Source organism: Acipenser ruthenus, chromosome 4 (genome assembly GCF_902713425.1).
Source record: "Acipenser ruthenus chromosome 4, fAciRut3.2 maternal haplotype, whole genome shotgun sequence".
Taxonomy (NCBI): domain Eukaryota; kingdom Metazoa; phylum Chordata; class Actinopteri; order Acipenseriformes; family Acipenseridae; genus Acipenser; species Acipenser ruthenus.
In genome coordinates, this window is record NC_081192.1 from 30,879,896 (window position 1) to 31,024,074 (window position 144,179).

At 38.7% G+C, this 144,179-nt stretch overlaps 2 protein-coding genes and 1 long non-coding RNA gene across 3 annotated transcripts; 1 reads left to right on the top strand and 2 right to left on the bottom strand.

Moving 5' to 3' along the window:
• Positions 1-29,672: 29,672 nt before the first annotated feature.
• LOC117399242 (lysophospholipid acyltransferase 1-like) lies at positions 29,673-64,658 on the bottom strand. The gene is made up of 14 exons (XM_033998308.3): positions 64,565-64,658; positions 64,268-64,405; positions 58,018-58,163; positions 57,143-57,220; positions 55,407-55,502; positions 51,181-51,236; positions 50,281-50,335; positions 49,662-49,845; positions 35,038-35,230; positions 34,666-34,769; positions 34,430-34,494; positions 32,018-32,150; positions 31,251-31,402; positions 29,673-30,381 (listed from the first exon to the last, which is right to left on the bottom strand). The coding sequence occupies exons 2-14, from the start codon at positions 64,358-64,360 to the stop codon at positions 30,255-30,257; spliced, it is 1,482 nt and encodes a 493-aa protein (XP_033854199.3). The 5' UTR covers positions 64,361-64,405; positions 64,565-64,658; the 3' UTR covers positions 29,673-30,254.
• LOC131736850 (uncharacterized) lies at positions 37,289-47,277 on the bottom strand. The gene is made up of 2 exons (XR_009328448.1): positions 41,514-47,277; positions 37,289-39,717 (listed from the first exon to the last, which is right to left on the bottom strand). It is a non-coding gene; the product is annotated as an uncharacterized LOC131736850 (long non-coding RNA).
• Positions 64,659-80,543: 15,885 nt separating the features above from the next.
• Positions 80,544-103,727, top strand: LOC117399900 (transcription factor E2F3-like). Its single transcript, XM_033999335.3, has 7 exons — positions 80,544-81,127; positions 93,608-93,719; positions 95,618-95,834; positions 98,220-98,378; positions 99,284-99,398; positions 101,172-101,313; positions 101,622-103,727. The coding sequence occupies exons 1-7, from the start codon at positions 80,852-80,854 to the stop codon at positions 101,882-101,884; spliced, it is 1,284 nt and encodes a 427-aa protein (XP_033855226.1). The 5' UTR covers positions 80,544-80,851; the 3' UTR covers positions 101,885-103,727.
• The last annotated feature ends 40,452 nt before the right edge of the window (positions 103,728-144,179 follow it).

The following is a 144,179-nucleotide window of genomic DNA, read 5'->3' on the forward strand; positions in this document are numbered from 1 at the left end:
TGCAAGTACCTCAGCCAATGTGAAAGTTCTGTTGTGTTGCCAATCAGTAAATGTATTAGGATGGCTTTTGTCAACAGGAATTATCTGTCCTTTTGAAGTAATTTAAAATTGAACAAAAACATATACATACTATTATTGCTTACAGTATGTGTGGCGGAGTGTCCCGCCCCTTTGTTTATTATTTATTTATATTATGATTTATATGTTTATATGACGGCGAAAGCCAGTATTATTTGCTATTGTTTTGTCTTTTGATTATAAAATCTTGTGAGGATGTGTGACTGATCAGCTACTGATTTATTTAACTAGCTGACAGTCACGCATCCTTACTAAACTTGTGCAGACTATGGCCGAGGGGTAATAAGATAATTAATTAATAGCTAGTTAACCCCTCGGCCAGAATATAAAAGCCTGCAGCTGTCCTTGCTCAGGGAAGAGGGTTCAGAGTTGGAGAACGAGAGCAGAGACGGTAAAGAGAGAACGCTTACTAAGCGTGCTGGTTTAAAACACCAGCACAAGACTTATTTGTTATTTGTTTATTTGTTTGGCCAATGCGCCTTTTGTTTTGTGTCTTTTGTGTTTGTTTAAATCCTTTGTTTGTTTTATTATTTAATAAAATAACTGAACACCGTAGCGTTTCAGTTTGCCCCGCCATTACTTGTTTTGGTTTCTGTTCTGGTCTGACGTCACCACACCTGCGCAAAAAAAAATTAAAAATGAAGGTACTGGAGCTTACAAACAAGGAATGGTGATGCCATTTCTGTTTCTAGACCTAATGTACTGACCTTGATTTACAGTAGCTTCCATATATGCTTCATGTTCTCCTCTGCATGTGGATCGGGGTTTCATGTCTTATTGTTGGTGTTGGTAGCTGCATGCCGACCTTTGCCTAACCTGTTTTAACATAATCTTCAGGTTTGAACAATACAAGTGGCGGGCCAGCTAATCTGAACAGGAGCAATGCTGTTAAGAGTGTTAGTTCTTTTGGTGTTTTGTCATTTGGGGGTGTAAAATAATTTTTGTTTTTGCATCCAAAATATATCATTACAATACAGTTGTTATTTTTATTGTACATGTTATGTATATGGAGTTATTTTTTGCAACAACAAAACAATATATATATATTTTTTTCATATGGTTCATCATTTGAAAACTGTATATATCGCCTGTCAAACAAAAAGGCACCATATGTGGGATCCAGGGCGATCTGGCACAAATTAATCCTCGGATTACAGTGTTCAGCAATGAATAAAGAAATATATAGAGGTGGCTTTCTGTATAAGACTTTCATGTAAGTCCATTACCTGCTCACCACTGCTTCATTTCTTAATAGCATTAAAAATGCAGATTTTCCATCTGGAGAAACAAGGACACTTGCAAACAATACAAGGCAAACTAAGATGCACTTTCCTTTATATCAATTGTGACACTCAAGTGCTTTTTAAAATAGAATGCAATTCATACAACAATAGTCAGGCCACGTTTCAAGGTCAGGACAACTACTAGGATAGCTTAAAGATAGGATTGAGGCAATAGATAGACGTAAAGTGGAGCACTGTTTCAGCTGTCACTGCACTGTTCAGTATGTAGGAGAGACAAGCACACAGTTAAGAGAATAGAATAAGAGTCACAAAAGTAATGCAGCAATAAGATCTGATGGTTGTACTGTAGTATAAATGAATGCAAATCAACCAGCTCCACACTGACTAGCAGTGAGGTATAGATTGATTTGAAAATTGTGCTATTCATTTCCGTAGCTAGCCTCTGGGCTTCTTATCTACAGAAACGACTGCCAGTCTGCACCCCGTGTCACTCCTGCTGAGGCTGGTGGATTACTGTGCCCCTAAAACTGGGACTAGTATTTCTGCATTTCATTTTAACAGGTGATTTTCAGTTAACTGTTTTTAAATACATATCTGCTGTAAAACCTCTTCCTCTGTACATTCATTTTTAAACAGAAGATAAAACTGTGTAGACTTTGCAGAATACCCTTAGAACAAACAGAAAATAATTCCTCACATGCAGTGCATTTAGGGAAGTTCCTTAAAGTTTATTATTATTCCAAAATGCAGATGTAGGCTGCTGGTGGTTTCCAGTCCAAATGTAGTACCGGTAAAAAAATGTCAGTGTGTAAAAAAGTTTCCTTTAACATAAAATCTCACATTATTCATTCAGCCAGGTGGCACTAAATAAAGACAATAATTGTTTTAAAAGGGTATATTTTGTTGCAAAAGCCAACATTTTCATTCCACCTAAACTCGTTTTTAATAACTTTACTTTTCTAAATTACACTGTAACTAAAAATAATTGCAATCATTGACATTTTCACATTGAGTAATTAAGAACATAGAAAGTTTACAAACGAGAGGAGGCCATTCAGCCCATCTTGCTTGTTTGGTTGTTAGTAGCTTATTGATCCCAGAATCTCATCAAGCAGCTTCTTGAAGGATCCCAGGGTGTCAGTTTCAACAGCATTACTTGGGAGTTGGTTCCAGACCCTCACAATTGCATTCTAAATGTAAACTCTGCTTTGAAACAAAATTGGCTTCTGCACCTTGAAAACTGAGTGTACTTGCAATTCCTAGTCTTAAAAGATACATTATATTAGTGCTGTTCCTGAGTGGCCTGGTTCCTTTCAGTGGATCCTGCTGTCCTAGATTCTTAAAGCTATTTACTCAAACAGTACAAAAACAATAATGTCACAAAACCAGAATTAAACAACTCAGGGCTGTATGTATAAAAGCTTTTTGTTAGTAAATATCTCTTTTCGTGGTACTTACACATTTCATTTAAGTTACAGAGATGTATAAATGAGGTTTACAGTTTTGTATTGTCTTTGCCATTGTGTATGCTCACTTAACCAAAATTATACTTGTTCCTGAATACAAAAATGGTCACATGTCGATCAAGTACTTCAATTTGACCTCACATAATGTGTGCTAATAAAGCAAGCTAATGAATAATGAACTTTCATATTGCTGTTTTAGCATTCTTTTGCAACTTCCTATGGCAAACACAAGTAAGTAAAACAATTAAATAACAGCATTACGATTTAATCCCTAAACCCCATGATACAAACAACCTTTATACATACAGCCATCACACTTTAATTTAAGGCATTGTAAGTATTCCGAAGTTGTTTCATAATCGTTTTTAATTTTATTGATGTTCTTTCGCTAATGACGGTTTGGAGTAAATAAATGAATGAATCTAGCTCTGTACATTATTTGGACAGATCCATAACTGTGATTAATTACTTAAATGTGATTTATTCTGATAACTAGACAAAATACTAGGTCTTTTAGACAGTCAATTACTTAGGAATTTTATATTGAATTATATATAAAATAGCAATAAAATGAGGCTAATATATAATACTTCCAAAACGTTCTACAACCGAAAAATGTAAACAGTACCTAATACACTAGACTGCACACCAGTTTGTGCCACATAAATGAAAGGTGATTCTTGCACTTCCATATCCTCTCTACACCTTGTACATTGTATCTGTAATCACATTGGTATTGCCTGGGTGTCTAAAGCAGTTGTTTGTTATTTACCATTAATCCCTGGATAATGAGTTTTTCTACACCTGAATACATCTGACACACTTCTTACAAACACAGAGCAGCTAGAACATCATATGTAATACAACTTACAAGCAGCAGATGCAGAAAAAAAAGTATCAAAAGAAAATTGAAGGATACATTTAATTCTTATTTCATGTACTGTGTGGCTTTCACTTGAGATGGCTAGCCTCTTGCACTGTTTTCCAAATTTCCCCAGACCTTTCAAAGAAGGATATTACAATTATAACGCCATCGAGTCTTTCAGTGGAAAGCTAAAAATAATGTCTTGCAATTGTAGTCCACAACTAATGTAATGTTTGTGTGCCAGTCAAGTGCAGCTCTTGCAACAAAGTACATTAATTAGGACTCCTTAAAATTGTCCTATATAAGATGGTTATATTGAACATTTACCGCAGAAAACAAGGGATACAGTTTGGCATACTATAGTCTTTTAAACATTGAACCCTGTACTTTAACTGATACCATGAAGGACATATTTTAAGCCATTTAAAAAAGGACTTTGTTTTTTCTGTTTTAATGGAGAGTTTGTTCCTTTGATAAAAGAAAGGGACATTTGGAAGACATTTTATTGAGTAGGGAGTTTTTAATAGAAAGACATTTAAATGTGTCTGAGCAGAAATGGGGAAATAATCTGCTATAAGAAATACCGGTGACTAAGTGGTTTAGGTATATTGATGTACAATGGCAGGAACTGGTATTCTATTAAATTTCAAACACAATATGCAATTGGCTCATAACTTTAAGGAGCCTTTTGCCTTTTTGTATTTTTCCACAACAAAATCATGAAAGATGCTGACATTTTCTAGAATGAAGATTTAAGTTTTGTATACATGTCTATTTCGTCACTTTTAACTGTCTGACAGTACCCCAAATCAAAAAGGTTTGATATTAATCTTGTGTCAATAGAAAAAAAAAACTGATTACAATCTATTTCAGCTCAGCCCCAGCAGCAGGTGGAAACAAGGAATACAGTAAGTGAAGCACTGCAATAGACTGTAGGCAGGGGCGCCATTCACCTCCTCGATGTTGTTTAGAACAGTGCCAATAAGCTTTTCTGGTAAATTTCATGGTTTTCTCTTTTTTGTGACAAAAATTATGTATCTAATATTATGCTATGGCTTCATTTTGTAATCTGGTTATTTATTTTATTTCAAGAGATGTTTGGTCGAAATCAAAGTGCATTCTCAAAATATTATTTTAATTTATTCCTGAAAACCGTTGCCCCCGGACCTTGGACCCCCCCCACTTTTAGATAAACTGTGGCATCGTTCGTTGACTAAACCTGTATAACCATGGGTTGGGACATGGGTTGCTTTGACTGTGGCATTGCCTTATTTCTAAAGCTACAATCATGCAGATTGATCATCTTTGGTAATACATTCTAGATTATTGCACCGTTGTATTTAATATCAAGTGCTCACTTTAGAAAGACTGCTGTCTGACAATCTTATGAGACAAGAGATTAACATTTGCCAGCCATGGTGTCACCCTTGTAACACTTTGTTTAAGAGGACATCTGTAGGGACAGTAAGCTTTAGTATTCATATAGAATACTGTACCATTCAAATGACACGTGTATACCGTAAGACTTCAAATAATTGCCGGGTCTCAAATAATCACCTGTCTCCAATATACACGAGGTCTGCTGTAGAATATTGTAAATAAACGTCCGGTCTCTGTCATTGCACTTGAAGCTGAGGAAGATGAGGAGGAGCTTGAGCGTAATGAACTGCTAGTGACATCCGCATCGTAGTGATAGCGATGAAAGTGGCTCTCAGGATTAATAAATAATAATAGAAAACGTAATTTAAGAAAGGCCTACATATAATGCATATTTGTTTAATGCAGTTATTATGTTATTAAAAGTTTTGATCATTTTAAGCGCGCTGAAAGTAGGCCAGATACAAACCTCTTGGTGTATTTTAATGTGTTTTGTTGTATTAACAATGTACAAGTTTGAGATTATTTTTGATAATGATACTTATTGCTTTTATTGTTCATTTTTAAAAAACATTTTAACATTTTAGAAGTTTGTATTATTATTATTATTATTATTATTATTATTATTATTATTATTATTAACAATGGTAGTTTTTAAATACAAATTTGTACTTCTGCTTGTTCATTTACCTACGTGTTGCATATCGTTTCCTTGTTAACCAGTGCATACAAAAAGACCGTAATAATACTTTCACTTTACTTGAGGGTGTACAATACACTGTAATTTTGTTATAAAACAAAACTGTTACTGTTAGTTCCCACCGACAAACAACTTTTTAACAAAGTTGCTGGAATGTTTAAATTGAGTTACGATGTTGCTACAAGGTTGTGTGTTAGTTGTTTCTCAATGACCTCATGAAGCATGTGAAGCGAGTGATCTAATATAAACGCCGGTCTCAAATAATCACTGGTCTAATACGCACCGGGTCTGCTGGCAAATATTGTAAATAAACGCTGGCGGCAGTGGCGGAGGAATAGCCGGTGCAGTCAGTGCAGTTGCACAGGGGCCCACACACTTAGGGGGCTCCAGCAGGCAAATGCAAAAGTTGAAGTCATTATATAATCAATGTATTCATTTTCAGGGCCATCAACCTTTGTGATTATTCATTTAATAATCTGTTTATTTACTCATTCATTCATTGTACGAGGCCCAGTCTGTTCTCCTTTCCGCAGATCCGACAGGGTCTCAGGACTCGATGTGAAATTAAAATACGTTACACAGTTGCAGCACAGTCAACTGTACACCATAGGAGAGAGTGAGTGAAGACAGCTTGAATCCCTTTTGCGATTTTACGCCACATACAATCTGATTTATTTTGTGATTTCCAATAGTGTATTTTAAATTGTAAATATATATATATATATGCCTCCAAAACACAAAAGTGGAGTACAAAAATCTAAATTGAAGGGGGCCCACAAAAAAGCTGCACACCTGGGCCCATCTTTCTCTTCCTCCGCCACTGGCTGGAGGCATTTAATTGAAGTTTTATATATATATATATATATATATATATATATATATATATATATATATATATATATAATTGCCTGTTTTTTACTGTTAGATTTGTGTCTGTAATTTTAACTATAAAGGTTACAGGTACGTCTTGCGGGCTTATTTCAGTGATTGACACTGCTAGTTGAGTTGAGGGTTGTGTGGAATTCATTGGGTTGTGGTTTGCAAGGAGCCTCACAACTGGCCAATCACATTAATAGAAGCAAATGCATATTCATGAGTATAAGTCAGAACACAGCCAAACAGCCTATCAAATCTTGAGCTGCAACCCTCCTTGGTTATGATGTGCTTACAACTCACACAGCTAAAATCTCTCTGTCTTGTCAATCTGCTTAAGCTAATTGTATTGCTGAATGTGATTTTATATTTATTAAGTCAAGAAACTCATGCAAGAGAAAATATTTATTACAGATTAGACACGATAACACTTTTATGCGTAGTATACATACTAGGATAACACATTTAACATACAATACATATTTGGTCAAAGTAAGTAGCATTCATTTTGTTCCTTTGCCGTTTACATGCGACACGTCTCTCTCCAACTCAGACTAACACACTCTGAGAGCAAGACCTTATATAGCAGGTGGTCAGGGCTTTTCACCATCATATAAATAATCATAATAATAATAATACAAATACATATTATGCACAGGGGCGGGGAGTACCCTGTCACAATTATTCATTAGGAATGTTGTTCCATGATCTACACAATGTATGTTTGTCCTGGATCAACATCCTATATTAATCATTTTATACACGAAAGGTACCCCCGGGCCGGTTGCACACCCTGCTGCAGTAGTTTCTCATCGGGGGCCCCATGGAGCACGTAGGGGTTGACATCTTGGGCCCCTTCCCTCGTTCAGCAGGGGGAACCAATTCATCCTGGTTGCCATGGACTATGACCCTTTTATGCAAAATAAAAGAGTTAGTGCTTTGGAAGATACCTGCTTCTTTTTTCTTCACTGAGGTATTACAATACAAAATCACATTATATGTAACACAATTTGAGTTAATGTACAGTAAATTCAGGTTTATTTAGAGAACTAATTTATTTTGTTTTCCTTTCATTTTTTTCTAATTTTTCTTAGTCAGAGTTGCCCACTTTGGTGGACCATTAACCTTGCATATATAGTGTTAGTTTATTTAAATGACAAACTGTAAATGTAAGCACTTTCTTTCATTAAGGCCCTTTTAAAATGTATGTATATATTTAACAATATCCACAGGTTACACAAAGTTGTCGCCAAGTCACATATTAATCAAAAACACAAGGTAACCTTGATGGCCATTATGAAAAAAAGTTGAATAAATAGAAAAAAAAAGCTTTCAATATTTATAAGCACATTAGTGTAGTTTGATTTGAATTCATAAGCACAGCGAATGCCAGCAAGAAAAAAAAAGGCCACCAGATATGTTAATTAGAAACTCTATTAGATAAATGTCTGCCATAAACACAAAGCAGAGTTATAAATATTTCATATTGAAAATAATGGTATTTCATTTTACTTCGAAAGGGCATGTCCACACTAGTGCATATCCTGCATTTTCTGTGTTATTGTTACTACATCTGCTGATTTTTCACACTGACTTGTAGTTGATTTTGTTAGAATGGCAGCTGGTTCTGTCGGGGTAGGAAATTAATGTTAATTAATCAGCTGACAGTTTTCATATAAGGCTGCGTGCAGAACAGTTTATCTCAGGCGTGTACAAATAGATTCATGAACGTAATTGCCATGTTGAATGACCCTCTGTAAATAGGCTTATTAAACCCAGCATCAGTCAGAAAGTTTAATTGAAGCAACATTTTGGCGTGTAATGCAATAATATGAGCAGGGGATCCAACAAGCACACCTGCATTAGAGTTTGTTTAGTTTGTTTTTGGAGCCCATGACTTAGCTGCAGCCACTGTGCTTCTCGCTCAATCTGAACAGATTCAAGTGAATGTGTAACTAAAAAAGAGACTTCAAGATAAACGTTCCATTGAGAAGTGACCTTGTCAATGAAATTAAAAAGTGGGCCAATAAGAGAATATGATCTGGGTCATGAAAACAATGAGGATTTCATGAAATAAGCATTTTGGTGAAAATATTGTTCAATGATAAATTTGAAATAATACAAATTATAAATAAAGTCTAGTGATGTGATAAACTATGTAACTATGGCATTATAAGAAACCTTAATATTAGTAGACATGGCATATAGGTCTTTCAGATGGTCTCCTTTGTAATGGTGAAAATCTTTAATCTCATGTTTATACGGTATGTGTTTTATAAATGGACCCTTACATTAGAGTGACACACATTATTTCACCTGACATGATGAAATCACTGCTGCTGCTTTCAGAAAATAGGACATTTTTGTATGTTACGTCAAATTTCATAAATGTTAAATCTATAAGCAAAACGTTTTTTAAACTCTCATGCAGTACAGCATACCATGGTATTAGTCCTACCACATTAAGCTGGCCTATTCACCAGAATGAGCATTAAACCTACAGGACTCCCCATCCATCTGGATCATCTTACTTCTCTTCTCGCTAATAGTCACAGAATCCGAAATGTACATCAATTCTTCAAGGACAGATTCTCCTAGTCAGTCAGCTTTAATTAAAATTAGGTGCACTGCGACAATGTTGGAAGAATGGAAAGCATTATCAATTACTCTGACAAGAGATAAATAATAGGCTCGCTTGTCTTGTGAGAATACGAGTTGCAGCCTTAAGGGCCTTTTTGTTGTTGTGATATTTTAGAATATTTATATTTTCTTTTTGCACTATTTTTTTCTTTATAACACAACCTACTGATTCACAAGATGAAGGTGGCAAGCTTCTGGGTTTAGACATTTAGTAACTATACAATCAGTCAAGTCATGATCAATAAGTGTCCTACTGAGGAAAGCTGTTTCGTGTTTTTAACCCTTGCAGAATAATAATTGCTCTCTAGGGATGATCTTTCTAAACAGCAGAAAATGAGCCATTTCAGAATATTTTAACAGATTCAAGAGTTGAAATTCCTGATTTGTCATTTTTTCTTATTATTTTTTTTATAATTAGTGTGCCTATTATTTTACCCCCCCCCCCCCCCCCCAAAAAAAAAAAAAACAAAAAAAACATTAATTTGGCCTTCTAATACTGTAAAAAAAAAACTATATATTTTCTAAGCTGGCCTGAAGTTAAATGTCCTTGTTCTTGGTGTCTAATATATACATTCAGTTAGTTCAAATGAAAACATTCTATTGAGAAAAGCAAAGACATTTCAACTTTGAAAGAGAGACAGTAATAAAAAAAACATATCTCTCTACAGTACAGGGTTTCAGCTCTATCCTCACAAAGTCCTTCTAAACACACAGTGTCATATTTGAATACATGCATTGATTTTTATAATTCTAATTCAAAAAGCTAACTGAATTAGGTTAGAAGAGGGTGCTTATACAAGGAGCGCACAATGGGAGGCTGAACGTTAACAAGCAAAGATGTCTCTCTTGTAATGCAAAATGGATAGATAGTTAACTCTAAGGGCTTGGTTTTAATTCCAGTAATGACAGCACATGTACTTCATATCCTGAGGACTTCTTTTCCTAATTTTCTTTCAAGAAAGGAGTATGAACCAGTGTTTTGTCAAGTCCTAATATTACCCATAAAGGTATAATCTCCTGACACTATGTCTTCTTCCCACAACTTAAAGGACTAGCACAGTATTTAAGAACATATGAGTGACAATAAGTGCAATGCAATCTAATGCATTTTACACACAAAATTGTGCGCTTTTTTCGTTTGGAAAATGTGCATATTGAGTCTCAATTCCCCATTTTAACTGCTTTGAATAATATTCTTTAGCTGGTTGTACAGTTAAATATCAAAATTGATAATGTTACTGTTATAGAAAGTATTATTGGTACCGACCAATAATATTTGAAAACAGTACCAGTAACATGTTTTCTACAGTGTTGGATAATGTTTCCTTGCTCTCTCCTTCACCAACTGTCATTTGAATTGTATGCTGGGCTTACACAATCTCCAAGTTTTCTGTCAATTGTTGTATTTTATAAATAAAGGGCGTATCATCCATTATTAATACAATAATACATATTTATATAAAAACTTTCAGATGTGCATGACTAAAGGTATCTTGTATCTTTCCTGAAAGTCCTATTTGTTTATCTATATTATGTGTTTTTAGTAAAGCACTAATAGAAAATTCCTGTTACTCAGGTTTGCTTTTAATATATGTTATGGGAGTGTAAATATACAAGCATTCTGATATAGCATCAAATATACCAGTCAAATGACAACAAAAAAATATATATTTAATTGTCTAAGAAGTGGCAGATCTAAATACAGTCTCTTTTAATACTGTGGTGGTGTTTTTTCCAAGGGCTGATTTATTGATCCACTTAATAACATTACAACATAATAGAAATATAATAGAAAATACAGTACAATAAGGTCTGATAAAAATCAGGTTGATACATTTTAGGGCAGCAGTATTTACAGTATGCCCACCACTATATATATATATATATATATATATATATATATATATATATATATATATAATTAGTCCCCCGTGAAAAACACGATTGCCAGTCTTGGTGCAATTTCACGGAATGCACTCTGGGTTGCAGAATTATTGATTTTCCACGGAAACAAGCCTAACTAGCATTCATAAGAACAATTTCAAGTTTTTTAAACATTCCACAAGGTGGCGCAGTGAGATTTTTGAATACCTCTGCTTTGTTTATCTTGCTCAACCCGCTCTTAGGAAAAGCAAACGCCTCGTTTTAGACACTGACGTGCTGTGGCTATTAATCCTCAGCCAACATGGATACATTTGTTAAGAGCAAACATGTGCCTGGAGGCAAAAGCCACTTAGGAAATAAAACAGCCGCCGATCGTGCTGGGGAATACCCGAGACTCTTGTATGAGGAAGGGGGTTAACTGTTTTGCAGACCGTGCGTGTCGTTTCTGAAGAAACTATAAGAGCCCTGTTTCCTCTACTTCAATGGGAAAGCACAACTTTAAACACCTGACACACAGTCCTAAGAAAATGGAGAACATTTCTTTTGTTTTTTTTATTTATTTTTATTTCAGGTCAATTTTATAGTTTCTAGCTGCAGTTGCTCACTTTCAAAGTATTTTTTTCCTCATAGCAGTAAAGGTTTAAAACTGGAAAATGCCAGTATTTATTTGATAAATTATTTTACTTTTCTACCTGCTGACAGTGGCCTCACAATTTTGTTTTTGGAATTAATGAAAGTTATTAAAGTTTCAAAAAATGTTTTTGTGTATTCATTTGCTATTAATTTTAGCATGTACTGTAATAAACTTTGAAAATAGCCCTATAAAAAAAAGAAATGAATAAAAGAACCGGGTTGGTTTTAACTTTTAAAAGGCTACCGCAGAATTCAAGTATTTCTGTTGCAGAAATCATGGACCCTTGCCACAGAATTTGGAAAAATTTGCCACGCTTTTCATGGGGGACTAATATATATGTATATTGTGACAACTCTGGAAATGTTTGATAAGTTTGTCACTGTCCTCTAGCATAATAAACAGGACAGTGCCTGTGTGCTTATTATTTAGTGTTTTAAGAAAAAGCCTAACTAATTAATGGACTACTGACTATACAGATAAGTGTCCCTAACTAACAGTCCAGGCAGCTAAGCTGCTTACCGGTTCCAAAACACCAGGACTCTTAAGTCCTACCATGTACAAAGACTTTCACTAAGCTCACAGCTCACTCTCCAACTCTCTCTAAACCAACAGGTTGACCCTGCCCTTTTTAAAAGGCTCCCAATTGTTTAATTGAAGGCAGCTGTTGAATCAATTACATACTCAATTTACAATTATGCCATCTAAAATGGCTGCCAATCGGTCCCGTGGCCTCCTGGGAATTGACGACCAACAGGACTACATTTCGCACCTGCCTGCCGAGACAGAGCGGGGGCAAGTTCCACGGAATACACAAAAAGTACAGCCTGACTACGCCACCGAGGAAATTTCACCCTCAGAATTAAAACAAACGGTAGTTTAAAACACATCTCCTAAGTAGGTTATTTTATAGGGCGTGGAACTGGAATAGAAATCAGAAGGAGCACACAAACTACAACGATTAAAAATCATTCCAGGTTTTATTTGGAGAGGACACAGACTCAGAGCATCGATATGCACAATAACAAACAATTACTAACATCAACAGTATATAACTGTGCAGACATGACGGAAGTGTCAGAAAAACACATACAGTGCCTTGCATAAGTATTCACCCCCCTTGGACTTTTCCACATTTTGTAGTGTTACAACCTGGAATTAAAATGGATTTAACTGGGATTTTTACCATTTGATTTACTCAACATACTTAACTTTGAAAGTGCAAAATATTTTTTATTGTGACACAAAAGTTGATTAAACAAAAAAAAAAAGACATTTGTTGGTTGAATAAGTATTCACCCCCCTGAGTCAATACTTGGTAGAAGCACCTTTGGCAGCAATTACAGCTGTGAGTATTTTTGGGTAAGTCTCTACCAGCTTTGCAGATCTGGATCCTGCAATTTTTGCCCATTCTTCTTGGCAAAATTGCTCAAGCTCTGTCAAGTTGGATGGGGACCGTTGGTGAACAGCAATTTTCAAGTCTTGCCACAGATTCTCAATCGGATTGAGGTCTGGGCTTTGACTGGGCCATTCTAAGACATTCAGGTTTTTATTTTTAAACCACTCCAGTGTAGCTTTGGCTGTGTGTTTAGGGTCATTGTCCTGCTGGAAGGTGAACCTCCGCCCCAGTCCCAGGTCTCTTGCAGACTGAAACAGGTTTTCCTCAGAATTTCCCTGTATTTGGCTCCATGCATCTTGCCCTCAATACTGACCAGTTTCCCAGTCCCTGCCAATGAAAAGCATCCCCACTAACGTGATCCTGAGCAAGTCACTTAACCTCCTTGTGCTCCGTCTTTCGGGTGAGACGTAGTTGTATGTGACTCTGCAGCTGATGCATAGTTCACACACCCTAGTCTCTGTAAGTCGCCTTGGATAAAGGCGTCTGCTAAATAAACAAATAATAAATAAATGCTGCCACCACCGTGCTTCACTGTGGGGATGGTGTTCTCAGGGTGATGAGCAGTGTTGGCTTTGCGCCACACATAGTGTTTTGTGCTAATGCCAAAAAGTTCAATTTTGGTCTCATCAGACCAGAGAACCTTTTTCCACATGTTTGCTGTGTCTCCCACATGCCTTTTGGTAAAATCCAAACGGGATTTGATATGGGTTTTTTTCAGCAATGGCTTTCTTCTCGCCACTCTTCCATAAAGCCCAGCTTTGTGGAGCGTCCGGGTTATAGTTGTCCCATGGACGGATTCTCCCATCTCAGCTGTGGATCTCTCCAGCTCCTTCAGTGTTACCATTGGCCTCTTGGTTGCTTCTCTGACTAATGCCCTCCTTACCTGGTCACTGAGTTTTGGTGGACGGCCTTCTCTAGGAAGAGTCGCGGTTGTGCCATATTCTTTCCATTTTTTAATAATGGATTTAACGGTGCTCCAGGGGATGTTCAAAGTTTGGGATATTTTTTTATAACCCAACCCTGATTGGTGCTTCTCCAGAACTTTATCCTGGACTTGTTTTGATAGCTCCTTGGTCTTCATGATGCTGTTTGTTTAGATATGCTCTAACAAACTCTGGGGCCTTCCAGAAACAGGTGTATTTAATCTGAGATCACGTGACACTTTAATTGCACACAGGTGGATGCCATTCAACTAATTATTTGACTTCTGAAGGCAATTTGTTGCACCAGAGCTTATTTAGGGGTGTCACAGCAAAAGGAGTGAATACTTATGCAATCAAGACTTACTAGTTTTTTAAAGACTATTTTGCGTAGATCAGTGACAAAAAATACTAATTAAACCCATTTTAATTCCAGGTTGTAACAATACAAAATGTGGAAAAGTCCAAGGGGGGTGAATACTTATGCAAGGCACAGTTAACAAAATTAACTGTGCAAAAAAAAAAAAACACTAATAAATACTAATCATAACAAATAATCAAATACACCACACATCTTTAAATCACACATATACAAACCAATAAAACAAACGTGCAAAGTGCAACACATTGCTGTTATAATTAATGATTCCATTTGTTTATACACACAAAACAAGTAGGTTATCGTTGACAGTGCAAATCATTCATCAAGTAATGATATGGCGAGCTGGAGTCTAGTCATTACAAGAAATTAACAAAAAGTCAAAAACAATACAGTACATCAAAACAAAAGAAAACAACCAGGGGGATATTTAAAAGCTTAAAACACAAACTAATCGGGGGAACGGCAGGCTGTTAGGGCATTATCAAACGTGTGGTGGTCCAAGAGTAGCCGGCCACGTAATGTAAACAAACTTGCTGCTTTGAAACAATAAGTTCTAAACTAGTCATACCCTTTAAGGATTTCATGACAACCAATGAAGGTTGTAGCTGACTAGAAGATCATAATCAAATTGGCTTACTCACGTCTCATACTTCAATACTACTGCCGCTACTCTCACAACACACACAAAATCCTTTTAAACACACCGCCATTGCACAGACTGTCGACCAGCCATCCCGCCGCCATCATGACAGCCTCCCGTTCCCTTACATTCTGCTTCCTATTCCGGCCTCCCTTGTCTGTGAAACCAGCCTTTTAAATGATCCAGGTAAGGGGAATCATCCTCTGATTGGCGCGGGGAAAGAAACGAAAGATAAGGGGCATTCTAAAAATGAAAGTAGCCCAATTAAAATGATAAAACAAAACACAAAGTAGCGACCTGCTACACTTAAAACAGGTAGTCTGTGCATAATCCGTGGCCCAAAATACCTGCCTTTAACCACATTGCCCCACACTTCATCACACTATATATATATATATATATATATATATATATATATATATATATATATATATATATTACTGCCCCCGTACCTTGACATATTTGTAGTCATTCTGAGTAGTTCTTATTGCAATTACTCAGATGTTGTGTTTTATTCTGACTTTTTAATATGTTAGGTGATTTGACCTGAGGTCATAGCTAATCAGTTCTAGTTGCAAGTCATTGACATATACACAGGCAGGGTCAGCAAATATGTTTGCACAATTGTAAGAGCCAATACCATTTAGTGAACATCTACTACAAAAAGAAACATCAACTGATCAACATTAACTGTTCTTTAGTCATGGTGCTGGCAATTACTGCTATACTTGTTGTCTGTCCTTGCCTGTGTTACATATTTTTGCCAAAAAGATTCACTGCATGTGTAACCCCACTTCCTTCGTACTCTGCGTTGAAACTTTTTTTCCTCTCTTTTCGTGTGCGCTGATTTCCACTCAGTGTAGGTCCACGTAAAGCAGACAGGACGACATTTCATAAATCAACGGCTTTTCTTGCTCTGCACATGCAGCGTCGGATCTGTAAGAAGCAAGCCCGGAGTCTTCAGATAAAATAAGTGTAATACCAAAAAAACAATCACATTTACATTGCTAGTGTACACAATATTAACACGTGCTAACCACGTTTTGCTGCATTCAGCATACAAAAATTATTTTAACATTTTTTCACAACACATAATGCTCTTTATGTGTATCTTATCACAAACATATATATACCTATCAGATAGTTTAACAAAATGATAATATTATAAATCAGAGCACCCTCAAACACGCAGCCTCACCTGTAAGAAGCAAGCCCGGAGTGACTTGCTCCTGCGCAGATGGGCTCTTACCCTTGACCTCCAAACGAGGCACTATTGAACAAGCTATACAAATTTAAAGGAACAGAGCAAATTCAAATTGCACCTGTTACACATGTCAATTGGAAGCAAACTATGTAAATTATTTTATCAAATGAAAGGTGGACCTCAATCAGCAGGTGGGCGGGTCTTAACCAAGTGTCCGTCAGTTTAAAAACATCTGCGACTGCAACGCCATGCCAGAGGGGAGCGGCGTATACTCGGGAGGAGAGGGTCCGCTCTGCAGGAACGACCGCTACACAACCCTGAAACTGCAAGCGGTGCTTGTGAAGGCAATGCCCAGTCAAGGCCGTATGAACCAGCACGAGTCGTTGTATGAATACCGGCTCATCAGTAGGTTAGTTTAGGGGATAGTGATCCCATGTGATGTATAGCGAGGGTTACGTAGTGTAGCCGGTTCCTGGAGTGGGACGCCTCGTTTTGTAAGGCCAGCGCTCGCCCTCTGTGGCACCTTTTATTTGTAGTTTTTGTACTGTATTTTATTTTGTATTTTTGTACAGCTGGCTGTATGTGTCCTCTGTGCGTTACCATCGCTGGTAACGTCACATGACCACTTTTATTTACTTTCTGTTTATTATTAATAAATCCTGCATGCCTGTGCTGGCGTTTCAACTCCACCTCCCATGTCTCTGTGTTGCTTAAGCAGCGGTTACCCACACACGTGACGCGAGCAAGACCCTGTCACACCTACACAATACATTTTTTTAAAAAGTCTTTTCTTTTTTATTCCAAGGATTTTCTCTTCTCATTTTTTTACTTCTTTGTTTCCCTGTGGTTTTATTACTCTGGTTTTCATTTGCACACTTATTATATTACCTTATTAGATTTCTCTGTATAGCAGCCTGTAAATTCACATGTACATTCAACATGGTTATTGTTGGGGGATTTTAAAAAGCCAATTGCACCTTTCAAATAGCATTTAGATTGTGCTAATTGATGAATTAATTATGGAATGTGTTAGCATTGTAAAATATCAAGCTAATAAAAAAAGAAGATGAGTTTGTTCTGTATTTGAGATACAAAAATTAAAACATCTTGTTGTTTTTAATTTAATTAAAATATGTATGAAGCATCATACTTATTAGACAGCCAGTAAGAAAATAAATTGTAGGAAAATTACACCAATTATACATCTTTGTATTTTCTCTATTTATACTAAATTTGTATTTCTTTAATTGTGTAAGATAAAGAACTGTGTTTTAATGTGTTGGTGTGATGAAGTGGAACTCTTGAGAGGCTTCCTTAACAAATTGACTGCAAGGCTCTGTTCATTTTTACCTGTGGACCGTGGAGACTTCTGAAGTATTTCTGCTCGATACTTTTTGAGAGGTTCTGAATGAGACACACATATGAAACATGTGTCAGACACTGGTGTCTGAGCTAGCCTGTGGCAGCTCTGTTCTACGTGTGAGGCTGTCAGAAAAATGGTTTAAAAGAGTTGGAAAAATAACAGATTATTATTATTATTATTATGACATTATCATTATGACATTATCATGGTTTATAAAATATTGTAACAAGTGGTGATTTGATATTCCTTTCTTTCCTTTTCCTCTTTACTCTTCTCTCTCTATCCTGTCACTTCTACCTTTCACGGCAAGAACAGGGGTCAAGGGCAATGGAAACACACATGGAAACTGCCCCATTGTTTACTGGAGCCAAAACAACCCACCCCCCCACAACAGTGCTTTGTAATTGTTTCTACATTACGCCTGCTGACCCCAAGTGCTCCCTCACTATAAGGCTCTCGGTTGTAACGTGGCCTCGGATACTGAAACCGCCCTCCTGTTTGTCACCAACTCACTAAACTCTGCCCGAGCTGCCTCTCTCTCCTCTGTCCTAATTCTCCTTGACCTCTCTGCTGCCTTTGACACTGTCGATCACTCTATTCTACTATCCTCTCTCGCTGACCTGGGAATCTCTGGCACTGCTCTGGCCTGGTTCTCCTCCTACCTCTCCAACTGCACTTACCAGGTAACCAGGATGCCCAGATCTTCCTCTCCTTCCCCACCAACATCCAACATCTCCAACATCCCCTCCCGTATCTCTACCTGTCTGTCTGCTATCTCCTCCTGGATGCACTCGCATCACCTCAAACTCGCCCCGCAGTGGTGGAATGACCTTCCTACAGATGTCAGGACTGCCCAGTCCCTGACCACCTTCCGGCGCCTCCTCAAGACTCACCTCTTCAGACAGCACCTGTAGAACTCCTCTTTTTTTTCCCTCTGGACACTTATCACTCTTCCTTAAATGCGCTTTACTTGCTCTTATCTGCCCCCTATTTTACAGCATTTAATCCTCTACTTTAGAGTACTGTAATCTGTCAAGTGTTATTTTTGTTTATTTAGCAGACGCCTTTATCCAAGGCGACTTACAGAGACTAAGGTGTGTGAAATATGCATCAGCTGCAGAGTCACTTACAATTACGTCTCACCCGAAAGACGGAACACCAGGAGGTTAAGTGACTTGCTCAGGGTCACACAATGAGTCAGTGGCTGAGGTGGGAATTGAACCGGGGACCTCCTGATTACAAGCCCTTTTCTTTAACCACTGGACCACACAGTTATTTAATATGTAATATTTTGTATTTAATTATATCCTGATGTAACTATCACTGACACTGTTATCTGCTCCGTTATTGAATCGTATTTTGTCATACTTGTACTTGCTAGAACCAAAGTCATTGTATTTATCTTGCTCTTAATTGTATTATTACTTGTACAGTTATTTTTTAAATGTATTTTTGTTTACGACTGTAAGTCGCCCTGAATAAGGGTGTCTGCTAAGAAATAAATAATAATAATAATAATAATAATAATAATAATAATAATAATAATAATAATAATATTACGCTCCTACAGCATGTAAATACAGCACTGGTGTTGTTCAAACGTTTGGTTACTTACCGTAACCCTGGTTCCTTGAAGGAGAAGACGACCACCAACCAATACTTTTGGGGTAAGCCTGCCTTAGGTAGGTATTCGCTGAGCATTTTATGTCAGAGCTGCCGATAGGCCTCTCCGTGGAGTCACGTCCTCGGTCCAGCCTGCTGAGGGAATAAGTAGTCGCTCTGCGGCGTTCACTTTCTCTTTTGCATCAAACCCGCGAATGCGAGTGATGCAACCTTGCAAGGTTTGGTGGTCGTCTTCTATTTCAGGGAACCAGGGTTACGGTAAGTAACCTAACAGTCCTTTTCAATTCGAAGACGACCACCAACCAATACTTTTGGGAAAGTATACTGGAGCCGTCACAAGGGAGTGTGAGCGGACAGCATACGAGGGACGCCTCACTACCGCCAACTAGTGTTTGTGGTGAGCGCGTGCAACCTCAAGGACCCTTGTGCCTAATGAAGGCATAGAGGGATCTACCACATTGATTCAGTAGAACCTGGTGAATGTATGCGGAGTAGCCCAGCTAGCCGCAGTACAAATGTTAGTCAATGATGCACCTCGAAAGAGCGCCCGTGACGTGGCCACCCCTCTAGTAGAATGCGCGGCCACCCTCCCCTGTGGGGGTTGGCCAGCCTCATTATAAGCAGTCAATACTATGTCCACAATCTAGTAGGCCAGTCGCTGTTTCGAGGGGGCTTTCCCTTGTGTCCCTTCACCATAGCAAACGAAGAGCTGGTCAGACTGACGCAGTGCTTTCGTCCTATCCATATACTCTCTCAATGCCCTTACCGCAAAGATAATTCAGTTTCTTATCCTCCTCAGAATCAAAGGGAGGAATATGAACAGCCTCTAATTCCACTGACTGGTTCAAGTGGAAACCCGTAATCACCTTGGGTAGGACCACAGGGTTCGTGCGTAACGATAGTCTGTTTCCATTATCGCAGACGTGAATAGTGCACAGACAGAGCCTGCAGCTCACTGACCCACTTAGCAGAGATTATGGCCAATAAAAAGGCTGTCTTCAGAGAGAGATATTTCAGCTCTATAGAATTTATAGGCTCAAACAGGGCCCTAGTGAGAGCCTCCAGTACCACATCTAGACTCCACTCGGGGGAGGGTGTCCCTTCTAGGGAGACGCAGTCGCTTAGCACCCTTTAGAAAGTGGGTCGACAGAATATGGGCTCCCAGGGAAACTGAGTCTGTAGGGACGTGGCATGCAGGTATAGCTGCCAAGTACACTTTCAGCGTAGAGGGGGACCTGCCCACCTCTAGCAGATCTTGCAGAAACTGTAAAATAATCGCTATGGGGCAATAGACAGGGTCATGGACCCTGGCCATGCACCACTTCTGAAAATACCTCAATTTATAAGCATATAATGCTCTTTTGGAGGAAGTCCTAACGTTCTGCAGTGTACCAACTACCACATCTGAGAGCCCTAAGATGGACAGACAGTCTCGTTCAGGGGTCAGACCCACAGCTGGAGTCTGCCCGGTTCTGGGTGCTAGAGGGTGCCTTGCGCCTGACTGACGAGATCCATGTGCCGTGGGATCTCCCAGGGCTGGCCCTGCAGCAGCTGGCAAAGGTTTGAAAACCAGATTCTCCTGGGGCATCTGGAGAGCTGTCGCTTTCTCTCTCTTGACCTTTTCCAGAAAGGCAAGGAGCAGCAGTATCGGCGCTGTGGGCCATTTGTTGGCTAGGGCGTCGACGCCTAGTGGACCTCCGCAACGGTGGAGGGAGAACCACAGGGGGCAATGAGTCGTCTCTGCTGAGGCAAAGAGATCGACCTGGGCTTCCCCGAAGCGATCCCAACTGCACTGCACCACCTGAGGGTGGAGTCGCCATTCTGAAGGGTGAGGTCCGCCGCCCAGTCCACCACTCTGGGAAGGTAAACAGCCCGGAGGGACATTAAATACTTCTGTGCCCAGATCAGCAGCCAACAGGCTATGTGGTGTAACCCTGGGGACCGAAGCCCACCCTGGTGGTTCATGTACACCATTACTGACATGTTGTCGGTGCGTCCGAGGTCATTTCTGTTCTGGAGCACAGGAAGGAAATGCTGGAGCACAAGGTGCACTGCTCGGAGTGTATTTATGTGCAGGGATGTCCAGCGGCCCATCCAGGACCCGCTGACTCCTCTGCCTTCCCAGACCGCACCCCAACTCAGGTTGGATGCGTCTGTTACCACTTGACAGCTGTGTATCACTCTCATCACTACACCTTTGCACAGGTGGGAGGTTTGGCTCCACCAGCATAGGGCTTCCCAACATGAGCGAGACACCGTCAACCGATGGTGTCTGTCTAGCTTGGGGTGTAGGTGAAAGCCATTGAGCCATGCTTGTATGGGGCGCATACGCAGTAACCCCAGTTGGATAGCTGATGAGGCTGCAGCCATCAGACCTAATAGTTTTGGACACAACAGTAGCTGCACTGTGGACCCCGGTTGAAACAGGGCCAGACAGTTTTGAATAGCCTTGTTTGAGAAGTATTTTCCCTACTTCTTGCCTGAGTGCCAAAGCCCGGAGAGGGTCGTTCACTGATGTAACCGTGATCCCTCGAAAGGCAACTTCAGACCATAGATTCACGGTTAACACAAAACCATATTTGTCTATTTTTGTTTATAATGACTTGATTATTGGTATTATTGGTATGGGTAATTATACCGTGAATTTTTTAAGTGTCATGAAACATATTTAACTTTTTTTTTTGTGAAAACTGTCCAGCCATACCTTCTTAGCTTAATGCATTGGAGGAGACCATTGAAACTGTCTGCTGCAAAAAAATTATAGAAGCCAATCAGACCCACTAAGAAGTAGTATCTATATATAAGATAAACACAATCAGTACAGAGTAATGTCGTTTTACAGCATGTCTCTATAGTTTGCATTTTACAGTAAGTCTCTATAGTTTGCATTTTACAGTCCAGTAGTTGCAGAACATTGATACAAGTGGTTTGATAAAAGAAAATTGTCAATTTGGTAGTTATTGTTCATTCTATTTTATATTTTCCACTGTGAGCATTTAGAATGTATTTCCGTTGTATTAAATATTAGATAAGTCACATTTTCTGTTTACAGTAAACCTCTCAGGTGCACACTAATACAATTCATCATTAAGACCACCCCACCCATTAAGACTGCCCTCTTCAAGTACTTCTATTAGGACCAGCACTCTATCAAAACCATGGTATACATTTTTCTTAATTACTGGTACATAGGTTGGCAAAAGATCACCTCATTATAATTCAATTCAAGGTGGATAACACATTACTTATGCAATATTGACACTGTGTATGATAATTAACGGTTAATTGACACTGATAAACATTTTTAAAAAAATTACAAATATCAATTAGTTATTTTTAATTACAGGAATATTAATTCAGCCATCAACATATCAAATATCTATAACTATATAACTATTTCACATGTAGAGTGGCATAAGTTGTATTCGTCACATAAAAAAAAGTTATTTGTTAGTAGTTTTGAAACACATCTGGTTTCACAGACCCTGACTAATGCTAATATTTAGGGTCAGAGAAATAATCCATGCCAGTTTTATTTACTCTCCTAAAAGCAAATAACTGGGTACATTTGACCTTATGGTAAAGGCACATTTTCGGAGAGAAATACAATCATTTTAACAATTTTAAAATAATTCAGAGAAATGGCTTTCTTTGCAGACTCAAAGCTGTATGACTTTAGTGCCATCTACAGGATATGTAATGGTACAACTGCTGCTTTTGAATAGTTTTTCCCTTGCTCTATTTATTTAGAGTGGTTTTAGTGAATAAAACAATTTGAAACAGCTTAGCTGTTGTGCATTTTAATGCACCGTATAGACCTCCGTGTATTGCTGTGAAAGAAACACATTTTATACAAACTTGTACTTTTATTTTTAAATCTTGATTGAAGTTCTCCGCTAGCTTGCCGTACTTTCAGGCAATCTGTTGTTGTTTCACATCTTAGGTCATTTTATTACAGCAGTGTTAAAAGTTGGTTCGGTTGAATAAATAAGGATTGTTGATTGTGCCTACCCCTGCTACGGTATTATATTTAGAGGTTACTTTTAACAGGAGTGATGATCTCAATTTCAACTTTTCAAAAGATCAGTTTACCCTAATCTGATAGTGTCTCCTAATGTAACAATGACCAGAGCACCCAACATGTCGTATATTACTAAAACAAAACAAAAAGGTTTAAAGCAGTGTTTAATCTGGGACATTCCCTTTGTCTGCTGTTACAGTCTGCCTCAAAATGCATTGATGACAATAGGTACTGTGTAGAGTAAATATGGGAGCCCTTTAAAATATATGAAAGGATTTTTAGAAACATTTATTACAAGACAAATACATCTTTTAGAACTTGTTATATACTTATTTGTAAGGGGTCGGGCTCAGTTAAGTTATGAAAACCCCTCCAGAAGCTACTTTTCTTACATGTCACATACATTTTTTATCAATTTTTTGCTTTACAGAGAGTTGTCCTTTGTGGCACCCCAGTGGGCATGTTGTTCATGTACCATGGTAGCAAAAACAAAGTTAAGGCAAAAACATTCTGCTTTAGCAAGCGTACACTTTTGCATTTATATGGACTGCAAACAATAAGGGTCTGAGCATGGGTCCTTGTGAGACCACAGTCCCTCTTTGTCTGAAACTGCTCCTCTGTGAAGCTCTATTCTTTAAAATACCAGATGCTGCATGTTATACTACAAGTGCCCGTCTGTCTATTATTCTAACAGCTTGTTGGCAAAGAGGCTCAGTAGCATCTTCATACTACAATGTTCTATTAGTGCTCTACTAGTCTCTTAGTTGTAGCTTGTTTAGAACTCAGCTGCCATGGTTCAGTATTGGAAACTCCACTCAAAATAGTATCTTGTGAATACCTATAAATATATAGGCCTTTATGTTTCATTTTCGTATAAGATACTGAAACTGTTTAATTGCCGTTCTATTTAGTTACTTCCAGCCCCATTGTCTCAAACACATGCCCAACTAAGTCTAAGCATCTAAGCCCAATTCCTAAGTTATTATTAAATGCAGATTCAGTGTTTAATTTCTGAATTAAAACATATACGTCTTCATTTATTCCCCCCTAACCTTGTATCTATTGCATCTGCTGTTGCTTCAAACATGACTTGATAATGAGTATGGGATTCTGTTTTCCTTGTCCATTCCTATTTAAGGAAGTTTTGCATGCCAATGTTGCAGTGTTTTGAGTCAGAACTATGAATTACAGTACATTGAATACTTGACATATTGTCATGTCAAGTTAAAAAGAAATGCTGACAGACATGAGGACTATAGATTATTTCAATACCAATTCAATACTTTTGAGTTGTTTATAGCTTCACACGTTTCTAATTTACAGGTGAAGTGTCACATATAATTTTTTAAATGTGGGTGTTGCAGAAAGATTTTAAGGGGGGGCCAAAAAACAATTACATGACAAGTAGACCTACTATATACAATAGCTACATTGCAGGATATCCAGCTAAGATATATTTGTATTTTGATTAGGAATACTATAGTATGGTTTTTTTTTTTTTTTTTGCTTTATTATTAATCTCTTTTCTGATTATTCACTAAAGCTCTAGATTTATACAATGTATTTGTAAAAAGATATTTCAATAGTGGGGGTTGCACCAGACGAAGGTCACTTTAAAGCCCAGGAAACGCATTTTTGTGTAAAAATTAGCATGATTGTAAAAAATGGTTAGTTCTTTAACATCTTTTTTTAATGTATAACTGACTTTCTATGACAATTTGTGCAATTAATCAATTATAGGATTAAAAATAACTAAGGTCTAGTTGTGGGGTAGTGGTTAGGGCTCTGGACTCTTGATCGGAGGGTTGTGGGTTCAATCCCAGGTGAGGGACACTGCTGCTGTACCCCTGAGCAAGATTGCTCCAGTAAAATCCCAACTGTATAAATAGGTAATTGTATGTAAAAATAATGTGATATCTTGTAACAATTGTAAGTCACCCTGGATATTAAATTGTATCTGTATATATATATATATATATATATTTTAAATAATGCTTTACTCTAATATGATTTATTTCTTAATTTAAATATTTGATATGTTAAGTAGTGTGCAGTATCTGCTGCCGACAAGTCATTGGCAGTTTGCAGTTTAGTACAAAAAGACTTCTGCAAGCTTCAAGCTCCCTCTCATGGTCACATTGTTTTTAGACTAGATCTTTTGAAGTTGAGAGCAAATAAGCATTGTATAGACAGTGCAATATATACTAATGGGAAATGAAATATATGTAACATATTGACTAGTGTCTCACTGTATCATGACTGTTCTACCAGTAACCTGATTTTCTGGGACAATCTGTGAAGTTCATAATAAATTATATTGTGTATTCTAAATAAAAATAAATAATTTAAAAAATAAATAAGGTTGAACATTTTAATGTTGTAATAAATCCACCCAGTTAATTATTTCCCACCACCTATTTAAAACACTGCATTTTCTCTGCAAACACACTACATTCAAATTTTGAATTTATCATATAGTGCCACAAACTGCATGATTCAAAGATTGTTTGTTGGAAAGAGAGAAAAAAACACAATCAACAATAATTTCAGTATATTACCTCGACACCAATACTTACCAACAGTAAGAAACACTGATATTGTTTCACACAATATACTTTCTATGCCTTAATGCTTTGAACTTTTAAAACTTGTATTGTTGTAATTGCTAAATCCCCGATGCCTTCCTATTTAAACAGCATGCAGCTTCAAATATAAATGTATTTGTCTTACCTCTCTCTCTTGCCTTTTGTTTGAAATTATAATTGTATTCATGTCTTACCTCTTGCCTTTTGTTTGAAATTATAATTGTATTCATGTCTTACCTCTGTTTCTTGCCTTTTGTTTCAAATTACAATTGTATTCATGTCTTACCTCTCTGTCTCTTGCCTTTTGTTTGAAATTATGTATAGCGGTTCTGGGTTCTTTTGATCCAGTATTGAGCTATTATTGTTTTTGCCTATATGTCTTTACCTACCTGTGAGCTTGTCTGCTTAGGACTGAAAAGTCTCTCATTAAATTAAATTCTATTGACAAAATGGCCTTCCAACCTGGCTGGTTCCACCTTCTCTACATACTAAGTGGCCCTTTCGTTATTTGTTTTAGTATAGTGTGATATGCATGTCTGAACACAACAGGATTACAGGAGATAAGGAAGTGCATTTCTGTCTCAGTAAGATGATGATTCTTCAATGTGCCACTTAAATCTGACACATTTTGATCCATTGAACGATGTTAATTGTACCAAACTCACACTGGCCTACCCTATCCAGGAGTTCCACACTTGGAATGTGCATTTCCAAAATCTAAAAAATATAGTACGATGACATCAAAATTCTAGAAAAAGAATGTTCCATTCTGGATACCAGTAGTTGTTGTAAACATAGCCATTGTCACATGCTTTGAATGGGATGTGGAAGTCTGTTTAGCGCTATGCAATAACAATTATACAGACAGAGTGAAAGCTAGTTCAAAAGCCAGGTAAAGATAGATAAAAAGAAAAAAGAAAATCACTCAATACTGGAGCATCAGGAACCACAACCACCCTTAATTATTTCAAAAATCATACAATAACAAGGGAAAGGTGGAATTATAAATAAAATGACATTTGAAGCTACTTGCTCTTTAAGTGTGTTGGCTGGCCTTGAACCAGTTAGTGTCTAGGTGCAAAAATGGTAAAAAGAAATAATGTAAGTGTAGCTGTAGTAAAGCTGTAAAAAGATATTCCAGAGGTTGTTTTTACTGAAGCAAAGACTGGCGTCTTGTCTTGCACCTGTGTTTGGTAACTACCTTGTTGAAATGTGTTGATCTGATCAGGTGGCAGCAATCAGGCCCGTTACACCACTGAAGGGCTTAAGGTAATCGTTTTTTTCTCAATGGATGCCTAATATTTGTTCAGCAGGTAATTAATGAAAGACTGATTGCTGGTACCTGCTTTTTTATTAACACATCTCAGAGTAGGTACAACATCAGCGTAGGACAAGTGTTTCTTTCCTAGTTAAGTCAAATTCAGCATTAAAGCACACCTGTTTACCAAACAAAATTGCAATGCAAGCCAAGGGTACCATTCCAACCACATCTGCCTAAGCAAAGATACATCTGGGTAACACAGTTAGAAGGTGTTGGGATACTAAAAAAGGAAGCCGAGTATAGTCTATACAAACTGAGCTGGATTGCAAACAAATCTGACACACATAGAAAGATTAAATCTTTTATCAGCATTTACAATACAAAGATGGGCACAAAACAACAATAAAGCAGAGAGAAGCTGTCAGTGAAAAGACCTTGACAAATGACTCAACAGTATTTGACATCCTGGCCTAGACTGACAAATGAAGTCCATGAACTAAAACACAGCCTCGACTACATAGACCAGTTAATTGATGGCGGAAAGAAAACATGGAATTAAAAGGCATGTTAAAGAACCTAACTTCTAAGCATGGACGTCATTTAAGTGTGTATGCAGTTCCTCTCTTTTTTTGAAAAACTATAGTGAGTGTTCTGTTCCTGACGTGTTGCGACCTTTACAGTACATAAAGAGGACTAGGGGGCATACAGTATATCTATTGGTTTCATTTCAGATAATCTCATATATTTGTATCAGTAGTTGCTATCAGTGTTTCATAAAGGAGCCTCACTGTTTTTTTGTAAAGTATTCTGTTGTAGAAATATGTAATAGGCATCAATATTACTGATTAACCACTCGATGATGCAGTCATTTTGTACAGTGCTGCTTTTATTTTGGTTAGTTTAGTGTCAATTTAGTTTCTATATGAGGTGTATTTTATTTCTATTTTTTTTCTTCTTAAAACCACATAGCTACATTACCTCCATACATCTGTATTGTATATATGCAACGCTTACTTTTTTTCAGATATCTTAAGAACCGCTCATCTGCTTATTCTATCCAATGGAAATGGATTGGTAGATCTCTGAAAATATGTGTCAGAAGACACGAGTGACTTACAGGCCACTTGACGTCACCAGGGATATGCATTCTAGCAAGGGATAGTACACATCATGCTTGTGATCTTTCTGTAGGTCAGTTTTATCTAGTAAGCCTTTCAACAATGTAAGAATGAAATATTTTGAGCCAATTATTTACTGCAAGTCCTTTATGGCAGGGGTCTCCAATCCTGGTTCTGGAGGGCAGGTGTCCCTCCTGGTTTTTGTTCCAACTGTACCATAAATTACTTAATTGGACCAATTAAGCTTCTAATAAGCACTTAAGCATTAAGTAATTTAGGGTACAGTTGGAACAAAAACCAGGAGGAACATCGGCCCTCCAGGACCAGGACTGGAGACCCCTGCGTCATGGGAATCACTTTACACTTTCTCTGAAATATGATCTGAATTACTGAAGGGGTGCTAAAAAAAAAGCTGAGCTATTCAAGCATAGATGACAACATTCAGCATTACACAGATAATACAATGAGAGGATCTGGATAACGCTTGCACATTTGTATCTGTTTCATTTAAAAAATCAAAGTCAAGGTAATCCTTGAAAATGCTTTTACAGCACCTTATTATCTGGATAGTTGTTACAAATGCGCCTACACGTTTTTTACAATTTCCAACTGAAGTTGAAATAGAAAATGGATACAAATAATAAAGAGCACTTTATGTGCAAATACATAGCGTCCAGGATTATTAAACTTCTGCCAGATAAATTAACCAAAATAAAAAGGATCTAAGAACTTCTTTTAAATATTTCCTCGCTGTAGGCCTAAGCTTATCTATGGGATTTTAAATACTTAAATAGTAGCATTTTATCCTTGCTAAGAAATGTAAAAATTAGACTTAAAAAAGTGTCAGTCGGAATATTAGTGAAACACAGAAAACTACACGTTTGATTCCTTCTGGATGTAAGCGATCTCATTACATTACAATAAAAACCCACAGCAACTAATTTCTGATCTTATCTGTACATTTCAAGGTAGGAATATATCTAGAAGCCATGTCTAGGAAACTGGATTCAATATAATTAAATATAAACACTAACCTTATAAAAGATTACTGAATCAAACTGGAATAGTGTAGTGAAAGTATGGCAAAGCACAGGTAATTTACAAGGGAAGTGGAACTTGTAATAGAAGGAATCTCGACTTTATCCCTGGTTAGGGTTATTTCAAAAGGCCCAAAGCCTCATTTGTTATTGCTGTGTCTACCCATGACATAAATACCGAAAGTCGTGTTTTTTTCATGGCATCCTCTAATTTGACAAACCTTTACATATTAAAATACAACCCAGTTTATTTCTTAAGTATCTGCTTCTTATTGTTACAATGATAGTGCATATTGCTAAAAAACACATTTAAGTTTTATAAACATGCAGAGTATCAGACACATTGGGGGGGGGGGGGGGGGGTTGACAAATCTTGTGACATGCAGCACACACTGTTGTGGAATTTACATGTCCTTTTCATTTTTCAAATGGAAACTCCACCATCGTAATCTTTTAAAGCAGTCACTTACAATTGGAATTTACTTTAATGCCTGAATTTAAGGTCCATCCTTATTCAAGCCTATACAAAATATCCTATTTCTCAAAAGTGGTTTCTCTATGGGCTATTCTTGAGGACAGACTTTGCTGTAGATTTCTACCACCAACTTCCTTGAAGGAATTACAGGCAGTAATTACAGATAGTCACATATACCTCCAGAAGAAACACATGGTGTTTCCATTTTTACAGCAAATTTAGTCTCACTTTTGTATAATCATGTAAAAAAATTGCATATCTCTGGTTTGTTTCAGTGTCTCAAAAGAGAGTTAAAGAATAATCATTAAAAAGCATTTATTGCAATACAATACAAACCTTTTTGTTTTAATCTTTCCAAAGCTTCAATCCCCACCTTAGTTTAGTACCATTTTTCAAATGTTCCTTGTGTTTACCTAAACAAGGTCTTCAGCAACATTCGTTCTACTGTCAGTTTAATGCCCTGATGTGTCAATTTTCCTTGTTGTTGTCGTTGTTGCTGTTGGAGATGTGGACTTGTGATTTAACACTGTTTGGTTTTATCGGTAGAACCAGCAGCACAAGAATGCTAAGAATATGAAAATAAAAGTACATTGACCTGAAAAAAATAAAGACCAAATTAAAACTGACTTTTTTCTAGTTCAAACACCTTGAATGACATGAAGCTAATAAAATCAATCCAATAAGTGTGCCTGGAGTGTATGCATGTTAAATGTCTGATTTAATTCTACAACATAAAACATATTTTACTTATCAAAAGCTTCCTGTTGGCAAACCTTTATATGTTTATTCTCTGAGGTTGCATCATCAGTGACCCGTTCTTCTTGACTATGTAATACTGTTAAAATGGTAGTTGCATACAGTTTGTCTTTTTTGTTATTTCTCAAATCCATTACTCTTAAAACCAGAAAAGTACAATATAAATAATTTGTGTAAAGCGTAGTCTTTATTACAGTACATTTCAGAGTGTCATTGTAATTGTTATTGTATATACCCCTTACTATTGTATTGTGTCTGCAATCATGCCACGTGGTTCTGTTGCTGAATAGTTTGTACAGGTCATGTGTCTGTCAGTGCTGAGACTGACATCCTTCCTAACTCCATTACAATCATATGACAAGGTTACCTTTCCACTCCACCTTCTCGTTGCCTATATATCTAGAGCAGGTGGGCCTAGCAGTCGGGACAAGCTCAAAGGTACTTTTGAATTTTTCAAATTAAATTCAATATAATGGTGGCTGGGTAAAGAACAACACAGCAGGTTACTGCACTCCGGCAGAAAAATGGTAGACCAGATCAGGAATGCTGTGCATTGGTGAGCTTTATGGGGAAGCTCACATACTGTAGCCCCACTCACACCTGCTTTGAATTAGCTAGTTCTATCGTCCCTTACCTTTCACAAAAACATTTTTAGAAATGGTATAAAAAAAAAACGGTGTCTATGGAACAATTAAAATATTAACTTACTTGTAAAACTTAAAAGTTGGCTCCACTGCAAGCAGTAGAAACGGTCCAACAGTGTAGCAGATTGAAAGCTGAGTAACAGCCCATGTGATTATATCATAAATAACCTTCTTTGTCCTTGAGGAAAGAAAGTGATGCCTAAAGTTGTTCCGCATCTGAGAGAACAGAGAGAACAAAATCATTTTACGAAATGCTGTTTTAGAAGATTCCAAGAGAAAATAGCCTAAGTTCCTATTTTGAAGTTTGACAGGCTGTGATTAGTACAGCTATGTGAGTTTATATGCTCTTGATAGAATAATACAACTCAGGACGGATTCAACTTGAAAAAAATCTACACAGTTGTGACATAAGGATTCTCGAGATTCTGTTGTGCTTTAGTTTCCGTCACAATTTAATACTACTTAAAAGTACAGAAACTACTTAAAATACAGAAAGTTCTCTCAATTGAATGTGAGTTTTGGACCGAATATACCAGTACACTGGCCAGAAAATTACCTTGTAATACATGCAATTATATATGGTCACATGATCAATATAAATTGTTGCTGAACAGTTGCACACAACTCTTACACAATCATGGGAGAGATGAAAGATCTCTGTAAATTTACAAGGACAGTAATAGTGTGTCCAGCTTGTCCCTCAACAAAGTGGCTGCATTGACCAAGAAAAACACCAGAAGCTACACACTGTGGACTTCAAAAGAGGGTCACTCCATTTTTGGCCGGTCATTGTATTGTGCCAAGTTGAAGCAAAACATAAGAGGGACTTACTGCTCTTGCTGCAAGGGTAATGGGAACTGCAGTGATGAATGTGAAGTAATATCCAGGGTACACCCCATGCCATACAGCTGAAAGGAAAAAGGTTAAAGCTGTACGGGAATGTGGGGCCCGGTCATAACACACTCTGAAAAGGAAAAGGTCAGAATTAGAAATAGCTTGTCAACGGCCAGTAGGGCTTTTGCTGTTAATTGTATCTCCTGCATATGGATGTAAGTAAAGTGTTTTTATCTTATTTTTTTTATCCTGAACTTTACAAACCATTTACCACCTTGTTATTTGATTTTTTTTTCTAATAAGAAAACTAAATGTTGATATTAAAATATTTAATACGTTTGACATGCACTAAAGTAGTTTTTTGTTTGTTCTGTAACAGTTTGTTTTTTGTTGGGTTAGGGTTTGTTCGTGCGTGGTAAATGCTTTGTGAATATAGCCAACTATGTTACTGTGATACTCAGAACTAAACGGCACACAGGCAACGACACACACATTTCTAAAGTGCCAGAGTGATAATCAACTACGAAACTATACGATGGTGTTGTGTATTTGTTTACCATAATCATTAGGATATGGCCACGCACCAGTGTAAAATGTGTGCTGATGCGTTCCATGCACTTTTGTCATTCCTGTAATGAGTTTGTAATTTGAAATTATTTAACACCTCCCTTACTTTGTCCTCTCTCTCCCTGCATGGCATAAGTACTGGTAACATTAAATGCGACTTCTATTTTAACATATATTTAGTATTTCATGAAAAATAGAAATATGGTTAAACTGAGCTTTTTGTTGTCCAGTTTGTTATTGCATTTGAATCCGAGTAAAATACCATCAATATATTTGGAAAACTTGTATTTTCCTGGAGGAGGCAGTGCTCTTGAAATTAAACAGCACTCTTCAAGGATACCTCTCATAGTTCCTGACACATATTCAGTCCTTGTCTCTCCTACTTGTAGGTACAGTCGCAGACAAAAGTATTGACACCCTACACTTTATATAATTTTTCTGTGATTTTATGCAGCACTCGTTTTTGTTGCTAACGATTGTGACAGGGTACACCCCGCCCCTGTGTTTATTTGTATTTTTCTTATATTATTAGTATTCTTATTGTTATTATTTAAATGCATTGTGTATTATTATTAGGGTAGGTGTTGTGGCATCATGGCAGGGTGAAAGCCCTGCCAGAGCATTGTTGTGTGTGGTGTGGGGAGTCTTGGGTGGCAGGGAGGGAATTAAAATCTTCCCTGCAAACACACCTGGAAATGTGGCTGGAACTGTAAATGTTTACATTATCAATTGTGGGTCCAGCCATGGGGGTATAAAATAGGTGTTCACGGGTGTTAGTGAGAATTAGTGATGGTGAGAATTCATGTTGGTGAAGGTGAGGGTTTTGTGTGCTGTGAGTAAATATATAAATAATGATCGTTGGGGTGTCGGGGTGTTTGTGAAGCCGTGGTGTACTGAAAGCAGCGGCTCGGTCATTAAAATGACATATATTCTTTTTGTTAACCTGTTTGTTTTGGCCACCGCGCTGCTGTTGTTTTGTTCCAGTGTTTTGTTTATTTGTTTATTTGTATAATTAAAAGTACACATTTGCATTTAAACCTGCAGCTTTCTTGTGACATCATCCTGTTCACATGGATACAAATGGTTTCCTCAATATTCCATGAGTAAAGGTCTTTTCACACTGACCGCTGTCAGATACAATAGTTCCCACTGTACAAAACTTCCCTTTTTACATCAGAACTGAACGAAAGCTTTGCTTGCGTATTGAAGTGAAAAAGTAAGACTTCATTAATATAGTGTTATTTTATTTATTTGTTTGAACTATGGCTGTTTAGGTTTTTATTTAAAAGGACAGTGCTCCATCATACACATGAACATCACTGGTTTGCTGTTTTTTGCGTTCTAATTATCTGAATGCCTTTGGTGTGAAAGCAACTTGATGGCGTCAAAATATGCTGGCGCTGGCACTTTGACGCGATGTGCTCAGTGTGAAGACCTTTATGCGGTTTGCTCAGAATTCCATGTGTAGTCTGGTAGCCTCCAGGCTTCAGTATCCCAGCGGTGGACGATGTCACGTTGTGGGTATTTCCAATACTCAAAATAGTAACTCAATACAAAACGAAATCTACCTACTCACATGTAGCTGTTCTTCAGTACAGGTACCTTGTACACAAAAACAAACATGGTTTGTGAACTGTTTGTTTTTATCTACCTCTTAAAAGATGTGAAACATGTTAGGGATTAAAAGTACTGGTAACCTTTTTTTATTTTTTAATTAGGATTTGAGTTTGTGTAAGTTTCAGTATTTAAGTTACGGTTAGGTCCTAAAATGTATACAGAAGAAAGCACCGTGCCTATATTGTTATGATGATATGCTTAAATAAAGGTGTTCTCATTACTTACCGCTTCAACCATGCTGCTGTCTGAATATTCCAATTATCAATATACATTTTAAAACTTGTTGCTGTCTAAGGCAGAAAAATAAAACAAAGTATGGTTAACATGAATAATGTTTTCATGACAAAATACACTTTTTTTTTTATTTGTGCCATTATGGCTTGTCCACCAACATTATTGCTGTATCTGGCATGACTGATGTCCCATTTTATGATTAAGTGGGTGTTTTTTTAGCACCTCACCTCAATATTCCAGATGTTCAGGTTTGAAATGAGGTCCCAATGGAAATGGCCTTTTGCATCAATGCCATTGAATCCATAGCCAGCAGCATTGTTAATAGCATCAGCTGATTAGGGGGGAAGAACAACACAAAAGATCTGAAAATGTATACTTGTTTTATCCCTACAGAAAAGTCTAAACAATACCTTTGGAATCCCATTTTATCAATCTGAAGAACCAGTAGACCATACCATTACCAGCCATGGCAACACAATGGATGTGCCCTGATCGTAGCACACTAGTACTAACAGAGTATAACATATCTGCATTGTGATACCATTGGAGTGAAAAAAAACAAAAACATTAAAAAGCATGAACTAAAATATGGCTCTTACCCAAAGTCCATGCAAAGTAATACTTTGGTCTTGCGGCTTGTATTGCAATGTAGGCATAACTCAGTCTTACTAAAAATGATGCTTCTTTAATAAACTTATCATCAGCAATGTAAATAATAGGGAAAGCTTTGGTAAAACTCAGGAACAAAATTAATGACCCAGTGGTAATAAATAGTTTATAAACGATAGCTCCCTGCAAAAAAACAAACAAAAAAAGGTTATTACACATATAACAGAAACATACAATTCTTCAACTTTTCAACTAGAAGCTTTAGAAACTAGATGTTCAATGATGTCTTAAAGTTTATCTAAACTCTGCTATTTTATTAAATAATAAAAGTTGCATTACAGATAGGCCTATACCTGTATCCAGGGTTAGAAACTAACCTTTTGAAATGTGCTAGTCCTTATGTAAACTTAAGAGTCCTTGTGTGAAGTTCCTGAGTCAGAATCAACAACAGCTGTTGGGGTCCCTAAATTATTAGGCTTACATTTTATTTTCCTAAAAATGAACACTTATAAATTTAGATTTTTTTTTATTGTATTGAAAAAAAACACATACAATAAACATTAATGCTGATTCCCAGATACATTAGGTTTCTGCATCTGCCTTCACCACATTCCGAACACCAATAAAGTCTATGTGGACAACACCATTGACAGCATACTTCACGTAGCATATCACTGCCTCAGTAATGAAACTATCTGTAGAACCGCCCAAGATAACGGACAAATGTTTTGCAGTTGCCATTCTGGTTAACTGGGCAATAGCATGTACAGTACTGTGCAAAAGTTTTAGGCAGGTGTGAAAAAATGCTATAAAGTAAGAATGCTTTCAAAAATAGACATGTTAATAGTTTATATTTATCAATTAACAAAATGCAAAGTGAGTGAACAGAAGAAAAATCTACATCAAATCAATATTTGGTGTGACCACCCTTTGCCTTCAAAACAGCATCAATTCTTCTAGGTACACTTGCACACAGTTTTTGAAGGAACTCGGCAGGTAGGTTGGCCCAAACATCTTGGAGAACTAACCACAGTTCTTCTGTGGATTTAGGCAGCCTCAGTTGCTTCTCTCTCTTCATGTAATCCCAGACAGACTCGATGATGTTGAGATCAGGGCTCTGTGGGGGCCATACCATCACTTCCAGGACTCCTTGTTCTTCTTTACACTGAAGATAGTTCTTAATGACTTTCACTGTATGTTTGGGGTCGTTGTCATGCTGCAGAATAAATTTGGGGCAAATCAGATGCCTCCCTGATGGTACTGCATGATGGATAAGTATCTGCCTGTACTTCTCAGCATTGAGGAGACCATTAATTCTGACCAAATCCCCAACTCCATTTGCAGAAATGCAGCCCCAAACTTGCAAGGAACCTCCACCATGCCTCACTGTTGCCTGCAGACACTCATTTGTGTACTGCTCTCCAGCCCTTCGGCGAACAAACTGCCTTCTGCTACAGCCAAATATTTCAAATTTTGACTCATCAGTCCAGAGCACCTGCTGCCATTTTTCTGCACCCCAGTTCCTGTGTTTTCGTGCATAGTTGAGTTGCTTGGCCTTGTTTCCACGTCGGAGGTATGGCTTTTTGGCCGCAAGTCTTCCATGAAGGCCACTTCTGACCAGACTTCTCCGGACAGTAGATGGGTGTACCAGGGTCCCACTGTTTTCTGCCAATTATGAGCTGATGGCACTGCTGGACATCTTCCGATTGCGAAGGGAAGTAAGCATGATGTGTCTTTCATCTGCTGCAGTAAGTTTCCTTGGCCGACCACTGCGTCTACAGTCCTCAACGTTGCCCGTTTCTTTGTGCTTCTTCAAAAGAGCTTGGACAGCACATCTGGAAACCCCTGTCTGCCTTGAAATTTCTGCCTGGGAGTGACCTTGCTGATGCAGTAGAACTACCTTGTGTCTTGTTGCTGTGCTCAGTCTTGCCATGGTGTATGACTTTTGACAGTAAACTGTCTTCAGCAACCTCACCTTGTTAGCTGAGTTTGGCTGTTCCTCACCCAGTTTTATTCCTCCTACACAGCTGTTTCTGTTTCAGTTAATGATTGTGTTTTGTCACGTTTTCACTTTTCACGTTCTCTTTTATTATATTATTTGCTCTGCACACACTCTTAACTCAGGGGAGACGTTAAGGAGGACAGAGATGTTTAAAACTCCTAGTGGTTTATGTTCGAGCACTGGACGAGCGGTGTGTCCTTAAAACCTTTTTATTTAATCAAGAAAATCACTCAGACTCATTTATTCAAAGTTTCACGAATCAGAGCAACATCAGCGCTCCTTCGTTTTATTAAAATGCCTTTAATATTGGTTTAGTAGTTTGCGCATACTACCAAAACCCGAAAACATGTAACAATAATTAGCAATCCTAAGTTTATTACAAGCTTCAGCATTTAATACTTCAATAACATAATACAATTATATGTATTCAGTGCAGCCCTCAGGCTGGTTAAGCACAAAGCCTACAAGCACCCACTGCTATGTTTTAGCACATTCAATATAACACTCTTAATACCAAAACATAGTTTCAAAACCTCATAGCAATATAACCAATAAATGCGAGATACAATAATACCATTAATATGCTTACCTCCTATTATAAGGAAGAGTAGCGTGAACAAAAGAGAAGGACTGTTCTGTAGAGATCTGCAAAGGATGGACCACACATAGCTCTGCCAAGCTTGATTGTGGTGGTCTCAGTGTGATCGGCCCAGGGTTTTTATACAATTTTCGTCCCATTGAAAGCAATGGGAAACCCCAATTAGATCCAGTCATCAATCTATATTGACAGTCCTTATCTCTTGGCAAACAGTAATCTCTAAAGAATTCAACCAACTCCTCAGACTCAATTAAAGTCATATGCCAACAAATCAACACTAGCCCATGTTCTCATCCACTCATTCTTGGCCCCCCTCCTTCATCTGAAAAGTTAGGTGAAGCAGAGTTCACAAAATCCCTGCAACCTTGATTCACTACTTAATATGGGTGCATTATAAAAAGGAGTGGTGTTTTAAATATATGCAACACCAATATAAGAAAAGTGGTGTTTTTTGAATATATGCAACACCAATAGTTATATCATAATATAGCAGTTATAGTTATAATGATTATAATTGATTACATGAACTTGGCTTTCAAAAATATATTCCCTCATGTCATCTCACTCTCAAATTAATTTCATTCTTTCCTTACAGGTGTGTGTTTAGCAGGTATTATAGGGAACTTCCATCTTATATCTTTTTAATGTAGAGTTTTCTCCTTATGGAAAACCTAACTATTTTACTGAGCTGTAAAGCTGTAATGTTTTTCTCCTATGGGCCCCTGGTAGCTTGAACTTAATTGACATCCAGATGACCCTGTATGTTTCAGCTATATTCATACTGGCTAAAACCAGCTTGCTGGAGACACCTCTTTTCTTGCCAAGTTTAATAGTGATTAATGTTCCCTAGAACTTTCCTTACACCTGTATCTTACATGCTTGTTCCGCCCGGCAACTAACTATCTTAGGTGCTAAGACCATCCGTTCTAACTCCCTATTTTTGCAGTCCGGCCCGATACTATAAGCCTTCTGATAAAAAAATTCCGGCTTCTTCCCACCAAAGAGGCCTTCCAGCAGCTAATATTAATTTCTCCAAGGGCAGGCTGATAGAGAGTTCAGGAAGACAGGTCACATAGAGTTTACTCTCCTAAAACCGATCTCCTGCTTTTATTCTTCATTATTTATTCAATCCTTTTATTTTGTATTTTAAACACAACATCTTTTTATGCTGCGTCTTTTAACTTCAGAGTCAAACTAGTACATTACTTCTTATAGCGTATGGCTGCTAACCTTATTACTTTCTGCTAGCAGCAGTATATCCGCAATATTACAATAGGATTTTATTCAATTTTTCTGCTCTCTAGTTGTGGTGTATCTTCTGACAATGCTTATTTTCTTAAGTTAGAGTCTGCTTTTACTCTAGGTTGTTCTTACTCACCTACTTATTTTAAAACTGAATTACAAGCAGAAACCTACTCAAAGCGAGGTCTTTTAATCCTTTTCTGTTTTTCTCTTTCCCTTAAGAATACTCCTAACTCCTTTTCCCTTTATATTCAGAAGTTATAATTCTTGAATGTAAGCACACAGTAATTCTTTTCATTGAATTAGGACTCCGTTTTTAACTATGCTCATCTTGATAGAAAACAGCTTCAGGTATGCTATCATATTAAGCAAAGTGAATCATATGATCTTATACATAAAAATTGTTCATAGTATTTCATACTAACAATAATTATCACTACCTATGATTATATGTTACCACAGCAATCTATACCATTTAAAACAAGCATATTAACATACATCTATTAGTACAGCATTATTCTGTAGTCAAGCTGAAAAGTCTTAACAGAGATTTCAGCACTAAATTCTGGGAATCGTGCCAATTTTAATAAGAGACTGCTCAAGGCCGGCCAGTGTATCAAGTTGTACCAGATTCTGTTTTTCGGTCTTACAGAGAGAGCACTTTACAGTATTTGTTACAGACTAAAGATTATTCAAACATTACAAATGGTTACAGCACATATCATCTCATTAATACATTTCATTTTTAAATCATCCAGTCCGTGTCCAATGTTTCAGCTCGTTCCCAGCAGGACTCCACTTCTGTCTTGGGTTCAGCTCGGGTCGGCTCTGCAAACACCACAATACCTATTTTGCTCTACATTATTAGTGGGCAGACTTAATACAACTGAATCTGAATCAATCGAGGAGCCGTGAACTCTAGCCACTGAAATTCTCCATGCAAAGGAATCCAATTTCTTACTACACATAATAACTGGTTCGAGGTCACTCGTGACAGATCCCCCTTCAGGTTCCTCGAGAGACTCAGATTCAAACCCCGGCTCCTGCTCCTCATAAAGAACACGAACAGAGGAAAGCCAAGGTGCAGTATAACAACATTGTTCACATGTTTTTTTTTTAAATTCTCATTATTCTTGTTATATTAAATATTTCAAACAGTTTCCAGAATCCCTGCTGCTTTATGAAATGGATGTTTGTCATTCCCTGCTCATAAATATATGTCTGTCTATACAGTAGGGTCTGCTGGAAAAGTATTTAAATATCATCCTATGTAAATGAATCCCTATAAATCACCGGGTCATAAGGAACCTGTTCAGCAATTTCCAATGCTTATGCTATGGGTTCTTGCTTATTTATTTTATTTTATATTATAATTTTTAAATGTATTTTTATTATTATTATTATTCTCTTAGAAATCAGCTCGTAACAGAGAAAAAAGCGCTTGCTTCTCCTTCAATGACCTGTTTCATCGTTAGATTATTTATTCACAAGGTCTCTATTGAAATATGAGTGCAAGGTTTTCTTTGTCTTATTACAAGCAGATATATCTGTTAAAATGAATATATCACCCAGACTTAAAGAATAAACTTCCACATTTCTTGATGTTATTTTATCAACTGATGTTACAAAAACCCATAGTTGTTAATCAATTATATATAATCACTAAAACCAAGACAGGCTAAAAGTTATTTTTTCAAACGTATAACATTTCATTGCTTGCAATAGCATACCTATTAACTTCTTCCACTATACCTGCACCTAAAGAGTTAAAGTGGCTCTCAGCTGACTTGCTTATCAGTGTTGTCATGGTTTCCAAGCAAGGTTCACTCCTTTCAGTTCTGGTTAAAGACTTACAAAAGTTAGTATATATTTAAGACACAAAGACCAAGCTTCTTATCTTTTCCATTTGTCAAAAACACCCAGAGCACATCAAAACTGAATTTAAGAAAGTGTTAAAAGAAAAAAATATTCATTGTACTTTTTTTTTCAATAGTTCTGCAATACAAAAGCTGCCTTCTGTGTTTCAAAAGCAAAGTGTATATTAACACACTTTCTCAATAAACAGTCATAAGCATTTTGTACTTTCCAAACTGCTCTCTTAAATCCCTATCATTCTCATTGCATGGTTTTGCTTTACCTGTCAAGTCAAGACAACAATTCTGTTACATTCCTTTTGCAAAAACAAAACATAAAAGCTTTAGTTTTATTTTAACGATGTAACCAGTAAAATAATCACATTTATAATATAAAAGTTTTTACTTTCATTACTGTTCAAATGTATTATTACTAATTATTTACTTTTAAGTTTTATTCTTATTTTTGTTTTTCCAATTCATGTAATAAAATAAGACGAAACCATGCTAGGCTTTACTTATAACCATTACAGAATTACTAGTAAACTGCAATAACATTTTTCTTTTTAAATTGTTATAAACAGAATTACATTTATTTAATGTATACTCTAGAGTTAAATAGTATACTGTATACTTTCTTTTCCTTAATCATTGTCAAATGAATAAAGTCTTTGATTTTGCATGCAGTCTGTAATTCAAATATGTATTTGTGATTCTTAAAAACTCATTCATGAAAATATTTAATGACATATTTCCAGGTGCAATTCTTACTTTGTTCCTTTTGGTTTCTGAATGTGTTGTAGGCAGGGCAAACATCTTCTGCAGATCTCCACAGTTTCAGCATGCAGTTCAGTCCACCATTAATCTCGCAACTGATGCAAAGTTCCCTTAAGTGCACTATGCAAGGCACCTGCTCCTTGATGAGCTGCCAGTACTATGGCTTGTCGACTTGCTTTAGGGGGTACTATCCTTTTGCTTGTTTTAAACAGTCGGTATAGAATTCCCTTGTTCCAACTGGTATCTGTCCCCGTCCAGGGGGAACTCAGACAACAGCTGGCTATCAGCTAGCAAATTGATCAGTTTTGCTGCTGATGCTGATGACCTTGTACTGCTCCTTGCGCTAATTCATCAGCGCGATTATTTCCCACTATAGTTACTTCTTTCCCCTTCTGGTGACCTGCTGCATGCCGAACACTGATCCTATTGCTCCTCAATGTTTCAATCTCTTTCCATATATTGGCATGCGCTATGGGCTTACCCTTATGGTCAGAGTAACCATTCTCTTTCCATGTTAGAGAGTGAATATTGAATTCTTGGGTGCAGTAACTTGAGTCTGTAATCAATAATATGGTCTCACTGGGCGTCCCCAAACTTTGAGCCATTTGTAATCCCTTCAATAGGGCTTTAGCTTCTGCTACTTGAGCGGATCGACCTGATACCACTTCAGAGTGGTGTTACGTTTCCTCATAAATTCCATTCCGATTTCTTCCGACGGATATCCCTATTCCACAAACTGGAATGGATCCATCTGAGAAGATTAACCAGTCAGGCACAAACGGCTGTCCTGCTGGGGCAGTTCATTCCTCCCATTTTTCAAACGGGGGAAGGTGAAGGAATTTACTTCTGAGGTTAGAGGCTAGCTCGGAGACGGTAGTGAAGATTATTCTAGGGTCTGCTAGCAAAGTGGCCCATCTATCCCACCGTAATTTAAGCGCTTTCGTGTTTATCAGTGATCCCTTTGTTAGGGTAGCTAGTCCTGGGGTATCACTGAAAACTTCAATAAGATCATCCTGAGCTAGGTTGAATAAGGACGGTGCTACTCTAGCAAGAGCGGTTAGCATCCTTTTTTCATAACAAAACTGCTGTTCTGTGAGGTGAAATTGAAACCCCAATTCTTTATTGGCATTTCATCCCCTTTATTTTTCACCCCTACTGCAGCTTGTTCACCAATATGGAAGTAGGCTTCCAAGGATTTACCACTAACTCGGGTGGTAATATCCTGCGCTTCTTGTATTAACGTCTTAAGCTGCGTTAGCCTAAGTTCGTCTTCTTCTATCCACGAGACCCCTTTCCCTCAGCGTTACCGTGGGAAATCTTTCGATACAACGGGGCTGCCAGGACTAAGTATCCTGTTACAGTGTTTCTCGCATAATTAAACAACCCCATCACGGCTTGGAGTTGCTTTATTGTTTTTGGGGAAGAAATACTGCTAACTTTTTCTTTAAAGGCTGTACTCAGCTTCATACCCTGATGCTTAATCTAATTTAATTTAATTCTAATTTATTTATTTATTTATTTATTTTATTTAAATGTATTAAATTATTTAATGTAATATAATTATTTGTTTCTGTATCATTATCTTTATTAATTCCAATATTTCAAATAATCTTCCACCTTCTCTATCATAATCTCAACTGCTTCTGCTGCTAATGGGTTAAAAATCGAACGTCTGCTATGTCTTTCACTCTATGTTATTTTAGGTCTGCTCTCTGTGCATTCCCGATCTCTGGGCTCTCCAAGACCCCCTCCTTATACTCACAAGCTGGTGCAGTCTGTGAGCTCTCTCTCTCTCTCCCTGCAGCAGGTTACCGCCCCTCTGGGTGAACTAAACATTCCTCACTTGCATTACAAGCAGAGGCTGTATCAAGGCTGCTAACACTGCTTCACTTAATTTTTTAACTGAATTCAGCATTCCTTCTCTAGGACTACATGAATCATAGCAAATGAAATGCATGTAACAAACTGGTTGCAGTTACATCCATTCCTCACTTCTAACTTTACCTTTTTTTTTTTAAATCCAATCGTAACTTTCTTCCTGAATTATTAAACCGCTTGCTTCAGACAGGGCTCTAACCACACCTCCTCCATGCAAGAGGTTTTCATTATTATTTATTTCTTGGCAGACATTAGCTGTAACAGCCAATAAATTATACATTGGTTGTCTAACGTATTCAGCGCTCTAAGTTTTTCAGAGTTTGTTACTTTCTGTGCTCGTATCCCTTTAGGACCTGATGATCGCAAGTCACATGAATTAGTGGGTGGAGCCGGTGCTCTCCTCTCTGCTAGTTGCAGCTTCCCAAGGCAGATTTACTGAGTGTTCTCTACTTGCAGCTGCTTCAGCTGACTTACTTCTCGGTTCACACAGTTTATTTTTCTTTCTTTCTCTAGATCGTGGTTTGAAAAAAGTAACAGCTTTTTTCCACACAGGTGTGGTTTTGTTAGCAGTTTCTTCCCCCATTTCTATTTCAGAGAAGGAAGATGGAGACTCCATCCTTTCACCTTCTTCTATATCCGAAGCGCTTTCTGAACTATCATCAGCATTCATCTCTCTATCTATTATTTGAGACAATGTGTTGACAACTGCGTGAGCCCCTTCTTCCAATTGGTTATTTATCTCAAGGAATTCTTCTTCAAAAGTTTTGGCATATGCCATGTAGAGTAGCCCGTTTTTCTATTTATAATAGCCCGTTCAACGCCCTCTTTTGCTAGACTTTATTTTACCGGAAGATTTGTGCACGAGTGAGGTTGCCGCATCTGGGGTTGCGTCACAACGTCGGGTTTCCGGAGTTTAAATGCCCATACGCAATTTACCTTACAAAATTACGTGATGGAATTAAAATGTTTAAACTATTTTAGTAACGCGTTTCAAAATGTTAAACAATTTTAATTTTTATTGGTCGATCGTATTTATTAGTGTTTTCTAGATTAGGTTTATTTTGCGGACCGTTTATTTCGCTCGCCCCACGGTCGGGCGCCAACTGTCACGTTTTCACTTTTCACGTTCTCTTTTATTATATTATTTGCTCTGCACACACTCTTAACTCAGGGGAGACGTTAAGGAGGACAGAGATGTTTAAAACTCCTAGTGGTTTATGTTCGAGCACTGGACGAGCGGTGTGTCCTTAAAACCTTTTTATTTAATCAAGAAAATCACTCAGACTCATTTATTCAAAGTTTCACGAATCAGAGCAACATCAGCGCTCCTTCGTTTTATTAAAATGCCTTTAATATTGGTTTAGTAGTTTGCGCATACTACCAAAACCCGAAAACATGTAACAATAATTAGCAATCCTAAGTTTATTACAAGCTTCAGCATTTAATACTTCAATAACATAATACAATTATATGTATTCAGTGCAGCCCTCAGGCTGGTTAAGCACAAAGCCTACAAGCACCCACTGCTATGTTTTAGCACATTCAATATAACACTCTTAATACCAAAACATAGTTTCAAAACCTCATAGCAATATAACCAATAAATGCGAGATACAATAATACCATTAATATGCTTACCTCCTATTATAAGGAAGAGTAGCGTGAACAAAAGAGAAGGACTGTTCTGTAGAGATCTGCAAAGGATGGACCACACATAGCTCTGCCAAGCTTGATTGTGGTGGTCTCAGTGTGATCGGCCCAGGGTTTTTATACAATTTTCGTCCCATTGAAAGCAATGGGAAACCCCAATTAGATCCAGTCATCAATCTATATTGACAGTCCTTATCTCTTGGCAAACAGTAATCTCTAAAGAATTCAACCAACTCCTCAGACTCAATTAAAGTCATATGCCAACAAATCAACACTAGCCCATGTTCTCATCCACTCATTCTTGGCCCCCCTCCTTCATCTGAAAAGTTAGGTGAAGCAGAGTTCACAAAATCCCTGCAACCTTGATTCACTACTTAATATGGGTGCATTATAAAAAGGAGTGGTGTTTTAAATATATGCAACACCAATATAAGAAAAGTGGTGTTTTTTGAATATATGCAACACCAATAGTTATATCATAATATAGCAGTTATAGTTATAATGATTATAATTGATTACATGAACTTGGCTTTCAAAAATATATTCCCTCATGTCATCTCACTCTCAAATTAATTTCATTCTTTCCTTACAGGTGTGTGTTTAGCAGGTATTATAGGGAACTTCCATCTTATATCTTTTTAATGTAGAGTTTTCTCCTTATGGAAAACCTAACTATTTTACTGAGCTGTAAAGCTGTAATGTTTTTCTCCTATGGGCCCCTGGTAGCTTGAACTTAATTGACATCCAGATGACCCTGTATGTTTCAGCTATATTCATACTGGCTAAAACCAGCTTGCTGGAGACACCTCTTTTCTTGCCAAGTTTAATAGTGATTAATGTTCCCTAGAACTTTCCTTACACCTGTATCTTACATGCTTGTTCCGCCCGGCAACTAACTATCTTAGGTGCTAAGACCATCCGTTCTAACTCCCTATTTTTGCAGTCCGGCCCGATACTATAAGCCTTCTGATAAAAAAATTCCGGCTTCTTCCCACCAAAGAGGCCTTCCAGCAGCTAATATTAATTTCTCCAAGGGCAGGCTGATAGAGAGTTCAGGAAGACAGGTCACATAGAGTTTACTCTCCTAAAACCGATCTCCTGCTTTTATTCTTCATTATTTATTCAATCCTTTTATTTTGTATTTTAAACACAACATCTTTTTATGCTGCGTCTTTTAACTTCAGAGTCAAACTAGTACATTACTTCTTATAGCGTATGGCTGCTAACCTTATTACTTTCTGCTAGCAGCAGTATATCCGCAATATTACAATAGGATTTTATTCAATTTTTCTGCTCTCTAGTTGTGGTGTATCTTCTGACAATGCTTATTTTCTTAAGTTAGAGTCTGCTTTTACTCTAGGTTGTTCTTACTCACCTACTTATTTTAAAACTGAATTACAAGCAGAAACCTACTCAAAGCGAGGTCTTTTAATCCTTTTCTGTTTTTCTCTTTCCCTTAAGAATACTCCTAACTCCTTTTCCCTTTATATTCAGAAGTTATAATTCTTGAATGTAAGCACACAGTAATTCTTTTCATTGAATTAGGACTCCGTTTTTAACTATGCTCATCTTGATAGAAAACAGCTTCAGGTATGCTATCATATTAAGCAAAGTGAATCATATGATCTTATACATAAAAATTGTTCATAGTATTTCATACTAACAATAATTATCACTACCTATGATTATATGTTACCACAGCAATCTATACCATTTAAAACAAGCATATTAACATACATCTATTAGTACAGCATTATTCTGTAGTCAAGCTGAAAAGTCTTAACAGAGATTTCAGCACTAAATTCTGGGAATCGTGCCAATTTTAATAAGAGACTGCTCAAGGCCGGCCAGTGTATCAAGTTGTACCAGATTCTGTTTTTCGGTCTTACAGAGAGAGCACTTTACAGTATTTGTTACAGACTAAAGATTATTCAAACATTACAAATGGTTACAGCACATATCATCTCATTAATACATTTCATTTTTAAATCATCCAGTCCGTGTCCAATGTTTCAGCTCGTTCCCAGCAGGACTCCACTTCTGTCTTGGGTTCAGCTCGGGTCGGCTCTGCAAACACCACAATACCTATTTTGCTCTACATTATTAGTGGGCAGACTTAATACAACTGAATCTGAATCAATCGAGGAGCCGTGAACTCTAGCCACTGAAATTCTCCATGCAAAGGAATCCAATTTCTTACTACACATAATAACTGGTTCGAGGTCACTCGTGACAGTTTCAACCTACATATTGAATTGATGATCATTAGCACCTGTTTGGTATAATTGTTTAATCATACACCTGACTATATGCCTACAAAATCCCTGACTTTGTGCAAGTGTACCTAGAAGAATTGATGCTGTTTTGAAGGCAAAGGGTGGTCACACCAAATATGGATTTGATTTAGATTTTTCTTCTGTTCACTCACTTTGCATTTAGTTAATTGATAAATATAATCTATTAACATGTCTATTTTTGAAAGCATTCTTACTTTACAGCATTTTTTCACACCTGCCTAAAACTTTTGCACAGTACTGTATATGTTACAGGCAAACCCGGAAATGCGGGCAATTTGCGAATTGCCAGCTGACTTGGGGCAAAGCTCGAAATAAAAATTTAAATAACTTATTTCAGGCCTTGCCCGGGCAAACCACGGTCTGCCCACTGCTTCTCAGGTGTCTGAATCACTCCCTCTGTCCTTTCATTCCTGTTCTGAGTGACAGACAGACTTTCGGGAACAAGGAACATCAGAACACAAATTAACATGACCATTGACAAAAGGACAGTATTATTAATAACATAATAACAGCCAATAATAATAAGGAGTTGTACTGAACTGTCCAATCAGAGAGACTGATGCAGTTACTGGGTGGAACATGAATGATTAGCTGATGCGTGTTTGACAGTGTTTGTGACAAGAGCTGGAGAGCGTACTCCGCAGAGTGACTGAGAATGTAAGGTAAGTACGTAATACATATCCAGATTTTAATAATTTGTTTAAAATAAATGTGTCTTATATATCTCATTAAATATTTCATATAGTCATGTCGTCAATAAAAATACATTCTTAAATACATTTTTAAATATATGCCTATTTTCTGAAACCGGACTTCCTATGTAGTTTTTATGAATGAGATGAGTGAGTGAGTGAGTGAATGACGCTACTTAGGTAGGCAGATCAAACAAGCTCTTCAATCATAGCTCTGTCTGGATCTTTGAGATTCATTTCGGACTTTGACTGGACATTGTTGGGCACTCCTAGATCTGTCCGGGCAAAACCCATCTTTGTGATGCATTTCGGACTTGCGAATTTCCCAGTTTCAGGGCTTGCCCATAGCATATACACATTTTTTTTTAAACGCAAGCCTGTGAACGTGAGAATACATCTGTACACTTTTTTTAAGCACTCGCCCACAGGCCTTCTGAGACACACAGACATCAAATACCTCATGTTTTAATTCATCTCAGGTGAACAGGCGAGCGTTAGTTTCTAACCCTGTGTATCTGTATCTCTCCAAGCAAAGGATGGTTTGCAATAAGTCTTGGATTTGGCTTAGAGTGTCATTTATTATTTTTATTATTATTATTATTATTATTATTATTATTATTATTATTATTATTATTATTATTATTTGTTTATTTAGCAGACGCCTTTATCCAAGGCGACTTACAGAGACTAGGGTGTGTGAACTATGCATCAGCTGCAGAGTCACTTACAACTACGTCTCACCCGAAAGAAGGAGCACAAGGAGGTTAAGTGACTTGCTCAGGGTCACACAATGAGTCAGTTGCTGAGGTGGGATTTGAACTGGGTACCTCCTGGTTACAAACCCTTTTCTTTAACCACTGGACCACACAGCCTCCTATCCTTTAAATAATTAAGTTGAATACAACAAAGAAAGGTATGTTTCAAAGAAGACATCAGGTTATGCAGTGTCAGGAACTGTATTCTGTTAACCTGTATGTCAACCCAGTGACCAATGGCACCAGAGATGGTGCTGCACATCCCATTTACCGTAGGGACTACATGTTGCCATCTTGTATTGCCTGCAAAAGGCTTCCACTGTGAAAGTGTACCAAAAGAACAAACATGCATAAAAGACAGATATGGGCACTGAGCTGCAATGCGAACACAAATAAAATAAACTTTGAATGTGGCACCCAGGAGCTGAAGGGCGATTTTTGTCATCTGTATTGATGTGGACATCTCAAAAACATCTCCTGTTTATAGTAGAGAGGATGTTACGTCCATTATCTGGGTTACTGGGCTGTAACGATACATTAGCCAGCTGTATTGTCCTGTAGAAGGTGTTATCCACTTAACCAAAAGTCCATAGAGAACTGATCCAGTGTGTGCTCACCACAACCTGCATCCTCCTTGTATATATGCAAACATGTAAGTGTCACATACAGATGGATTGCCAGACAGCTTCCTCCATTGATCCATAGATTATGATACTATAAATAACATGTGGTAAAGAAGTTATTAAATAAATGGTTCTATACACTAGAATAAGTAGTTCTTTTGATATATGTATTTGCTTTATAGCTTTAGCAGAGATGAATTGTTTTTTACAGATCTGAGCAGTGCATTAAATCAGAAACAGGACGTACCGTAGGAGAAGGTTCAGGAAGCCTGTTGTAGCCATTGGGCTTCCAGTTTCTTTCTAAAAGTTTCATAGCTATGTGCCTGCCTTCAATGAAGGAAATGTAGTCTTTGTAATTACTGCAAGGTCCAGCCAAGATGCTCAAGAAATTGAGGTTGTAACTCAGGTACTCCAGAAGTGTAGGCCTTGCTCTGAAAAATTTAGAATTTAAAATTACCATAAGTAAAAAAAAAAAAAAAAACTTGATAAATATGATTTAAATAAACAACAGCAAAAATGACCAAATCCTACAATTATTTAATGAATGTTTATTAGTGTTAGGACCTATATTACATAAAGTGTTATTTCTAAAACAGTAAATGAAGAAGAAAAGTTTCCTCTGCTGTGTGACAATTATAATCTTGGAAATAAGAACCAGGTACATTTGCTTAATCCATCTCTGGTTAAGGCCTCTATCTCGCTCACTATCTAGACTTGCCAGTTACAATTTGCCAATAAATCCAGTGAAATCCGGCTGACCTGGTTTTCATACATTTCTGGAAAAACTCATCCATAAATCAGTATGTGGAATAACTTCTTGTAACAAATTTTCACGCAAAGGTTCATCAAATCCAGATGACACTTACTTTACAGCTAAGCGTTGCTGCTCAGAGGTGAGTTCTTCATCTTTCCTATATAAACCTAGCAGAAATTAAGGATGACACTATTAAATCCATATAGACATAATATTAATTTAAACCAGTTTCTAAGATGCAAATGCTGTGTAATACTGAATGTAAAGCATTCAAGTCTGTAGAATTGTTTCTGATTTAAACTTTCTCCAGTACACTCAAGGAAACAAGCTATACAGTATAATCTCAATCCTCAAACTTGTTTATAATAAATGCAGTGAATCAACTCGTCAAATGTTTAACCCTGGAAATTATGTTCAGGATGTCATTTGTGTGTGAGTGTTTGCACATACAGTGACTATGACATACACCTGCACTTGGCTTTTAAAGAAACAAAGCACACATTTGAATAACATTGAAGAGAAAAAAATAATATTACAGTATGTGCCTTTCTGAATACTGCACAATTGCCGTAAATAAGATGAATTCACATATGAAAAGTTAGAAAATACATTTGACTTGGATTACTGCTACCCAGGAGCACACTTTGTAATTTAAAAGTATATAAATCCCCTATAGATCTAATCAAGAACCAGCCTTTAAAATCAGAACATTTACTACTGACTGAAAATGTATTTCACAAATCTCTATAATGGTTTATCTGTAGAAAATGACACAGAAAAGACACCTCTATGCAGTTATCACTTTGTGAATTGTATATAGTGAATAAAGTTGTTAGGGAGATGAAAAAAAAAAAAAAAGAAAAACATTATTCAGAATATAGCAGTTACACATGAGCAGTAAGAAGGAACAGTGGTGGCTCTGCCAGCAAAATGTTTTTTGTTACATGGTTTCGTAATATTCTGGGTTACGTTCTATTATTGGCTCTTGATGTTTGATTTTATCTTCTCTTACCGTCATGCACCTGAAAGGCTACAGTAGTAATCTTCTGTGTAATTATCATCAGTGGTCTGTAATGATAAATATATATATATATATATATATATATATATATATATATATATATATATATATATATATATATATATATATATATATATATAATCAATTATTCATCAAAAAATTGAACTACAGTTTATCATGAATAGGGCTCATTTGTAAACGAAGGTGATGTAATGGGAACTTTGACCAGAAGAGGTACTGAGGCTAGCAGACACCAGAGGGTGCTGTTGCAGCGGCCCCATTTATAAAAATGTTTAGTATAATACCGTATGTTAAAGTTTTTTTTGTTTTTTTTTCATAGACTGCACCATTACCCCTGCACTAAAACATAAAGCCTAACCAAACTGAAAGTACAGTATTTTCATTTAGACAGTCTTGCAGACCAGCAAAACAAAATTAAATAAAAAATAAATACAGATAACAAAATGAATAGCCCATTGTGACGTGGTACATAGAGAACAGTAGCTGTTTTAGTTCAGCCTAGTCATTTGGTACTATGTGATTTACACTGACGTCCATAAGGACTGGCTAAATGTATCAAACTTTGTAATTCCTATTTTATAATAGTATGCATATGTGTACTTGATTCTCTATTCAGAAAGTAAACCATACAAACCTATTTCACTGTGTCACACAAAATAATAAATGCATTCCTATAACATGAAATACCACCCTTACATTAAAAGTTACACTAGTGATTCTACCAATTTAACATGGACAAAAAACACAATTTGATAGTTAAACAGTCACACCCTGAATGTCTTTATACTTTTAATGTGGCAGATACTACCCTACAAATAATGAACATTACATCGGTACAATATAACAAGAAGTATACAGTGTTGGGCTTAATAAAGATCTTTTTTTATGAGCAACAAACATTTAAAATATTTAAAAAGATGGCAATTACCCTGCTCTGACACACTTTTTCTTACTTTTTACTATTTTAGGTTATACTTGATTATACAAATTAGAATGATCCTGCAAACTGCATTATTTTAAATTGGATTGGAGTAATCCCTTTAAGAATTACCAAACTGGACAACTGACAACATTACCATGTGCCACCTGATAATGAAGCTGCAGTGAGTAATTGGCTCTTTTGGAATACTGCCAAATACTGCAGTTGGATTTATAGTGGTTGGAATTTAGCAAGTTGATATTACCTTAATCTTTAACCTAAAGTTTCACAGACTGGGATTAGCACAAATCTTGGACTAATTTATGTTCCCTTAGATGCTAAACGAGGTATGTGAAACAACCTCAATGTATAAACAGGAGGTACTGGAGGTAATGCAATTCAATCTAGCGAGGTCACCTGGAGGGTTTGTGGCAGTGCAGTGACTCAATGCACTAAACTGTTGTACTGTTACATCCTGTACACTAGGGGGAGCGAGGGAAGTTTTTTTTTTTGGTATGGCTTTGGAGAGTGTCTCTTTCCTTTCTTTCCCAACAATGTAAAAAAAGACAAAAGGTCTCAAAACACACTGAGAAACACTTAACATGGGCCATATTTTCAAAGCATTTACTCCAGTCTTGAATTAACGCCTATGTTTTTTAAACTAAGTAATATAATCCAAGTTCTCTTAAGCAAGAGGATGTTTGTTAGGGTTACCATATGGCTCCAGATTAACCGGACGCTTTGAGACAGACCGGGATTTCAAAATTCCCCCTAAATTGAAAGTAATTCACGTATAAATGAGCTCCACCTTTGCTCAGATTAATCCTGCTGTGGTGGAATTGCTTGGGCGCAGCAAACAATTCACACTGATCAGCTGCTTCTGATCAGATCTTAATGAACGAATAGCTAATTTATCGATAGAGCAACGAGATGATGATGCGATTGTATTTGCAGAATAATATGGGCGATTGAATTTTAACAAACAGAAAAAAATAGCGTCTGGCTGCAATTCATTCTTGGTATAATACAATTATTTGACGCGCATGCAGGTATTTAAGCACCATTATTAATTGTAGCTAAGGATGGTTCATTTACACCTTCATTTATTTCAATTTAGGGGCAAGTTTGAAATCCCGTTCTGTCTCACAGCGTCCGGTTAATCTGGAGCCATATGGTAACCCTATGTTTGTTTCTGATTTTGTAACATTAACATTATTATTTTTTTCTCTTTTAAAAAAAAGTAGGCGTTAATTAAAGACTGGAGGAAATGGTTTGAAAACATGGCCCCAAAAGCCCTTCCACACTTCAGTGTTTTTTTCTTTGTTTTAAAGTTTTAATGACTGTTTAAGTTAAGCGTTGTTTTTAAACCCTTTCATTGCTTTGAAAAATGAGAATTACCTTTGTGAACATTAGAAAAGGGTTTAATGAACCGCAAACTGATTTATTTAATCAAAAAGATCTTAGCAAAACATTCTTGAAACAGACCTGAAAGTTTGCTGCCGTATAATTTTCTTTTCATTTGCAATTAGTAATGCATTCACGTTTCAGTCTAAGCAACATTGACGGCAGAAAACCGAGATGCTGCCAATCAAGGTATTTGAGATTCAGTTGCACTTACAACATATTTAAAATAAACAGATGGAAAATTAGAATAAGGTGAAACTGAAAAACGGATTTTAAAAGAGTAGTTACTGATTTAAAGACAATAATATTCATGCACATGGGGAGGGGATTTACTATGGAACATGTCTCTTATCAGTTTAGTAGGTTGCCAACAAACTTTGTTCAAGGAGGACTGAAGGCAAGGCACAAACTGCACTGAGAATGTAATCACAGTTCTTGTGTACATAAGGGTGTGGTCATTTTTTCTTCTATACATAATGGAACAAGCTGCAGATATATGATCAGGAGGGAATAAGAGTGCTAAAACAAATGGCTACTATATAATTACCAGTGAATAGCCATCTCATTTGCACATTTGGAAGACAGTTTTCTAGGATTGGTGGACTGGATTCTGAAAGGTATAGGTTTTCCTTAATGGTGTTGAGAAAATACTCCTCCAAGTTGTGTTATAAGTTAACTTACCTTTTGACTACCACACAAATAGAATGATTTTAACTGGTTGTCTGCCATAGATATATGCAACATAGCTCAGATCAGCCAAAGAATCTATAGAAGTAAGAGACAGTGCCATCTAGTGATCTGCCACTTTGGATCAAGTTTCCTGGCAATAGTTTCCTGTGCACTAGATAGTATTACATTTGTAGGTTGCGCACTGTTACAGCATTTATGTTTAGATCTATATTTATGACAAGACCTCTGTCATAGGTACTAAAAAGGTTTGTGTATTTGAGCATTGGTTTTTGAACAGCCTTTTTTGCTGATGTCTTCCTGTGACAGAGATCGAATGATTCTTGGTGTTAGACCTGCGAGGCAGCTGCATAAAGTGAACAGAATACCCTGGACTAAATCGCAGGACAGTTTATTCCCAGGAAATGGCGTGGCATCCGCGGATTGGAGGAGCAGATGCGCTCATTGACCAAGCAGTCATGGGTGACGTTATAAAAAAGGGGACGTAGTGATGTGATCTGTTCCTTTGTGAATGGTTATATTAAAGGACCAGAAGGAGAACCTGTATTGTGAAACTTGAGTGTTTTGTTTGTTTTTGTTTGTCGTTAATAATACTGTTTGTAATTATTTGGACAGCTAATATGATCCGGAACTGTCGCCAAAGGCCAGCATTAAACCTAGATCAACAACACTGCACTTTTGTTTAACACTAAAGAACTGTATTCACCACGAGAAAATGCAGATCTTCTATTGGTTGATTTTATTTTAACATACAAAAATAAAACTCCACAATTAAATTTAAAACAATGTTATCTGCAATCAACTCTTGATTAATTGGTCCGATTAATCTATTAATCAGAGCAGCCCTAATATATATTCCATGTGCATTTTTTTTTTACTGTTTTCAGGGTTTTAAAAAATTGTTAAATGTAAAATAAAAATTAAAAAAAAAACAATAAAAAAAAGGTTTACTCTTGAGTGAGAGGATTCAGGTAAAAAAAAATGAATTATTTGAAAAAAAACAAAAAAAAAAACATCTGAAGCTTCAAGTTTTAATATATTTTAAATACTATTTAATTTCACGTAACCTGTGCATTTTTTTATGTGTTGAAATTCCATCAGTGATGTAGAAGGAAGGACACAGAACAGATAGTTAAACGGACAATAATATTCAATCTGGAAGAAAAAAAAAAATCTCCAAACTCACCCTGAGAAATCAGTTGACAGGAGCCCATAGTTAAATATGTACACTCTGCTAACTTGGCATAGTATGAGGTACCCCATTGCAACAATCAGCGAGTACCTGGATATAAAAACAGATGCATAAATATTTTAAAACATGCCTCAGTGCTAGCTAAATGAATCAATGTGACTTTAAGATTTCAAAGACTGTGCTTTATCACACCAAATGTATTCACCTTCAAATAAATAAAGCAAACATAACCACACTTTAACTTAGACTAATACTTTACTTTAGAAAAAAAACAGAATGTATTTAAAAATACATGGTACCATCAAAATATGAGTTGTCGCTATTTGTATTAAAAAATAAATAATATTCCATAATCCTCTCTTGGTATTTATCTCTGCCAGTTTGTGATGCCATATACACAAATCTGTCTCATGCAGCTATATCTGCCAATCTTTGCTTGTCAGATATCTTTGCTAAACCATGAATGATCAAATTCTATTATATTGTACTTTAGATTCGCATTTTTGAACATAAATAATCAATCTAGCTATATATCATTTTTGTTACAGATTTCTGTATTTATAGAATAATGTACATCAGTGGAACTTTTCTCTTGCCAAATGCATTTTCTTAAATAAAATGCAGCTCATTTGGCATAAGAGAAAAATAAAGCATCTGGTTTAAAATGCAAGCACAAGGTATTTTAATTCCACCTCCACCTTATTAAACATAACTTGATACTGTATTTGTTACACAAGCTCCTGCAAGCTCCAGGCAATTGTACTAATTATAGTCTTGTCTAGGTACAGTGAATAATATATAACTTAACACTTAAAATACTTAAACAAAAAGAATAACAGTGTTTTTCACAAACATTTAATGTAGTCCATCCAATTCAGTAACATATCATTTATTCCCACAGTTACTAAATATAGATAGGGTAAGCAACAGCTGGATTTTATTAGAACATTTTACAGCACTGGGGAATCATCCTGGATATAACTAACCTGGACTCAAAGAACAAACTATCTGTGGTTCTCCTGGGATTACCACTAAATGAAATTCAGGGGGGAGCCCCAGTGCAGTAAAACACTATAAAAATACAGCTGCGGCTTATCCTGCAAGGTATAGGGTTATTAAATAGATATGTGCAAACTGCATTCTAAAAATGCAAACATTCCGTACTGACACAATTAAGCCTTGTCTAAAGTAATGTGTAAGATTATGACCACATGTTTTTAATATGAGGCTAAATAACTGGTTTCTCTGTGGATATAATTGTGAAAGAAATTAAACATACTTTCATGTATTATACAAAACCTCTCTGTACATGATTTTGCATTTTTAAAGATTAAAAGCTGATATCAGAAATGTCCAAGCTACTGGCCAGAGAAAAAAAAAAGTTCATGCTATCAAAATAAACTGGCACTGCACTGGCCATATCACTGTTAAGACAAATATGTGCCGTGCTGTGCTTTTATAGCTGCTAAAGTAATTTGGTCAGTGGCCCAGCTAAAAATGTACAGGAATAACCTTATTTCCTGAAGTAAAAAGAATTCACCACAGTCAGGTTAATTTGAGTTGAGGTCTCACTTTATTACCTCTTCTTCCTAATGAGATCAGATACAAGATCTGCTCTAGATAAAAATTAAACTCTATCCGGAATGCCAATATTATATTAAGACACACTAAATTCAACCATTGAACCTTGAGCTTCTTTCAGTTTAATGTGAAGAAATTCTGTTAGTTACCTGTGTAGGTTTTGAATGCTTGCTTTAAGCATGATGCAGTAGCAAATGGATACCATTGTGAAAATATGTAAAGAATACCTGGAGAGGAAAAAGGTTAAATAATGTGAGGTTTTACATATTTCATTAAAATTCATGAAAGTACTTAAAAATACACATTGAACACATTGCTATGTTCAACATTATCTTTCAACCGAGATTAAATACCCACAGTATATTCCACACTTATGTGCAAATAGTTTTTCCCTCTGCATAATATCAAAAAGGTGTATCATAACAGGCAACAGAAACCAACATAGGAGTTATGCTAAAGTGGGTTTATAAACCCCCGTTTGTCTATTTTTTTTTTAAAACACAGTATTTGAAAATGTAACATGTAATTAATACAGATTACATAATCTAGTAATACTGTATGTGAGGCTACTGGAAAGTACCCTGTTCATTTTGCAACAACTGAACTGATCCACAACTACGTGTTTTTCTAAAATGCATCAAAACATTGTCAGATGTGTCTAATTGTGGAGCCACAAGACTGTGTTTTCCTTATTTCACAAGGGTTGTAGCTGGAGTCTGAGAGTAAAAATACCAACCTAGTACTGCAGATTTATTCCCATGTGCATGTGACTGCAAATTACAGTTTTTACAACTTTCCCTTCAAAACCATTTGCCAAAAAACAGGCTCAAGTCCTAGGACTTTCTTAAGCAGTGACTAACAATTGTGCTGAATTGTGTGATTGACTTGTCAAAGCCAAGTTTAGAATAAAATGAAGTTATCAGTACTTCCCTCAATACCAAAAATAATATATAGTATGTAATTGTGATACTAACGTGATAACTATAGTACCAAAAAAATAAAAGAACCAATGCACTGTACTTACCAACCAAAGCAGAATATTGCAAAATATGCTCCAAGGAGAGTGGCGACGGCATGACGGATGGTTGTGCTGGCTTTATTTGGACTGAGGTATAGGCGAAACCAAAAAGCAGCTAGAAGAGCACAAAGCTGACAAGCGAGGAAATTCACCTAAACATAAAAATAAAGCATGGCCTGTCTGAATAGCACTGAAGAAACAGCAACAGTAAGACTGTATTTAATGACTTCCTCAGGTAATGGCTAGATTTTTTTTTGGGGGGGGGGGGGGGGGGGGTATGTATATATCGAGGAACCAAGAAATTAAGCTATAATCCTATACAAATGAAAAAAAACACAAAGAAAGTGATTTCTATAATTTCTAATTGTTCTATTGCAAGATGTAAATTAGAGATTCAGCTTTATAATAAAACAACAAATTATTACATAACACGCATAAAATGAAAAATAACATGCAAAAACTAATTTCATACTTTGCCAAAAGTATTTTACCCTTTGCTTCCTTTACAGCTTGCAGTCTTTTTTGTATTTTAAAACCAGTTCCTGGCATCTTACCGGAGATATTTTTGCGCATTCTTCAACACATACAGCTTTCAGTTCTGCAATCAACTTTTTGCAACAGCAGCCTTCAAGTCAATCCACAACTTTTCGATGGGATTTGTCTGGGGACTGAGAGGGCCAATCCATAACTGTAATCTTCCTTTTTTTTCTAAAATTCCTTTGTAGACTTTGCAGAATGCTTAGGGTCATTATCCTGCTGGAATACAAACTTCCATCAAGTAAGCTTTCTAGCACTGGGTAACAAATGAGAGTGCAAAATCTCTTGATATTTTGCAGCATTCATTGATCCTTCTACAATACAAAGGTCGCCTGTGCTGGAGGAAGAAAAACAAGCCCATACCATCACACAACCTCCACCATGTTTAACACTGGGCATGATGAACTTTTCTTTAAATTATTCTCCTCTCTTCCTCCAAACATATTTTTGCTTTCTTGGTGAAAAAAAAGTTATATTTTGGATTCGTCTGACCATAAAATTAGGTTGAAGAAATCATCAGGCTTCTTCAAGTATTCAATGGAAAACTCCAATTGCTTTCTTTTGTGTATTATTTTTAACAAAGGTTTGCATCTTGGTTTTCGACCATGAACATTCATCTTGTTACAGTATTGTTGAATTTCTTGAACATCTTCTTTCAATTCTTGTATCAAATCTTTTGCAGTAATCTGAGGATTTTGCCAGTCTGCTCAAACGATTCTTCTTCGCGATTTTGCAGAAATCTTTATTGGTCTTCCACACCTGGAGCTAGTTGCAGTAGTTCCTGTTCTCCTGTGTTTGTCAATAATAGCCCACACAGTGCTTTTCGGTAAACGAGTCTTTCTGCTATATTTCTGGTAGTTTCTCCTTTTTCGTTTAGTTGTATCACTGATGTTTTGAGATAGTTGCTGTACACTTTAGTTTTAACCATTTTTGTTGCTATTTTGAATCACAAAGTTCCAATTTATCATCAGATGTTGGTTTTCAATCATAATAATTGACAATAATTAGCAACAAATGGGTTTCATACGAAATATGTTGATTGCCCAAATACTTTTGTCAAAATATGAAATTAGTTTTTGCATGTTATTTTTCATTTTATGCATGTTATGTAATAATTTGTTGTTTTATTATAAAGTCTCTAAACATATCCACACAGAGCCTCTGCTTTAATGCTAAGTATAAATTGGATGACTCAGACAGAAGCCATGCTTACACAATTCTTTATTTTCAATAAATTAACTACTTAATTGTATGTTCTGTATGAGTGTAGAGATATTGGCCATTATTGGTTGCTTTCTACAGATAAATACATTAAAAAAAAACAAAAACAAAAAAAACAGTCACAAGTTAATCTGCTGTCAACCACATAGCTATGTGCTGATGTGGCAAAAAATAGCTACAGATTACTAAGTGGCTATTAAAGCCCCGTCTGGCTATAGAGGACTCGCTCTGGAACCATGATAAACAAATCCATGAGGATTAGTGTTTATGAGAAACATTATTATTGCTGGTATTATTTTTTATCCACAGCATTAACTTCTCACACAACACATACAAACAGTAAAAATAAATAAACAAAACATAACATACATCTCCTGCTATGGCTGTAAGAACAAGATTAGACTTATCAGTATAAGTGTAGGGATGCTCAGTCTAATGTGCTACATATAAAAAAATGAATCAATGATAACCATATCCACTGTATGCACATGTGAAAATATATGGCATACAGACAAGCATGCCCTAGATTCTCATACTTTAAATAACTTGTGCTATTCTTATAAGTTGTGTTTAATCACTATTGGATATGCAGTTATCTAGGTACTGTATATGCAAAACTGTGACAAAAAAGTAACATACTGTACAGTGTGTACACAATATGGAGCAGGTATAATAAAATGAAGAAAGGCTATTTTTCTGTCTCAAATAAAAGCTGAGAAAGAACTAAACGTTAAAGATAGTGCATGTTTAAATAAATTATTTACAGTACCACAGTATACATGATGCTACATGGAAGTTCATGGTGTGCTGTGTGTATGCTACAATTAAGGACATCCATAGAAAACAATGCATTTCAGTCTTGAACACAGAAGCACCTGGGACACAAGCATCTGCAATCAATGCTCAGTCTAAGCCTGGTATATAGCTGCATAGCCCATTGCCTAGGAACGTGATTTGAAAGAAAGAAATGGTCATTTAAATCTGTCTGTTTTCTTAGTACAGGAACATGCAAAGGGTGTAGAGTAGGCCAATGAAACATATTTCTAAGAACATGGAGACATTTTATTAACTTTGAACTTTCCAGTAAATTCTATCCCAGAATTTCACTGTTAAATCCCATCTACAGTTTGTCTCACCACTAACAATACCTGAAGCAGTGGGATCAATTGTAAAGGTATCATAACGTTCCCAAAAAAGAATTTTAAAAAATGGGCTCTAATACAAGGGTTCCCAAAGCATGGCCCAACAACTCCATTAATGCGGCCTACAGTGTCACTCCTATTGAATCTTATATGTGGCCCGGAGCAGCTGCCAAGCACTTGATTTACAGTAACCTTTACAGCAGAGGCCCCCAACGCGGTTTGTTGATATTAAGCACCATGCAGGCAGGCAGGAGAGCAGGATTATATAATACAGGAATACATTTTTGCACGTACTATACATGAACACTAATGAACAGACTGACTCAGCGGTTTCTACGTGCATGCCAGTCTGTGAGACAGTGAACTCTGCTACGCAAGCAATGGCAGCAGCGGGAATAAACGAGAAGTGCAAGAATAGTTTCAAACATTTCAAGACCAATGAACAGAAAAAATATTTTGTAATTGCGAAGGAAGGCAAACCTCTCTGTCTTCTATGCAAACAGTTCATTGGAGTCATGAAAGAATATAATGTTAAACGCCACTACAAAACAAAACACGCAGCATATGATCAATACGTGGGTGAGCAGAGGAAAAGGTGGGCGGAGAGTCTTTGCAAGGAATTAACAACACTGCAATATTTTTTTCTAAAATAATGACATTCTCTCTTTTAAAGTTTAAGATGCAGTTGATTATTGTTGAGGGGGTCGGTATAGCATTGTTTATTTGCAATAACTCAACCTTAGCCAGGTCCGGCTCCAGGTTCACAATCCCACATAGTGTGAAACCATGTACCTGGGTCGTACACGGGTTGACCCGGGTTGCATCAACCCACCTCAGGATGTGGGTTGACCCGCTTTGACCCAGGTTGAGAGAGACAAAATGCATGATGGCCGACAAAATAACAAACAGCCATGCCTGCGTGAAAGTTTCACTTCCGCAAGGAAGTTTTTGTTTATTCTGTTTTGCTATGTTTTTGTTGCTTGAGACACACCATGACCCAGACTGCAGCAGGGATGTAGAAACATTTGCTTTAATCAACATTTGGGCCAACGGTTCAGTCCAGAGAAGCATGGCACCAGGTCCTGACCCGGGTAGGTTTCGACCCGTGTAGAGCATGCCAGTGTGAAAGGGGCTTTAGTTAACTGGAAATGTAGAATACCCATCGCCTCAATAGTATTCAATTGTAGATTAAAGGAGCCTAAAAAACACTGTTTTTTTAGTCCACCCCACATATCGTGCAGACAGATGTTAATGATATTCTTCACAATTTATTGAATAGCTTGTTGTAGTTATTGACAACATAAATAAATGCTAATGATTTCATCTTTACAGTTTACTGAATTGGCTGTTACTGGTGTTGGCATTGTTAATAAATGGCAAGATTTTTTTATGTATTAAATTGACATATCAATAATAGTAATATAGTACATGATTTTATATTTTTCATTTATTGAATTGAGTGTTATTGTCACTGGCAACGGGAATAGAGTAAATGCTAATGCCATGGGTTAATGTTTCTACAATTTATTGACAAACGGAGTAAATACTAAGAAATAGTTTACATGTATTAAATTTGTAATTTATTTAGCTGAAATATTGAAATGGTTGCAACACAAATAAATGCGCCTGAAAACGGTACTTGAAATTTGCAATCCATGCAATTTGGTCACATTGTGGCCCACGGTCCCACAGCAGCCTTGATATGCGGCCCTTTGCTCTGTAAACTTTAGGCACCACTGCTAATACTTGTATTATGTGCTGTAGTTAAGGGGAACAATGTTTTTTTCCAGTAAATAATGTATTGTCCTAGTTTATTTGTTTCACATGTGGTTATTCTCATAAAAAGAAATGAACAAATACAAATGACATTAACAAAAAAAAAAACAAAAGGACCTTGTACTTGTACGTTTGCTTAAATTAGATTTGTCTAGGCAAGCAGCCAGCGTTCAAGTAAGAGACAAGTTAAAGATATGACCTCCAAAACCATGGAAATGTGCTTTAATTGTTACTTGCGTCCCTCACAACAAAACTACTGGAGATAACCTTTAGCATGTATTCCGTATAAGGTAAACAGGAGTGTTGGGTTTTGTATGGCTACTTTAATAATACCACTGCTCGGCTTTCATTGATATTAATGTATTCTACTACAATTAATATATATGTTACGTTAAAAGTTTGAATCTGGTAAATCTTAAGTTTTACCGGTAACTGTCAACATTTACCAAGGTAGTCGACAATTATGAAGAAATATATTTCTTTTCGGACATTTACCGGTGTAGTGTTATTTTCTGGTATGTGTTAAAAAGTGGTATGCACCACACTGCGTTTGCCCGCGCATGCCTAAACAACCCACTAAGAAAGCAGGGAAACGCCCATTCAAATCTGGTAGACTATGTTATGTTGTTTTTGGTATTTTACATCTTTTTAAATGTAATTTATCATATTTTCCAGGCTTTTACATTGTTTTTAATGTCATTTATTATATTTTTCCACCATTAAGAAGTATGCAAATAGTTATCACATGCACTACATTGTGTCTTGTTCATTTTATCTTGTTCGTTGTGAATAGTTTTTTCTTTTCATAGATATTGATTGTCTGTTTCCAGTTTAAGTTTAAAAAAAAGTGTAACATAGTGGTAAACATACCTCTTTTTGACAATAGGAAAACACCCATTAGATTACAATTGATTGCACATGTGCCAAAACCTGACAGAGTAACACTTTCTGACATTACAATGGTCACGTTTTGGTGTGCCTATCACATTCTGACGATGTATCACTTTCTAACACTGGTTTAAATGTCCAAAGCAAAGCGTTATCATTTTATTTCGGACATTTAATGCTTTACTTGGTAAATGTCGACAAATTCGCCAATATTCTAACTTTTACTTTAACACATATTGTGGATACAAATTAAAGTGCGTTATATTATTTCTTATATATCCTTCCAACGTGTGTGAAAATGTAATCAGTTTTAAAACAAATAAATAAAGCGCTGAGCTACAGTTGATTTCAAGGTGGAAAATACAGTATTTTTTTAATGTTGCTGGTGGTACTATTTATTGATAGCACACATGACATTTCTAAATAAACGACTTCAATGTGATGTCAGAACTGCATTTAAAACAAAACAAAAAATAGCTCCCGAACACATCTCTATAGTTGAAAAAAAATAGATTTGCCTGTTGAATCTGCTTATTCTACCTCAACAGCTGCATCGTAAAAAACAACAACAACAACAAAAAAAAAAAACTATACCATACATTTGTATTCATAGTTTCAGTTTCTTCTCGCCGTTGCTATGTAGGCTACACATGTAATTACTGTACTTTCCACGGGTTACTTGCAGTTCCTACCTGGTCCAATGGAACTCCCAATAGCTCACTGACTGGATGTAATAACTTAGAACCTGTCGTTCTGAATGGAATGTTGTTGGGTTGTTCTGCCATCCTGCATTTTGGACGTCCAGCTTCTCTTAGTTAGCAGCCTAACATCTGCACAAGTAAGTGGAAAAATAAACATATAAATACTCCACTTCAATACAAATAATACAAGAAAATAAACAGGTCGAAGTAAAATATATTCCTTAGTCTGTCCGCTTCAGACTTTCTTCTGTACTTTTCACGGGTCGAACAGAATCCGCCACGGCTTACCGTCGACAGTACCCTACTCAGCGCTGGTAGTTGTCACAATGAAAAAAGCTTTCTTTCTGTCAATCTAATGTTATAATAATGCCTTCTGTTATCGACACCAAGATAGGCTCCTAATGAGGAGGCGGGAATGAACAAGCGAGGAGTGGCAGTGAGTTTGCACTTAAGGCTCGATGCTCTTACAAACTTGTACAACAACTGATTTTTGTCGGGCAGGAATAGAAGACTTTAAACTTGTGTGATTTGGAACGTGAGACTAATGCACGTTAACTTGAAGAAAACGTAGTCTGTATATAGTATTTAACCCCCTTTGCAGCAGCTATTATCAAGGAGACAATACCTCGACTGTTTTTTTCAATATTGAGTCTATTGTCTTTAAACTTTAAATGGTTTCTTATTTCATGTAATTTAACATTACCTTATGCAAACTATTGATTTTGCTATTATTATCTTGGCTGTTGACCTCTCACTGACTTTTGTTTGTGGGGAAAAAATGATATACCCTTCCTAAAAATGCTGCCATTTACTTTCTACAGTTAGTTCAGAACTACAATTTACAGTAGTAATGTGTTGTAAAATGTAGTAAATTGTATACTACATCTTTGGTGTACAAGCTGTATGACAAAGTGGTTATACAGTATTCAACAGCATTACCATATTTAAAGTGTAAGTAGCAGGGTTCCAAAAAAATACAGCATTACACGTCTCCACGAGTTACTACAACTGTTTAAATAACATACATGTAATTTTTCTTTTCATTGTTAATATCCTGACAACACTTATAACTTTAAAGTCTGTTTCAAACCTCATTCAAAATGTCCGCACTAGTGCAATGATAGTGTAAGGATTATTGCCCACATTGTCAAACAGGTAAAACTGCAATAACGATCCATGATGTGGTGCGGAACAGAAAGGCCAGAGTACTTGTTATGTTTTTTTTTTTTTTTTTTTTTCTTAAATCACTCTTCCTGCAGTGATTTAGAGGACATATCTCAAACCCTAGTGCATTAGAGCAGACATTTTGAAAGAGCTTTGAAACAGACTTTAAAGTTGTAAGTGTAAAAAGTTGTCAGGATGTTACCAACGAGCAACACGTGGGGACGTATGGCACTATATTTTTCGGAACCCGCTACCTACTTTTTAATGCAGTATTCTACAGAAAATAATATCATGTGCTGTCATTTTTTTTTTTTTTTTAAATTCTGCATTAAAATACATATACCAAAGTAAATTCTGGAGACATTAATAATTGCCCTGATTAAAAATGAGACATTTAAGTCTGCCACCCAGGTGTTACTCATACACAGTAACCTGCAAATTAAATTGCGCTAATGCGCTCTTTTAATGACAAATAAACATAAAATAAAATGGTGCAAAAACTAGCAAAAACACACTGGTCAAAATAAATGGTTTTACAAAAACTCACAAAATTAAACAGACAGTACAACATGAACACGACCACGAAACACAGACCTCCACCTCTATCACCAATATCAATTCTAACCCTTCTTTCTAACACCTGTGAACATCTCATTTATTCAATTGTTGGCTCCAGCCACATTCCCACGTGTTTTGATAGAGAGAAACTGAATCCCCTCCCTCCCAAACCAATATACCCCACATCAACACACACGCATGTGCATCTTACATTTGTAAAGACAGAGAGAGGATGGGGCTGGCAGAGTTGAAAGGTCACACTGTCATATCATTTGAATGGATTAAAGAAGGCTGTTCATTTCTGGGGTGATACTATAACTTAGAACTTTGCATAGTAAGTTCAATCAATCAATCAACCTTTATTTAATATAGCGCCTTTCACAAAAGCAATGTCTCAAAGCACTTTACATGGCTAAAACAGAAAATACAAGCAGCAAATACAATAATCACAGCAATTGAAAATACATGAGCAGCAGATTAAATGCATAAATAAATACATAAATCAGAAGTAAATAAAAACAAGATCAATAAAACAATAAGAATGCAATGAAATGAAATGTAAACTTAAAAGTTCACTTTTATAAAAAGAAATTAATCATACATAACTGTTCTGCATACAAAATCGGTGGTCAATTTTTGACGGGGAAAAATATTTCTTTTTAAAAATTTTAATTTCTTGACAGCAGTAGACCTAAAATGCAACAAATGTCCTTTGCAGATGAAGATTTTTGTTTGTTGTGTGTGTGTGTATATATATTTGCATCCTGAGCCATTTGGAAAAAAAGGCATATACTTGAACTTTGACCCATTTGACTCCTCGAGACCATCACTTTTAATTCAAACACAAAATGTCTCATTTTCAATCAAACCACAACCGTATCACAACATCATTACAGCGACTGCCCATAACAGCACTACGACATCACAGCGACAGACATTACAGTGCCGACCAATGCAGTGACTGCCCATAACAGCACTACGACATCACCGCGACGAACTACAATTCAATTCCCAGAAGACTCTGCGAAGTTCACAAACGCGTCACTTACCAGGAACTCCCCCCGCCCCCCAAACCCCCCCCCCCCCCCCAGTATGCAGGTTTTAATATGACTTAGCTGTGTCAGTGAAACTTGTATTGCACAATTGTAAAGAAGTTGTATAGCAGGTTTGATGAAGATCTCTTGTAGAGCGAAATGCTGATCTTGGGTATAATAAAAAATATAAACACTTTGGAGCATAATATATACAGGTAGTGGACAAAAAAATGGAAACACCTGGGTAAATGAGGGATACCACATATATTGAAAGCAAGGGCTTCCACACAGGTGTGGCTCATGCATTAATTAAGCAAGTAACATCCCAGCATGCTTAGGGTCATGTATAAAAATGCTGGACAGGCCTGGTTGCCTATAATTATGGTTAGCATGGCTGCAAGAGGAGACCTCAGTGACTTTGAAAGAGGGGTGATTGTTGGGTCGCGTTTGGCAGGAGCTTCAGTGACCAAGACAGCTCAACTTGCTGATGTTTCACGAGCAACGGTGTCTAAGGTGATGTCGGCATGGAACTCCGAGGGAAAGACATCATCAGCAAAGGGCAACAGTGGACGGAAGCTCATATCCAGGATCGTGATATCCATGCATTAATTCGAAGTGCAAGGCAAAACAGATAAGCAACTGCAGATCATTTGACTGCACATTTCAACCTGGGGCGCGAGCAGTCAGTATGATCAAAAACGGTCCGCCGAGAACTCCACAGAGCGGGATACCATAGTGGCCCAACGCCCTATTAAGTGACTTTACATTGGTGTTTCCATTTTTTTTTCCACTACCTGTATATATATATACGAAAGATTGAGTTCCTTTTAGCACCGCTTGCAATAAATATACAACTGTGCACTAGATGACTGGCTCTTATTTCTTACCCGACACTTTGGCAGATCAAACCTGGGCTTCATATATCTATGGCAGGCAAGTAGAACAGAAGAACAGTTCCTGAACACAGCTTAAACTAGCCCCTAATGTGTTACAATGCAGTGATTTTTGTATAACACATTTCAAGTCCATTTCTGTATGTTACTCTGCATTTTGATACACCCATGCAATTTCTGGACATGTAACTTGTGGTACATTATTAGGGAGGACACAGCTAAACAGCAAGAGGAACAATTAAGATATATTAAAGGCTTGTGTAAACCAACTGGGTTTTCATTGCCGTGTTTAACAAATGCCCCTTTAGAGACATAACAGTTTCTGCTGTAAAGCTCTGAAATTGTCTGACTTTTCACTGATTTGTTGTGTCTGAAATAGCCCCCTAAACTGTCTATCTGATGTAGAAAACTCACCACAGATTTTCGTAATGTGGCATTTATGGTCAACCATAGATAATGAACAAGAATCATAGAGAATCCTAGGTGTTGGTACTTAATCATGTGACAATGTGGGACAAACAGTTGAAAGATCACATTTTCATATGATTTGAATGGAATAAGAAAGGCAGTTCAAAGCCAGGTTTAGAGAAATAAGATTAAAACGTGTTATTGTAGCAACAGAGCCACTCTAAACACCTTGAAATAGTAAGGGACGTGAAATTTAAAACAACCTTTGAAACCATGTACTCAAAATATAAAAATAAACACAATTGTGGACATTGTGAAATTGTAAAATACTACAGTTTTTCTTATTCATATTTATGTTTCATTTTTGCTTCAGGATACTTAATTAAAAAAAAAAACGAAAAAAAAAAAAAAGTTGTTGCCAATGGTGTTTACCCCAGTTTTCTCCCCAATTTGGAATGCCCAATTATTATTTTGTATCACGGTTCACCGGTGCAACCCCTCGGCGACTTGGGAAACGGAGGCTGAATAACACGTCCTCCGAAACGTGTTCCTGCCAGTCCGTCATTTTTTGCACTGCGGATCCACAGCGAAGCCACCAGACCTATAGTGCCGCAGGACAACACAGATCTTCACCGCAGACCTGCAGGCGTCCTATCAGCCACAGGGGTTGCTGGTGCGCAGTGGGCGGCGCTCAACCAATTGTGCGCCGCCCCCTAGGAACCCCAGGTCATGGTCGGCAATGACATAGCCTAGATTTGAACCTGCAATCTCCAGGCTATAGGGCGCATCCTACAATCCACGCAGAGCACCTTTACTGGATGCGCCACTCGGGAGCCTAGGATGCTTTTTTAACATTGCAAAAGAAAACACAATGCATTATTGTAGCTGTGATGTCCATTACCCTGAGATATTCACTGGAAATCTCCAATGCCTTTTGGCTCATCTTGATGTTTTAAATGCCAACAGTTTTGTAAAGGGACAGTTTCAGTGTGTGTGAGTGGCACTAACAGTACTTTAACACAAAACAAACAAACAAACAAAAAAACACAAACAACTATTGCTGTTAATTAAAAAGGAAAACATCAGGAAACCACAGACAAATGTACGGCACACATAGAATCTATAACAAAAGCTCTAAATGTCTTTCCTAAACAGGGAGACATCCAATTCTTTTAGTCACAGCAACCAAATTATACTGCGTCTGACTATATAATCTTACTTCATATTCAAATACCACCATCTTTTGTGCTTTGTTTCAACGTGGTTTCGGATTGACCCAGAAGTTGAGATAAAGTTAAAAGCACAGTAACTGTTTTGTAAGTTAGTATGGCTCTTTTGTTCATCATTTAAGACAATCGTTTCTGCCAAGTGTCCAACCTATTGGTCATGAAAAGTGAGGTATGAAAATAGCAACCTTACCCTAACCTTAAAGAGGGGTGAATCGTGATAATATAACGATATGACCCTGGGATTTTTCCGACCCTCTCACCCACCCTGTGTTTCATATTTATTTAGGTGAGTTCAGCACTATTATTGTTTCTATCTTTATTCAGTACTTTAAATAAAATATTACATTAATTACAAAAAAACTCTGTTACAGTAAATCATTTAATTAGTGTTTTCACCACATTTTTCAATAAAACAATTTATCTCAACTATCATATATAATAAAACAATGTTAGAACATAATATTAACACAACTGTTTGTTGGATAGTAATTTGTAACTAAATATGGTCCACTTACCTTTTAAGTAAAACATCCAATAAATAATGGATTTTTATTTCATCAGGCCTCAGGCTTGTAAATTAACTGTCTGATAGAATGTTCAGTTTTAAAAGCACTTTTAAAATTCTGGAACGGTTTAATCAGCTTGCAGAAAATAAGGCTTGCAGATCACAATGTATTTATTAATGAGCAATATAGGACAACATGAAAACAAGGTGTTGCACCCCTTGGGTTTATCTTGGTGAAAAGAAATTGAATAAATATATGTGTAACAATTAAATAACCTGGGCAGGATACTTTTATCAAGGGTTACAAATATCCTTCTGTTGATCTTTTAAAGATCAAACCTGCAGTATCTTTCATTCCTATGAAACCAAATGTGGTTTAGCGTAAATCAAATACACCCTTTTTTTTCACATTGACTCATGTTTAGGACCCTACCTGCATAATTACACTTATGTGAGTTCAGGTGTGGTCTTTGTCCCTGTGACATCAGTGTTGTTTCAGGATAAATAGGTATTACCTGAGCCTAAAAAACAAAATCAACAGCAAACATTAAGGACTTCTGATATAGTTTTTTAGGCAAATGAGAGGTAAGACATGTTTTTTTAAAGCTTTATCATACTGAAAAAATAAATGATGTAAACAGTTGTTGTTAGTTATGAACCTCCAAATAATTAGAATGATCTGATGAAAACCATTCATGTTTTATTGATGTATTCAGTTGCCTTACTTATAGGAATAACTATGTAATTCTTCCATTCTTTAGGCAAAAAGTCTAACTTCCATACTTTATTATAAAGCTTCAATAATATTTCTAAGCTGATATCTGGCAACAATTTAAACATATTAGAAGATATCTTCACTTGGTGTAGAATTCTTGCCTTTTTCGCAGCTTTCAATTCCCCAATTGAGAAAGAAACATTTATTTTTGTTTGAACATCTTCCCTATCTTCCAATATCAAAGAATTAGCAATATAAAATTAACACCTTAGAAAAAGCTAACCCCAACATAGATGCTTTCTTCTCATCATCCGTAACAACTAGCCAATCCTACATCAAAGGAATCAATTTGTTTCCCTTCCCTTTTCCTGCCATTGCCTTTATTTTATTCCAAACATCCTTTACATTAGTATCAGAACTTATTTTAGTGCAATAATCCTCCCAACGTTCTTTTTTCTTTTTCCTAATAACCCTTTGAGCCATTGCTTTTTTTATCTGTGACATATAGAGTCACAGTTAACACCAACCACCTTCGAGGTAGATCAGGAAAGTACAGTGCGTTTTTTTAATTTGTTTTTCGAAAAGTGTTTTTAGGGGGAAAAAAGCAGTGTTTGTTTTTGGGAAAAAGAGAAAAAAATTGTGTATTGAAGGGGAAAGGAGTGTTTTTTTTCTGGGGAAAAAAAATTATACAACAAAATACATAATAAAGAAATGGGGAGAAGAAGCGGGAGAGGAAAGCTGCAGCAACAGCACCAACAACAGCGGCAACAGGAGGTGCACCAACAACAGAAGCACGTCCTTGTAGGTCTTGGCAGAGGAAGACGACCTGCAGCTCCCACCACCACCAACACAAGAGGGAGACTACCTGTAGCTCCCACCTCCACCACCAGAGGGAGACTACCTACAGCTTCCACCTCCACCACAAGAGGAAGGACCAGGACGTGATCCTGGCAATCCTCAGCAGCCACTGCATAGGTTGCTGAGGGGAGCACGGGGGAAAACAGCCCGGCCGCAGTGGCCGCGAAGCAGGCCAACACCGCCGCCGCCACTGCCAGAGTGGCCAACCTCAGCATCACGACTGTTAATGACTCCATCACCAGGGGGAGAAGTGGCGCTGGGTATCACTGGGTACGGCACCTTTTTAGCGACAGCCACGACTACTCGGCACATCCAACTTTCTACAGTCATACTAACTTTTGTGGTGGGGTACGCCTTGGTTTCTCCAGGGATACAGGAGATGGCCACCGAGCCCTGTGACCGCCAAGACGTACCCTGCAATAGAGCAGTCCGAATTATGGTTTTCCCGCACTCAGAGTCCATTAACGTGTGGGTGCTCACTTTGCCGACCTGCACACTGATAATACAAGGCCCCTCCCGACCATTTCCCTGATACTCACCGGCTTCCGCTGTCAGAAAATGTGAGGCCACATCACACTTCATAATGGCCGGGCAGTACCGTGCTATGTGCCCCACCTCATGGCACCGGTAGCACGTTGGGATAGACAACACTGTGGGAGACAGCTGCTTGTCCCTTGACCCTCCACTATGAGGGGTGGAGGGGTTCATTCTCGGCCAGCTGGAAGCTAACCTCGGTCTCCACTTTGGAGGCAAGACGCTCAACGGGGCGGGGGGGTCGCTGTCTTTGAGAACCGAGGCGGTGGTCGAAGCTTAGCTGCTGCAGGTGGAACAGGGCTGGGGTCCATCTGGAGAAGCGCGTCCTCGTAGGCCTCGGCGAGCTCAACCACCCTATCCATCATTTCTGGGCTGTGACCTGGCCTACCTCAGCGCTCTCGAGGCTGAGAACCTGTGATCTGCCTGCGGGGAACGGGGTCACTTTGTGGTCAGCTGCCCCGTCCTCCAGGAGGAGGAGGAGACGGAGCACCACTTCCAGGCGAGAGCAGCCACAACCACTTGCACCTTCCTATGGCTGGAGGAGGATTGCCTGCCACTCCTATCTTCACCACCATGGAAGGGCTGCCTTATTGGCTGGGGGCTCCCCTCCTGCCATCACCTCCAGAGGGTCTGCTGCTGCCATCGCCTACAGAGGGACCGCTCCTGCCCGCATTGCCTGGGGTTGCCTATCTCGCACTGCCTGGGGTTGCCTGTCCCGCACCACCTGGGGCTGCCGAGCCCGCAACGCCTAGGGCTGCAGAGCCCGCACCGCATGGGGCTGCCTGTCCGGCACCGCCTGGGGCTGCCTGTCCCGCACTGCCTGGGGTTGCCTGTCCCGCACTGCCTGGGATTGCCTGTCCAGCACCGCCTGGGGTTGCCTGTCCCGCACTGCCTGGGGTTGCCTGTCCCGCACCGCCTGGGGTTGCCTGTCCCGCACCGCCTGGGGCTGCCTGTCCTGCACCGCCTGGGGTTGCCTGTCCTGCACCGCCTGGGGTTGCCTGTCCCGCACCACCTGGGGCTGCCGAGTCCGCAACGCCTAGGGCTGCAGAGCCCGCACCGCATGGGGCTGCCTGTCCGGCACCGCCTGGGGCTGCCTGTCCCGCACTGCCTGGGATTGCCTGTCCCGCACCGCCTGGGGTTGCCTGTCCTGCACTGCCTGGGGTTGCCTGTCCCGCACCGCCTGGGGTTGCCTGTCCCGCACCGCCTGGGCCTGCCTGTCCTGCACCACCTGGGGTTGCCTGTCCTGCACCGCCTGGGGTTGCCTGTCCCACACCGCCTGGGGCTGCCTGTCCCGCACCGCCTGGGGTTGTCTGTCCTGCACCGCCTGGGGTTGCCTGTCCCGCACCGCCTGGGGCTGCCTGTCCCGCACCGCCTGGGGTTGCCTGTCCCGCACCGCCTGGGGTTGCCTGTCCTGCACCGCCTGGGGTTGCCTGTCCCGCACCGCCTGGGGCTGCCTGTCCTGCACCGCCTGGAGTTGCCTGTCCCGCACCGCCTGGGGTTGCCTGTCCCGCACCGCCTGGGGTTGCCCGTCCCACACTGCCTGGGGATGCCTGTCCCGCACCGCCTGGGGTTGCCTGTCCCGCACCGCCTGGGGCTGCCTGTCCTGCATCACCTGGGGTTGCCTGTCCCGCACTGCCTGAGGCTCCCGAGCCTGCACCGCCTAGGGCTGCCAAGCCTGCATCGCCTGGGGAGGCCAGTTCGCCATTGCTGCCGCCTTCTTGGCCAGGGGCCCCCTTCCCGAGTTCACTGCCCGAGGGTCCGGAGCTGTTGCTGTCGGAGGGTCCGGGGCTACCACAGGTTGGGGGTCTGGCATCGTCTGGGGTTGCCAGCTCTGCTTCACCTGGGGTCGCCGGCTCTGTCTCGCCTGGGGTCGCCGGCTCTGCCTCGCCTGGGGTCGCCGGCTCTGCCTCGCCTGGGGACATCTGCAGGCTGCGCACAAGGGGGGGTGGGGGGCGAGTGTGATGGGGTGCCCACCCCTTGTGTATATATATATATATATATATATATATATATAAATTTGTATTGTTGTTGTTGTTATTATTATATTGTGTTTGTGTGCGAAAGCCATCCGTCATTATTATGTATTAGTTGAGACTGGCGAAAAGCGTAGTGTAGCTGGCGTGGATGGGGTTAAATCCCCATCCAGATAAAGCCAGTGGGAATGTGGCTGGAGCCTTAATAAGGTAATTGTTTAATAGGTAAATAAGGCTCCAGTCACAGTATAAAAGACCCAGTCCGGGCTCAGAGCAGTAGAGAAGAGAGAGGAGTTAAGAGTGAGAGCGAATGCTACCAGAAAGCGATCCAAGGTACTTGTGTTACTAAAAGTGTATTTATTGTATGTGTTTGTTTTACTTTGGCCAGAGTGCCCTTTTCTTTGTATATTTTGTTCAACTGTTTGTTTTTTGTTTAATTAATAAAAATTAATTAATTAATAATAAAAACGTACGTTTTGTGTTTCGGTTTCATTTCCTGGTCTGACGTCACCACTGCAGCCCTCACTGCCACAGATGCCTATAACATACTGTGCAACCAGATATCAGGAGTTACAACAAAAATACATGTTTGCGAAAACACGTGTTTTCTTCAGAATTGCACATTTGAGACTTCTATTGTGAATTGATGTGTGTGGAAGAGAAAATGTATTGAACAATTCTGTTAGCTATAATTACTTTAAGTACAACAAATATTAGCCCCCCTTGTTACTTGTGCTGTTAATTGTTCCATGTGTTATGTTTTTATCCCCCACAAAAGATAGAAAGTACCAGAATACAGGAATATACAGTCAGCTTATGCTGGTTGGCCCACTCCTCCGTTTCTAAAACGTCTAAAGCATTCTGTATGAACGTGGATATTAGAAAAGACATCCATATGTATGCCAGTTATGTATAAATGATTTGTTGATTCAGAACTGGGAAATTGAGGGCAGCTCCTGGCATGGTACCGAAGGTGCAGAGTTCTGTTTTTATCTGTGTCTGTGTCCGGGGAGCTGCACCTTCGCTTTAAAATGATTGAAACTGAAACTTTGTTTTCTACTTTTGTTGGCCAACAATAAAAGTGTGCAAAATTACTCTCCTCTCATGTGATTCCTACCTGGCTGTTGACCATATTAGTTTAAAAGTTTTTGAGTAATAATAAGTTTCATGACAATTGGATGTGCAGTATTAAAACCAAGTAAGTGGTTGTCCAGATTTCAGCAAAATTCTAAACGGGACTGTGGCAATTTGCCCCGCCCCTGTGTGCATGTGTGGGTTATATGTCGTATGTCGCGTGTATAAATGTTGGTGTATAGTCATTGGTACACGGGATATAAACGGGTCTGTGTTTCACGTGTATTTAAAAAAATGTAGATTTGTATTTAGGCACGAGGATGGCACAAATCACTTCATGTGCATTTAAAGTATGTAATATGTGAGCACGGAGTTGCACGTAATTCATTCACTTGCTGGGATTCAAGTGAATAATTAATTAGTAATTGAATCCCAGCACAACAGTATATATAGACACATTTTCATTCACTCGGGGTTGGGTGTTCGTGAGTGGAGAACGGGAGAGAGAGAAGGAGAAAGAAAAGCAAAATAAAACAAAACGAAACGAAACGTAAAGTGTTTGTTTTCACCGTGTTTGTTTGTCTCCGTGCACCGTTTGTTAAGTGTTAGTTTGTTTTGTTTGACTGTTTATTTTGGCCTCAAGCGCCGTGTCCTGTTTTGTGTTCTGTCTGTTTAAACCTTTTATTTCGTTTAATAAACGCTGAGTGCCACCATTACACTCAGCATTACTCATCACCACCGTCTGTCTGTGTATTCCTTTCTGGTCTGACGCCACCCACTCCAGCCGTCTTTTTGACACGTGGTGTCAGAACCGGGACGACAGGGCCTCCAGACTCAGGCCAGAGAGAGTACTACAGGAATAAAAAAAAAAACCACCAACCAAAAAAAAAAAAAAGTGGTGGGGCAATGGCAGATGACTACATCGGGATGCGGAACTGGGTCCTGGAAAATGCTGGGCTGGAGGCCCAGTCTATGCCAGTAGCCATCCGGATCCTGTGGTTGATGGACAGGGAGCGATGGGAGGCCTATGAGAGGGAACACACCCCAAACACCTTGGAGGAAGGTTTGGAGTTGGTCCTCAGCTACCTGGAGGCAGCTATAACCACAACAGCAGCCCAGGTAGCAGGTCCACCAGCAGTGAGTACCTGCTGTCCCCATCACCACCAGCAGAGGAAGAATGCCTGCTGGTTTTGCCTCCACAGCCCAAGCGGGAGGAGCCTGAGCGTCCACAGCCCAAGCGGGAGGAGCCAGAGCGTCCACAGCCCAAGCGGGAGGAGCCCGAACGTCCTACGCCTGAGCGGGAGGAGCCTGAACGTCCTACGCCTGAGCGGGAGGAGCCCGAACGTCCTACGCCTGAGCGGGAGGAGCCAGAACGTCCTACGCCTGAGCGGGAGGAGCCCGAACGTCCTACGCCTGAGCGGGAGGAGCCTGAACGTCCTACGCCTGAGCGGGAGGAGCCCGAACGTCCTACGCCTGAGCGGGGGGAGCCCGAACGTACACAGCCCAAGTGGGGGGAGTCGGTGCATCCACAGCCCAAAAGGGAGGAGTCGGTGCATCCACAGCCCAAAAGGGAGGAGTCGGTGCGTCCACAGCCCAAAGAGAGGGAAATCGGGGCTTCCACAGCCCTAGGACCCAAGCTGCCAGCAGAGGGAGAATGCCTGCTGTCCCCATGTCCACCAACAGAGGGAGAATGCCTGCTGTCCCCATCTCCACCAGCAGAGGGAAAATGCCTGCTGTCCCCATCTCCACCAGCAGAGGAAGAATGCCTGCTGGTTTCCCATTCCGAGGCAGAGCCGCACCAGTCCCCTGCAAGAGAGGCAGAGCCGCACCAGTCCCCTGCAAGAGAGGCAGAGCAGCACCAGTCCCCTGCAAAAGGGGGAGACTACACGCTGCTCCCACCTCCGTCGCCAGGAGACTACACGCTGCTCCCACCTCCGTCGCCAGGAGATTACACGCTGCTCCCACCTCCGACGCCAGGAGATTACACGCTGCTCCCACCTCCGTCGCCAGGAGACTACACGCTGCTCCCACCTCCGTCGCCAGGAGACTACACGCTGCTCCCACCTTCACCGGCAGGAGCAGAGCAGCCGGAGCTGCCTCTGCCTCCGCCACCTTCACGGGCAGGAGCAGAGCAGCAGGAGCTGTCTCTACCTCCGCCACCTCCACCGCCAGGAGCAGAGCAGCAGGAGCTGCCTCTGCCTCCATCACCATCAGGGGGAGAGGAGCAGGAGCTGCCTCTTCCTTCACCAGAAGGACCAGGACTAGATGCTGGCGGTCCTCAGCAGCCCTTGCATCGGCTGCTGAGGGAAGCACGGGGAAGAACCGCCCAGCCGCAGAGGCCGAGAAGAGGGCCAACACCCGCACCCCAGCTTGTCCTGACTCCCTGCCACGCTTCGCCCAAGGATGCCTGCTACGCTTCGCCCAAGGATGCTTGCCACGCTTCGCCCAAGGATGCCTTTCTGACATCGCCTGGGGCCGCCTGTCGCGCCGCATCGCCTGGGGCTGCCTGTCGCGCCGCATCGCCTGGGGTTGCCAGCCGCTCCGCATCGCCTGGGGCTGCCTGTCGCGCCGCATCGCCTGGGGCTGCCTGTCGCGCCGCATCGCCTGGGGCTGCCTGTCGCGCCGCATCGCCTGGGGCTGCCTGTCGCGCCGCATCGCCTGGGGCTGCCTGTCGCTCGGCATCGCCTGGGGCTGCCTGTCGCGCCGCATCGCCTGGGGCTGCCTGTCGCGCCGCATCGCCTGGGGCTGCCTGTCGCGCCGCATCGCCTGGGGTTGCCTGTCGCTCCGCATCGCCTGGGGCTGCCTGTTGCTCCGCATCGCAGCAGGAAGTACTGTGGCCGGAACCCCACCAAGGGGAGCTGCCGGCCACGAAGAAGGTGGGGGAGGTGAGGAGACCTGCTCCCACTGCAGCAGTTTCACTGCTGGAGATCGTGGGGGAGGTCCGGAGACCTGCTCCCACTGCAGCTTCTTCGCTGCCGGAAGTACTGTGGTCGGAGCCCCACCAAGGGGAGCTACGAAGAAAGGGGGAGAGGTCAGGAGACCAGCATCCCCCGCAGCAATTTTGCTGCAGGAGTGGACCAGCATGCTGTCAGCCCTGCCACTACCGGCAGGGGTGCTGACAGCATTGCCAGCCATGGGCCCACTTAAGCCTCCCTTCCCAGCCCGAGACTTTGTCCTGGACTGCTGGGATTTTAAGGGGGGAGGTGGCCGTTGAGGCCATGTGTGCTGCGCACAAGGGGGGTATATGTGGCAGTGTGCCCCGCCCCTGTGTGCATGTGTGGGTTATATGTTGTATGTCGCGTGTGTAAATGTTGGTGTATAGTCATTGGTACACGGGATATAAATGGGTCTGTGTTTCACATGTATTTAAAAAAATGTAGATTTGTATTTAGGCACAAGGATGGCACAAATCACTTCACGTGCATTTAAAGTATGTAATATGTGAGCACGGGGTTGCACGTAATTCATTCATGTGCTGGGATTCAAGTGAATAATTAATTAGTAATTGAATCCCAGCACAACAGTTTATATAGACACATTTTCAGGTGAGTGGAGAACGGGAGAGAGAGAAGGAGAAAGAAAAGCAAAATAAAACGTAAAGTGTTTGTTCTCACCGTGTTTGTTTGTCTCCGTGCACCGTTTGTTAAGTATTAGTTTGTTTTGTTTGACTGTTTATTTTGGCCTCAAGCGCCGTGTCCTGTTTTGTGTTCTGTCTGTTTAAACCTTTTATTTTGTTTAATAAACGCTGAGAGCCACCATTGCACTCAGCATTACTCATCACCACCGTCTGTCTGTGTGTTTCTCTCTCTGGTCTGAGTTCCTCCCTGCAGCCAGCCTGTCACAGGGACAAACAGACTGATAGGTGAATGGACATAGACAGACACATCCATATATCCCCAGAATCTCATACTCTCATTAACTTGGGCTGCTACAGATTGTTAATACCACGTTTCATGACACTTGGATACATTATTTTCCAGATATGTGCAAAAAATGTAAGTGCGACATACAGATGGACGGACACACAGACCGTCCTCCAGATGTTAAGTGTGACACACGACCACCTCCATACAGTATATCCCCAGCAAAGGATAATAAGAGACACACTAGACACAACATATTAACTTATTATATCACAAAAAGGAAGATTGTCCTGAGGAGCTACAATTAAATATTTTTAAAAAGTTGGTATGTTCTATGCACAGGGTGGCATTTGTACAAAGATCTACTGGTATTATAACAAATTCTGTACAAAGAATAAGATCTACTGGTATTATAACACATTCGTAACAGTGATTGATGGATTTCTTATACAGTATTTTAATTAGTCTGCATGTATTATGTCTTTCAAGCAATCAGTTGAAACATTTCCCAACAATTTTCTCAATGTAATTATAAAGCAACAAGGTCAGAGGAATTTGATCAACCTGGTGAAGATTGCTTAAAACTATCAAAATCAACTAGTTGCTTGAACAGTTGCCAAAAGAAGTTGAAAGTTGTCTTGTGTTTCATGGGGGGTTAGAGCTTCTCAGTGTACTTTTTAGAGTAGCTACAGCTGCTATCCAAAACCTGGTCATTTGAAACTCTCCAAACATTTCTTGATACACTTGTATATGATCCTGGCAGGAGAGGAATGCAGTTACTAACATACTTGTTATTATTGCAGACGACAACATCAACGTCTTATGGGTCGCCATCAAAGTTAGAGGAATGAATTCTGAATATACACTGTACTGTATACTTTTTTATTTTATTTTCTTTGACAAAACTTCCTAGACAACAATTGCCATAGTACAGCATACAGTCTGCTAAGTCCTTGGCTTGGAGCATGTTACGGTAGGCGAACACTAGGATAAAAATGCATATTAGTGGGTGACTGGATCAAAAAAAAAAAAAAAAAAACCTTAGCTAACGTATTACAATTACTAAAAAATAAATACATGTGGAGTTTGATAGGCTAACCTGAAGCACGCAAGATAAGAATAGTTTTAAAAAATATATGAATACCTTCTACAAATGAAATATAAGTTGTAATCGTGAAAGGTTTAAATAAAACCAATGCAGTAATACAAAAGCACGCAGTGCTTCTGAGAGGATTCCCCAATGCTGACTGCAACAAGAGGGGAATCCCCTAGAACTCGTCCAATCATCTTTTCTGTATGTAAATAGCTTTCTCTGGTGCCTTGTCAACCATTTTCTACACTGGCCAATAGTCTTTCAAAGCTTCCTAACTCATGCTTTGATTGGTAAATTATTATGGCCACGCCTTTCAAATAAGGCGGAGAGGTCTCTGCGGCTGACCAATAGCTGAAAATATGCTAATACAGTTCAAAAAGTCCGCGGGAAATCTGAGTTTCGCGGGAGGGCCTTTCGCGCGTAAACCGTATCCCTTCATTCATTATCAGCTTCCTGGAGCCATTTTTCAGCAGCAGAAACGGTGGCTCTCTTCAGGTTAAAATCCATTGCATCTGTCCGTCTGCATTCTCAATATAATTTCAAAATCAGGAATATTGCTACAGTAGATTCTCTTTTATCAGAGTCAGTCAGTATTTGTGATCTCACCCTAAAGGATTTGGATAAAATCGGCTCCAAAGTAAAGGAGGGACAAAGGGAACTCGCTCCAAATAAAGATGAGAAAGGGAATCCTAACAGCCCCGGAAAAAGTAATAGTAACAGGGGTTGGGGGTTCGTCGGTGGACAAAAGTACTGTGATAACCGGGTTCACTGAGAATTTTATTTCTAATTTCCCTGCCGGTACATATATCCAGATCCTAACCTCGCCGTCCTGTCTTACACAGACCGCAAATGTCTGTGTATCAGATCAGCCAACTAGCAGTTTGATATATTCCACTCCTCACGGACCAGCAAACAGAACAGGACTTCGACCTGCTTTAGGACGCCCTCCGGTAACAAACCTACAGTTTTTTTTAATAGGTCATATTCTGAAACAAACAATGCTACTGTTAAATTTGTTTAAAATGTTAACACAACTGCAGAGTGCAAAATATTCTATACGTTGTTGGTATAGCATTTTGCTTCATGTAATTCTTTTTGAGTAACTGCACATTTATTTTTCAGCAACGAGGACAGGCTACGTAATTCTGGCTTTTTATTAAACATATTTTCAGGGTCACATACAGATATGGGGGGGGGGGAAGGTGAATGCTAAATTACACAACGTCGTTTGCAAGATCCCGTTTTAAATGGTTGAGTTTTAATCTGTAAACTAGTCACGACACTGCTGAAATCGTCTTTATTAATGTGTAGGAGATGGACAGGAGACACTTTAATTCCTGTCATATTATTTCCTGTCATATTTCATCTTTGTTTTGGTTTCCACGAGACAGTAGGCCCAGTTGGTGTTTTTTCGAGGGGGGAAGGGAAACGCGTCCTTCTCGGCACCTCTCTCTGCTTTTGCCACAGATCTCCTCGAAAAGGGCAAAAGTGATCACAGTAGAATTCGTATCTCGTGCGCAGGGTTTTAAATGTAAACCCAAAAGCTGTCTACAAAGTACAGTAGTTTACTTACCAATGTAAACAGGACAGACTTTCAGTTTACAGCAAAGTTGTGTTTTATTTTTCTCCTTCTTCCTTTCTACATTGTACAATACACGAATTTGCAAGCAATAGATCTGACTTTACAAGAAATGATGTTGATGTTGAAGGCCAGGAAGCCATGTTGCCAAAACCCCACCAACTCTGATGTTTTATAGTGACAACCGTGTACAGAAGTAATGGACAAGAGTGAACATGCACATGATCGTGGATAACACTGTTTTCAGAAGCATGTGGTATGCCAATGTAGTTGTGCGTTTAGAAAGCCGTACATTTGAATCTAACATTCAGATTCTACTAGTTCAACTTGTTTTAAAATATCAGCAATTATGCTCAAGCTTTTGTAGATATGCAAAATGCCAAGTACGTAAGTATGTTTCTTTGCATGCATCCAGGGTGGGGATGGTGCACTGAAACGTTTCAGTTCTGTGGCTTGCTGTGGGCAGCTGAGGCTCTTGGTGGCAGGCAGTGGAAACATTACATTCTTACATGGATGTGCAGTAAGTAGTTCATGGTGACATAGTTATGACTCTAATTTACATCAGTCACCGTCACATTTATAATTTGGAGTAATATTTTGCATTGTTTTTCAGGGAAGACAGGTTGATTTTACAAGTTATTACCTTGTAGCTCTCCCTTTTTAAAAAAATAAATAAATAGTCACTGTAACCAAACTCTGATTTCTCACCTTCAGGGTGTGTATTTAAACCTGATCTGGGGTTGAGGTCCTGGGTAGGGCAGGTCACAGCATGAGGGGAGTTTTTGGTTTTAAACTATGTGCTTGGGATGCACAGTGTTGTCATGTAGTTTGCCTCTGCACTAATGCATGTTGCCTTCAGTGGGTACAGGAGCATCCTCTTGTTGGCACTATGCAATTGCTCAGGGAATAGCGGTAGGGCGGTGTGTCCTGGTTCAGATTTGAAATGCTTACATTTAGGAGGCTGTGTGGTCCAGTGGTTAAAGAAAAGGGCTTGTAACCAGGAGGTTCCCGGTTCAAATCCCACCTCAGCCACTGACTCCTTGTGTGACCCTGAGCAAGTCACTTAACCTCCTTGTGCTCCGTCTTTCGGGTGAGACGTAATTGTAAGTGACTCTGCAGCTGATGCATAGTTCACACACCCTAGTCTCTGTAAGTCGCCTTGGATAAAGGCGTCTGCTAAATAAACAAATAATAATAATTTAGGCTAATCATGTTTTTGTTGAATGATTTGTTTAAATTCTCAGTCAGCTGGATGTTGAATTTGGTGTGAATGCTTTTTTTAAAACCCGGGGGAGGGTTTCAGTACCTGCTGTGTGAGCATTCACTGAAAGTACTGTATTTTGTCTTGGAGTTGGAAGCGTGTTCATTCTTTCTTTAACTAAATGGCAATTCATTACATTTTTAAAAGGGAGTGGTAACCAGATTGGGGTATTGTTGGTGTCTTTCTCAGTACTGTAGGAAGTTAGATGCACAGTGTGTTAAATCTTGAATAAACCTCTGTGCTTTTGAAGCCAAATGAATCCTGCATCACCCTAATAGGTTGCCACTTTAAGGTCTAGAGCATGGAAGGGCACCTTTTGAGGTAGTAGAGGGCCCCAAAATCCACTAAACCTTTTGCAGTCTATACATCATTTTATTAGACTCCATAATGCATTAATGAAATATTTCTTACAATAAAGCATGTTCACATGCTGTTAACCATGTACTAAATGTAAACTGTGTGACCCTGAATCTGTCTTCCATGTTGCACTTTAGACTTGGTGTATCCTTGGTGAAAGATCATGGCAGAATAAATGGTCTTGCGGGCCGAATGCGTCCCTCTGGCTTCCAGTTGCCCATCCCCCGGCTAGAGTAGAGTATTGCCACAAAAGGGAGGATCATTTTAATTTTAAATGTGTATAATGACTTACATTTACAGTTATGAAGGGGAGTGTTTTACAGGTACCTCCCACCAGGGCTGCAGAATAGTTGCGTGCAACAATGTGTGATGAAGGATTTGGACGGAGCCTGAAGATTTTCTTCTAGCTATAATGTTTTTGGTCGACAGGAACTTTCTCTTGTCAGCATCAGCTGCCACATGGCATCCCCCTCTCTCACCGCTCCTGTAGCTGTCTTTAAAACTTAACATGCCGCATTATGCATTAATAAAGCTGTTGCTTGCAATTTTACCTAGGTGATGCATTTCATTGTAATAACCTACAGGGTATTTTTAAAGTTGTTTTATTAGAAATTGGGTAGATACCACACTTAAACAAAATGCATTTTAAAAAATAAATAGATAGATAGATAGATTGATACCGTTGCTTTTATAGAAAAACAAGAAACCGTTTCCATAGCTTTACTCTGCTCTATTCTGCCATGAAGATGTACGGTAAGACTGTCATGGAAAATAATTTAAAGTTTGAGTGTAGGGTTGTATTGAAATAAGATAAAGCACAGAGGCTTTTGCTTGTTGATCCTTTTACTGCAGATCGCTGTATCTCAATAGCCAGAGATTAGATTTGTTCTTTTTAAATAGTGTGTTTATTTAATTTATTTTTTTTAAAAAGGCTTGTTGTGTACTATCTTTGAGGCAGTAAGTGGTAAAACTGTCAGGCACAGGTGTTAAACCCTTGAAAGAGCTCTGTTGTTGCCAGTTTCCCATACTTTATATGAAGACACCATCACTGGACCCCTCTTAGGCCCCTTTCTGATGATTTAAACACCTGGTAGGAAAACCAGCACAGGAAAATAATAATAAAATAACAAGCCTTCCTAATTGCTTTTCTCATGGGTGATATTTATTGGAGAATTTTTGGTCCCCTTTTGGGTCTTCACAGGTCATGCGGCAAGCTACATTACAAGCATTTGTTTGGGGCTGGTTTGGGAGAGGCGTTTAGGCCTGGGAAGACTGGTTCTTTGTAGGTTCTTGTTTTTAAAAATGATAAACATGGTGTGAGGGTAACTTGCTCCATGGCATCAAGGCTTCAGAGCAATGTTGGTGCCATTCCACAGTCATTTACCAGCCTGTCCTTCTCATTTTTAGAAGACAAATGTGCTTTTTCTGTTTCATCCAGCTTTATGATTTATCATTGTGATTATGCCTTCCAGCTGTTCTTGTTTATCAACACAGAGTAGATTGGACAACTTTCACAGAGTAAAGTGAGGTCTTTTAATGAATGTTAAATTGTAGGAACCATAATGGAGTTATACTTTTTAATCAACAAAATAAATTATAATACTATTTTCCCCCCCAACTTAAGTTATTTCTTTTCAGCTGCTGTTTACCAAAACACATGCTAGTTTTAAATGACAGGTTTTTGTTTTTTTTCAATCAGAAGCTGTTTCTTAGACAGTTGGTTGGGTCAAAATCTGCATCCCTCATTGCAGGGCTCTATGCTTTTATTTTTATTTTATTTTTTTTTTTTCATTGGATCACACTGACATATTGGGCACGCATACAGTACACCCTCGCTATAACGAACCTGTTGGGGTCCAAGCCTTTTGTTCGTTATATCGAGGGGTTCGTTATATCGAAAGGACAATCAAAATGAAGTGTAAACTGTTGGACTAAGTTAATGAGATGAGATTGTGAATAAAAGTATAATTACATGTACCTGTTTGTTTCATGTATGCAGTATTCTGTACAGAAAGCATGAATTGCGAATTGAAACTGAGCATTTTTTCAAAGTGCACCAAAGCTTCATCCAACATGTAAAAATCCCAAACTGATCTTTTATTCCAAATCATCCTGGCATGTAAAGTTAATCGCATCAGATCAATTTTGCTTTGCCACATGGTTGCGTAACAAGACAAAGTGGTTTTTGACGACCTATATTCATGACAGACATGCCTGCGTTACTCCTTTTTTCAAACGATCAATATAGTTTCCAGCTTTGCAACATAAAATTATTTTTGTTTCAGAGGTATAGATACACAGCGCGTAGTTGAATCAGGCAGAGGCGAAGTTCTAGGCATTATTGCAGAGGGAGTATTTTTAACATTAGGTAGAAAGACTAAGTTTACAATTAGGCATGGTTAAAATTCAAAGGTAAGGCACAGCAGTTACGATAAAGAATCTTGAAGTTCAGGTAACATATTTAATGACTGCTGAAATCAAATTCAAAGCTGCAGCAGTATAGGTTAGTGCTGGGACAAATATTCGAACAAATATTTTTTGACATGTATTAAATACAAAAATCAGATGTTCGTATTCGCTACAAATGACAAAAATACCTTGCACTTATTTACCGTCTCAACAGAATTTGCGTGACAGTTTAAAAAAATAAAAAGCAAATGAGAGAGCTCACTGTGTGTGTGTGTATTATATATCTATCTATATATATATATAGATATATATATATATATATCTATATATCTATAGATAGATAGATAGAGATATAACAAACCACAGGATCAATACAGCAGCTCTTAAGCCTCGATCTAAAAGAACTAGACTTTTGTTTACAAAAAGTAAACAAACAAGGTTATGGGCGTGCACTCAGTGATATCTATGGAAAGCCATCTGGGACAAAAACACATTGTGCTGCGTGAGCCAGAATCTCATGGTACTGTTTATGCCTTGCTTAAACAGTACCCAACCTTTTGAAAATGTCGTGTAGTGATTTTTTATATAGATTGTATTTATTATCAAATCTCGAAGTGAATGTATATTTGGTAGCATGTTACGACCCAAAACTCTTAATTCGCTACTAGTGGTTTTTTATGCAGTAGCTTATGCTGCAGTATATGACCGAACCTGAGTGACACGTCCATAATTACCGGTATTTGTTTTTTTAACACGTACATTATTAATGTATTTCATGAAGCATGAAGTCATTGCTAACGGAGCTTCCCGATAGATGACTGAGGTTTGTACTGCCCCATGTAGAGACGTGCGAGGCCCACAATGCAAATCATATTGGACAGTGAGTACACATACCTACAGTACCAGAACAATGTGGATACAATTTCAAGGTATGAAGTTTTATTTTATAGACCAAAAGTAAAATTTAAATAACTGTTAAACGTTACGATTTTATAAGATAACAGGCAATGACCTAACAGGATATTAAGTTTCCGTGTCTATAAAATGCAAATTAACAAAAAAAAACAAAAAAAAAAACCCGTTGCGCACAGAACAATAATAAAAGGTTTAACAAAAACAAATCACAAAGAAGTACCGTGCTGGTGCTTCCTAGCACAAGTAGCAATTGCTTTCTTCTACTTTCTACTTTCATTTTAGATTCTCGCTCGCTCACATTCTTCCTTCCGAACACCCACGCTGAACAAGACAAGCTGCAGGCTTTTATACCTGTCACCATCTGTGAATTAACACTAAATTATTCATTCTACACATGTTTTAGTTTGCATGGCCGGCAGTCGATAATCACAGACTGCCGACCATGCATTTGCACGAGCTGCCTGGCAGAGACGAGCTACTAACACCCAGGCCACATTCAACCCAATAATAACAAAGCAAAAACAATAGCATAAAATACATTCAAATCATACAATACATTAAATCATCTGTTCTAAATTAAAACAAACCATACATTTTAAATCATAATACAATAGACACAACCCATCCATTAATCGGCAGAGATGTGTCCTGCCCCCTTTTTACACAGGGCTTTTCTGCCCTGCCACAACTGCCTTAAGTTAACATCTAGCCCTAAGATTATATATTTTTTGTTGCGACTTTATGTGGAATGTAATAAACGAGAAGCAAATGTGTTTTTTCACCTTTGTTTTACAATGCCATTTCCATGTTTGTTTTATTTCAAGTCTTGTAAAGTTTAAATTTCAGTTTTTGTTTCCTTGTTCAGCTACAAAAAGGCGCAAATAAACCTTGTGTTTATTAGTTTATGAAAACGTGTCTGGCCACTGTGGTACTGTAAAGAAATGCAGTGTCTTGCGTACTATTTATTTATGTACTATGTTTAATTTGAATTGCTGTTTGGCATCCTTTTGTTTTGTAGTTAATTCACTGGGGTAAAGTAAGGCCTACACAACTTATTCTTTACTCGTGGGATATTTTTCTATTTTAATGTTATATTGTAAGGTCTTGCTGTAAAGTAAAGGCACACACACGGAAGCCACGGCCATGCCCCCTGCCTCTGCTGCTATGCTGTCTCTGCCTGCGTTCAGAGCACTGTGATGGCTTTTATTACTTTTTCAAAAACAAATGGCTATCCGAACAAATATTTAAATTGAGTTGATATCCGAACATGAAAATCCTGTGTTCGTCCCAGCACTAGTAGGAGTACAGTTTTGTCATTTCAAATCTTTTCACAAAAACAACTTTAAAGCTGCAGTGTCTAGTGTAAAACCACATCGTGAAAAACCACATTGTAGGTGAAAAACGCTAAAGTCGCTACATTTCAAAAAATATATAAACATGTGAGATTTTCGGTCCACTAAAAATAAATTGCATTACATAATCACTGCATGTAAAAAATGAGTGTCTAGTGTGAAAACACAAAATAAATTAACATCAGAAGTAATGTTTAGATAAAGGGGCATTCAGAACAGAAAATAGGAGGCACTTTTTTTACACAGAATTGTGGGAGTCGGGAACCAACTCCCCCAATGTTGTTGCAGCCGACACCCTGGGATCCTTCAAGAAGCTGCTTGATGAGATTCTGGGATCAATAAGCTACTAACAACCAAACGAGCAAGATGGGTTGAATGGCCTCCTTGTTTGTAAATGTTATAATACAAAAAATGGTGTGTGTATAAAATATCTCTATCTATATCTCAGTGTTCGCGCTAGGCCGCGACAATGCCCCCCTGAAATAAAACATGTCCCGCTCAATTTCTCTTAACGCGACCGTGTGTCCACCTTCCCAGGCCAGACGCAAGACCAATACGCAGTAAATGAATGCATTTTGTATTAACATGACATGTCTGACGACAGGCTAATCTTTTTTTACTTGTTTGTTTACACTTTTTCATAATTAAACCCATGCCATTCTCCAGTCCAGTAGAATGCGCTCGCACTAGAACTGCATCATTGATTTAAAAAAAAAAAAAAAAAAGTAGCCTACGGTAACGTTATAAAACATGTGAAATGTGTCTTTTCTATGACAAATGCTAAAATTCAGTCTCTTGGCCATTTTGCCAGTAGGCCTATAAAATCACATACACATGTATGTATACATGTATGTATGTATGTATGTGTGTATGTGTGTATATATATATCTATATATCTCTATATCTCTATATCTCTATATCTCTATATCTCTATATCTCTATCTATGTATCTATGTATCTATGTATCTATATATATATATATATATATATCTATATGTATCTATATATATATATATATATATATATCTATATGTATATATATATATATATATATATATATATATATATATATATATATATATATCTATATGTATATATATGTATGTGTGTGTGTGTATATATGCATATATATATATATATATATATATATATATATATATATATATATATATATATATATAATATATATATATATATATATATATATATATATATATATATATATATATATAATATATTATATATATATAATGTGATTTTATACAGCACTGTAACACATCTTGCATTGAGGAAACACCACTGGAATCGGAATAAAGAATTATTATGTAATGCAATTCGTGCAGTCATGGTTTTGGTAAGTGGCATTTTCAAAACCATATCATTATGTGCAGTATTAAAATAAGTTAAAATATAGCAAAACCAATGAAATACATATTGTATATTTGACATTTTATTTTGTGTTCTGTGTAACACGGGCCATCGTTTTACCTTGAGAAATTAAATACAGTATCTGAAGCAGATATACGTGTTTATCGTATCAACAACATCAACGTGTGTTGTAAAAATAAAGGAAAGTTGTTTTGAAAACTGTCCAAAATATTTACTTGGGGGCAAAGAAAGCAAAATGTCAAGAAAAAAAAATGCCATTTGATATGGAAATTGTCAAAATAAAAATCTGGAAGGTAAGAATTTACCAGTCAGGACAATGGCATTTAAATACTACTCTTAAACTATCTGTTGGTAATGTGGTTTCTTCTGCAGCGGTTTTCAAACTGGGGTATGCGATAAATTCTGAAATGGCGGACAACGCGTTTTATTTAGTATCACTTACCAATCTATTGCAAACTTTTGTCATGTAATCAACGTTTAATCGCTAACACCAGACTATTGTGCTGTATCAGAGCGTTCATTGCACATATGACTAATTTACATATTAAATATGTACATTTTAGCCCATTTTTAAGTGTCATATAAACAGTTGGGCAGTTACTGCAGTCTGTCTTTGGGATATAAAAATATACATATTAAAAAAAAAAAAAAGAAAAAAAAAAAAAAAAAAGCCTAGTCTTGAACTCATTTTATTTCCTTTGTGTGATCGTGCCTGCAAATCGATATTTATTTTTCAATGACCCGATTCAAGTTTATTGCAACTTAAGTACTGTTGGTTCATTTAAAAATACAGAATGTATGGTCAATCAGAAACCAAAGTATTGCCATGCGGTCTAATTTGACAAGCTGTTACGTCTGGTGTGTGAGTAAGAGTTTTTAGCTTTCAATCAAGTGAACAAATATGAATTGCTGGCTCAATACTACTACATTACTAGCAATGGGCGATCAAGACGAAATACTGTCCGATTAAAAATGCCAAAAATGTCTTGCGACTGAAGCTCTCTCTGATTTGTGTGGTAACAAGCAGGGACATCCATCAGACTGATAAGTAAGCGTTTTATTATTTTTTAATTAGCATCAGTACTGTACTTTGTCTTTTCTGTAATGTTATCAATAGAAATACATGATTGCCATTTGCTATCACGGAATAGTCCTCTGTCATTTCTGAGTGATTTGAGGCTAGCACGGAGGCTTTGGTGATTATAATTAATTACAGTAAAATGAACTGTTTGAGCAAAATGAATGGTCGCTTACAGCTTTAAACAGTGTTTCTTTGTATGGACAAAGCATTGTCTCACTGCAGTCGTGTGTTAGAGGTAGTGAGCAAATCCTGAGTCTGGTACTATAATACACACTTAGACAGATGCTTCCCAAAAAGGAGAGAAAAGACTGAACTTCATGTCTTCCAATATGATAGTTCAAAAATGGATAAGGTTATGCATACAATTAAAACCAATATCTCTGCACATAAATCCAATAATCTGACTTAAAGGGGTTAATAAGATGAAGCCTAGTGTGTTGTTTTTTTTTTTGCTCATGCTATGTTTAGTCATCTTTCTACAGGTCTAGTTAGAAATGTAAATCACAAAAACCAGCAAGGAATACTTTGATTCGGCGGCTAGTTTGGAATAGTCTAGAAACCTAGTTGATTTAAGTTCGTCAATGTTGTGAGTGAATATAATCTGCATGGCCAAAGAGACTAACCTATTGGATATGTTAAATCCTTCTTGGAAACCCTTTCTACAAGATATTTTCCAGGGCTGGTGACAAACCCCTGGTGTAAAGGAAACCTTAGCCTGAAGATGCTGCTGAGCTTTACGTGGTCTGCAGGAATAAACACCCATTGGCCTTAATGTCTTTACTACTGTAAAGAATAATATCAAAGTACTGTAGTCATTTATGTTGCCATGCCACCTGAAACATAACACACGGTGCTTGGTTTCAAACCTGTATTCCTTTGAGAGGTATGTTTTTACCATGCTGAACTGTTGGGAAGCTGGCTCCTCTGAGCAAATGATTATAAAAAAAAAAAACCTTGGATAACTAAACCTATTGGCTCAAAATAACAACAGTTGAAACATTGGGGACATGCTAGATGGGTTAAATTTGAACCCTCTATTAGGGCAGCTTGGTGTCAAACTGTTTTAGTATTGTCTGGAACATCTGATTAAAATGTAATCTCTGACCAGTTAATTGTGGTTCAGTGGCGACTTCATTTTCCACCAGTCTGTAATATGATGCTTGGTGTTATGATGGAGCATTGCTGTTGCCTTTTTATTTTTTAAAGTGGTGCAAAATACAATTGTCTTTGGGCATTTGATGGCTTGAAAGTGTGCAGCCAGAGTACAGTTTTTGGGCAGTATGTGCTCATGCAGAAACAGTTGCAGCTGTTGAAGGTTTTAAAAGGAAACCCGCTTGACTGCTTTTCTGAGATCTTGGCAGGGGTTGGGGGTGGTTGATGTTTGGGATTTTGAGGTGGGGCAGATTGGAATCTAGCTGGGGGAAGCCAATCAGCTGTTGCTTGGCAGTCAGAACCTGTCTGAATGAATGAATGGTTTGTACAATTTATTTGTTTATTTTTTTTTAAAAGGGGTGTAATTTGAATTGACTTTTTAAAGTGGCATCTTTTTTCATTTTCACTTCTGGTGTGCTTGTATCTCTTTCCTCTTTACACTCTTCCAGCATACTTGCCAGTATTAACCTGGTTTCAAATATGTGGGTATGTGTGTCTGCAGTTTCTCAACAGATAAGCACCCCCAACTTTCCGTCCCTATCATGTTTCAACGTTTAAGTTGTTTGGCACCAACACTGCATTTTTAAATTAATTTTGCTGCTCGTTGTAAAATCTTATTTGCAAAAGGAAATGGGATTTTTCTTTACAAGATTTTATTTTGGACTAAATTAACTTTTCAAGTTATTTTTTTCTTTTACCTCAATGTCAAGTCACCTCCACAAGATTAGATTATGGTACACTGTGGTAGGCCACTTTTTGAAAAATTGGTGTCGTACTTGCAGAATGATTGGCATACAACCGAGCCCTCGCGGTGTGGTTAAGGGGAGCCTGGGTTGTTTTTCCACTGCAGAGCTGAGCCATGCTACTGACGTCACACGCAACGAAAGACAGTTGTTATTCATTATTGTTATTAACTCAGTTTGCCAAAAGATGAGCAAACAAACGGTTTTCAAAAATGAATAAACCAGCGATACAGCTGTATCTTGTATCGCTATATTTTGTAAATGTATTTAGGGATTTCTTTTATAATCAACACATTTTACTGATTTATATTGACTTAATAAAGTTAATTTAGCTCTGTTGAAGGTGCAGGTTTTAGGGCTTAAGGTCAATGGACAATGACACTTGCTGCAGTCAGCAGGTGCCATGAGAGCTTCCTGTCACATCTTTGCAAGCGCTTCCCAGTTCTGACCTGACTGCCACCTGTGCGTAGAGTCTGGCAACTGTGCAATATTGTAACCTAAGCCAGATTTTGAACCCAGTAAAAATGACTCCTAGTTTTTACTGTGCCGACTAAGCTCAACCTCTCCTTTTTGTGAAATGTTTGTGAAGCTTGAAGTAACTAAACACAGAATAAATTAAATTTCTGGTGCTTCGTACCTAGAAGAGAGTTGCATAGGGTTACCATGTGGCTCCAGATTAACCGGACGCTGTGAGACAGAACGGGATTTTAAACTTGCCCCTAAATTGAAATAAATGAAGGTGTAAATGAACCATCCTTAGCTACAATTAATAATGGTGCTTAAATACCTGCATGCGCGTCAAATAATTGTATTATTCTAAGAATGAATTGCAGCCAGTCGCTATTTTTTCTGTTTGTTAAAATTCAATCGCCCATATTATTCTGCAAATACAATCGCATCATCATCTCGTTGCTCATCGATAGATTAGCTATTCGTTCATTAAGATCTGATCAGAAGCAGCTGATCAGTGTAAATTGTTTGCTGCGCCCAAGCAATTCCACCACAGCAGGATTAATCTCAGCAAAGGTGGAGCTTATTTATACGTGAATTACTTGCAATTTAGGGGGAATTTTGAAATCCCGGTCTGTCTCAAAGCATCCGGTTAATCTGGAGCCATATGGTAACCCTAGAGTTGCAGTCACATGGGTATGGGTCAGAAAGACTGAAAGTCGTATGTTTTGCACTCCTGTAGGCAAAGAGGCGCCTGGAACTGGACGAGAGTGACCATCAATATCTAAGTGACGGTGCCAAGACCCCCAAGGGGAAGAGCAGAGCCACACCCAGAAACCTGAGCAGCCCTAAAAGTGAGTTTTCCCCACTGCATTGGTGAAGGTGGTTGGTGGGGTTGTTGTGTTTTCTGTACAATCCCCATTTTGGGGTCTTCTGGCACCCCAACCCCCAGTCTTTTAAATATTAATTTGACCACATATTGTAAACTGACCTACTAAAAATGTACACTTGGCATTTTCCTATCGTTTTCTTCCTGGGCAGCATGTTGCAGGAAAAGCCTGAATTATCCTGCTGAACAGAGCCATGTGGTCACCTCACACAAATATAGTATAACTTTTAGGATTTTGCTTTTGTTAAACAAACAGTGAACACAATCAATTGGTGATTTTTAATAATCATTTTTGCTTCATGAAATCAAAGAAAACGTAATTCCAAACATACTTGCCAAAACTGAGCCCATCTAATTTTTGTGCATGACACACGGCGAAACAAAAATAATTAAAGATTCAAACTACGTCAGATTTCATGCACCAGGCCAATAGAGATGCATTTCATTGAGGTGCAGCATTCTGTATCTTAAGTTTCGATTACCGTATATACCATGATTTTAAAGCGCAACATTACCGGAGAGCACACTAAATTGCTTTACATAACCAAGAATGCTTATTCTCCGAAAGTGTGTGGGTTTTTTTTTTTTTTTTTTTTTTTTTTTTTTTACAGAAAATGTTGACAAATCTATCCGATTGGCTAACTTCACATTATGCACCCGTCAAACAATTTGGTGTAAAATGAAAACCAGATGCGGTATTTCTAAAATTCTTTCAGATCCTACTTCTTGAGAGTTGTGGCTACCACTGATACTATTGCAGTTTTTAGGACGGAGATCACAAAATTTACACTTCTGGAGACATTTCTAAATAAATTGAGTACACTTTAAATAAATTCAGATTCTCGGCTGGTGGATATTTGTTCTGATAAACAAGCAGAGTCACGTTGTCAGTCAGACCTCAAACCGGTAGAATGTTCACTGGAGCGGAAGAGTTAAAGGATTGGTTTCTAAACTACATTACCCAGAACTGATGACGCTTGTTTCATACGTTTTGGTTTCCTATATGGCCATTGGATAAAGAAATTTAGTTTCGTGGGTGTTAGTGGCTGTTGCGCTGTCGGTCTCACAGTGCAAAGTTGTATTAAAGGTTTTTGTAGTTAAACATTCTTCCTAGAGTAGGTGGTCAAACTTTTTACTGGGCTCCTACTGTAGACAAAGGCAATGTAATGGTATTGTTGCATTAATTTAAATAAGTTTGTTGCTGTGTGTGACCTCGGGGTTTGTGAATTAAGAGGTGTACTCTGTATATATTTTGCTTTGTTTATGCATTTTTTTCAGTGTTTGTGCGAGACTTTTGCAGTTTAGAGTTTTTCAGGACCTTGCGTGACTCGCTAGAAATCTACAGGAGTTTTTCTATCAACAGTGTTGTGACAAAAGCAGAAAAAAGTACTTGTCCGACAGGCAAAGTGTAACGGTAAAACTTGTTGCCCCTGGCATCGGTTGATATGAGTTGGTTCAGGAGGCCTTTCTTGGGTAGTCTTAACTTGGCCCTTAATACTGCAACATTGGTAGTTTTGAGTCCTGGCTTTGAAGGTAGTATTGCGTTCTGCTTGCAGAGCTATGAAGGGGAGGAGGGGGGAGGTCTTCTAGCAAATATCAGCACTGTGGCTGACAAGCCAGTGCCATTGTCCCATACCTTTCATGAGCACGTAATTCATAAAATGAATTACTGCCATGTGTACCGCTCATACAGCTGTACAAATGGCTTTCTACCTGTTTTTGCACTAAATTCACTACATTTCTAAAGAGTTGATTTTGCATTGCTTTTGATGTTTGTTGTTACACAAGATGAACCGGAACGTAAAAATTGTGTAGCATAATAAGTTGAGCCAGGCTTGAGGTTTATTTGTGTTTTCAATCCAGATCCAGATCCCTCAGAGAAGACTCGCTACGACACATCGCTGGGCCTCCTCACAAAGAAGTTCATTCAGCTGCTCGGCCAGTCTGCTGACGGTGTGGTCGACCTGAACCGAGCCGCCGAGGTCCTCAAGGTGCAGAAAAGGAGGATTTACGACATCACGAATGTGCTGGAGGGCATTCACCTCCTCAAGAAGAAATCCAAAAACAACATTCAGTGGATGTATGTTTAATGGGTGTTATTACTGTGGAGGTGTGGGTCAGCCAGGCAGGCAGGCATAATCCTTGCATGTTGTGCTTTTTATACAAGTTCTCTGTGAAGCAGTTGAACATCACATTTTCTCTGGTTTGAGTATTTAGGATTAAACAAACTGGTTCTGGCAGTGTGAATTTTGTGGGGTGATGTGGCAGTCCTAATAGCCCACATACAGATGTATTTTTATGTAGGTCTTATAAAAGTCCTGCAACGGTGAGTGTTGATGAAGTTCATCTGTAACACTCAGTAGACAGACAGCTGCTTGCAAGGGTCAAAGGTTCCAGTTGGCAGCTTTTTGGAAAGTGCTTGCGATGCAACATCTTTGTCAGTAGTGTTTTGCTTTTTAAGCAAGTTATCGGCTGTTTGGAACTTCTAAACAAAGAGGTTGCACAGTAATACCAAATGTATGCATTGTTGATGCTCCATATTTTTTCTTTCTTTTGTAGAGCAATGTTCATTGTGCCCAGTTTAATAGTTTGTCTCCAGCAAGACATACCTAATCTGTGTTGTAGAGGAAGTTACGTAATCTGGAATAACATTACTGTTCTGTATACAACATGTAAAAATATATATCTGTACAGTCAGCCTATACAATATAGCTGTAAAATCAAATGAATACCTAGCACGCTATTTTAGCTTATAGGCTACCGTTAACACAATCATGTTGCTGCATTGTACACAATACTGTACAATGCAAAAATAGATTATTTTAAATTGACACAATGATTTGAGAGCATTTTCTTTTTTTACTGCAGCCTACTGGTACACAATTGTTATTTCTTAGCAGACACCCTTATCCAGGGCGACTTGCAATTGTTTCAAGATATCACAATATTTTTACATAGTTACCCATTTATACAGTTGGGTTTTTACTGGTGCAATCTAGGTAAAGTACCTTGCTCAAGGGTACAGCAGCAGTGTCTCCCACCTGGGATTGAACCCATAACCCTCTGATCAAGAGTCCAGAGCCCTAACCACTACTCCACACTGCTGCAATTAACATAAGTTTAGTATACAGTACCATGCATAAACTGCACAGACTTTACAGAAATAAATTGTTTTTGAACTTGCATAGGACATGGCTGCAAGGAACACATGGCCTACCTGCCATGTGTTTCTGGTGGTATGAGTCCAGACTTTTTCTATGCAAAAAGCAATTATAATTCAGAATTTTATTGTAGTACACATCTTGGGTTTCGAACCACATTTCTGAAAGCTTCTTTCCCTTTTCCAACCGTTCAATCGCAGTTAATTTTAAATTCTGTAGAGGTATTAGTTTTATATGCCCTCTTAATCCTGTTAATTTTAGTGACTTATAGGGTATTTGTTGGTTTATTTTCGTCCTGCTATTTGGTGTCACTATAACAGATGTCTCTTTGGCTCCTGCGATTCAGTGACCTACTGTGACATCACACTAAATTGGTTATTGGGGGACATGCATTGTGTCCGGCATGCTCACACCACGCAACTTTTAATTGCAACATTTAATTCAATAAATGCAATTTTTTTTTTATACCACTGGGGGAAAAAAAACTGTTGTAAATTCTAGGGAGGGTCAGGAGCATGGATACATTTTACTACCTGCTGGTTGTGATTTGTGGTTTCCTTTACAATGAATATACTAAAAATGTATATTTTATATCTATTTATTAAACATTGTTTTAGAAAGTTGCTTTCAAAACATTTAAGACTATTTGCATGGTTTACAACTGGATGGGATTGTAACATTTAACATATACCTCTCCGATAGCCATTTCTATTGGACTCTATTGAGGATTAAAGTGTGAATTCAATTCAAAGTGTGTGGTTTCCATTGGGAAAAGAAACAAAACCCTGGTGAAAGCACAGTTGGATAAGTAAATCTTTTTATTGGCAGTTTTCACTAAATCAAAAAGAAAAAGCAAACAAGCATGCTATCTTTGCACCTTTATCCACAAGGCACAGGAAACAAACTCAACCAACTCCTGCATAACACCAGTAGCTTTTGTGAAATAATTCCCCTTTTGTCTCTCACAGCTTTTATACCATGTCCAATTAGTTACTCCCTAACGAGTAACCTAGTGCTGCCTGTGCAAATTTACCAAATAAGTCTCCTAAACACCTAATCCCTGTGGTTTTTTTTTTTTTTTTTTTTTTTTTTTTTTTGGTTTTTTTTTTAGAATGGAACCTTAACCTCCTTATGCCAGGACTTCTGCACCAGGCCTCTGGGCTTAAGCCAATTAGGACCCAAAGCTTGTAGAGACAGGGAAAAGCAACATAAATTAGCACTGCAGTCCTTTACCCTGTCACACTTGGGCTTTGCTTTGTGCAGAAGCTCTGAAAGGGTGTGACCATTGTCTTCTCTCTGGACAGGGGCTGCAATCTGTCAGATGACAACGGGACTCTAAATCGGTGCCAGGGCCTGAGCCAGGAGTTGGCTGAGCTGAGCCAAGAGGAGAAGAGGCTGGATGAATTGATAGAGAGATGCAACCTCGACATACGCCAACTCACTGAGGAGTCGCACAACCAAAAATATCCTTTTGTGCTTGCTACCAACAGTGGAAGACCAAAAAGGTCAAATCTGCTTATGCATGGTGGGCTGGTATACATACTACTTTGTTTCCTGTAGTCTTGAAATAGAGAATTGTTTATTGACTGTCCATGTTTCCTTTTCATGTTAACACAACACTGCAGACCTACTGTATACAGGTCTAAGAAAGACACTATACTGTGTAGTATAGGAAACCACCAGGCCAGTAAACTAGTCTAGAATATACTGATATGTGCAGTATATTCATGCCCCTTCTGTTATTTCCTCGGTAACACTGGTTTAGACACCTTTGTCTGCCAACATAGTGAGTACTTCACTATTTCCAGGAGCTAGAATATTTAGCAGCTTTGTAAATTTAATACAAAAAACTACAAATAAAAGCAACACAATAATGACATACATGATACATTAATTCTGTCTGTACCCACAAGTTTTATAACATTCTTGAAGGTATCTAGTCTAGTTAAAAATACCAAAAGAAACTAGTACAATTGTTTGACAAATATCTATAGTACAATTGTTTCAGCGAACAAACCAATGCTCATGGGATTTAGTCATTTAAAAAAAAATAAATAATAATCCTTCCTTCCATCTTGATTTGTTTTACTGCACCTCCTGTCCAGACATCCTCTTGTGGTTAGAATGTGCAGTTCCCTTCAGCAGAGCAAGGGTGTGGTGGCAGGATTCTCACAAAGGTGTCTTTTTGTGATAGCTGCACTTTATTTACCAGCAATGGATCATTTCTTTTTCAGGAGCAGGATCTAGTTAAAGGGCAAAGTCTACTTTCATGTACATCTCAAGGGTGCTGAATTATTATATTGCAAATCGTCGATCTGCAGTAGTGGTTGGTGTGTTTTTTGGGAGGTTTTCCTTAACCTGCTTTTACATTTTCATATATTACATACCAAGACATCCGGAAGATCCGAAGCCTCAGGGACCAGACAATTATCGCTGTGAAGGCCCCGTCGGAAACGAAGCTGGAAATGCCAGACCCTTTAGAGGTTAACAAATGAGTATTATCTTGTGAAATGCATCTTCACGAAACGTAAGAACATGAGCTCTCTGTGCGCAGGAGAGTCGTACAGCCAGGGGAGCACAGGTTTCCCATAGGTTAGGGAGGTAAAAGGGTCAGGAACTGTTTCTCCTCATAGTGCTACAGTGGACCCTACTGGCCAGGTACCCTCAGATTTCAGGCTGGCATTTGGACTTCAGAGTGCCCATGGTCATTTTATGAGTGAATTTGTACTGCATTCCACCTTCTAATGGTGGTCTTTCAGGAGATGTAGGACAGTATAAAGATGTGTATTATGAAATCAGACATTTTTTTTTCTTTCTAATTTCAGTAAGATAAGAGCATCAAACAGTGGGTCTGTTTGTATACAGGTTTCAAGCACTTTATGTGATGGGTAAGCAGGGCGGGGGTGGCAAGAAGACTGGTGCCGCTTCCACTACAACCGAGCCGCGGCGGGTTCGTACCGAGTCCTCACAGTGCGGTTAAGGAGAGCCTGGGTTGTTTTTTCACTGCAGAGCCGAGCCGTGCTACTGACGTCACACGCAATGATTATATATAATATATATATTTTTTAAAGATTTGCCAAAGATCTTGTTTTAAGGATAGTTGTTTTCTCTAGATTTGTTTGGGTGCTATCTCTATCTGCGCGAGCGCAACGAGAGCCGTAGTTGTATGTATGGTACAGCTGTACAGTATTTTGTTTGACTATTTTTTAAAATAAGTTTAGAATTGTTTGTTTATTTATATTAATATGATAAATATCAAGGATGAGACATTTTGTAGAATTGTTTGAGTGCGAGTCAAGTGTACCGTACCCGCAGTTTATGTCCATTTGCTTCAAATCGTCAGATTTGGGCATAAATGTTCTCATTTCTGATGCATGACTCCACATCTTTCTGAACACTTCTGTCTTCCCACAGAGAAACTAGAGCCTTCACTGGCTCGGCTCGGCTCACAGCCGGATTCAGATGTCTTGTGAGGCCGGAGTTTCACGGTTTGGTTCTCTCTTGGCTCGATAAATAGCCAGTGGAGAACCACCCATACCTGTACCATACCGAGCCCTCACGGGTCAGATGTGCCAGTGGGGCATAGAAGTCTAGTGGGTACCTAGTAAGATAAGGGGGCTATCCTTTTTTGTTTTTATTTGTTTCTGACTACCACATTTGTCTGCTACAAACTGTCTTATTGAAAAGACAGTAAGTGTTTGATACTAAACCAGGGTAATGTGCCCTTGTATTGAGGCATGCATTACTGACAATTTTTAATGACCGGTTCTTTGTCTCATTTTATATTTATTTGCCAAGCAGTATTTTTATATATATATATATATATATATATACACAATACCGAGCAAGTGGCACTTACTGCAAAATATGTGGAATAGAAAGTGTTCATTAACAATGTAAATTGAATCATTTCAGAAGTTCAAAACCGTATTTTGTCAGGTATTTAAATTAATGGGTTTTCTGCCATCTTTCTTTAATTTTATAAGTTAACCTAGTTTGTGAGAGGTGCATTTGCACCCCATTATGTATTCCATGTGATTTCAATTTTTGCAGCTGATGAGGGGTTCAATGTACAGTATTTCCAAGAACTATAGTGAGAATTACAATCTTGAAGTACATTCTCAAGTTACTGTTTGCTCATGTGTAAACCAATGGTGGTCAAATTTTGTATTTACAGATCGGGATATGTATGTTACTGATACAGATCATCAAATGTAGTACTTGCTTTAAAAATATATATATATATTTTATTATAGAAGCTGCAAGTACATTTAACCAGCACTAAGGGGGCCATAGAAGTGTTTTTATGCCCAGAAGAGAATGTAACCAACAGTCCGAATAAAAACTCCACCCTAGACGTGAATGGAAATGCTTCCCCTTCAGTAAAAAGCTCACAAGGTAACCTCTTATTTACACACCGTATTGTGTTATTTTATAGATCTGGTTGGGTGAGAGGGTGGTCTGCCATGAATAGAATATCTGAAAGTCTTTTAAAATGTATGATTTAAGATAGTGGAAACTGGGGTGAGGGTCCCCCTGAATACTGTTTCTGGTGTTATCCAGAACACAACTCCCATTTGTGGTTCTGGCACCGTTTTTATGTGCAATTTGTTCTCAACTTTTGGCTGGCTTTTGGGTTGGTTTGTTTGTTTGTTTGTATCTAGTTTGTTTTTGTTTCTTTATTTTTTTTTTTTTTTTTATTTTAGCGTGTGTCCCCAGCAGTTCAGTGAAGGTGGATTGCTCAGTGCCTGTTTCAAACTTATCTCCTTTTACTTCTCCAATCAATCTTTTGCAACAAACAGAGGACCAGATTTCCTCAGTGTTAGAGGGGCCATTTGTAAACCTTTCTCCTCCACACATGAATGAGGACTACTTGCTGAGCCTTGGGGATGAAGAAGGAATCAGTGATCTGTTTGATGCTTACGATCTGGAGAAGCTATCCCCTTTGGATGAATTCTTATGCAACTGATTGATGCGTTCCGAGTGGACTATGATGGAACCAGAAAGCTTTTTTTGTAGTCACCTCAGTCCTTCTCCTTCCACCTGTGGCAGTTATGCAGTTTGCCTTAACTAGCAGATATTTGGTTGTAGGGTGTAAGATGACATGAGTTTTTAACCTGCTTGTTATCCTGGCATGCATCACCCACAACCACCAATTGTTGTATATTCTAATACTTTTGCAATCTTTACCACCCTTATGTACTTCAATCAGATGGGATACAGTGTTAGAGAGAGTCATGTGCATCGATTTAAGTGCCTGAGTTCAGATTGATCTTCTGCTGCCTAGTGTGTATATCCCTTTTGAGTGGCATGAGGAGATAGGGCTGGTAAAAACTAGAACAAACATGTTCAGTCAAACTGAACTCACCCTGAATAGTGCAGTTCTTTGGGGGATTCATCAGAGCATAAACTCGTACACTAGTACCAGTTTTTCTGTGAAGTAAGGTTCTAAAATACTGTGGTTGCCACTTGCAATCTTGGTATATTAATGTATGTAACATTTGACTGTGTAACATCATTATCCAAACTCACTGCGTTTTGACTTTTTTGGGGTAGATCCGTCACCACAGAAATCCTGGTTCTGCCATTAGTCCAGCAGTGCAACTAAGGTACATGGAATAGCCTCACACAATTCTCAAAGTATTATGGCAGGTGCAGATTGCTGTCCAGCTCTGATAAATCCCAAAGACCTGAAGCATTTATTTAAAATGAGTACTGTAAACATGTACATTTAAGTGAAGGTAATTTGTATACTATTGCTTCAGAATTGTAACAGTATAATAAGATCATTAATCCAATGTCTTAATCAAACAGAACTACTAAAAATAGTTTATTTATGGGTGAAGACATTTACCTGAATAAGCAGGAAGTTTTTATTTTCCTGTAACAGAACCACTGGGAACCCCTGTCTCGGGGAGTTTAAATTTTAGAAGACAAAAGATCAATGTCCCCCATCTTCCACTTCTTTGTTCTTCAATGACTAGTAAAATGGTTAATTTGCTCTTGATCCTGCTCCATACGAGTTGACCAAAGAAGAAAATGGTACCCGACAAAAATGCCTGGTGGTATGTTTTGTGAATGAAGCTGTAAATGTCCGCTGCTAGTTTTGTTCCTGTTTGGGGTTGCGACCACGCCCAACAACAAAAAAAAATCTTAATGCAACAATTTAAGACCATAAATATTAGATTAGAGCCACAACACATACGTTTTTAAAATGGGCTCTTCAATTTAAAATCTAAAGTGTTCTCTACAGATGACTTGAGTTTTGTAACATTGTCAGTGTATCTTACACACATTTGTGTAACGGCACTGACCCCCTCCCCCTCCAACTTTTTCAAATATTAGTCCTTTTCTTCTGATCAATGCATAATTTCTATAATGTATTATAAAACTCCTTCAATCTATATATGTAGGCATTGATGCCTATTTTATAATGTATTTATTTAAATTTAATATAAACCTTGATGCAGTATTCAGAAACACTTTCGCATTGGTGCGTGCTTTAGTGTGCAGAGTTAATGGTTGCTTGAATTGAGCACCTTTGAGATCCCCTGTACTATTTTATTTTTTATTTATTTTTTCCCCCCGCAGGTAAGGGTGTGCCCCATTTTTAGAAGATGGTCAGAGAACTGTTCTCTTGTTATCTCTGTAAATCTCAAGTGTCTGTAAGCTGTATTGAAGCATGTTTAACAGATAATTTATAATAGAACCAGGCACGAAGAGTAAAAACCCACAGTTGTCATTTTTATTTACCTTTTTAATGTATTGAGGTCAAATTGCACCCCAAAATTGAATGCTTTGGCTTTTTTTTTTTTTTAAAAAGGGTGTATTTTTATTTTTATATATATATATATATATATATATATATATATATATATAATATATAAAATTAAACCTTTTGAACAAACAAACATTGTCAACCTTGACACAAATGGAATTCTTAAAGTAGTCTGTAGATCTGTGTAAGTAATTGAGCCCTTTTACTTCATGAATTTGATTTGTATATAGGCAGACTGAATCTGGACACCAACTACTTTTTCTTATTTCAATCTTTCTTCTAAACCCTTCAGAGTGTTCTATTATCTGCCCATATTCATGTGATTACAGTGTTTTGGGGAAAGAGTCATTTTTGACCAGCATTAATTTGTGGCTCTAGAAAGCTTTCAGCATTTGAGGACAAAAGATAAGTTCATCCACTCTTAAGTTATGGATGATTTTGTATCATTTAAGTACAGGTAAAACTATATGAAATAAAAAGCTATCATTTTAAATATATAATATACAACCATAAGTGTTATGAAGTCCACCTGGTGCATAAAATTAAGTCAATGTGGCTTTCTCTGCCTTTTTCCAATTGTCACTTGGCATTTGTTGACATAGCAGCCATGTTTTTGAATGGTTATTTAAATTTTCAACAAAACTAAACCATAATTGACAGTTTATAAATGCTACCTCCAAAAAAATCTCATGATATTTGCAACCAATCTGTTGGTTCTCCAAGTCTCATACATTGTACAATTTGAGATTTTAAACATACAACTGCCAAAAATAGTAATATATAATTTATTTCAACATAGTGATTCTTAGTTTTACTTGCTTTTTGTTTTTCTTAGAGTATACAAACATTTTGGCTACAATAGCTGTAACCTTTGTCTACTTGACTTTGGTTTCTTACAGTTTTACGTCAAAGAGTTTGACTGTTCTATTGAGCAGAGCAACATGATTGGTCTTTCTGCCATTGTGTATTGAATCCACAAGATGTCCTAAGGGTTTCTGGTGCCGCTGCTATTAACATTTACCATTTTGGTATTTATGTATAGGAATCTAAAGCAGTGTTAATTTCAATTTTAATTGTATCTACTTATTTGCATTTGTTCAACAATAAATGTAAAAATCAATTGGCATTTTTATACTTTTCCCCATTCCCCCCCCCCCCCCCCACAAACACTGCCAGAATGTTTGTGAAGAGACTGGACAAAGTTGATAGTTTAAACATTTTGCCACACTGAATTGTGAATAAAGTTGGGAAATATTTAAAGCTTTAAAATTAGATTTTAAAAAAAAGTTTTTAAAGTTTGTGTGCACATGAAAGTATATTTGTATTCTGGGAATAAAGATGAAAGGTTTTGATTTTCAGATGTTTTGTTTTTTTTACTCCAGAATAACTTGTGTGATTGAATGTACAAAATGTGAAGAATACAAATTATTGTAATCTAGCTTTGTAATGTTCAATGAACCGTGAAACGCCTTGATATGTTCTTTCTGTAAATAGAACTGTATCATGAAAAGTCCGAGACCAAGAGGTGTCTTTTTTTTTTTTTTTTTTTTTTTTAAATCGGAAGTGTTGGAATTTTGCCAAACCTTGAAGAGCAATAAAAATATGAAACAAACATTCATGTATCTGAAGATTATTAATAAATTGGGTGTTTGAGGCAGACAATCGTAATGGGGTATTCAATTAGAAGGCATGTAGACAGGAAGTTTTAAGAACATAAAGCTTACAAAAGAGGAGGAGGCCATTAGGCCCATCTTGCTCATTTGGTTGTTAGTAGCTTATTGATCCCAGAATATTCTAGATGAGGTCTTACTATTTCATTGTAAAGTTTTAACATTTAATTCCCTTGATTTTAAATTCAACACACTTCACTATATATCTGAGCATCTTGTTGGCCTTTTTTATAGCTTCCCCACATTGTCAAGATGAAGACATTTCGGAGTCAACATAAACTCCTAGGTCTTTTTCATAGATTCCTTCTTCAATTTCATTATCTCCCAAATGGTATTTATAACATTTGTATTGCCTGCGTGCAGTATCTTACACTTTTCTCTAAAATGTAATTTGCCATGTGTCTGCCTAGTTCTGAATGCTGCCTAAATCATTTTGAATGACCTTTGCTACTGCAACAGTGTTTGCCACTTAACAGTGTTTGCAAATTTAACAAGTTTACTTTCTATACTAGAATCCAAGTCATTAATTTAGATTAGGAATAGCAGAGGACCACTGGTTACCTTGCTCCATTTCGAGGTTTCTCCTCTAATCAGTACTTTCAGTTTTCTACATGTTAACCACTCCCTAATCCATGTGCATGCATTTCCTTGAATCTCTACTGTGTTCAGTTTGAGAACTTTTTTTGTTTTTAATTGTCGTTGCCAATTACTTTTACTATTTTCTCCCCAATTTGGAAATGGTCAATTATTTTTAGGCTCAGCTCACCGCTACCGCCCCAGCGCTGACTCGGGAGGGCAAAGACGAACACATGCTGTCCTCCGAAGCGTGTGCAGTCAGATGACTGCTTTTTTTTCGCACTGCGGACTCACTATGCAGCCACCTAAGAGCTACAGCGTCGGAGGACAACGCAGCTCTCAGGAAGCTTACAGGCAAGCTCGCAGGTACCCGGCCAGACTACAGGGGTCGCTGGTGCGCGGTGAGCCGAGGACACCCTGGCAGACCTAACCCCTCCCTCCCCCGGGCGGCGCTCGGCCAATTGAGCGCCGCCCCCTGGAAGCTCCCGTCCGGTCGGCAAAGGAATAGCCTGGGCTCGAACTCGCGATGTCCAGACTATACAGCACATCCTGCACTCAACATGGAGCGCCTTTACTGGATGCGCCACTCGGGAGCCCCAGTTTGAGAACTAATCTTTTATGCGAGACTTTGTCAAAAGCTTTCTGGAAATCTAAATAAACCATGTCATATGCTTTGCAATTATCCACTGTCGATGTTGCATCCTCAACAAAAATCAAGCAGGTTAGTTAGACACGATCTCCCTTTCCTAAAACCATGCTGACTGTCTCCCAGGATACTGTTACCATATAGGTAATTTTCCATTTTGGATCTTATTATGGTTTCCATAAGTTTACATATGATGGAAGTCAGGCTTATTGGTCTGTAGTTACCTGGTTCGATTTTGTCTCCCTTTTTGTGGATCGGTATTACATTTGCAATTCTGCAGTCTGTTGGTACAGCCCTTGTGTCAGGAGACTGTTGCATGATTTTGGTCAGCGGTTTGTAAATAACTTCTTTCATTTCTTTGAGTACTATTGGGAGGATTTAATCCGGCCCAGGGGATTTGTTTATTTTAAGAGCTCCTAGTCCCTTTAACACTTCTGCCTCTGTTATGCTAAAGTTATTTAAAACTGGATAAGAACAGGTCGACATGTGGGTCATGCTGTCTGTATCTCCTTTGTAAAAACTTGTGAAAAGTAATCATTTAATATATTTGTTGTTTTTTTCTCTTCGTCTATGATTTTGCCATTCTTAGACATTTTACCTCCTCTTTGAATCTTCTCTTGCTGTTATAATATTGGAAAAACTTTTTGGAATTGGTTTTAGCCCCCTTAGCAATGCTCATTTCTATCTCTCTCTTGGCCTTTCTAACTTCCTTTTGGACTTGCGTTTGCAGTTCCAAGTACTCTTTCTGTGTACTTTGTTTTTGGTCCCTTGTAAACGCTCTGTAAAGTGCCTTTTTTTGCTGAATATTTTTTTTAATTGATCTATTAAACCATTTTGGCCATTTTGATTTAGATTTGTCTACTTTTGGGATGTAATTGTTTTGTACCTCTAGTACTACATTTTTAAAAAAACAGCCGTCCTTTTTCTGTGGATGTTTAATCTATTTTACTCCAATCTACTTCTGTTAGTCTCTGTTTCATACCTTCATAGTTTGTGTTTCTAAAATTGTAAACCTTAGCTTTAGTCATTACTTTTGGGGTTTTTAAAAGCACTTCAAATGAGACCATGTTGTGGTCTGAGAGTGCCAATGGTTCTCTGAACTCTGTTTTAGTTATTCTGTCTTCGTTATTTGAAAAGACTAAATCAAGGCATGCCTCCCCTCTAGTCGGTGCTTTGACAAATTGCGTTAGGATGCAGTCATTTGTCATTTCCACCATTTCAATTTTGTCTGTCGTGCTCCCCACCGGGTTTTCCCATTTTATATGAGGGAAGTTGAAATCCTCCATTAGTGTGGCTTCTCCTTTGCTACACGCATTTCTAATGTCATTGTGTAACAGATTATTTTGCTCAGTGTCTGAATTTGGCGGTCTACAGCATGCCTGTTATGCCCTTTAAATTTCTTTCCATTATTCTGACCCATATTGATTCTGCGTTGTTTTTTCCTTCCAGATTTAACACCTGGGCTTCAAGACTATTTTGACTATTTTGTATAGCGCTACCCCTCTGCCTCTTCAGTCTTGCATGTCTTTCCTATACACTGTATACCCACTAATATTATATTTGTCTCCATCACTCGGATAACCAAGTTTCCGTAACACCTATCACATTGTAGTTACTTGTTAGTATAGTAGCTTCAAGTTCTAACAATTTATTTTTGAGACTTCTAGCATTTAGATAAATAAATTTAATGGCTATCTTACCTGAGTTGTTGCCCTTGTTTTGATGTAGTCTCCCTTCTGTTTTTTTTTGTTGATTTATCCCCCCCTTCCTTTCTAGTTTAAATGCTTCTTAACCTCCTCGAGTAGATTGGTTCCCATTTTATTTAAGTGCAGTCTGTCCTGCCTATATAGATAGTCCTTGTTGTAGAATGTGGTCCAATGTTCAAGGAAGGTGAAGCCTCCCTGTGTGCACGACAATTTCAGCCATGTGTTTAGATTCATTATTTCCAGCTGTCCGTATCCTCCTTTGCAAGGTGCCAGCTGTATCCCAGAAAATACCACCATTTTGGTATTGTCTTTTAATTTCCTTCTTAGCTCTCTGAATTTGTTTTGTAGGGATTTTGGCCTGTCTCTTCCAATGTTGTTTGTACCGATGTGGATGACTACTACCGGGTCGTCTCCTGTTCGTTCTAGGAGCCTGTCCACGTTTTCAGAGATGTTTTGCAGAAGGGACCCAGTTTACAGGAGTGGCATCTGTCTCCCTGGTACCAGAGTTGAAGATGTGGTCGACAAAGTAGAGCGGGTCACCAACAGCACTTGTACAGAACCAACAGTGGACAAATAACATACCTGAGAGCAGGTCAGATGTACTGAAAGAGATTCACTGAGCTTGCCACCAGGTTTGAGAAAGGGAGTCAAGTATCTTCTCTGGGGTGCTTGGGAGAGGAGAGGCTTGGTAGAATAATTGGTTTAAACATATGGTTAGAGAATAAATGCAGAAGGGAGGGCTTGATAACTGGAGCACCTTTGGGGGTGTGAGCATTGCAAGAAAGATGACTTACACTTTAATCATAGGGGAGCAGCTGTTCTGGCATGAACATAGAAGGAACCATCAGGAAAATTAGAAAGGAGTTAAACTAGGCACAGGGGTGGGTAGGAACCAAAATCAAGTTCTAGTTGGGACTAAAAGTGTAAGTCCCATAGAAGAAGAAGAATAAAAAAAAGCCTGTGTTTAAATGCCAGAAGCATCAGAAATATATGTTAGAACAAGAAGCACACATGAAAAGTATGATTTTGAAATTACAGAAGCTTGGCTTAGTCCTGAGGAATTCAACATGGAGGTATACAATATTCTGAAAAGATAGACTGGATAGGAGAGGAGATGTGTGTGTGTGTGTGTGTGTGTGTGTATATATATATATATATATATATATATATATATATATATATATATATATATATGTTGTACAGCAACAATATTATAGGGGGTAGCTAGCATGGGTTCAGAAGAGGGAGGTCATGCTTAGCTAACCTACTTGACTTTTAAGGATGTTACAGCTAATGTAGAAGGGCAGAACATGTAATTGGATACAGAACTGGTTGAAAAACAAAGCAGAGTGTAGTTGAGAGGTGTAGAATCTTATTGGGGTGACTAACTTAGTGGAATACCACAAGGGTCTGTACTTGAACCCTTATTCTTCCTCATTTACAGTATATACATGACTTGGACCAAGACACACATAGCAAGCTTGTTAAATTTGCAGATGATATGTAACTTGTCAAACTTGTGACACATTGGGCGTAATAATCCATATACATAAGTATAACATGAATAGGATGGGAATAGGGAATAAAGACTTTGAAAAGGATCTCAGTGTTAGTGGATTAAAAGTATCTCGCCAATGTGGTGAAGCAAGTGAAAAGGCAAATAAATTGTCAAAAGTGTGGAATACAAGTCTAGGGAGGTTATGTTAAGATTACACAATGCCCTAGTAAAGGCCCCAATACAAAAAAAAGACATCATTGCACTTGAGAAGGTACAGACAAGGGTAACTAGGCAGGTCCCAGGACTTAATAACATGAGCTATGAGGAAAGGTTCATCATAATTGGGTAAGCACTTTTCTGCCAATAGCAATATGTAGAAATGTAAGTGTGACAGGACTGATGGTTGCACAGATAGCCTCCATACACTCCCAGGATTTGATGCATTAAATAACTTGTGGTAAACAATATACATTGGCAAGTGTCCTAAGAATTTGTCATGGTTTTCTCAAAATAATTGAAAGAAATGAAGAGGGACACACCATCTCCTTGTAGTGGATTTTGAGTGCATTACATGACTTATGATTCCTAGGTTCATCACAATGGACTAACTGTTCTCTAGATATGTAAAACATGACATACAAAAAGACAGTTAGGCGGACAGGAAAACAGCCTGCAAATCCCCTGATATATTATACAAGTTGTGCTAAAGAAGGACCTGATTTCCATTACACGAGAGTAGATGTTAAAACTTCATGCTGATTTGAACTCGGCTCTCGCCAAGATAAGCACCAACTAAGACGCAGCTTTACAGTAAGCTAATGTGATCCATCTGTGTCTCTGTCCATTTGCGTTTCCTTCCATATGATGATGTAGATATCCTCCTGTCTGGTGTTGATGGCTGAAGTGTAATGCTGGCTCCAGGGATCAGCTTATTTTGCCTCACTGGCACATCAGCACACACATGGCTGCGATGCTGGCTCCGAGGATCAACCACAGTGCGGTCTCCCCAGCGCATCACATGACAACCGTCTGGATTGAGCGAAGTAGGGTACATCTCTGGGGTCTTCAAGTGGGCACCTTCCATCCTCTGTGTTTCGACGACTAGCCCACGACACCTCAAGAGGGCTCGACGGTGATTCTGGCGTCCTAGCATCACCCCCCTCCGTCCCCCACTCAACTCAGCCCAGCTTACTTACCCGTACATCAGTGTTTCTTTCTTTCTATTGTGCTTGAGATCCCCAGCCATAATCTTTCCGTCTAAACCACAGCCAGTTGCTGCTTCAGGTAAGTTCTTCACTGTGCGACGCAACTCTTGGCCACTGAATCCGACGTCTCTGAGAAACTGGGTTGTAGAGTGTGCCACAAATCCTCGACAACCCACCTCCACTGGGTAAACCCGGACTCTCCATCCTCGCTGTTCCACTTCAGCAGCCAGTTGAGCGTACCGAAGTTTCTTCGTTTCATAAGCTTCATCCACAGCATCCTCACATGCCACCGTTTTTTTTTTTTTTTTTTTTTTTTTAAATTTAGTCGTCGCCAATTATTTTACCCCGGTTTTCACCCCAGTTTAGCATGCCCAATTAGTATCTGTATCCCCGGCTCACCGCTCGCAACCCCCCCGCCGACTCTGGAAATGGAGGCTGGAACACGCGTCCTCCGAAACGTGCTCCTTCCAAGCCGTCATTTTTCGCACTGCAGATCCACAGCAATGCCACCAGACCTATAGTGCCGGAGGACAACACAGATCTGGCGGCTCCGCTGCAGAGCCACAGGCGCCCTATCGGCCACAGGGGTCGCTGATGTGCGGTGAGCCGTGGATTCCCCTGCCGACCTAAGCCCTCCCTACCCGGGCAGCGCTCAGCCAATTGTGCGCCGCCCCCTAGGAACTCTCGGTCACGGTCAGCTGTGACATAGCCTGGACTGCGATCTCCAGGCTATAGGGCACATCCTGCGAGGAGCGCCTTTACTGGATGCGCCACTCGGGAGCCCGCCACCGTTAACTCTACCAAGTGGACAAGGCGTGCTGATCCAGACCACAAGACAGTATCTGGTCGAAGGTTAGTGGTGGCAATCTCAGGTGGAAAAATAAGCTGTTGACCAACATCTGCCAGCATTTTCCAGTCTCTAGCAGCTTCCAGTTGTCCTGGGCGAGGATTGGTTTTACCACCTTTTCTTGGTGGTTGCTCTCCTGGGAGGAGGAATGTTGTCTTTTGTGTATAATGTTTTGATGGACCTGGTGGCAACTTATTGGTCATGTTACGCTTGTCTTCCAATGCTAAGGCCAAACATCGCAGCACCTGGTCATGGCACCAAGTAAACCGTCCTTAGCTAAACGCCACCTTACATCCTGTCAAAATGTGCCTTAATGTTGCAGGTGATGAACACAAAGGACATGAGGGATCCTCTCCTACCCAGAGGTTTAGGTTCTGTGGTGATGGGAGAACATCATATGTTGACCTGATGAGGAAACTGATCCTGCTCTGTTCCATTGACCATAGGTCTTGCCAGCAAATCTTGCGTTGTTCCACACTCTCCCATCTCATCCATTCTCCCTGCTCGGCCTGGGAAATGGCCTTTATACACCTCATCCTCTCCTGCTTTTGCACCTCGTTGACTACCAGCTTCCTCCTTTGAGCTGGGGCTGCCTTGTGCCATGTAGGAGGAGCTGAACTGAGACCAAGACCCCCTCTTCCATGCTGAATTTGCTCCATGATATCACCAATTCAAAGGGCAGCCTTTGCATCCTCCACAGCTTTCTTTGCCGCCCACTTTCTTCCAGTTTTCAACACAGGTGCTGCCTCCCTTACGCATTTGTCGCGTGACTCTACTAATGTCATTTCCAGTCGGACCTTGGCACACTTAAACTCCTCAGTTAGAGCGGAGACTGGTAGCTGCAGTATTTCTTTACCATAAAGTCCCACTCTGCTGAGGCATCGTGGAACTCCCAACCATTTCCTGATGTGTGAACTGATTAAAGCTTCCAGCTTCTCTACTGTTGTCAAAGAAACCTCGTACACAGTCAGTGGCCACAGCAACCTCGGCAGTAGACCAAACTGAAAGCACCAGAGTTTTAGTTTGCCTGGTAAAGCGCTGCTGTCTATGCTCTTCAACCCTTCCATTGCTTGTTGTCTAACTTCTCCCACACAAACTGTGTCCTTTAGATCCCCGTCGTACCATCTCCCAAGACTTTTCACTGGCTTCTCAGACACTGTTGGTATTGCCTCACCATTAATGAAGAACGTTTTATCTACTACTTTACCTTTAATTATAGAGATGCTCCTTGATTTAGTGGGGTTGAATTGCATTCATGCCCATTCAATGTTATTAGTTAATTTGCCCAATAACCGATTAGTGCAGGCTACTGATTAGCTGCATAAGTGGGCTAACAATTCTCTAAATATGACAAACGTTACACTTTCCTGTGCTGTACTTGCCAGGTTCCATTGCCTTGTGGTAACTGTGTGCTGCAGAATGGTTAAGTATATATGTAGAATGTATATGAAAATGTTATTGCTTAGGGCCTACATGTTACAGTGGATACAGTATATATTATGTGAACTTACTGTTCAGTATTTCTACTTAAATTAAACAATTACATTACAAATGTGTGTTCTTTTCCTACAACATTATTTTCCTGTTGGCTCTGGTTTACTGGTTATTGCATATGATCTTAAAATGAGTAGTAAACAACCTGTTTATAAATAAATTATTTTAATTGAATCAATGTGGTAATACTAGGTTAGTACATGGCAATGACATGAAATAGTCATTTTAAATATGCTTTATTTGTTGCTGTTATCCTATAAAGGTCCTGCAAAGGGTCTAATTTTCAATTTCTTTATTTGTCCAGAATATTCACAGTTTATTAACATTTTCTCCATTATTGTACATCAGTGGTACTCAACTCTGGCCCTCAAGATCCAATCCAGTCCAGGTTTTTACTTCAAGCAGGTTCTGATGTAGGTTAGTCCAAGCAGTTTCTGATGTAGTTAATTGAAGCTGTTAAGAGGCAATTAACAAATTTAGCACCTGGTTGGAATAACGACCAGGACTGGAATGTATCTTGAGGGCCAGAGTTGAGTACCACTGTTCTACATACTAACATAGAGTAATTGTAACTGGAGGATGGAAGTGTGCTTGGGACATTGAACATTGCTGCCTCCTTCTGTTCATCTCTTGAACTTCCCTGGTGCAACTACATTGAGAAGTTACTGTATTCAAAATACAGCATTCTCCTGTAAACATCTACCTCAATTTATCCTCAATTTTATTAAAAGGTAATATAAGTTTATAATTGATGTAATGTACATTGTATATATAGTTCTTAATGTAATAATATGGACGTATACTACTTTATATTCCATGATTATATAAAAAGTATACAAAAATGTGAAGGACAGAACAGATTCAGGTCTAGATTTACAGACCTTTATAGAGAAGATAATTTCCTGGTGTGTATATCTTACTAAAATATTTATTATTATTACCAAGGTTTAGAAAACATGTTCATTAGCATAATAGCATTCTCACGCTCTTTTAGTGTTTTGGTGGAGAATCTAACACAACAAATTTGCTTCCTGTTTTACAATAGTAGAACAACTGAGCGTCACTTTTCTGCACACACACACACACACACACACACACACATATATGTAAACAAGTAGCTTTTATGAAAGCAATGGATAGAGAACACTGGGCAATCGGGAAATATGCAAATGTCAGCATTAAAATACAGTATAGTATATATACTGAACAGCACATCAACACCACTCTGTATTATACGTTGTTATCTCCTGGATACAAATGTATTGCGATTAATTTAGTCTGTCAAGTGTTCTGTTCTATGGCTCAGTCAAGCTTTGCTTCCTTTGCGTTTGTGACAAGTTTGGCATCTAACGCATGCCGTAGTAAGAGTTCAGAAGCAAAATCCAGTATGGCAGAGTCAAGTTAAAACACAAGTCTGAGAAAAGAGAAAATTATTTTGCAAAGCCAAACCTGTAAGACAGCGGACATCCCTGTGGAAATTATTAAAGGACTCTTCTCACCTTAGTTGTGGACAATGTAACTCCAAGAGCTGAGGTTTGTTTTGTGCATTCTAAAGTTAAACTTAGACACGTGTGTGCAGCTGGTCTATTTGTTTTGCTTTGGAAGTGCGTGGCAATTAACAAATATGCAACATTGTATAAGTTACATCAACGTGTGTTTATATGCGATCATATCCGAGTAAAAATAATAAAACCAGAAATAATAATAATAATAATAATAATAATAATAATAAACAATAGTGTTCCAGTAAGTATTTTCCAGTACCGTTAAGGGAAGGGGAAAATCGTACAACTTATAGCATTGTCTTAGGTTCTTTAAATTAATTCTCATCTACAAAGGAAAGACATTTAAAAACAAACGATGCATCTATAGAGCACAATACTACCTCAAGTTAAAATCATTATTTCATAATGTATAGCCAAGTGGATAACCATATCACCACTCACTATCGTCCAGTGCAGGTGGCAATACCGTATATACAGTATTAATTGCAAGTTAACGCTTATTTTGAGTTATAAAGAAGTATTTTGTTAATGTGCAATTAACCATTTGCTTTAGTTTAGTTACAGTTCATGGTAATAACCAGTTAATAGATATGCCATGCATGTATCTATCATTTAGACTGCTTTTTGAGCACATATTTCATATATATTGTAACTTTGAGGGAATATAAAAGGAGCTAGACGACCACAGCAGGATCACATTCGCCAAACAGTGGACTTTATTCACCAAGTTCAGCAGCTCTCTCTCTGGGGGGCTCTGGCGATGCTGGGCTCTCTCGGGGGCTCTGGCGATGCTGGGCGCTCTCCCTGGGGCTCTGGCGATGCTGGGCGCTCTCCCTCGGGGGCTCTGGCGATGCTGTGCTCTCCCTCGGGGGCTCTGGCGATGCTGGGCGCTCTCCCTCGGGGGCTGTGGCGATGCTGGGCTCTCCCACGGGGGCTCTGGCGATGCTGGGTTCTCCCTCAGGGGCCCTGGCGATGTTGGTCTCTCTCTCGGGGGCTCTGGCGATGCTGGGCTCTATCTCGGAGGCTCTGCCGATGCTGGGCTCTCTCTCAGGGGCTCTGGCGATGCGGCCCTCTTCCTTGGGGGCTCTGGCGATGCGGCCCTCTTCCTCGGGGGCTCTGGCGATGCTGGGCGCTCTCCCTCGGGGGCTCTGGCGATGCGGCCCTCTCTCTCGGGGGCTCTGGCGATGCTTGGCTCTCCCTTGGGGGCTCTGGCGATGCTGGGCTCTCTCTAAGGGACTCTGGCGATGCTGGGCTCTCTCTTGGGGGCTCTGGCGATGCGGCCCTCTTCCTCGGGGGCTCTGGCGATGCGGCCCTCTCCCTCGGGGGCTCTGGCGATGCTGGGCGCTCTCCCTCGGGGGCTCTGGCGATGCGGCCCTCTCCCTCTGGGGCTCTGGCGATGCTGGGCTCTCCCTCGGGGGCTCTGGCGATGCTGGGCTTTCTCTCAGGGGCTCTGGCGATGCTGGGCTCTCTCTTGGGGGCTCTGGCGATGCTGGGCTCTCCCTCGGGGGCTCTGGCGATGCTGGGCTCTCCTTCGGGGGCTCTGGCGATGCTGGGCTCTCACATGGGGGCTGTGGCAGCGCGGGGCACTCTCTCTGGTGGCTCGGAGTACTCCCTCCCTGGTGATTGTGGAGTGGAGCTCTCTGGCGGCGACTGCGGGCTCTCGGTCAGCGGCTGCGGTGGCAGTACCGATGCTAGCGGTAGGTACTCAGGTGGCGACTCTGGGCACTCTGGTGGCGATGCTTGGCACTCAGGCGCTGGGCACACCAGCTGTGGCCACCCTGGCAATGGTGCGGGGCACTCCAGCAGTGACCATGCTAGCAGTGGTGGTGGTGACGGTGGCGGTGGGCACTCAGGCCGTGGCTGTGGTCACGTCTCTGCTCATGTCCTTTGCAGGAGCCCTGAAAAGAGCTGGTCCTTGCAGCAGGGGTGGCGGCTCTCCCCATCTTGCAACTGTTTCTGCCCAGGGCTTGAGGAGCTTCAGCCACCATTCCTCCGGCATACTGGGGCAGTACACCGCTTAGTGCCCATACTCTTCGCATACACAGCACACAGCATCCATGATGCCCCCCAGGTAGTTTTCCCTGTGTAGCGTGCAGGGGTGCGGGGGATTCCAGCGGCGGCAGCACCTCTCTTTCCGGCACTAGAAGGGGCAGGTCCTTCCTCTCCGGCACTCGTGCAGGCAGTATATCTCTCTCTCTGATACTGGAGCTGGCACCGGCTCCTTTGCCTGCCTCTGGGAATGGCCGTCCCTCTTCTGCTTTCATTTTCAGGCACACGGCTCATCTTCCTCTTGGTTCAGGAAGGGACAGTGCACCTCTTTGTGTCTAAACTCCCCGCAGACGAAGCACCAATCTCGGTCCTCTAGGTCCTCAAAGAGGTCCTCCCATCCGCCATCTCACCGGATTCGGGGCAAGTCGGGGCTCCAGTGGTCCATCATCTGGGCATCCCTTGCAGACGTCATGTCCTGTTTAGTTCTGACACCACAGGATGCAGCTCAAAGCAGTTAAAACTGCTATTTTTATTGAAAATGGAACAGCAGGAAAAAGGACGCTCTTTTTAGCACAAGGATAAGTAGCTCAGTAGCCAGCGCCAACAACACAAAACACAACACCGAGCTGTACGCACTACCTAGACACGAAACCGCTTCCACTCACAGAATCACGCAGGGTGACACACACACAAACAGCAGGGAAGACAGGACAGCACACACACACACACACCAATACCTAACACTAACATTCACTCTCCCCTCCCAGCATCCAGTCCCAAACAGTCCAAACTGACCCGCTGTTACAGTATTATAACGTTACAGCTGTATTTGGTTTTACTATATATAAATAACTTTTATATTCTGCTTTTTTTGTCTTTAAATTAATATAATAAAGGTCAAGGATGAGAAATTTGGTAGAAATGTGTTTTTGAGCGTGCGTATTAAGTGTTGTTATTTTGCACCCTGGGGGCGGCACGGTGGCGTAGTGGTTAGCGCTGCTGCCTCACAGCGCCAGGGTCCTAAGTTCGAATCCAGCCTAGGACACTGTTTGTGTGGAGTTTGCATGTTCTCCTCGTGTTCGCGTGTGTTTTCTCCGGGTACTCCGGTTTCCTATCACAGTCCAAAGACATGCTGTCCAGGTTGATTGGTCACTCTAAATTGCCCTCTGAGTGAGTGTGTGTGTGGCGCCCTGCGATGGACTGGCGTCCCGTCCAGGGTGTAGTCTCGCCTTGCGCCCTGTATATGCCGGGTTAGGCTCCGGCTCACCGCGACCCTGTAAAGGAGTATGCAGTTAATGATAATGGATGGATTTTGCACCCTCTAGCGGCCTCTAGTGGCTACTACATCCGACGCACATCATCCAGAACTGAAAGGTTATACACAGTAATGCTTTTACCTATATTTCATAAATAAATTAATCATTTTTGTATTTTCCTCACTTTATTGTACCTAAAATGATCTATTAAAATGTAACGACAAAACATTTGGCAGCATTTTCTATTTTTTAATGTATGAGTTAGGTGTACTGTACCTTAAGTGCTTACCATAGTCTTGACAGTGAGGTACTGGCATCTTCCCACATGTGTGCGCCGTGGGATGCTCTCGCCGATGTTTTGTATCATTGGCGTTGTTTTTTTTAAATCAAAAAATATTTGTTAAACACTTAATCCATTTAAGCACAAACTGATATTAGTGTCCCTTTTTGCTTGGCTTCCTTGGGCTTAAACAGACCTTATGGCTTTCATACTCCCCTGCTGCTGTATTATACTGTATTACAGGAGCAGGAAGATGGGGATTTTGTGCAGAGTGGCCAGAAAGCTTTAGAGTGAAGGAACCTCTGTACCTACCTTTGCACTGGTATAGCCAACAAATTCTGGTTTCTTATGAAGCAGAGGGTGACCAAAGGAAGAATGTAGTAAACATTTATCAGGAATATCACTTTTGTGGGACACTACAACTTTAACATAAAGAGCTTACAGCTGAGGTTATATTTTGTTTCTATTATGTGAGAAAAGGAGGTTCTAGTGCATTGTTACAAAAATCGATTACTGTACGTGGTATCCATCTTGATCTGCCAGTGGAAATCCATTTATTTTGATGAACACCTTGCCTGTAAGGTATTAATAGGCTAATATTGACATTTTCTTGTTTTCAAGACTGCTGCTTGTGATTCAGTAGTAGATGACATTGAGGATATGGTGTCTGCACAAGACCCCAAACCACATGACCGTCAGTTTGCAAACATTGTTCCTAGAGCCAACAAAGGAAGACCACAACAACAGACTGAAGACCCCAAGGCTGATAGGTAATTAAACTTTGGATGTAACACATTTTTTGCAATTGAACTGTGATAAGACTGAGGTCATGTTACTAGGTTCTCCGCACTAACTGTGTAAATCTAACACTTTAAGCATGGCTATCAATGGTGTACAGACTGAGTTTTGCTCTAAAATGAAAAATGTGGGGGTCATTTTTGACCCTAGCTTAACTTTTTTGAACCTCATATACAGAATATCACCAAGATGTCCTTTTTCCATTTTAGGAATATCGCCCGGCTACGCTCTGTTCTCTCTGTCTGCTGCGGAAAAACTAGTCCATGCCTTTGTCTCGTCCAGACTTGACTACTGTAGTGCCCTGCTTGCTGGTGTTTCCAAGAACACCCTAAACCAACTGCAGTACGTTCAAGACTCAGCAGCCAGGGTTTTGACTAGGTCTCGATCTGGTGATCAGATTACCCGTTCTGAAATGCTTACATTGGCAAATTGAATCACTATGCAATTATTCTAAAGTACGTTAATAAAATAGTATTTGAACTGTATGATTGGCAATGCTCACCTGTTGTGAAGAACTATTTCAATCATATTATGAATACACACTATATTCTCAATCCTGTGGACCTTGACAACTCACCACAGATGTGTCAAATGTTGGAATGCCATTTGTTTGGAGGTGTATAACCTTTTAACAAATAAGCGTGGCCTCTTTGTGGATACATTTTTATCTGGATCAGAATTTTTGATCTTGTACGATGTCACAACAAAAGTTAAATGGAGCCAGATTTGAAATACAAATGAGGAAAGGAACGTAATGGATATTTAAAAAAAAAAAAAATAGCGATCAGCTTTAGAAATGAACGGCAGTACCCACATTTTGTATTCCAAGTGACTGTTAGCTAAAAATAAAAACAGCTACACAATACTTTAAAACTTTATTTAAAAAAAGGCATTTTAAATACCTTGGAAATGATGAATTACTAAATGTTATTTGGGCCACAAAATTCAAAGTTCAGGTTACCCCCAGTTTGTGTGTGTTTTTTTTTTTAATTAGACAATTTTAAAGTAGGCTAATTGTAAAAAAAATACAATTCTAAAACAATTTTTGCATCTCAAATGTGAAAGACATGGCTGCCATATTGAGGTTGAAGTCCTTTTTAGGTTTCTTCATAAAACTATGTTGATATAATATGTTTAATGTATAAAATACCATTTTTATTTATTTTTCATTATAAGACTAAAAATTGTTTAACTATCTTAAGTGGTTGTTTTTCTGTAAAGTTACTGTTGCTGAATTAAAAAAAAAAAAAAAAAAAAAATTGTTTGCGTTTTTATTCATTGCATTAGCCAGGTTAACAATCGCTTAAAAAAACCAGATCCGAATTCAGCTGTGTCCATTGTTTTTTCTTTTAGTTTGTCATTTAGATTGTGTCATGTTAGAATATAAATTAACAAGGTCATGAGAACAGTATTGGTTTATTATTTCTTGGCTGTCTTTGCAGACATGTGAAATGCTTTGTTCATATTGGCAACTACTCTGCCTTTTATGTTATCATTCAGTACTGTCATTTGAATAGCATGTTCTTCACTTACTAAAACAAATAGCCTTTATTTGTAGGAGGTCTTTGGATAACATATTCTTCTCCTGGTCTCGATTTAATATGCTCTCTTACAGTGTTATCCCTGGTACTCAGAAGATCTGGATGCGGACGTGGGGCTGCTCACAACAATTCAGATGGAGAGTACATGGCTGGACAGCTTGCTGCCTATAGATACAAAATGACAGGTAATACCGGGGTGTATTTCTATCTTTGGGAAGTTTTGCAATATCAGAGGATAAAAATTCAGCAGATATTTAAATATAAACTAGGCATCTCTGGAGAACATGGGACCTGTTTAAAACCCTTTTATAAAAGTCAAAATGTGTTCTGAAATAAACATGTCCCAAGGAGCACTGCCGTGTTGAATTCTTTAAGAGGTTTCCTGACTGATGTGCAGCTATGAATATTTACTGTTGTTTGTAATGACTGGCGTCCATCAGATCTTTCAGTTTGTTGCAGATGTAATTTCCCCACACTTGGGGTTAGGTGTGATAAATCTGACCACTCTTTATGCTAATTGTAGTTGTATTATACAATTAGACACAATGTAGAAAGAATAAAATACTGTATTAATTGTGGTTTGAAACATGTTGGCTTAAAAGCCACTGAGGTGTTTGGCATCATTTTAAAGTAGTTTCTGGTCAGGAAATGTAGAATGTCGCCTAGACTTATGTCTAGATTTATGTCTAAAGCTACAGCAGAACTCAGAAATGATGCAACATTCTTGTTTAGTAAGCTTATTTATTAAAGCCTTTTACTATAATGCATACGACTATGGATAAGGCCCTTACACTTGAATTTAATCAATATGCTGATACTGTGGAGTGCAGCAACAAAGTAGTCGGCAAACAAAACACATGTCAATGCATGGACAGTAAATGACGCTGCTTGCAGCATCCCTTTATTCCTGTTTCACTTTGGTTTGTGGTTGTCTTTTCTTTCAGTACCTTTTGAATTTGTCTTTTAGTCATCATTCAAATTTGTATTAGGTCTACACAGAGTAATTGAACTAATTAAATAAATAAATAAATAAATAAATAAATAAATAAATTAACTCAGACTTCCAGCGTCAGCTTTTCAATTCTTAGGATGCATTTTTTTTTTTTTTTTTTTTTTACAAAAAGTTGAAATTAGGGACACAAATTAGGGATAAATGGAGATAATCGATCAGTAAAATTTGAAATCACACCATGCACATAAATAGCCTTTATGGCTAATGCTTAAAAATGTACCTTGTAAATAATAAGAATAAAGGAGAAATGTAAGTGATAAACTGGAAACTCACTTTTAATATAGCTACAACAGCGGTTTTCAAACTGGGGTACGCGAGAAAAATCCTGTAATGGCGGACAACAGATTTTTTTTTTACCACATTGTAGTACTTTGCAACTTAGCAATCAAATTAACAATGTTGAATCTCCTTTCAAACAAAACCTATTCCAGACCTATTGAGTGTTTGGTCTCAAGTGGGGATAGCCCATGCAAAACGTGAAAAGAGAAGTAGTCAAGAAGTCTGTTCCTACAATTTATAGGGGAGCAGTAGCGACTATTGATACAAGTGGGGCCTTCCCATCGGTTCTCGTCTTTCATAGGGTACAGCATTCACAGGAGGATACCAAGCTTCCGTTTTCTTCCTCCATTCTTGGCCAGTAAAACTGCCGTCGTAGACCTGACAAGGTTTTGTCCGTGCCCAAAAGAATCTGCATATGGGTCTCTCCAGTGTTCGGGTCTTGAAACTGTCGCATCAACCACTGGCGGAGGTCAGTCCAGCTGCAGTTTCAGTTGTTTGTTCTCCTGCTGATGGCTGTCCACCACGCTCCACATAGTGCCTTTCTCGGTCCAGCACTGGATCCTTTCTCTGTGCCCATGTCTCACAAACACCTCTGCATAAGCCTTTGAAAGGTTGCTGGGGCATTACACAGGCTAAAAGGCATGCGCTCAAACTCGTATAACCCCATAGGAATAGTAAAAGCAGTTATCTCCTGATCTCGTGGATTGACTTCCACTTGCCAGTATCCACTTGCATGGTCGAGGGTGGAATACCACTCTGCTTTCTTTAGAGTTGTGAGAGCCTCTTAGGTTCGAGGGAGGGGGTACGCATCCTTGTGGGTAACAGCATTTTAACTTCCGGTAATCCACGTAAAAGCGACCGGTCCCGTCCTTCTTTTGGACCAGTACAACTGGTGCTGCTACTCTCCCAAATTACCCCAGTATCCAACATACCTTGCAGTAAAGCTGCCATTTCACGGTACAATGTGGAAGGTACAGGCTGATATAGTTCCCGGATTGGTACAGCTTCTCTGGTAGGGATCACATGCTGTATGACGCCGGTTCTTCCATGATCATCTTCAAGGGCCGAAAACACGTCACTCCATTTCCACAGCACCAACCGCAACTGCTCCTGTTGCTGGGTCGTTAATCCCTCACCCTGTGAAGACACGGCCTCCAACACATCTTCTTGTGCTTCAGCCTCAGTAGTGCTCACCTGCTGTACTCCCACCTCAACCACTCCAGGGCCGACTTCTTTCACATCCAGGGGGTCAATGACGGACACAGTTGCCAGCTCCTGGCACCTGTGCAGAGACACTGGGAAGGGATTTAGATTCCTAATGTGCACTGGAGTTCTACCCTGCTTTACTATCCCCACAATGCAAACCACACTCACAATGGGCGGCTATGCCCAAAGCGAGCAAAGCCAAGACATCCAGCTTTGCGGGTTGATACAATAACTCTACTGCACACTGCAAATGCTTCTTCCCATAGCTTTTTATTGCCTCCGTCTTTCTGAGATGAAAAGAACCTTGACTTAGTCAGAGAGCTCCCAAACAGTTCTTCCCAGCAGGTACTAATTACATTAATTCCCAAGACTGGCAAATACTCAGCTCCTCCCCCGCACCCATCTTTCACCACCACTACCCCTCTGTTAGGTATCAATAGCTCACCAATCTTAAAATCCAGCAGGACGAAGCTCACATTCGGCACCTCTAATCCATTGGCTGCACGGAGGGATAACCAAGATGCATCTTCCATCTGGACCACACTTCTGCCTTGGAAAAGCTGTTGATAACTGCTCTCTGGAAATAGTGTTACTTGTGAAACTGTGTCCAAAAGACATTTGCTTAACCTTCCTTCAACCAATACTTCAACTCGAGGGCACGTTCCTACTAATGCAGGCCTCTGGCGGCATTGCGGCTCAGGGGAATCAACTAAGGGAAATAACTTTATTTTTGTTTTCTTTTTTTCCAGTTGCACTTGACTATGCAACAGTTCTGTTATAATTTTTAGACTTCATCTGTTTTTTTGGCAAATTCTGATGCATTATTTTTAATTGCTATACCCCCGCTATTAAAGAGTTTGTGAATAATGTGTTTTAAAAGTTATACTAATTATTAGTATACTAACTATTCTGTGTTAGCCAGATAAACAAAAGAAACAATACTGTACGTTGTGACCTATGAAATTCCATCTTTTAAAGAAACTTGTGTACCAAAGAAAATCTATTTATAATTACCTTGTGTTGAGCGTGTTGTGTGATCCTGGGTTCAAAGAGAACCTGCAAAGAGAGATTAGAATAAAAGTGTTACCAAGTATTAGATTCCTGATTACCAGAGTATACCAAAATTACAGGACGTGCCCATACCTTTTACCATGTGCGTAGTTTGGCTACCTATTGTCATTAGAATAAATATACTTACCCACTATTTACTTGTCCATCGTGACAATTACATCTAATTGTAAAACGCTGACACCTCAGCACAGCGTTGATACAGGTTCCCTTCACCTCTCTTACTCATTGTTCTAGACCAGGCACGTTATACTCAAACTTTTTCATTATTTATCTCTCAAGGGTTTCTTATGGCTATTGTATTCTTTGCTTACTTGCATGGGTTATATACCCATGTATATCTATCTCCATATATTAATAGGCGCAAAACAGTTAAACATTGTACACGTGAAGTATGGAAGAGGTGCGCTCCCTGCCCAAAAAGTGAGGGGTCGCCGCTCCCTGCCACCCCGCAGCACTGCACCCCTGTCTAACCCTACGGTTTGCATACTGAATATGAACATTTATATTGATTTATCTTGTAAAGTTAATAACACAGCTTATAATCATTTCATCGAATGAATATAAATTACATTAAACTGAATACATTTTTTATTTTAAATTTGCATTTTAACTGACAATTCTTTCAGAAAAAAGGGAACTTGAGTTCCTTTTATTTTCAGCTCTAGAACAGTGTCACTGCCTTCATCCTCATAAATATTGCCTGGCAAGAATACTGCTTTGTTTCTTCTTATATTGGCATACATGAATTTCAGATTTATTGTTTTCTTGTTGCCAAACATATTGCAGCGTACACGGGGGAAGGCAGCAGCAGGGCTGGTAGGTGACGTAATCACAATCTAGGACATAAGCCCAATATACGCTCCTTGCAAAGTAGCTGGCTCTTTTGTACAGTGGTATCAGCGCTATGCTTTAGTGCGTGAGGTCCAGGTTTCGCGCCCGCCCTCTTCCTGTGTGTGGATTGCCTCACCCTGTGTGATGCGCCTGGCTGCGTTAACCAAGATCACTACAGTATTATGATTTTCCTGTTGCTTTTCTTTCAGTATAGGAGGGCCATGAAAGACTATGCCTATGTTTCATCATGTTGTTCAGTCAAATCAGTGTATCTTCATCATGAGCATCTCCCCCCTCCAATTAGTCTCATTCATTTGAACTGTGTGGTGTTTCAGATGTTTTGGGTATACTTTTTCCCTTTTATGAGTTTACCTTTCTTTGCTGAACTGATCTGTAGTTTTTTTTTTTTTTTTTTTTGTTTTTTTTTTTATATATAAACAGTCTGTTTCTCGTCACTTCATTGCCTCATTCTTCTGACTCAGCTCCACAAACTCTTAGTTAGGATTTCTGTACAAACAATCCCCAGAACTTCAGAGAATTCAGCTGCTTTCAAATTCACTTTTATGTGAAGTTATATCAAATAGAAGCCACCTGCATTTACACAAATCGGACCCCCATTGCATCAATAGTTATCCTATTTTTTGTTAATTTAAAACAGGACATTAGTAAATTGCAGTGTGGAGTAGTGGTTAGGGCTCTGGACTCTTGACCGGAGGGTCGTGGGTTCAATCTTGTAACAATTGTAAGTCGCCCTGGATAAGGGCGTCTGCTAAGAAATAAATAATAATAAATAATAATAATAAAATATCCTGTCTTCATTCTAAAGCAGCATTTTCTGGTGAATGAGAGATATAGGATTGAAATGCATGTCAAGTCAGCTAACTTGTTGAATTGCTTTCCTTGCACATTTTGAGATTTAGAAACTCCCCGCCTCTATAGTCATAAGGCAGTATCCCAGCCTCTGAGTAGGGCAGGGATTTAATGAGTCTTCTTACAAGTCCTCTGACCTGTTAACCCCTTTCTCCAGATGAAAATTGGTAAAATGTGGGGTTTTGAAACTTAAGGAACTTAAGGAGGTTAACAGGAGTGATATTAAACTTGAACATAGTCTTTCATTTGAAGTCTGCAGGGCACTTTGATTTTTACTGCGTGGGAGTTTAAAATTAGTGTCAGGATAATAAATATGGTGGTTCTCCCTAAGGATATGTGCAGGCAATCAGAAATTTAAAAGTTGAAATGGTCTTTTAAATAACTGGATATCTAGCAAACATATTTTTGTATATCATTTTAGTTATGGGCAGTGCTTTTGTTTTGCCTGCTATATCTTCAGTATATTCAAGATTTAATGTGTTGCTTGAACAGATTATGGGAAGTGATGCGACGAAGTAGTGAAAATGATTCACTGGTACCAGGAACTGTTATTTAAACAACCATTCACTACTTAGTATTTTTTTTATCGCCACTTAACATTTCCAGTTTGACTGATACTCATTTAAAATGTCATTACCAAATGCCAGTGAGATTCCACCTCCTCTTGGTAATAAGAGTATTAACAATGTACAGTACATAGGCTGATATGTGAAAAAGTCGGAATTGCGAACATCTATAGAAAATGACATTTACACGTGCATACATAGGTTAGTGAACAAAAACAACACTCAAACTGCTTTAAACACGGGGACATTCTTTGCTTTAAAAGTAAGCAAACGTAAACAAGATTAATTAGGCTACAATACACAGTGTTGCTATGCGGTTTACTATAAGCCATCTCCACGCAACGCTTTTAAAAACAATACAAAACAAATGGTAAATGTACAGTAACCTGCAACTGATGGCTTCTTTCTTAACTCTAAGTCCCTGTCTCCCTGGTTCTGCTTTCTTAATATCTCTGTCACGGTACTCAGCGCTCTTTCTTGATATTGCCAACAGCCGATAAGAAGCTCGGTTTAAATATTGCATTTTCATTGAACACCAACTAAGGTGGGGGATTAAATCCTACAGTTATTAATAATCCAACGTGTGTACCAAAGCAAATGTTAGCGTCTTTTTTAAGACTTCTTCCTATCCAGATAGTAAAATACGAATGCTTCGATAAGAGCATAATAAAATTGACAGCATTTGTTTTCAATGCATAAAATAAAATTGGGAGTTGGGAGGATTAAATGAGGGGGATAGGCTACAGAGAGAAGGGCACTTAACTTTTGGATTAGTTCAGTTGGCTGACGTTCATTTAATACATCACTCGGAGAAGATGATTATTAAGACAATTCAACCAATCCTAACTGTAAAGTACCTTCCTCGCTAGCCTTGTGTGACTGAGGTATTTGAACTGCGAGGTGTCTGACAGCGAGTGACTCCAGCCCCACTAAACCATTGCTAAACAATACCTCCAACAGAGTCTGACTTGGCCTTTTCAAAGCTTTATTTGATTTTAAGTGTGGCTCTTCCGATTTTCAGTTGAATGATCTATGGTTGCCCTAATTAAAGGTTTTACTTTAATCGGTCCTCAAAATGTAATTTGCTGTTGAGGTCATTATAACAGGAGGGATAATTAGTCTGAAGTGAACCAGAAAACAATAGGATGTGGAGCAAACTGTGGTTTATAATAAATAGGGTATGTTGTGCAAATAAAAGTAAAGATAACAGCTAGTATGTTTTGGCTGACATAATTTATCAACTATCTTTGCAGGTGTTGTCTGGTAATGGTCAAGCAGCTGAAATCTCTCAACTGTTTTTTTTGCATTTGGAATCCAAGGGGAAAAACCAATAAAGCCTGCCATAATGTCCACACGGAATGTTGGTGAAAATTTATGAGCAGAAACTTTAATTTTCAAAGATTTTGTTACTTTAGCTGGTTGACAGACCCCAACTGAGACAAATCTCACCTAGTGCTGCCATAGGAAGATAGTCCAAGATTAGGATTGCAGATCTGCTTCTGAAAGCTAGGCTAAAACATGTAGGAAATAGAACTCACAAATGGCTAGACAATTCATTAAATTAGTGAAATTGGAAACCTCCCAGTTTAGAAATCAGTTTTTGTCAAAAAATATATTCTTTTAATTGGAGCTTGTTTTGTAATTGAATTCCTCAAGTCTAAATAAGGTTCACAGTCTAGAAAACCACAGTTTGGTTATTTCTGATACTGCGTACAGTATTTTGTTCTCTATTCTATGGGAGGCTGTACCATGCAAAGTGATAAATCCAAAATGTTACCGAATTGTACCTGCAGAGCATTCATAAAAGAAATTACAATTTTGTTGTTTTAATCTCTGTTGTTTTCAGTTAGTTAATCTGATAAGTTTACCAACTAAAGCATCACCATTTTCTGTCAAATATTTCCGATTAAGATTGTCAGCGTTAGGCAGTGTTTTAGCTGATGGACAGTACTGGCGCACGGTCACTGATACACACCTCTCTGCAATAAGCAGTCTCTTTTAAGAGCAAATCTTTTTAAAATATGGGATAGGGAAACACTGTAGTTCAGGGAGAAGCAGCAGAGCGAGTAGAATGGAATGTTTTGAATTGATTTGAATACTTTTGCATTTTTTCACTACTTTAATCATTGGTGTTCGATTCAGACTCATTCAATATCTCATGTACACTTCGGTTTCCTAAAACGCCAACATTTACGTCAAGAGTCCAGAGCCCTAACCACTACTCCACACTGCTGCCCAATCAGGGGGATAGAACATGTTATGACCAATCAGGGTAGAATTTAATAGTATTTAAAATACCCGTTTTATAATATAATAGTATGTTGTGAAGGCCTTATTGCGTGTCACCCCATAGTTAATGTTAAAATTTTCTATCACTGCCATTGTAGTTTCTTTGCAATAAACAAAGTGGCAAAAGACACATTTTCACAAAGTAACAGCTTCACTGGGTTTTAATTATGCATTTCCTTTTTTTTTTTTAGCTGTACATGAAAGTGCAAACAGTCAGACCAATTTAAATAAACTCTTCAAAAAATAAATCTGTAAAAGGAGCAGTTCTCATTACAGCAAACAGAAGCAGTAAGAGGAATCTGAATGCAAGCATCATAAACTGCATTGAATGAAAGCTGGTTAAAGTAGATGTTGAGGAGTTGGTGGTCCAGTTACTAACCCTCCTTCTTAAGTAGAATATCAGAATAAATAATGCATGCTGATAGTCAATAATACTGTAACCATTATATATACTTCTACTTTATCATAGGTGCTTTCCCATTTTTTTAGGGGTTATTTAATATAAGACCTTGACAAAAGAGAGAACATGGGGCTTTGTTTTACATTTAAACCTTTGCAAATATTGTTTTCAACAATACTGGCAATTTAGTAGTTATTTTATTTCATTAATTTTCTGAATACCTTGCTGTATTGGAATGACATAGTTTTTGAAAAAAAATACAACAGTTCCACAGAAAAGTGCATCAGTGGAAGAATCCACAAGGTGGCAGCAGAAGGACGTCCAATACATTATTCCATGAACCTGTAAAGAAATAGAATAAAAGGCTTGAGGGTTATTAATTTTTTGTCCGTCGCTTCCCTGCCCCCAAGAAGAAATTCTGTACATTGGAGAATAATTGTGTTTTGGTTGAGGCTGGGTAAATACAACACCACTCTCCAAGGTTTGTATGCCCTCTGTCTGAATCAGAATCCGCTGGTTATGTATGTGAGATTTTTAAAGGGCAATTTGAATTTGTTATAAGAGTATTGGAAAGTTTTTATACTAGTTAATGAACAGTTCTCAGCTTGTCTCGGCCTGTTCTGGAATACAAGAGGCCTCTTGTGTTGTGAGTGATCAGGCCAGAGTGACCCAGCATCTGGTTGTTATCAACCTAGCAGCTTGAAAATAAACTCTGTTAAAATTAATCAGCCAGCAAGGGGTCATGCTCCATAAGTCTGCTTGTGTTCTGCTGACCAGACAGTGCACTCACATGGACAAATCAAAACAGTTGTGCTGTTACATAGGCCATGAGTTAGACAGAGGAGTGGGGAGGGGGTAACCTTCTTGGGTTCAACCTTTTAAAACCATAATAATTAACTTATAAAAATCTTGAGTGCATCAGAACTTGCCAGGCATGGATTGTAAAAGTGTACAGCTGGTCTGCATTACACAAGGAAAACAAAGCAGAAGCTGTGAAGTTTAAAAATTTAGTAATTTTTACTTGCATGTTTGAACATTTTAACTGCCTTAGTCTTATAATACTGTAAAGGCTAGTTGCCACAAGACTAGTTGCAAATTAAAAATGCAAATGCAGTAAGATGCTATTACATTTTATATGCACATTTTTAAGGCACATTGAGCCATATGGTATAACAATGAGTAATGGACACCTATATACAAATAGTTAAGTAAAATGTACATTAGATACAGTGACACCTATTTATTCAGCATTTAAAGATGCAGTATTGAGATTTCAGTGTCCTGAAGATGACTGTGCAAGGTATCCATCACTTGTTCCAGTAAACTTGAACAGTTGGTTTAATTCAAATTAATCTTATCTGTGTTAAGCACATTGGGCGAACATTGTGCAATATTAAGAAAGTTCTCCTTGAAAAGGCTTGTGTGACACTGATACAGAGCATGCTTCTGAGTTCCTTAATGGAAACCCCACAACTAATTACTGAGCTGAGTGAATGAAATGCTAGCTGAAATCATTATATTTCTTGAAAAATGTTGGTCATTTGCAAATTATTACACATTTGACCTGAAAGATGGGTAGAAAGTTACATCCATAGTTTTAAAAAAATGCTAAGGACCTTTTCTCCTTGATATTAGACAAGGTTTATTCATTATTTGATTTTGTATCTTTTCTTTTGTTTTATGTTCTTGCTCACATATCCAGTACTAATAAGCCATGACATATTACTTGGTAATATATTTAGGACGTGTTATTGTGTTTGCCAGTTTCCTTGCAAGTTGGTTTATTTACTGTTTTATATACAGTACTGTGCAAAAGTTTTAGGCAGGTGTGAAAAAATGCTGTAAAGTAAGAATGCTTTCAAAAATAGACATGTTAATAGATTATATTTATCAAATTAACTAAATGCAAAGTGAGTGAACAGAAGAAAAATCTAAATCAAATCCATATTTGGTGTGACCACCCTTTGCCTTCAAAACAGCATCAATTATTCTAGGTACACTTGCACAAAGTCAGGGATTTTGTAGGCATATAGTCAGGTGTATGATTAAACAATTATACCAAACAGGTGCTAATGATCATCAATTCAATATGTAGGTTGAAACACAATCATTAACTGAAACAGAAACAGCTGTGTAGGAGGAATAAAACTGGGTGAGGAACAGCCAAACTCAGCTAACAAGGTGAGGTTGCTGAAGACAGTTTACTGTCAAAAGTCATACACCATGGCAAGACTGAGCACAGCAACAAGACACAAGGTAGTTATACTGCATCAGCAAGGTCTCTCCCAGGCAGAAATTTCAAGGCAGACAGGGGTTCCCAGATGTGCTGTCCAAGCTCTTTTGAAGAAGCACAAAGAAACGGGCAACATTGAGGACCGTAGACGCAGTGGTCGGCCAAGGAAACTTACTGCAGCAGATGAAAGACACATCATGCTTAGTTCCCTTCGCAATCGGAAGATGTCCAGCAGTGCCATCAGCTCAGAATTGGCAGAAAACAGTGGGACCCTGGTACACCCATCTACTGTCCGGAGAAGTCTGGTCATAAGTGGCCTTCATGGAAGACTTGCGGCCAAAAAGCCATACCTCCGACGTGGAAACAAGGCCAAGTGACTCAACTATGCACGAAAACACAGGAACTGGGGTGCAGAAAAATGGCAGCAGGTGCTCTGGACTGATGAGTCAAAATTTGAAATATTTGGCTGTAGCAGAAGGCAGTTTGTTCGCCGAAGGGCTGGAGAGTGGTACACGAATGAGTGTCTGCAGGCAACAGTGAAGCATGGTGGAGGTTCCTTGCAAGTTTGGGGCTGCATTTCTGCAAATGGAGTTAGGGATTTGGTCAGAATTAATGGCCTCCTCAATGCTGAGAAGTACAGGCAGTTCTGCAGCATGACAATGACCCCAAACATACAGCGAAAGTCATTTAGAACTATCTTCAGCGTAAAGAAGAACAAGGAGTCCTGGAAGTGATGGTATGGCCCCCACAGAGCCCTGATCTCAACATCATCGAGTCTGTCTGGGATTACATGAAGAGAGAGAAGCAACTGAGGCTGCCTAAATCCATAGAAGAACTGTGGTTAGTTCTCCAAGATGTTTGGGCCAACCTACCTGCCAAGTTCCTTCAAAAACTGTGTGCAAGTGTACCTAGAAGAATTGTTGCTGTTTTGAAGGCAAAGGGTGGTCACACCAAATATTGATTTGATGTAGATTTTTCTTCTGTTCACTCACTTTGCATTTTGTTAATTGATAAATATAAACTATTAACATGTCTATTTTTGAAAGCATTCTTACTTTACAGCATTTTTTCACACCTGCCTAAAACTTTTGCACAGTACTGTATATATATATATATACTGTGTATATATATATATATATATATATGAGGGGTGGGCATTGATATGAAAATTGTATATCGATATCGATAATATCAAAGTCTTCCAAAACACAGAAAAATACAATAACATAATTGCAATATATATACATATAGACGTTAACAGATATTTACATAAGAAAAGCAATAGCTTGCTTTAACAGCTTTGCTACACAGTATCCATGGAGAAAAACAAAGTCTTGTTATATTGTTTTACTATTCCATGCCATCATCAGCCACCTCAAAACCGAAATATTGATATACTTCACTGTGCAGGTTAGCCAATCCGGAAGTAATTTAATCTTCTCTGCGTATAAATGCACGACACATCTAAAAGTATTAAGTACGGTGTACTTGTTGCATTATTTTGAGATGTGTTTTGATGTTTTAATCTCATTTATAATACCGAAAGTTCACATTTTAAAAATACATTAATAACAGTGTAAGTAATCGCATGAAAAAAATGCAATAAACCACACTTACACATGCGTATATCTCAAAATAATCCCAATAGTGCTTAATGTAGCATGCAGATAGCGTTTGGTACCTTGTGAGCACATTCTGAATGGAAGAAAAAAAAGATATATACCTATATAAAATTATTTAAGCCTATTTTGCTGTTTATTATTTTTTTGCGTTGTTTGTGTGTATCCCTTTTCAAAAAAGACTTTCTGTTTAATTTAATTAGTTGATGCGCTCACTTTTTGAAAACAGGATATACCGTATTTGCTCGAGGATAAGTCGAGAAATTTAAACCCAAAACACGATCCTGAAGTTGGGGGGGTCGACTAATACAGGAGCAAACATATGAACCGATCTATAATTTATAGTAAAAGCCTATATTTACTGATTGAGATGACTGGCAGCAGCATGAACACTATGGAGGGGCATAATAATAATAACAACAACATTACCTTTTCTATTGCCTCACCCTGCAGCATAGTGCTTCTGTGGGAAACAGCAGCACCTCCATTGTTGTGGGCAAATCCTTGTTGCCCTCATTGCCAGAGCAAATGCTTCTAATTTCTCTCAAATCAAAATGCAAACATCTCAAGATTTGGCAAAAACGATTCCTTGACATTTGTCCCAGGATACCAGGTTTGTTTACCTGCAGGAGCTGTCACGTAGAACACAGACGCAGTTTCATTGAATTACAGCCAGGCCACACCACCCCCACATTCCACTGAAATACATACTTCCATGTGGGCTAGAAAGGAAGTGGGGGTGGGGCTTGTACACTAAAATAGTACTATTGTATGCTTGTGGCAGGATGGCTTGGGTGATGACGTCAGACCCGGAAGACAGTGGTCACAGACAACAGACTGGAGTAACGAAAGCACTGATGCGCTTAATTTACAAATAAAATATTTAAACACAAAACACTCCAAATAAACGGCATGTGGGCCAAAATAAACAAACATGGAACACAAATAGCAACAAGTAGTATGCTGGTTGCAAAACCAGCATACGTAGCAATTGTTCTATCTTCTAGTAATAGTTTTCACAGCTTACACTTCTTTCCGCCTGTACACACTCCTCCCGTGCAGCCAAAGCTGCAGGTCTTTTATGGCTGAGGGATCAACTGGCTCTTAATTATCTTCTTAACCCCTCAGCCGTAGTTTGCACGAGTTTAATAAATCTGCGTGACTGAGAAAGGAGAGGAAGACTCATGAAATGAATTGGAGACTGAAGTTGATGAGAAGCAATTACCCTCCGCAGTACGAATTAAAACAGTGTGCTTCTTTTTACACGAAATGAGAAAAAGTGGGTTGCGTAGACGGTTTATATTGGACCCTACGCCCCCGGTAAAACGAGGGAGTGGTTGTACAGTATTTGTTAGCCTATTTGTTTTTCTATGGGTCTCTCGCTATATCGCGGCCCTCGATATATAGGGGATTTATATTGGACACCCGCGATATATCGAGTGGGTGCTGTATAAATATTCATGCAGTATTTATAAGTACATGGCAAGTGTTTAAAATCAATACAAAAATGCGGACCATTACACCTCTCTAGCTCTGGAGATAAACAGTGCTCTACTACAATATGTTATCTTGTTTATTTAAGTACAGTTTATCCTGTGACTGTCGTACATCTCCATGGCAGAAAGGAGCTAGGTAAAGCTAAGGGAACTGTCTTTTACAATTCGCAAATTTGCAGACATCAGCTTTGTTAATGAAAGCTGTATATTTCAGCGTAGGGCCACATGTTAAGTTTTAAAGACAGCTACTGGAGCTGTGAGAGAGAGGGGTGCGGTGGCAGCTGATGCTGACATGAGAATGCCTGTCGGTTCCAAAAACATTACAGCTGGAAGAAAGTCTTCGTGTCCCGACCAAATCCAATGTGTGTGTGTGCACAACTATTCTGCAGCCTTGGTGGCCAGACACATTTTATGGAATAATGTGCCTCATGCTTAATGTCTTCAGTGTGATGCTATGTAAGAGGGGGCACTTAGCAGTTGTGTTGATTTGACAGATATTTACTAACCTTTGAGCCTTTCCCCACTGCGTGGTATTAATCGATACAGTAGTAAAGTGACGCAAGGGGGTAAAACAGACTATAATATTGCTAATGGTATCTAAAGGCTTTTTGGCTTGAATAATGAGAGTAGGAATTCAGTACTCTGTAATGCACTACATTGTAATAGTGGTGATTTTCCTTTTTGCGTTTTGTGACACTATGGTTGATGATTTTTATTGATACAATAGGTGGGAAATGAAGTAATAAGTGATAGTATTTTATTTATTTACTTTTTCCCCCACAAAGAGCATTGTGAAGGTGATTTACTGGATTTTGCATACCTTGCATAGCTACTGTAGCACTTTCGATATCCGAAAAGTCTTTAGCTTGCTCATATGTTGATACAAGCTTTTCATGTTAGTGAGACGGAGCAGATGGACAATACTTTACTTAAAGTTAGAATTTCTAGGAATTTCTCTTACCCACGTGTCAGTCATACCATTTGCTTTCCAATTATGTCTTGCTTCTGTTTTTCATTACATCTGCATCTTGCTGTTCAGTAGTAACTATTCAATGTAGTACATTGATATTCGTAAAATAAATAAAGAATTGTCAGAAATTAATTGTAATAGATGGAATGGTTCTGTTTTGTACAAATATGTGTGTCGTGAATGACAAGATATTACAGTATTGAAAGACGACTACGGCATGTCTTGAGGTAATTTAATTCAATTAATAAATACAATTTTAATATTGACTGTTGGGTAATAATATGTATTTATGAATATGGTACTTTACAATATATTAATATTGCAAAAGAATAATGTGTATTTTACAATACCTTGCTCTGCCTGAATTACTACATTTTTTTTTTTTTTAAGAGAATGTACCAACATATTTTTCAGCTACTATGGTTAACGAGATACATTAGGTTACTCTTTATCTTTACTCTGTCGTGTATAGTACAGTATGCTAGTATTGCATATCACAGACCACTTTTGAAAATCAGTTTCACATCTGGTTAAATATTTAAACAAATGATAATGTTATTTTATTTGTGCATTGCACTGAATTTCCTAATCGGACTGAATCTATTATGAAAAACAATTATTTGTAAGTAACTAAGGTTGTCATTTTTTAGTCTTATTTGAGTCTTATTTCTTTTTAAAATACAGACAGCAACTGAAACCGAGCATAACTTATTGTCAGTAGGTAAACCCACACAGGTGATAAGTGAGACCGATTTGATGGTCTATGATGTAAAGTTTCACAGTCTTTGCTCATGAGTAGTCATGGTGCAGTGATCATTAAGAGTGAGGCATGTGGGCACTGGAGGGCCAGTGTCCCGCCTGGTTTTTGTTACAACTGTACCCTAAATTACTTAATTGGACCAGCCCTTAATCATTTTGGTGCCCCTGCTTGTAAATAAGTGTTGTGTTTGTGGGTTTATGGTGGCGGTTGGCAGGGATGGGGTTAATTCCTATCCCTGCCAATTACATGTGAGAATGTGGCTGTTCCCAAATTAGATATTGGTGCTAATTGGGAACAGCCACATGATATAAAAAGGGAGTTGCATGGAGAGAGACTAATGTTGAAACTCACCGTGATAATGCGAGACTTGGGTGAGGGATTTTCTTTTGAGGATTTGTGATGCGGGATTTTTTTGTTTAACCTTTTTATTTTGGTTCTTTGAGCTGTGTTTTTGTTTGTCATTTTTTATTTCTGAAAAATAAACATTTGCAGTTCCTTCAACATCTTCAGCTCCGAGTCACCTCCTGACCACCATAGACACCCGGCTATCCTGTCACATGAGCCATAACTTTTTGTTTGTTTGTTTAAGTTTCAATGATGCAATAAACAAAAGCAAGACTGAATTAGAAGCCAAGCAACATGAATGACATATGGATAAAAGAGTTAACATTTGTAAACCCTAGCAATTCTACCTAAATGTATTGGCATGGCGTACAGATATAATAATGGAAGAATCTGTACAAAACACTCAATGTTAGTGGCTCCCCTTAATTTGAATAAATTGTCAAAATAAAACTAAAGACTATTTTCATGCTTGTGAATTAACACTTTTGGTGCAAATTTTAGTTATTTCACATATATTGGCTCGGTTCTTTTAAAGCTGCAATGTCCCACAATCAGTTTAACACTAAAATGTGTTTATTTGGTGTGTGTTAGCCCCTTTTTTACCTGTTGGATTTCTGTGCACTTTTAATCAGACACATACAGTTTACATTCCTTAAACACAGTAATATCTGTAGGGACACAAGCTTAATACCCGTTCATATGTGCGTGCCACTTCAGTATGAGCCAAAACGATTTTTTAAAAAACAATATGGATGCATTTCTAGAAAATGTATTTCCATTTATTTTGAGCTGGATGTAGTTGTTTTTTTTTAGTGTGTGTGTGTGTGTGTGAAGGTTTCCAAGCTGTATTTAAATACTCCACACTTCACACAATTTGGGTCAAATTTATATTAATTTTTGAATGCCGCCACTTGTACTTTTAAACCTATGCAAGCTTAGCAGAAGGAGGAATAGCCATTGGCTAGTCACTTTAATCTTTGCTTTGTAAACCATACCTGGAAATGGAAGGTGGCATTTCAGCTGAGGTGAAAAATGGGTTATGTAAATGAATGTTTAGCCAGAGTACCTCTGTTTGTGGTTGAATGCTGTTTGGCATTAATGTTATGGAGCCTGGTTTCCTAGCTTGTTTGAGCGAGAGGGGGCAGTTCAAATACAGTCTAATGTAATGAGAAGACAGCTCAAACATTTAACCTGAGAAACATGTTTTAAGAAGTAATGCTTCTAGTAAGTAAAGTAGTGGTGAGCTAATGTGTTATTATTATTTAGGTTGGATTTATCTACCACATGTTTTATCTGAATCTTGATACATTTATCAGTATTTATTTTTGTAATTGATCTTAGTTGAATATAAGTGGCTGGGGGGGTGGGGGGTACTCTTATCATTGTCACTGTGCTGGCTTTATTACTGGACTGGGTTTTGAGAGACATTACAAATGCAGGTACAATACTGTATTGTATAAAATGTAAACCTCACAAGGAAATGGAAACGCATCCTGAAAACCATTACTGAGGGACTTAAACTGTATATTACCATGTAATTCTTGGGTTGAAGAAAATGGATGCAATGCAAACAGTTTCCTCCAAAACTGTTATCCTTATAGATAAGAATCTGTGATGGGTTAAAATTCTAAATTTGTAGTGATATGAAAATATCAGCGGGTGGCAGCATTGGCCAACGATTGGAATAGATTGTTTTACTGCTGTTTTATAGGCAAACGTGAATTGAATTGATGCATTTACAGCTTTGTATTAAAGCTATTATACATTATAGTCTCATGTCAGACTTCATTTGAAAATAAAATTAAATTAAATTAAATGCAATCAATTTTTATGACCTTCAAATGTGCAATATGCTTTACCCTTCATTGTTTCATGCAGCTAGAACCAGCTGTCAGACTGTATGCTGGGATTCAGGAAACTTGTATGGCAGCATTGACTGTTTGTTTTATTTTACTATTCTATACTTATACTTACTTTAAAGAACTGCACTGGTATCTTAAGGTAGGGATTTCAGAATTGCCTGATACACATGCATAGAAAGTATTTTCACTGGCAAAACCTACTGGTGCCATTAGATGGCAATATTAGACAATTCACTGATGTATACTTCACTGTGTTGGCTTACAAGCCATACACTGCATGAAGACACACACAATATGACCACTATAGATGCATGAATTAATGTATGAGTTCTCTAGGATATCAATAAAATCATATCACTTCATATTTATATGGTGGAAGCAATTTTTGTTGATAAAGAAACAATTTAATCATGTCCTTTGGCCAGAAAATGAGAAATGACAGTAGAAAAGGAATGCACTGTAAATTTCTTTAAATGTACACCATGGTGTACGTGTAGTTATCTCCTTGATAGTGACAGAAAGGAAACCTTGGCAAGAGATGTTTAGATTGAACTCTACCAGTTTCCACATTTACACCACTTCCTCTGAAAATAGATACTATATGGATCCATTTCAGGCAGCTTACTGAACAAATATTTAAAACAAATTAATAAATATATCAGAATTGTAAGCAGTAAAACAGCTATGAGCATGATTCATAAAAAGCCTACACCTTCCATGTGTAGCTGTTCATTCATGAAAAATATAATTTTAAAATAGGGCTGACTGGCTCTACAGTACGCTACCTACGCAATATTACTCAGAGCTGCTTGCGTCCAATCACAATACTGCAGCTTCACCCCCTTTACTTCACATACTGCCTCAGCTTACAGTTACCAGTGTTGAGCAGAAAGCTCAAACTCCTATGCATGGATTTAAACGCGTGAAGGGATCGGGAGTTTATTACAGGGGATCAGAGAAATCGAATGGTGCATACTGCTGCTACTGCTACACTTATCGTTGGCTATACAGTACAGCCTTGTGCAGTGTGTGACGGATGTGGGTTTTTGATTTAGCCTGGGATTACAGTTTTAATGGCTGTCATCACAGATGCATGGATTGTCAACAGATGTAGAAATATAATGTATTACAAATGTATATTTATTTTTTTATTTGCATTTATTTATTTTTAATTTGCACCAGTAACAAATCAAAACAAATTGGCTACTATAAACTCTTACAACTGACTGGTAAGAGCAGATGATCACTCATTTAGGTGGCTGTACAACACAAACTCTGTACAATTTTTTTAGTTGGGTTGCCATGGCAGCCAGGTCGGCACTGATTAGACATTAGGAATCTGCAAGATGTTATGCTGTTCTTGAGGGATACGTGACCATTTCTCAATAATTAGCATTTAATTCCTTTAGGGAAGTTTATGAGGAAATATGCTGTAAAACTGGAGAGGTGGAGGCATTCAGCACAAATAACCGCTACTTGTAATTACGGAACACAATGGGGCGCTGTGCTGATGTGCAGGCTGTAAAAGGAACACTGTTTATTCCACTCTGAAAATCTATAAAGAAAAATCGAAACCTTACTTCTGGGCTTTTTATGGAGATGACTACAGTTTAAAGCCAATACGTCGATTTGCAAACCTATTTCTCTAATAGTAATTAGCATTTTAAGCTGTAAATATTCAAGTTCATTGGTATGCACATGCCTTCATGTAAAGCTTTGTAATTCAGAAATCCATATTGACTGTTAGGGAATTCTCTGTTTTTTACTTCACTAAAACCTTCTTTGCAAAAACATAAACCCACACTTATTGCCTTTTAAAACAGAAACATAAGTTACATTTCTGTCATGTAATCCAGTAAACTTCAAATCTAGTTACTGTACAGCTGCCTGGACTACCGGGCTACTGTAAGATGTTTACCCCTTGGCCATTTATAAAGTTTACCTGTCTGCAACTGCCAGACTAGATGCACTTTGACCTCTACTTAATAACTTTTCAATCCAGAGGGAGGGTGCAGCGCAGCGTAAGGTCAGTCTATTTCCAACCCTGGGAAAAACAAAACAAAACCGTGGCCTGTCTCTTTCTGGCCTTTGCTGCAGTCAGAACTGGTTACCTAAAGAACAATAACATGCACAGCCTGTTGAAAATATCGAGACTATTTTTTACACTTCATTTTATGAACTGCACTGTTGGTAGAACATGTGATGTTTTGGTTAATGCTTGTGAATTTAGTTCTCTCAAACCTTGGATGAACTGAAAGTATTTAAAAGTACAGTTGTGACTTGTCTGCTCCTGTTGGGCGTGAGGAAAATGTTAATAACAAGGGCTTGTAAAACTAATTGACATTCAAATGGTGTTCAAAGCAATTTTTCTAAAGCTGTTTTCTTTTAGTTTTTTTTTTAAGATAACCTACTTTGATTCTCTTTAAACATACATTTTAATGAGTGCATTACTTGTACCACCTGCTGTAGTGAAGTTGAAATGACTGCTGACCTGAAGAGACTAGTGTACATGTATTAATTCTGCATGTCTAGACTGCAGCCTTGTAGTAGCGTAGATGTTCATGTGGGAAAAGTAAATTGATGTTTTAAAAAGGGACTATTCTATTCCAGAGATGGGGTGGGGGCAAGAATAATTTACATTGATGCATCATGTCTTGTCAAATGTATACACTCCAGAGAGATCTTGGATTTAAATTGCAGTCAAACTTAATGTGCTGGTCGATCTCCTTGTGCGTCTGTACATCCAACTGTAGAAATGTGCTTGAAGAAGGAAAGAAAAACATGTTCCATATTAAAGAACACACACAATTCATTCATCTACAGATTGCAAAATTGAGTTATTGAAAATTAGTATTTTATTTTGAATTACTATATTTAAATTACTTCAATTTACTTGCAAAATATTATTTCTTTCAGTGTAAGCAGAAGCACTGTCAAGGAGATGTCTTGTTTTATAATGGCTGTGTACTGTAGCCTGTATTTGGATATAGTACAAAAGATTTTTTTATGTACACTTGTTTTCAAGTACGGTATACATAGTCTGCATGTTTCCTCGTTATCTGTTTTCTTTTATTACGGCTGTGCAATAGTTACTGGCGACTCATTGAGTGCAATACGTTGCATTAGAAATGGATAGATTAATTTGCACGAGGTAACGGTTGCGGGGACCAGCACTGGTATTTACGTGTACTGGATCCTAGGACGACCCAAACCCCAGTGCATTATTTGTCAGGAGATTTTGTCAAAAAAAACACTTAACCCTGCAAAATTGTAACGCCATTTATCTACAAAGCATTCAGAACGTGAAAAAAAAAATAAACAAAAGAAATAGGAACTTTGCCATCAGCAACTTTCAAAACGTAAAATGACAACATTCCTTGCTGACCTGGTAGTGAAGATTCAAGCCCAGGAATCTCATTAAATTAGGTACATTATATACATACCGTATGACTTCAATTTGATCAGAATGACTGTGGCCCTTAAACTAGGGCAGCGATTATACGAGGACGGCTTTTATTAATAATACTATGCTTTACAAACGCTGCAATATTTTATTAAATTATTTAAGGCATTTTAGAAACAGCGCCATGAGAGGCTCCAATCTGCAGCACTATACTTGTGTGTTTTTGGGGCTTGAATACAGTACATTTACTAACAGTTAACAAGAGCCTATTAGGTGGGAGTTGGGAGGTCAAGGGAGTACCGTACTAGCGAATCAGGAGTGTGTATTGGTTGCTATGGGGCGGGACAAGAAGAGGAGAGAGAACGGTAGTTGAGAGTGATGCAGTTGTTTTTCTTAAGGAAAAATATTACCTCTGAATATCGGTTTGATTTCTGTTAAAACTAAAATATATCCTACTCTGTTATTTATTTTTTTCTCACTGTAATTTACCTGCTTGTTTGTAATTTCTCTGCAAGAGAAACCGAAACTAAATACTCATACATAGTAAGCAAGTTTTTTTTATATATAATTGTATAGGACTGAGTAAAATTCCAATTGAATAAAAAACAAAACAACTAAACCCCCTACAAAAAGATATCTTCAGCCAGCTTTTGGATAGCGCTTAGAGTGACAGGCTCTGAGTTTAAGTTTTCACCATCCAAGCTGACGATGAGGTAAACAGACCTTGTTTTATCCCCTGCTGTGTTGGCACTGAACTCTGCTGGGGAAAAAAAGGGGCGTGAAGGACTGCTGTGCTGTAAGTAGTCCATCTTGGGTTGTCTGTCTGGACAGACAACCCAAGATGGACATTTGCTAACTAAGGTGGGTGTACATTAGTTTGTATTACATGCTGGATTGAGGTTGCAGTCTCTTCGGGGGTGTCATGTACATAGGCAGAGTTGCGCGTTTCTTTATTTTTTGAGCAGGGGTAGAAAAAAAATACCTTTACATTTCTTTATTGAGAGCAGCGTTTATTAAAAAGCTGATGTCTGAGTAAGGCAATAATTCGAAGTAATAAAGTACTTTACTATCTACATGTACTTGTTCATATACACATACAAATTAGTTTCAAAATGCTGTTGTGAAAAAATGCGTGACAAGTGGTCTTTGGGAAAAATCCAAACACCAAGGTGGTCCCTACATTGAAAAAGGTTGGGAACCACTGCCCTAGCCCTACACTACATCAATGTAGATTTATAAAAATATAGTGTGCAAGAAAGCATGACTTGATACCTTTTATCATGTTTTACAGTGATGTACGCTCCAGGTAAATGCTAATGTCCTTAGCACCCTACTTTAGGAGCACACCCATTTAGTTATTTTGCAACCAATACAGCATTTTGAAGGAAGTCAAATTTTTATTTTTTTTATTACAGATAATTAAGCATAACCTGTCGCAGCACAAACTATAGACTTCATAGTTAAAATGGTAGTAAAAAAAAATTGGCAAAATGTTCTGGTGCCAAAATAACATTAATCCATAAGTCCCTGATGTATCTTACTGATTTCTTTGTTTTTTATGGTGAACTTGGTAATTGAACTAGCATGGCTGGAGACTGAAGCCTGCTATTTGTCAACATCTAAGAAACTGATTGCCAGTTGTAGAGCATTTCTACAAGCTTGACCTGTGGTGAACTGACCATTTTGATAAACATCTTTGATCGTATGTTCTAGTGAACAACACCTGCCAATTTTGAAGGATCTCTTTATAATCAGTAAAGATCACTTCATGTACTGTAATACTACACAGGTGAACTGTTTAATCTCCAACATCTGCCTGATTTGTACTTGTCCAGTATCAGACTGCCAGAAAGTCAACCTCCAGCTGTCACTCTTTCTAGTAACCCTATTTAAAGTGAAAAAATAAATAAATAAAAAAGACCAATTATATTTGTATTGTCAGTTTTCAGCCTCTGTTATCAGTAAATCATTGCTGAAGTTTTCTTTATCTCATGTTTACACATTAAACCTGTCAGAGTGATGTCAGAAAGGGCCATCTGCTGCAGTTACTTAATGTTTACAGTGAGATAAGGGAGAAGCATGGTAAACAATGACAACCAAATGCGGGGGCCCCAAGTCTGGGGAAAGAAGGCAGTCAACAGACTTCATGCAAATGCTTCCTTTTTTGTGAAAGTCCCAAAGCTGCATTCACCATAGCAGGATAAACAAGGCAGACAATCTCCATGAGGTCAATCCGATTGGATCCCATGCAATAGCGACACAT

Excerpts from the sequence above, each read along its gene's own strand:
- LOC117399242 (XM_033998308.3), bottom strand. The coding sequence starts at position 64,360 with ATGGCAGAACAACCCAACAACATTCCATTCAGAACGACAGGTTCTAAG. Across the intron at positions 55,503-57,142 it reads AGCATTCAAAACCTACACAG|GTACTCGCTGATTGTTGCAA; the intron begins GTAACTAACAGA and ends TTTTATATCCAG. Across the intron at positions 49,846-50,280 it reads CAGCAACGCTTAGCTGTAAA|AGCAAGGCCTACACTTCTGG; the intron begins GTAAGTGTCATC and ends TAAATTTTTCAG.
- LOC117399900 (XM_033999335.3), top strand. The coding sequence starts at position 80,852 with ATGAGAAAGGGAATCCTAACAGCCCCGGAAAAAGTAATAGTAACAGGG. Across the intron at positions 93,720-95,617 it reads AAACCTGAGCAGCCCTAAAA|ATCCAGATCCCTCAGAGAAG; the intron begins GTGAGTTTTCCC and ends TTTTCAATCCAG. Across the intron at positions 101,314-101,621 it reads TTCAGTAAAAAGCTCACAAG|CGTGTGTCCCCAGCAGTTCA; the intron begins GTAACCTCTTAT and ends TTTTTATTTTAG.